The sequence below is a fragment of the Podarcis melisellensis genome, assembly GCF_964234715.1.
Source record: "Podarcis melisellensis genome assembly, chromosome: 1".
NCBI classification, from domain to species: Eukaryota; Metazoa; Chordata; class Lepidosauria; order Squamata; family Lacertidae; genus Podarcis; species Podarcis melisellensis.
Genome location: NC_138528.1, coordinates 17,476,716 through 17,620,894, shown reverse-complemented (window position 1 = coordinate 17,620,894; position 144,179 = coordinate 17,476,716). Strand labels below are relative to the sequence as shown.

The following is a 144,179-nucleotide window of genomic DNA, read 5'->3' as shown; positions in this document are numbered from 1 at the left end:
TATAGATAGGAACTACTCAGACCAAAGTTCCACGAAATCAATTAATTTTTTTTTACACCTGTGGGTCATTGCCATTATGTTTTAGATAACTGAACTTACTTGGTAGGCAGCCACCGTGGGCAGGGAATGAGCTTGGTTGCCATTTAAAAAAACACACCAGAGAGAGCATCTGACTATTCAGATCTGTCATGGACTCCCAGCTTGTTACTTTAGCTTTAACTTCCAGTGAGCAGACAGCAACCCAATGCGGGGTTATGGCTCTCCCTTCAAAAGCACATTTTGGCTGTTCCTCACCTTGGTCTCAGTCAGGTGCAAAGTAAAAAACAGAGGTTTTAGGAATGTAACCAAACTTTGCTGACTCTTACTTTTACTGCTGCTACTGCCGCTGCTTCTATTTGAACTTTCATTTCTGGTCATTTGATAAACTGGTAATCATGTTATCATTTTTTTAATTATTATTGCTGTGAACTACTGTGTATGTCATGGGTAGGCAAACCAAGGCCCGGGGACCTGATCCGGCCTAATCGCTTTCTCAATCCGGCCCACAGACAGTCCAGGAATCAGCGTGTTTTTACATGAGTAGAATGTGCCCTTTTATTTAAAATGCATCTCTGGGTTATTTGTGGGGCCTGTGGGCTTTTATTTGAACCCTCACCCACCGCAGTAGCCTGAGTTGGTAGTTGCCACCTTAATTCTCTCGAATGTATAAACCAGCCCTTTTAGAATGGCTCTCTCAGGAATATAGGTTAACATATATATCCAGGCCTTCTCTCTTAACACTCTTGTTCCCTACAAATGCCTTTTAATTTGGAGGAGTTTGCGCGCCCTTGGTTCATTAAGACCAGGGCCTTTTGTGTGCTTCTCTTTGATTATGTATCACGCCAACATTTCATCAAAGTAAGACGATGCTCCTGCTGGTGATGTATGGCAGGAGTGTGCCATCAGTCAGCCATCACAATAATGATGCATTAGACTAATATGCCTTCAGGATGGAAATGGAGTGATGATCTATTTTCAAAAACATGGAATCCCAGATACAAGAAAGAGTCTGAGGCCAATGCAAAGATGAAAGAGAGAGAGAAAGAAATCGGCTCTCAAGCAAAATACTAAAATGAAGCTCTCTGGATTTGCATTGTCCAATCCTTTCTCTTTTGTATTTTTCATGTTTGCTTTTTCCTTCCCTTTGTTCCCCCAGCATATTTTTTTCTATATCTATATATAATTTTAAATTTCTCTGTTCTTTCTCTTTCTGCCAGTTTCTCTCATGGCCAGTGGCCTTTTTCATATATTATCATCTCCAGTGGTCTGACCTTGTGCTGTATAACTTAATATTAGCCCACTTGAAAAAAAGAAAGAAAAAGAAGCAAAGAAAAGAAACACTCTCCTTCTCCGTGAGACGATATTAAGGTGACCTGTAAGAGCAATAGATAAAATCTTCAGGCCATCCAGACAACATTAAAAATAATCACAGTCCTTAAGTTGGGGGGGGAGGTGGGGGGAGAAATCTTAAGGGATCCTTCATGTGCAATGGCAGGGATTGTAGAAGGACAGGACCCCACGCTTAGGGGTTCCCCCACTGCCTTCAGCTTCCGCAAATTGAGAAGTGTGTTAGCCCATTCATACAGCCAACAGTTATCAAAACAAAGTGGCGGTTCATCAAACGCAGCTTGTCATCACTTATTTGGCAAAATATAACCTTTCTTTAAGAAATTTCCGCTAATAGACACCAGGAAAGTAATTGTGCTATTAGCTCTGCAGACCCTTGTAACTAGACATTTCATTTCAAAAAGTCGTTTCTGCAATGTGAAAGAACAAGACAACTGAATGATGGAAAGATATTATACCAAGACCCAACATAAATAAAAATTGGCTTCAATCTCGTCTGGAATTTAGGCTATACATGGGACTCAGATAATGCCCTCAATCTACTACAAGCGTGTTGTTAGCCACCTAACTCCAGATGATGGAGCCGATGAATTCCTGAAGTCTCTTCTACTTTCGGCATTTTAGAAAATATATATTTCTTGGAGAATGTGTAGTCTGCAACCCTTTAAAATGATAAAGGGTTTGTCAAGCAAATGCCAATCATAGGAAGGTTTGCTTATATTTTGGTGAAATATGCCACGACACTCATTTTTAGTACTGAATTAGTATGATTCTGGCTAGGGAAGCATGATTGATTAGACAGCTAGAATGAGGAAGTGCCTACGTATTCCAATCAGTGATAAGAATTGGATGCTGCAGAAGCACGTAAAACAATAAATAATGTTATTATGGCATATGTTTTCATGGACCACAGTCCATTTTGTCAGATATATGAAGTGTTTGCCCTGAGATGCAGGTATATATACACCGGGGGGGGGGGAGGGGATTGTAAACAGTGAGGACGGAAATGAAATGCAGAAAGGTACATACAGGCAGTGATAATTAAATTAACAACAGCCATTCGCGAGAAAAGGCTGCCTTGATAAAACAGACATCCTGGCATTGGTAAACCAAGTAACAAATGGGCAGAGATGTGGCTTTTGCATCATGTGAAAGATCACATAAAATGCCAAAAATTATCACGTTGGGAAACATCAGGGAAAACGGAATCGTGCGCTGCCTCTGAATGCTGCTTTAGAAGCTGCGATGTTGGGTTTTGTTTTGGAAAAGATTCACAAGCTGATATGGAAATGTGCAGTACAGTGGTGCCTCAGGTTGAGAACTTAATTCGTTCTGGAGGTCCGTTCTTAACCTAAAACTGTTCTTAACTTGAGGTACCACTTTAGCTAATGAGGCCTCCCGCTGCCGCCGTGCCACCACCGTGCAATTTCTGTTCTCATCCTGAAGCAAAGTTCTTAACCCGAGGCACTATTTCTGGGTTAGTGGAGCCTGTAACCTGTAGCGTCTGTAACCCGAGGTACCACTGTAATTGACATGTTTGCTAATCCCTGCTTGAGGTTCTGGGTTTCTGGCATTCCCTGGAGAGCACAAATTTGGTTTTTGCGTCACCACCAAGTAATGTGCCACCAAAAAGACCCTGTCCACCAACCCCATTAATCAGTATTAGAAGTTGAGATATGAAAGCTAGGAGCTAAATGGCACCTTAAACCTAGGTTATGGGTGTAACGACGGAATGTCTAGGCGCAATTGTTAATAACAAGAATACAAAGCTGAAAGTGAATGAACTGCAGCTAAAATATTGACTTCACTTTTCACATGGTCTAGTCCTTTCCCTGCCCACCCCCCTAATATTCTTAAGAGGGTCTCTTCTCCAGAGTGTGGCTGGAAGTGGGGAAACAGAAAAAAGGTCCTCTTTCCCTTCCACTTTGCAGTTTTAATCCAAAATTTTAGGCGCAGTACTGTACCCAGAGCTCAGAAACTGCTCGCGCTAATGAAATTCCCTGTCGCAAAATGAACACCTAGAACAATAGGAGTTTCAAACACTGCCATCAATCACACCTGGGCATAGGGTGGTACCTGGAGGAACATACTGAGCCACACCATTAGTCCAGCTAGCTCTGCATTGTCTACACTGATTGGAAGCAGCTCTCCAGGAATTCCGACTGGATTGTTGTCCAACCATACCTGGAGACACCAGGGGTTGAATCCAGGCCCTTCTGCATAAATGTCAGATGCTCTACCACTGAGCTACTACCATCTTTCCCCAGGTCCTTTTCAGTAGACTGCAGGGAAAGAATCTCACCCTTTTTGTTAGTATGTTGCAGATTATATTCTGGAAAAGAAATAAATGTGCCATTTAAAAAATGTAAAGTATCTAAGAGAGTTCGGAAATGTGGGGGCAAGGTTTTCTTTACGATATGCAGAGTTCTAACTGTTGCTATAATAGAGACTGATTGTTTTGTTGTAGTTTTGCTTCTGTGTTTTATTATCTTTTGTATGGATATGGTATTTTTCTGAATTTTGCTTTTTACCTTCCTGGAGATCTTTAGACGAAGGATGGGATACAAATGGCATAAATAAAATAAACATAATGAACTATGTAAGAGCAAACGGGGGGGAACCACCTTGTTTTAGTTCTTATTTATTAAAGTTTAACTTACCTTACATCTTTCATTATCTTATAAGGGAAACTATATTGAGGTTTGGTCAGTATGCAAATGCATTTAAATTTAATTGATTTGTTAAAATAAATGGGGTAAAAATGTGCAAATCAGTTGACAACTCCAGCTTCTTTTTAATTGTTGATTGCATTTTTAACCACCTTAAAGATTTTGGGGATGTATATGAATGTTTCTGTTATCTGTTCTCTGCTTTAAAGTTATATCTTAAAGTATTGTGCAAATGTGTGTGTGTGTGCGCGTGTGTGTGTGCAAAACTAATCAAATGATTCAATAAATCATGGGCTTGTTCTCTCAAAAAGTGCACCTGTGCAAACTAACGCAACCATCTATCTCAGTAAGGAGACAGCTACTCAGAAAGAATTTGGAAGCAGTTCCAGAGACTTCCACCTTTTCCTCCAAGATAAATGCAGGTATTGCCACCCCAATGTTACTTAAAAAAAGAAAAGAAAAAAAGGATGCCTCCCTGAACACCTGGCTTGAGCATCCCAAAAGAAAAGTAGCTTATAGGTGTAATAAATAAAGGCAGACGCACTTATGTCTGTCCAAAATAACACAACAGGAAGGCTTATCACTCCTGCTTCCACGACAGATGCCACACTGTCAGTTAGAGTTGAAACTAATGTACATTTTTTTCCAATGAAAGTACAAATCAAATCCAAGTATTTTCATTCAATAGCTAGACCTATAGCCTACTAACGGTCAGGGGTTCTTTACCTTTTTTTAACCTTCCTCCAGATGGTTTGCATAGGACTGACATGGACCTGGTTCAGATGTCATGGCCTCTAACTAGGGATGGGAGATAAATTTGGCAACACAGCTATCCATCGATTTTCATACTTCTACTTAATTTGTGGGCTGATAAGATGTAACCTGGTCACTCTAAAGAACTTCTGACATGGAGGCTGGCTGCCGCTAGGATTTCAGTAGCCAAGCAATTGAAAACTTAACAAAAATAAAAACCTGTATTTTTCTTTGTGGTATAAGAACTTGTGGATTTTGGCTATTGTGGAAACAAATAACACAGAAATTGCAAGCCCCCAGAGGGATGGAGGACTGAGAATGCTTCTATGTCCTTTGGTGGGATTTTATTTCTTATACTTTGGTCTTACAGTAGATGCCCAACATTCACCATCCAGGCCAGCTCAGAAATATGGGTGTCTAGATCAATATTGGTGTGTTACCACATCTCTCCTCCTCCTCCTGTCTATGTTGTTGTTTAGTCGTTTAGTCATGTCCGACTCTTTGTGACCCCATAACCAGAGCACGCCAGGCACCCCTGCCAGGTCTTCCACTGCCTCCTGCAGTTTGGTCAAACTCATGCTGGTAGCTTCGAGAACACTGTCCAACCATCTCATCCTCTGTCATCCCCTTCTCCTTGTGCCCTCCATCTTTCCCAACATCAGGGTCTTTTCCAGGGAGTCTTCTCTTCTCATGAGGTGGCCAAAGTATTGGAGCCTCAGCTTCAGGATCTGTCCTTCCAGTGAGCACTCAGGGCTGATTTCCTTCAGAATGCAGAGGTTTGATCTTCTTGCAGTCCATGGGACTCTCAAGAGTCTCCTCCAGCACCATAATTCAAAAGCATCAATTCTTTGGTGAGCAGCCTTTTTTATGGTCCAGCTGTCACTTCCATACATCACTACTGGGAAAACCATAGCTTTATCTATACAGACCTTTGTCAGCAAGGTGATGTCTCTGCTTTTTAAGATGCTGTCTAGGTTTGTCATTGCTTTTCTCCCAAAAAGCAGGCGTCTTTTAATTTTGTGACTGCTGTCACCATCTGCAGTGATCATGGAACCCAAGAAAGTAAAATCTCTCACTGCCTCCATTTGTCTATGGTGGGACACAAATACCCTGCTGTATTTTGGGGTTGTCAGTAATGCTCATTATCCTTCAATATAACACCTTTTTTTTAAGAGAAGAAATTTGCACTTCTATGAAAGTTGTATGTTGCAGAAAATTGTGCACAAAATGCATATGAGTAAAACAAACTTTACAAATATGAATTGTATAAGTAATTTTAAAAATTAAATTCTCTGCCTTACAATTTAAAATACTCATTTAAACATCCTTAAAATATCAATGACTTCTCTTCTTCTCTTTCAATGGTTCATTTTGGATTTCTCATAAATCCCTGCATATTTTACAAAAACTAAACCATTCAGTATTCCATTATTGCACCCATCAAAACTTATTTACACTGTTGAATTTATCTTCATGCTGCACACGTTTTCAGGTGTAAACAGTTTCCCCCCATATATTCAATAAACGTTTTCCAATCTTCTCTAAATGTATGTCCTTCCTCTTCTCTTATTACATTAAGTCTGAATTGTATTAGGAATATTTTTTGTTTAAAATGTGTGCCTTAAAACATAGCTTTATTAGACTGTCACCTCTGACCCAGGTCATATTAGTTTGGGAAAGATTCTTCACTCTGACAAAAGAACTTAACTTCAGAGGCTAGGTCTCTCCACACTTTGCATGGCTGGTCTACCTTTTGTCTACAAGCCCTAGAAAGTTTCTAAGAGGATGCTGCCAAGTTCAGAGTCAGAACGGAACACAGGAACATAGCAATCCGCTTTATTCCAAGTCAGATCATTGGTCCATCTCCCTCACTATGGTTGACATTGATCAGCAGTAGCTCTCCAGGATATCAGGGAAGAATCCTTCCCAACCCCACCTGGAGCCTGGAGATCCCAGGGATTGGAATATGGAAGCTGTTGCCTCCAAAGCACTTGCTCTACCACTGAGTTACGGCATCTCCAACTCCTCGAAAGGTTCCATCAAAGGTGTCTCCGAAAAATTTGACACATCACTTGGGAAGACAGACGAACTAATATCAGTGTACTGGAAGAAGCAAAGATCACCAGTGTCAAAGCAATAGCTCTTCAATATCAACTTCGTTGGACTGGTCATCTTGTTCGGATGCCTGATGATCATCTTCCAAAACAACTCTATTCCGAATTTAAAAATGGAAAGCGTAATGCTGGTGGTCAACAAAAGTGGTTCAAAGACTCTCTCAAGGCAAATCTTTTAAAATGTAGTATAAACACCGACTGGGAAACACTGGCCTGTGAGCGCTCCAGTTCAAGAACAGCCTTTACCAAAGGTGTCATGGGCTTTGAAGACACTCGAACTCAGGACGCAAGGGAGAAATGTGCTAAGAGGAAGGCACGCTTGGCAAACTCTCACCTTGATCAACTCCTGCCTGGAAACCTATGTCCCCACCCCCCACCGTGGAAGGACGTGTGGATCCAGAATTGGCCTTCACATTCACTTACGGACTCATTGTTAAAACCGTGTTTATGGAAGACAATCTTACTCGGCTACAAGTGATCGCCAAAGAGATGACCCTTCTGCTATGTTTTATAAACAAATACAACACTGAGATTCACATGCCCCTTGTCCCATGTATCCACATAGGTGATCATTCATTATATCAAGCGCCATGGATTTGAACAAGGAGCACAGAGATCAGCCATTGGTTTCCTGTTCTGTGCACCACCGGAACTGCTGATTGGAGGAGGAAACTGCCAGTTGTAAAACCCTTCCCTCTCCTAAGAATCAGGTGATCTCAAATAGGCTATCCCATGCCGCTGCCAGGTATAAAGCTCCCAAGATCTGCTGCAGTCGTCTCTTGTCCTTGAGGTACTTGCTGTCTCTTCAGTGGCAAGTTGTTGGGTTTCGCTAGCATTTAGACCTGGGTCCCTGACATGATATTTCTCCTGCTGCTTTGCTCTATGCACACACCATTTAGATAAATAACATTGCCCTGTGCAAAAATCATGAGTGGTTATTTTGGTTCTGTCTGCTCTACACTTGCTCGGCTGCAAGTAAACGTACGAGTCTGAGGTGTGAGCATTGAGGGGGGTGGGCAAGCAGTATCAGACTGCATTCATAAATCAGGCCTAACATCACACACCCAAGATAGCTGGGGAGAAGAGACCCATTTGAAGCGCTGCGATTCCTCATCTACGTTTTATTGTACAGCGGTGTCATTGTGATGAAAGGCATGTATAGAAATAAGAGACAGGAAAGGCTATTATGCAATTTCATTTTATTTTCTTGTCTTTGACCAGCTCTCTCTCTCTCTCTTTCTCTCTCAGTAACAGAGCTCCTTGGAGAAGTTTGGTCTGAAAGCTTTGCCCTCAGGGAGGGAACAAAAAGTGTGTGGCGGTGGTAGTGGTGGGGAGCCTGGAATGAAATGAAATAGGTTCCAAGCCAAATGCACGAAAGGTTGTTACAGGTGATGCAATTTAATAAACGACATTAAAAGTAAATGCTGTCATTAACTGGCCATTTGGAGGGAGAGGAATGCAGGTGCTGGACAGTGTCAGGTTATTAATGCTGGGCAGGTTTTTAAATGCTTCCTGTCCATGTCCACAATAAAAGTCAGAAAAGGATCCGCATTCAGCAGGATACTAAGGGAGTTAATGGAAGGCCTGACAATTTGATCTGTATTTTTAGCATTTTTAATTGGAAGGGCTATAAAATGGCCTCTGCAGCTGGCATCCCATAAAAAGAAAAAGAAGGGAGAGAGAAATCATTTTGCTCACATCTTTTGGGTGCATAGCATGGCAATGGAGGGCATAAGTAAGAGAAAGGCGTGCTGGTTATCACCTATAAAGCCCTATATCGGGGTAGGCAACCCAAGGCCCCGGGGGCCAAATCCGGCCCAGTCGTCTTCTCAATCCAGCCTCCGGGAATCAGTGTGTTTTTACACACTGTTCAACAGTGGAATTTGCTGCCAAGGAGTGTGGTGGAGTCTCCTTCTTTGGAGGTCTTTAAGCAGAGGCTTGACAACCATATGTCAGGAGTGCTCTGATGGTGTTTCCTGCTTGGCAGGGGGTTGGACTCGATGGCCCTTGTGGTCTCTTCCAACTCTATGATTCTATGATTCTACATGAGTAAAATGTGTGCTTTTATTTAAAATGCATCTCTGGGTTATTTGTGGGGCATAGGAATCCGTTCATATTTTTTTTTCAAAATATAGTCCAGCCCACCACATGGTCTGAGGGATGGTGGACTGGCCCACGGCTGAAAAAGGTTGCTGACTCCTACCCTACACGACTTAGGTCCAAGTTATCTAAAAGGCCATACACCTTCATCCAGTCCAGGTTTTGAGATATTTGGGGGAGGCCCTTCTCTCAGTCCCACCACCCTCACAAGCACACTTGGTAGTAATACAGAAAAGGGCCTTCTTGGTGGTGGCAGCTCCCAGACTCTGGAACTCCCTCCCTAGAGAAGCTAGATTGGCTCGCTCCTTGTTGCCCTTCTGCCAGCAGGTGGCAGAAGACTTTCTTGTTCCAACAGGCTTTTGGGAATGGACTGTATTTAATTAAAGGGCTGGTGGTGTGCTGTTTTTATTGTAATTATTTGTATGGTTTTATTAGATTTTATATATGTCTATAGTTTTGCTTCTCTCAATGTCTGATTACTTTTTAATTATGTTTTTAATGGTTTGGAAACTGCCTTGATTCCTGTCAGAGGAAAAGGTGGAGTTTAATTATTATTATTATTATTATTATTATTATTATTATTATTATTATTCATCAACTAGCTGAAAAGGCTAGTTTTAGGGGAGTAGGTTCAGTTTCGCGTTGTCTGTCTGCAAACATCACTACATGGCACTACATGATATAAGAAAAGCCTTTTGATTTCTTCATGAGAAGAGTTTCTTCAAGAAGCTAGAATATAATCTCTTGTCTCTTTAGCAAACAGATAAGATAAACCTTGACTACACCAACAAGATGATCTCATGTACCCTGACAACTCCAATTTCTGCACCCTGTGAGCCTTTTCTAGCACTTGAATCACACGAAGGCCATCCAGACAGGTCTTTAATATACCATACGGTGTGGATATACAGCAAAGAAATAAAGTTCAAGAACGGCACTCCACAGAAGCAGACCCCACTTGCCCTCCTCAAAAAGGTGCCCCTGGGAGATTGGAGATGGAACGGGATGTCCAAAGCTACATGGTTTTGAAAATAAGGGAAGCCGGATCAGAGACTGACTCATGGCCATCAGAGCCTACATGTGATGGATTTCCATGTGCATTCATTATCCAACCTGATACCCAGTGGTGGCTAGTGCCCATATAGGGCAGAAAGCAGGGAGACCAACACTAGGTGGCGCCAGAGCCAATGAGAGGCAGAGCCAACAAATTCCAGTTCTGTCCCCATCTTCCTCCCTGCTGACTTCTACAAGGGCAACACTAATGGATCAGCCTCCAGCAGGAGTGGCACTTCCAGTTTTGCCTCCTGGAGCAAAATGGGAAGTTCCTGTCCTCCCCTTCACTTGCTGCTGTCGAAATGCCACGAAATCTCAACAGAAGCTGCTGCCGCCGCCACGTCTCCTTGCTTCTTGGCCCTGGCCTCCACTCCTGACATCTTCTGCCATTTCCCCTCTCCTCAAAGAAGCAAAGAGCTGTTAGCATTTAAGTACTTTAGTATTTTGCTTCCATCTTCTATATTCAGGTAGAAAATTAGTTCCCTTACCATAAAAATGTCCACTTAAGCAAGTACCTAAGGCATTCCCTGCTTTTGAAATCTCCTGTTCACTGCATACCTGGAAGTGAGACGCTTCCCTCCCCCATAATGTCCATGACTTTTGTCCACCACCACCCCTCTCTCTCTCACACACACACACCATTCCTCTTTTTCCTTTGCTAGATCCATTTGCAAATGATATCACTTGTCTGCATATTGTCATTAGCTGCCTGCCCACCCATTTATCAAGTGTCTGCAGCTGAGTGCAAGCTCGGCCTCTCCCCCTTGCCCCATTGTTTCCCTTGCCCCAGGGGAAGGGTGTCTGTGTGTATGTAGTGTTTGGGAGGTGAGGCAAAGAAGGAAGGGTGAGTCTCGCCCACCACAACACATCCCCCGTCCACGCCAAAGAGACAGGGGTGGGGCAGACTGGGGTTGGGGTGAGGGGGTGGGGAACGCATTTGGGGAGACAGAAGGAGATTGACAGTTCTTTCCCTCTTCCTCCTCCTCCTCCTCCTCCTCCTCCTCTGGCATTGACAGATGACCTTGCAGGAATCACTAGTCCTCTGAATCTCCCTGCAGACATTTAGCGGATACAACAGGCAAGGCCGGACATGTCTGCTGAAGAATGCTGGAGCTGTTTAAGCGAAGGAAAAGAAGCAGGTACCTCTCTTGGAAAACCAGCCCCATCTCACGGTAGCATCCCCCCCCCCCCCAGTTCAACTCACAAGATCGCTTTTTCTCAGGAACCCTAAAGCAAAAATTAGCATGGAATTTGAGGACAACATTTACCGAGGCCTAATGAATAAAATAATTATCGCTTTATGCAAACGAGAGCTCATTTGCATCTGTGAATATTTAACTATGAACAACAGGACTTTGATCTTGGAAGGAAAATATGTATATCACATAATCATTGCCTTATGGAACACGAAATCTATAATTCTACACACACAACCTCTGTGCATTACCTTAAAGTTCTGCTGTGCTTGAGTCTCTATCTACAGAACAGCTTCCCCAAGGATGTCCACAAGGGTCTTTTGGTGGCTGTTGGCTTGTAAGGGTCTTTCTATTTCAGGTCATTCCATCTTTGAGCATTGGGAGAGCCTCTCTCATTCTGCCTATCCAGTGTTTCATTTTGTTTCTTTCGCTCTCTCTTTTTGGCCTTTCTTCTTGGGACAGTTGTTAACAGATTGCTGCAGTCATGTCCTCTGAGTATGATGGCAAGTTTTGCAAAATGTTGCACTTTTATACGTGGTGTTCCAGATACCGCCGCGAGGCAGGTGCCTAGTAAATTAACTTTAGAATAAAGGAATAAATCTGACCATATGCATGTTTAAAACATGCTGCACTAGTTCTCGTTCTCTTTTCCTTTCATGCTGCAAAAGAAGCTTTGGGATGTGACATATATATATATATATATATATATATATATATATATATATATATATATAAAATTTCATTGGGGCTGGTTTTTAATGCTGTTTTTCTAACTGTTGTGTGAGCCACTTCAAATGGATAGAAGATAAAATGTATGTAAATAAATTCAAAATAGTAGCTGAGGTATTCTCACTTTGTAAAGAATGACAGAACCATAAAATGGCAGACTTGGAAGGAACCCCAAGGGTCATCTAGTCCAACCCTCTGCAATGCAGGCATCTCAGCTAAAGCATCCATGGCAGATGGCCATCCAAACTCTGCTAAAAAACCTCCAAGGAAGGAGAATCCACAGCCTCCTGAAGGAGACCATTCCACTGTCAAACAGCTCTTACCAACAGAAAGTTCTTCCTGGTGTTTTGCCGGAATCTCCTTCCTTGTAACTTGAATCGTTTGGTTCAGGTCCCACCCTCCAGAGCAGGAGAAAACATGCTGCTCTATCTTCCATGTGACATCCCCCCATCAGATATTTGAAGGTCGCCACCCTGTCTCCTCTCAGTCTCCTCGTTTCTAGGCTAAACATACCCAGCTCCTTCAACTGTTCCTCATAAGGCTTGGTTTCCAGCCCTTGACCATCTTGGTTGCCCTCCTCTGCACACATTCCAGCTTGTCAACATCTTCCTTAGACTGTGGTGCCCAGAACTGGACACAGAATTCCAGGTGTGGTCTGACCAAGGCAGAATAGAGTTCTCTTGATCTGGGCACTATACTTCTGTTGATGCAGTTATGATGGCTATGTTCTACCTACAGTTTCAGAGGCAGTATGCCTCTGAATATCAGTTGCTGGGAATAACAGGTGAAGTCATGAACTGGTTGGACACAGAGGAATGGTGGGAAGAACCAGTTGGGGAACCCCCCAAGGGAAGAAGGCTCAGAGCCAGGGGATTGGTGGTGGGACAATGAAGAGTGGTCACAGGGAGAAGAGAGAGAAGACTGGGAGGAGGAGGTTTCGGAAGCTGAGGAGGTAACAGGGTTTAGTGAGCAGGAAGAGGCTATGGCAGATAGAAGTTCAGAATCGGAGGCAGAAGCTGAAGCAAAGGAGGGAGAGATGAGCCAAGCTGGTGAAGAGCCATGACTGTCTCCCACTCCTGCTGTGACAAGCTCCATCTCCCTTCCCCCTTGTCTCCCAGAACCAGAAGAGGCATGAAAAGGGCAGAGGAGAGATTGGCAAAGGGCAGACACAGTCTCTGTTTGCTTGTGGGGGGACCTGGAAAGGATGGGTCTTAGGCAGCTGTGGGGAGGCAGAGGCCTTCAGTGTCAGCAATTGCTTTATTTGCGGCAAGGCCTGCCGGAGATGATTTGGTGTGCTCATTAGGCCTGACACTCATGTGCAGTTTGTGTTTTTGTGAATAAATAATTTTTTTTAAAGGTGTGATTTATTGCCAGCTCACTCCTGATAGGTGGAGTTTGGATTTGATATCCCGTTTTATCACTACCCGAAGGAGTCTCAAAGCGGCTAACATTCTCCTTTCCCTTCCTTCCCCCCCCCACAACAAACACTCTGTGAGGTGAGTGAGGCTGAGAGACTTCAGAGAAGTGTGACTAGCCCAAGGTCACCCAGCAGCTGCATGTGGAGGAGCAGGGAAGCGAACCCAGTTCACCAGATTACGAGTCTAGCGCTCTTAACCACTACACCACACTGGTGAGCAGAGTGCTGCTATGCTCATGTCCACTCCATGCTGAGGGTGCTATTTATCCTCGAGTCTTCCCTGTTTGGAAGCGACCAGAGAAGCAGATCCGTTGCCACCTTCAGTTTACCACCACTCTTGTGCATTTGTAAGCAAACCAATATTGCAAAGATGTGTTGGGTCTCCAAGGTTTTCTTTTACCCAGCGAAGACAAAGCTCCTTCCTTCCTGGACCAAAAGACAGCCTGAATAGAAAGTCATTCAACACTTTCAAAAGAGGCATTTAAGTGAAGGCTGATTCATCTACATATTCATCGCTTACCTCATCGGCTTTATTACTCAAACACTTAATGACTCACAGATGAATGTGTGAACAGACACCATTAAACATGTTGCATCTGAGGTGACCGTGATGTGAGCCTAACCCTTCTGCCTGGTCCCTGGCAGCAAGGAGGAGGAGACCTTGGTGACTCCTGGCAGTCACACGTCAATAGCTTCCCTGCACGAAAGCCTGAACTGCTGTTTCAAAACAATGCTTTCATTTAAAAGTGGGCAGTGGACCTATAGTTTAGACATCCAAGTGATTTGCCTGGGGGCGGGGTGGGGGAGACACAAAGTAATTATAAACAGGATGAAGTGCTAAAGCCCAATAGATAAGTCAAGGTGTGGGGGAAGCAAGTCACTTTGGTTTTCTCTCAAAACGCCTAATAATAATAATAATAACTATTATTTATTTATACATACATACATACATACATACATACATACATACATACATACCCTGCCCATTTGGCTGGGTTTCCCCAGCCACTCTGAGCAGCTCCCAACAGAATATTAAAAACATGATAAAACAGAGCCAGTGTGGTGTAGTGGTTAAGAGCGGTAGTCTCGTAATCTGGGGAACTGAGTTTGCTTCCCTGCTCCTCCACATGCAGCTGCTGGGTGACCTTGGGCTAATAACACTTCTTTGAAGTCTCTCAGCCCCACTCACCTCACAGAGTGTTTGTTGTGGGGGAGGAAGGGAAAGGAGAATGTAGGCCGCTTTGAGACTCCTTCAGGTAGTGATAAAGCAGGATATCAAATCCAAACTATTCTTCTTCTCTCCATCAAACATTAAGAACGTCCCTAGACAAGGCTGCCTTCAGATGTTATTCACTGAGTTCTACATAGTTGGCAGGGAACATCCCAAAGTGACCATCGGGACCATAGCCACGCCACCAGCCCTCATCAGCCCTCTCAATGCTTGTGATACTGTTCTTGGGGTCGAAAGAAATCTCTATGTCATCAGCAGCTTTGATAATCATAGAGAGCTCAAGCGCATAAACCTTTTCCCTCCACATTAAGATATAGTTGGTAGTTATCAACATAGTCATATTTAGTATCTTCAGGCTCTTCTTCAGGGGCTTCATCATAGATAATGTTATGCACTGAAGTTCTCACCCTGGGCCAGCAGGGGGATACTGTAGATAGTTCAGGTCCACATATGCAAATAAGGGATCAAAAGTGACGTTCAGTGATTGGATAGTTACAGTGATTGGATGGTTACTGTTGCGTTCTAGTGGAGCTCTATATAAGCAGGCTGGCTGAAGCCTTCAGTTCAGTTCTGTTCTAGCCTGTGAATAATCAAGAGCTGTTTGAAGAATCGCTGTGTCATCTGATATGTTCACCCGCAACTTAACAGATAACTCGTTCACTAGAGCGTTCTTCGTACACAGCTTTGTGTTTCTCCTCCAGAATGTCAACACACTTTCCTTCTGGAGCATGAGTGAGGAGATTGCGACCCTTTGGCTGGGAAAGTTTCAGAAACAGGCAACCAGAAATGATCAAGGGGCTTGTGGAGCAAGTCCCCTATGAGGAAAGGCTGCTTTTCAGGCTGCAGGGGCAGCCAATGAGCTGGTCTCTAGAGGCTGTTGAACAGCAACTCCCATCATCCCTTGCGCTCTGGCCATGCTGCCTGTGACTGATGGGAGTTAGGGTGGCACCTTGCTGGCTATCACTGTTTTAGAGAAAAGGTGAGTAAGACGAGACATGATAGAGGTATGGAGCTGCTACTAAGCAATAACTGAAATTAAACAAAGGATAGGTTTTGCCTAGCTAGAGATTTAACAAGCTAGCGAGCTTCGCTGAATAACCACTGTCTGACTGCAGGGTTTCACCCGTCTCCAAACAACACTTCATCCACTGTTCCCAATCAATGGCTATCCCTCTGGAAATAAAAGGCGGGATATTCTTCCCTCACTAACACTACTCCATTTGTTGTGAATCGACAGCTGAATTTCTGGTGTTGTTTACAGTGCCAGACTATGAACATTTGAAGTTCCCTGATCCATACAACTCAATACTGTGAAGTCTGATGCATACTGACTCTCTAAGGTTTCAGTCAAGAAGAGTCTTTAGCCGCAGAACTACTTGAAATTCATTTAAATGCAGATGCTGGGAGAGACCTCAGACTCGTTCGGTGCTTGAATCACAAGAGGACCAGATCTTTCACTGTGGCAAAAACAAGGAAGCGGACCTCCTAGTTTATTGAGAAGATCAATTCTATCAGCTGTGGCATGAATAGAGATAATGGGCTTTTATCCTACAGTGGGTGCTAAATAGTTTGCTGATGACAGGATGTGTTATTATGAGTAGTCACTGTCATTATTTTTTACTTTTAAGCTTGGCATAATTATTTTATTATCACTATTTTATTTCACAAGACTTGTATGCCACTTGATCATAAAACTCAAAGCGGTTTACAAAATAAATAAATAAATAAATAAATAAAAACATAATGATCACTGTCTGGTTTTTCAAATTCTGCATTCTATTTCCCTCTGACCCCACTGCTCACATTTTTCTTTCTACACCCATGTAACATTGATATACACATATATGTATACACCACACAAATTTTCCAAACTCAGGATCACGTTCCATCAATCTGTCAAGTGAGCACTGGCCCATGAAAGCTTATGCCAACATACTGCCCCCACCCCCCATATTTAAGGTGTCAGAAGACTCTGTTTCCGTGTTGCATTGCGGAACTTAATTTTACACCAGGCAAAGGCAATTTACCAAATATCAATGTATTATCTCATGCAACTCTCAAGTAAAGCACCATTTATTTAGATCACCCATGCTTTTGAAAGAAACTCATACAGATCGCCCATGAAATAGTCTAGAAAACAGAAAAGGAATGCCAAACTCATTCTCCATCCTTAACCCAGGAAGCAAACATTTGGAAAGGGTAACTATTGTTCAGGCCACTTCTACAAGATGATGTTTGTGTGTGTTAATGTCAGTCTGTCTAGACTTGGGTAACTCTGCACTGCAAGTGAAAGAAGGATGTCAAGTTAAATTTATGCACAAAGCACTTTTTGGTTTGGGTTTTTAAGGAAAACACGTAGAGAATAATGAAAACAAGTCTGGCAAATGGAAGGATGTACATGCCATTGGCATCCATTTATCAATGATTTTGAAAAAGTGAGACCTAGACACCGTCGTAGGAAAGTTAGAAATTTCATGATTTACTCTCCAGACAAGAAAAGCCAAGGAAGGTCAAGCCAAACATATTCCAGTTATTCCATGACCAAAAACATGTGTAATCTGACTATGCTGGTGTTTAAACAGTTGATTGAGTGTTACCCAGCCTTTGAGTAGAATGTTGACTAGTAGTTTTTAAATCATCCATCCTTTCAGCCAGATTCCCAGAGGATGAGTGGACTTTTATTTATCTCTAGTTTCATGTTCCTCACTTGGGTTGGGATGCTCTCCATCTAACCGTCGGTGTTTCCGTAGCTGGAAGGAGGAAGTTATCAACCCGCAGAGGCATTGCTCTCTGTGATTTAGTACAATGAGGGAAAGCACAAATACTTTGATTTATGCTTCTGCCATTGCGCTATGCAAATATAAATCAGTAGCCCTTCTGTACAGGTATAGTATTAGTCTAATTACATTTGGGAAGGCAGAAGATTAAAGGATGTCGTAAAGAAACACATGCACAAGAATTTGTATAAGTCCAAGGAAACTTCCCTGGATGGGACGGATTTCCCCCCAACCATCATGATCAGCTTGACACACATGTGGGTATGAAATAAACTTAGGTATACAATAGATACACTTCCTAAGGCCAGATGTGGGTGACTGGCAGTGTTTTTACATTAAACAAACACATTTTGCCTTGAAATTCCTGTTGAATATTTGGCATTGCCGTGTTGCTTTAGCTAATTAAAAAAAAGAAAGAAACCCTCTCTAAATGAAAAGACTTTGCATATTTCCATCAGTCAGCGATCTATTAGTCATGCTTGACCATCTGTTATTTAAAGAGAATATGACAAGATGATTGTTATTTTTTTAACATGGCAAATTGAAAAATGTGACTTTTTGATCTGTATTTTAATTACAACCCCTTTCCGCCTGAATCTCTCTTGCACTTTCTTGCGAGCAAGGATCAGGCTAAGCAAATAAAGCTGTGACTTTCTCCATTGCCCCTAAAGAAGACTTTGGGCATTCTTTAACTTCCTTCCCCATTCCATCTGCCCACTTTGCAGTGAAATTCAACTCCTTGAAATTCAACTCCTTTCCTTTTAGCTGCAAAGCAATGGAAGGACCTGCCTTGAAGTGAAGAGACATTTCTGTGGTTATTCCACAGGTTAAGGTGCCAGGTCAACATTTGTGGAATTATTAATGTTGCAAAGTGGTTTGTCTGTGCCCTGTAAGAGACTGCAAGAGCCCCAGCAGATCAGATGGAGGGTACATCTATTTTCTTTCTAGGAGAACTTCTTCTGCCCCACCCTTCTAACACAAACACATCACTCACAACAACCGTAACCACAAATACTGCCATAAAATCACAACATCAAGCAGGCTGCAATGGAGGAGGACAGAACAGATGAAACAAACTTTGTATAAAGACCTGGCAGGAGCAAAGTCTGGAGGATAAAGAGAGGAAGGTATTCTGCAATTTGGGTGCCCTAACTCAACTCTTGTCACTGTAGAGCAGCCATGTCCTCCTACTTAACAATGGACTGTCCTCTATTGGAAGGGCTGTCAGAGGTCAGTCCTAACTGCCCAGTCCAAGGCTAGTTTCAAGATAAAGAACCCTAAACTGGGAAAGCTGGTGGCCTTGCCATTCTCCATCAGCAGTTAGCACCTGGAGAGCAGACTTAGCAGGTGCCCAGGCCACCTGTTCCTGGTCTGTCTTGCTATGTAGTGAGATGCATTGTATTTCTATATATAATTATGTCTGTATTTGTGTGTGTGTGTGATATATATATACACTTATTACACACATACACATTAGCATATGCAAATCTGTGCCCTCTTTTGTCCTCTTATCTGGTGATGCATTTTTTCCCTTTTGGCAACGCACAATTGGCCATTTTATTCCATAGCCAACCATGCTTCCACTAGAATCCTTACACTGGGAAAGGTCTCTGGACAATAAGCAGGATAGTGTTTGTTTTGGAAAATGATGCAAGCAATCCTCCCAACTTTCTGGTGCGAACCAAGGGTTGGATCCTATTTAGTTAAATAAATAAAAAGAACTGGATTCAGGTAGGTAGCCATGTTGGTCTGACGCAGTCAAAATAAATTTTAAAAAAATTAAAAATTGTCCAGTAGCATCTTAGAGACAAACTAAGTTTGTTCTGGGTATAAGCTTTCGTGTGCATGCACACTGTGTATCTGAAGAAGTGTTTATTTAAAAAAATCTGATGAGCCTTCTCTTGAATCTGTTTCCCTTCCTTTCGGAGGACATTGGTATTCCCTCCAGGGAAAGAACCCGGTATATATTTATGTGATGATGGTATAGGGGAATATGTATGCTTTATGTATGTAGATCAGCATCTTGTTCCCAGCAGTGCCCAATCGCATGACACAGCATGCGACAAACAGGGCCACTCTTGTTTCCTGTCCCTAACATAACATGAAGGGTCAATACAGCTAAACATGGCAAACGCCAGTGCTGTGATGAATGCCATCCTCTGATTCCTCAAAAGTTTTCTTGCCCTGCAGAAGAAGCTTCCATTGTTCTGCTTCTTCCCCCCTTTGAGAACTTTGGTTGGTATCATGTTTGGACTTTCACTGTGAGGTTGGTGTTGGGATGTGTCCAAGGCAATGGGCAGGCCCCCAGCTGGCTCCAGCCCACCAGCTGGCAATGCCTGGAGATCTCCAGTCCTTGGATCAGCATGTAACTGCAACTCGAGCTTCAGAGATCTTCAGAGGCTGAGCACGCAAGCCAGCAGAGTAAACTCTTCGCAACAGAAGGGCAGATAGAGGCTGTGTAAAGCGTATTTACGGGCATTATATTCAGCATCAGGACAAAGGGGAAAACATGTCTTCTCCCCTTCATGTCCAAGCGAGCAGCATAAGCAAAAGCTACACACAAAGGGAAGTTCCCAGCAAGCTGTGCTGGAATGTAAACAGGCATGTGACACACAACAGCCTGTTCCTCTTAAGGTGGAATGGAATATCTTAACAGTTGGTTGTTGTAAGTAAGAAGGCAGGGTGGCTAAAGATAGCTCAGTTGGTTAGAGTGCGAAGCAGTTGCAGGTTTGACAGCTGCATATTCCTTCATTGCAGGGAGTTGGACTTCGATGGTCCTCAGCATGCTTTCCAACTCTACCATTCTATGATTCTCAGACTGAAAATGGTGGCACAGTGTTGCATTGTCCCTTTAGAGCAGCCGCCAACTGTTCTACTTCCATTTCCCCCTTTCTTCTCCTACCACTTTTTCATCCCCCCCCTACTTACCTCTCCTTTTTAATTTTATTTTCTTTAACTGAGCAAAAAGGACATGGGAGCTCTGAGTCCAGATGAAATGCAGTAGCGTTGTGGACGTTGTTCAGCAATGCACAAAAGCACCTCCAGATATCTCAGCCTCAACTTCTTCAAAAGTAGAATACAGTAGGAAGAAGGGGAAAGGTATACCTCACCTCGTCCTCATTAGAAGTAGACTGGGATATGAATGCAATAATAATAATAATCTATTCTTTATGTATTTGCCTTGTTAAAAAAGGACTTCTGGATTATGCTTTACTAAGCTAAGAATTTTGGAAAACAGGACCACTGTCCTTTAAGTAGAGGGACAGATAACATCTGGGAACTGACATATATATATCAGCAATTCCCCAGCTCCACGTTGCTCCTGCACGGTGCAAAATTTCCTTGACGTTATAAAACCAGGAGAAATGAGATTTTTGCACGACGAGCACTTAGATTTTTGGATCAGTTTATAGGTCCGAATTAAAAATTGAAAACGTTTGTCCTTCAGATTGAAAGAAATGAGAGGGGAGTACAAGGAGTGGGGGACGAGAAAGAAGAGCAGTTCAGATTCCGGTTATGTTGATCCCTGGTTTGGTTCACGGGAGGTTGATATGCTGCTGCTTCTGCTGCCGCCGCCTCTGATTTGGACGGGCTTGTTGCCTGCATGATGCAGTTAAATCTGACTGCATATGACAGAATGGCTTAAAAGTGGCTGGAGCCAGTCACGTGACACGTTTTTGTCCAAGTTTGCGCTGTCATGTGACAGCCTACAGTAGATTGATGAAATTAAGGACAGATGGCCCACTGTGTTGTTGTTCTTTGAACTGACAGCTGCTGGTGTAAAAATAAATTAAATTAAATTTCGTGTAAGTTAGACTTTTATATTAAAATGGTTAAGTAATCTTTAAAGGTTTCTCATATATATATATATATATATATATATATATATATATATCCACCAGGGATTAACTAAAGAGAGTGATACGTATCTGCCTTTTCTGCATCAGCAGAACATAAACCATAGACACTTAAATCTTTTCCCAGGGTGCCCCTGTACTGACCTCTGTTCTGATTCAGAAGCAAAGCTGAGCCCTTCTCTAGAGTAAAGGTGTGGGATCCTTAGTAGCTGTGTCCTCGTTGCCAAGCGAGTGATAATGGAACCAAACTGTTTTCTGCCTTTCGCCTTCATGAGCCATAGGATAGCTAAAACAGAGTCATCAAACCTCCACCCTCAAGAATAGTGGGGCTGCCGGCTCATGCCTTTCAAAGAGGTGAAAAAACGAGTGCTTTTCTAACCCAGCGAGCATGAGAGCATTGAAACCCACTGGAACCACCTTGTGGTATTGAAACTAGGAAGGAGGGCTGCTAAATAGATGCCAATGCTGAGGCCCACATGGATCAAATGAGTTAATGTCTCTTCAGGTAAGAAGAAAGGGCCGGATGATACATGTGGTGTTGTTTTTCAGTCACCACCTTCATTTTTATAAGAAAACAACATTGGGTTTATTTTATTTTTATTTCCTCCCCCCCCCCCGCCTCCCAACGAATTAGCCAACGGGTTTCTCTTTTTTATTTACAATTCTTGGCGGAGCACTTTAAAGTCTTCTGTGTTTGTATCATTTAAAGTGCAGCTATTTTAGGTCAGCGTAAATAAGTCATGTGTGCCGTCAGCCTTGTACAAGTGCTTTCAGCTGCTTAATAATACATGCAGTTCTCCATTATAGGGGCTACATGGCTATGTGTTGGGATGAGGAGGCAGTCATGCAAAGATAGGGGCTTTGGGACAGCTGCCTAATGCTTTTGGGGACAGAGTGGGCGGCTAGACTTCTGATGACCTCCAGCAGGGGAGAGGCAAAGCCTACCTCCGATCGCAGAATGCGCTCAATAATTCATAGGAAATTACACTATACGTAAAGGCAGACAAACTGCTAGCTTCTCCTCCAGCTGCAGCCATACCCAGCAGCCTAGCCCATTGACCAGGTATCCGCTTTCATCCAACAGCTGTGTATGGGTCAGGAGCCGACACAGGGAATGAATCCTAATAATAATAATAATAATAATAAACAACTCTGGGCAGCTTCCAAAAAATTTATTAAAATACTGTAATACATCAAACATTAAAAGCTTCCCTAAACAGGGCTGTCTTCAGATGTCTTCTAAAAGTCTGGTAGTTGTTGTTCTCTTTGACATCTGGTAGGAGGGCGTTCCAAAGGGCGGGTGCCACCGAGAAGGCCCTCTGCCTGGTTCACTGTAACTTGGCTTCTCGCAGTGAGGGAACTGCCAGAAGGTCCTCAGTGCTGGACCTCAGGGTCCGGGTAGAACAATGGGGGTGGAGACGCTCCTTCAGGTATACAGGGCCAAGGCCGTTTAGGGCTTTAAAGGTCAGCACCAACACTTTGAATTGTGCTCGGAAACGTACTGGGAGCCAATGTAGGTCTTTCAAGACTGGTGTTATATGGTCTCGGTGGCCACTCCCAGTCACCAGTCTAGCTGCTGCATTCTGGATTAGTTGCAGTTTCCGGATCACCTTCAAAGGTAGCCCCACGCATTGCAGTTGTCTAATATTAATATTATTATTATTATTATTAATAATAATAATAATAATAATAATGACAATTTATTATTTATACCCTGCCCATCTGGCTGGGATTCCCCAGCCACTCTGGGCAGCTCCCAATAGAATATTAAAAACACAATAAATACATCAAACATTAAAAACTTCCCAAAACAGGGCTGCCTTCCGATGTTTTCTAAAAGTCAGATAGTTGTATATTTCCTTGACATCTGACAACGGGGCGTTCCATGGGGCGGGCGCCACTACCGAGAAGGCCCTCTGCCTGGTTCCCTGTAACCTCACTTCTTGCAGTGAGGGAACTGCCAGAAGGCCCTCAGAGCTGGATCTCAGTATCCCAGCTGAACAATGGGGATGGAGACGCTCCTTCAGGTATACTGGGCTGAAGCCGAGGTTTTTCCTGTCCCTGCACTGAGCCAGTTTGTTGCACAAATTGTCTATCAATTGCACAGAGCGTCATTTTATTTTGGAAAGACTTTGGATGGCATTTATATGAAACTCACTGATATGGGTACGGTTACCATTTGATAAAGCAGGACGGTGCTCTAAAACACTATGCCATTTCTAGCTGAATCTTACATTTTGTTGAATTTTATAGCTTACATTCATTAAGGAAGTTTTGTAGTATTCCTCTCACACCCCCACCCTAGTGCAATTGACAGGAGTAGTGTGGGTGTCATCCCCCCACAACATCAGTCTCACAATATTTCACCCCTTTCCCACAACATGATCTCATTACCAGCACTATGAAACCTATGATGCAGTGCAACCACAAGAAAAACACATTCACACCAAAAGAGTTTACGTAGTTTTGAGATTTTAAAAAGACACATTCGGTGCAGCAACACACATATATGAGAGAACACCAGGGTATTCATATTAAACAAGCCACAATTGTGTAAGAATGGCAGTACAAATAGTACCTGTGAACACTGTGTTTTTGTTTTTCTTTGTTTTTAGAAAGAAAGGTTACTGGTACTCACCATGAAGTTGTTCCAGTGATTGCCACACTTTTAACTTTTGCAGGGGAGAGAAAGTTCCCTTGAGTACCCCGCCAGAAAAAAGCACTACAGTGGTACCTCTGGTTACATATTTAATTCGTTCCGGAGGTCCGTTCTTAACCTGAAACTGTTCTTAATCTGAAGCACCACTTTAGCTAATGGGGCCTCCCACTGCCGCCGCTGCGCAATTTCTGTTCTCATCCTGAAGCAAAGTTCTTAACCCGAGGTACTGTTTCTGGGTTAGCGGAGTCTGTAACCTGAAGCATCTGTAACCCGAGGTACCACTGTACTTGTGAAGATAGGCAAATGGGGTTTTCTTGGAAAGTTGCTCCTCAGGAAAAGGAAATTGAATTTAAACATTAAATGCGTCCTGTGGTTTCACATATCATTTTGATCTGTCTTGAAAAAAAGTGGACTCACAGAATTAGAAGTACAATGTGGCTTTAGGAATGATGATGATGATGATGATGATGATGTTAGATGTGAAAGAGCAAACTACTGTATTTAGGGGCAAACTGTCTTACCTGTACACACTTATAAAAATATTATACTTTGCAGAAAAGGGCAAATGTTTTTTAGCAGTGGCATTTACCTCTGTTGCCTTACTGAACACTGGGCTGAATTAATACTTAGTCATGGTTAAAGTCATGTGTGGGATCTAAGTCATGACAAACTAAAGTCCAATAGATTCCAGCGGGTCTCTTCCTAACTGTGACTAAGTTTGGACCCAACCCACTGTTTATATAAAATGATGCTTTGAACCAGCTCCAGGTCTGGTCTTACATTTCTTAAATTTAAATCTGTTGTGCTTTAACCCATCCACAGTGGGTATAATGAACTACAATCTTCCCTCTGTGGCCACATATAAACCATCCCAGGTCTAGGATCCCTTAGTTTTAATTATACTATTTCCCCTTATTTTCCCCCTCTACTTGGAATATAAGCAGTGCAACACTTTAAGCAGTAAAGACAGCTTCATTGAAGCCAGTTGTCTAACTTTCAGGGCAATTAAAACAGAATGTGGTAAGCAAGACGAACAGAAATTATAATTACATTTATTGATTGATCTTTTTCTGTTGACAAAACTTGGCAAAGCACGTAATGCATTAAGATATAGAGGGTTGTTTTGGGGGGGTTTTACTATTACAAGTTTTAAAGAAATTAAAATTAAAAGGAGCATATTTGCTCCTCTATCAGCTGTATCTCTCATTTATTTGTGCAGAAAATTAGCACAATAGTAGGTCATTGTTCTAACAATGCAAAAGAGTTTGGGGGCAAAGCGACACTTTTTTTTGGTATGCAGGCATTAATATGGATTTGATGCACAAAACATTCTCGTGCTTTCTTGCAGATATGTGGGAGTGAAAGGGACTGTAAGTACAAGTGGTGGCTAGATGCCAAGGTTCATCAAAGCCCGCTGGGGCAGAATCACCTCTTTGTCTCTGCTGAGATGGGAGTCATCAGTCCCTCCTGTTCCTTTCAGTGCTGTGAAAATGTCAAGGGAGAAACTTCCCCTCCTAAAACAGACATTGGGGCTCACAATCCAAGCAAAACGCTACTGCTTGTCTTTGTAAGATTCTTGTGGAGTTCCATGTGTCCAGGTAAACTAATGGTTTGTCTAAAGAGAGGGGACGATTTTTGATTTGGTATGATACAGCTATGATACATACCCAACAGGAGAGAGAGAGAGAGAGAGAGAGAGAGAGAGAGAGAGAGAGAGAGAGAGAGAGAGAGAGAGAGATGTAGAAAAAGGGTTTCTCCATCCCTCAATATTCTAGAACCCAGGCTCATCCTGGGATACCAAGTGGTGGCAGATTCAGGTCAAAAGAGGTACATAGTCATATGATGCATAAACTATGAAATTCTCTCCCAAAGGTAACAGTTTTGGCCACCAGCTTAAATGACTTTAAAAGCGGATTAGACAAATTCATGGAAGATTTCTTCTTCTTCTTCTTCTTCTTCTTCTTCTTCTTCTTCTTCTTCTTCTTCTTCTTCTTCTTCTTCTTCTGGATCCACACATCCTTCCACAGTGGGGACATAGGTTTCAGGTGGGAGTTGATCACAGTGTGGATTTGCCAAGTGTGCCTTCTTCCTGGCACGTTTCTACCTTGCGTCCTGAGTTTGAGTGTCTTCAAAGCCCATGACACCTTTGGTAAAGGCTGTTCTCCAATTGGAGCACTCTCAGGCCAGTGTTTCCCAGTTCTCGGTGTTTATACTACTAGTCACTAGCTTTATAAATAACTTGGATGAAGGAGTGGAGTGGAGGCTCATCAAATTTTCTGATGACGCCAAGCTGGGTGGGTGTCGAAGGTTACTAAAACCTTAGAAGACAGAAGCAGATTTTGAGATTATCTTGACAGGTTGGGCCAACAAAACAAATTTCAACAGATGTGCACATACACAGGACGTCCACCTTGACAGTAGTACACATGAAAAAGATCTAGCGGTTTTATTTTAAACTATATACCTACTATATGGGGTTTGACAATGGGCTACCATAGATGGACTCTCTGTGTCCTCACTTCTGCTAAGTATGCGGGTGGCGCTGTGGTCTAAACCACTGAGCCTCTTGGGCTTGCTGATCAAAAGGTCAGCAGTTTGAATCCCTGCGACTGGGTGAGCTCCTGTTGCTCTGTCCCAGCTCCTGCCAACCTAGCAGTTCGAAAGCACACCAGTGCAAGTAGATAAATATGTACCGCTGCAGCAGGAAGGTAAAAATGGTGTTTCCATGCACTCTGGTTTCCATCACAGTGTTCCGTCACACCAGTAGCGGTTTAGCCATTCTGGCCACATGACCTGGAAAGCTGTCTGTGGACAAACACTGGCTCCCTCGGCCTGAAAGCAAGAAGAGCACCACAACCCCATAGTCACCTTTGACAGGACTTAACGGTCCATGGGTCTTTTACCTTTTTCACTTACTTCTGCTAAAAGACGGATATTAATTCACTGGAAAGATAATACCATGGCCCCCTTCAATCAATGGACAGAAGACATGACAACTCTTGCAACATACGAATGGATTGCTTTTAGATTGTGTATGGATAAATATGATATTTGGAATCCATTGATAAAAAGTATAATGTCTTGTTAATAATTTTACATTTACTGGAATAATTATATTACTTATATGCCCATATACTCCGTTGTATCACAATTTAAATTTTTGTTTTGTTTTTCTTCTTCTTTCTTCACATTACTTCCTCCTGGAAAACATTTGATAAAAATATAAATAATCGGAGCTCTCGCGCTCTATGAGATCTCGTGATACTTCTGTGAGGTCTCACGAGATCTCACTGGAAACCAGTGCAGACACTGGGGGCACTTCTCCACCAGCAGTGAAGGTGGCGGGGGTGGGGTGCCTGTGGGAGTGCCACCTCAGGAGACTTTGCTGCCTGAGGTAGCTGCTTCATCCCACCTCATGGATGAGCCAGCCTTGCTCCACTAACGCATATTTGTTAGATTAAATGGAACAAATGCCCCAAATTCATTTCTTCATATCGAATTTTAGTGGGAATATAGCTAACCTTCCAAATGCTATAGACTCTTTCTGTCACCCTCAAATTGCCAGTCTATTGTTCTCTTTCACCTTGAGAAAATAACCTTCAAGGAGTGTGTGGGTGGGTGTACTGTAAGATATGCCCTCTTTTGCCATACTGGTTCCAGAAGTGCTTCTAACTATTCAATTTCTATGTAATATATTGCTCCAGCTTACATAACAAAGGGGATACTTAACAGACCTAGTCAGGGCCATTTACTTCAGAAACCGGTCCTCTTCTTATTTTCTATATACCAATTTTACACCTTTAGGATAAGAAGGCTGGAAGGGATTTCAAGAGGGCAACCGTGTTAAGTATAGTAATTTAATCCACTGAAATCGTAGGTGCTTGCATGCTTTACTATGTGTTTAAATTTGATTGGTTGGTAACTGAATTCTAGAGGGTTCTCTAGTTGTTCTCATGTGATTGGCTGATGTTGGTCACATGGGAGGTATCTATTGAAGGAGAGACTCCATTTTATGTGAAGCGAGATGACTGTGTTTCAGAATCCACTGTGAACACTGCTAAGTTGAATAGAGTGTTGGAGTGCTTCTTCTCTGCTGGAAAGAAAGAGAGTAAAGCTGCAGAAGAAGGTAAAAGTGGAATTCTCTCATAGGAGCTTCAAGGCCTGGCCTAATGGAAATACAGAAGGCTGAGCTCTGGAAAGAGAGGAAAATACAGTTGTTTGGAAGTTAGAAGAAGAGACTGTAAGCCCATGCTTGCACAAGCATGTGACTGCAAATATTATGTTTTAATTCATCTATAAGTTTCTGCAAGTGAGGTTTTTGAATGTTAAAGTCTGGACAATTGTTTAATTTCCAAAGAAGGGTGTCAGTCATATATATGACTTGAGCTTCTTGGCTGCATTTTTCGCTGCCCTTACTTCAACGAACCTGCCTAACCCAGAACAGTTATCTAACCCATTGCATGTTCCCCTATTTGTGATGTTCCACAGGAAGATACACTATCCCAAGCCCTCTGACCTGTAGAATGATGATCAAAGAAAAGGCAGGCTGGGTGCCTGCACCTTGAAGTGCTGTGTGAAATATGACCACAGGCAGCAAACTTTAAAACTGTGGAACTTTATTTTTGAAGCTGGATCTAATATGTAGCACGGATAATACCACTAAAAATAGAGACCTTAAAAAATAAAATAAAACAGGCTTCCGCAGCAGAAATGTTTTCTAAAGGCAGATGAAATTATAAAAGCAATAGCGAGAAGTGCACATTATTAATTGGGAATTTGTTCCACTTACTAAAGACGTATCTTTTCACCCTTCTGCCTTTTTCTTTGGAAGGTACATTAAGAGCTTTGGTACATCCAGCACGGCACGCACGGATAAAAAAACCCCGCACCTGCTGAAGAATCTCACATTCTTTGGACCCCTGGGCCATGGACTGAAATTGGCTCATTTGGAGCATGGAGCAGCTTTCAAAAAATGATGCCCACTTGACCCACACCTGACATCATATGTGGCCTGAGGTGTCGGGCAGGTAGAGATGCAGCTGAATCACCTGTTGATGCATCACATCACTAATTCCTGCACAAAGCAGAGCTACCTGTGCATCAGCTGATAGGTGGGGAGTTCAGTCCTGCAACAATGCTTCTGAAGGCCATTTTCTGGAAACCACAGGAGAGAGTTCTCCTGTGCTTGAATCCTGCTTGTGAGTTTCCCAGTCACTGTGAGAACAGGATGGCAGACCAGATGGGTTATTGCCCTGATCCAGGAGGTTCTTCTTATGCTACCTGAGTATTCTTTGAAGGAGATGCTTGAGACTGAACCTGTGGTTTTTACATGCAAGGCAAGTGTGAATTCTCCCCTGTTTCCCTCCCCGTGAGATTTGCACAGAAAGAGGTCCAGTTGGAGCTGGGGTGGGGTTGGGAATCTGTCAGGTTAGCATAAAGAGTAGTTAGCCTCCCTGGTGCCCTTTAATTAAATTGCATTTCAAATAAATTGCAAAAGGAAATTCAATTCATCACCATCCCAGTGCAAAGGAATTTATTTCCCTTCCCTCTGTTCCTCAGAATGTCCTGGTATTCTCATTAAGCGAAGTTTCTTGGTGACCTGGGAGCAAGGGATGTTAAAATGTCCCGATGACACAATTATGTAGGCTAGCCAAGACTATGGGGACAGGCAAAGCACTTCTGAAAGATCTGACCCAACTGTAGCTGGGCAACAGGACGGCAGAGGAAATCCAGCATAGATAAGTGCTAGCTAATGCACATTACAAGGAATAATTTAAACTCTTCCTACACACCAAGGGGCTGGGAGTTAGCGGTGTAAGGCATCACCATGGACGGCTTGATGAAGATGTCTCTTCAATTTGCAGCACAGGTCACAGAAGCAAGGAACGGGCAGGAATCCAATGTGGCTTAAGGCAAAATCAGGTCAATTTCAGGCTACAGCAAAACTCGCGAATTAGGAACTGGAGTTGTTGCTGCTGAAAACTTTCCTGCCCTGAAACCAGAGCTAGGGCATACCTTGCACTAAGCATGTGTGAATCAAAATACGGTGTCAATGTAACCTGAATTCTGTGCCAAGAACCTGAATTTTGCCACCTGTGTGTGATGATGCAAAGTGAACAAAACTGGCATGATCTGTCACACTCTTTTTTTTTTAAAAAAAATAATTTTTATTAACTGGCCAATCACATCAAATTAAATCACATCGCATAAATTCCAAATTACAAAGCCAAATTTTTAAATTTTGTTGGGGGAACCCATACATCAAGATCCAAAGGGGGATTCAGATCATCTTCTTCTTACTGCGTTAATGTCCAAATCAGTCCCAATCAGTCTAAACAAAGTTCATAATTCTATCCAGTCTTATCTTGGTGTTTCCACATCATATCTTGTTCATATAATTTCTCTTTTTCCTTTACGATCTCTTCTGTTAGTCTCCTTAAGCCGATAGCAAGTATAATAATCCTGTGTGGATTTCCCGTTCCTCCACTAAGTCCAGATGGTTTCCATATATCTCCTTCGTAGATAACATCACTCTTTCCATCGTAAATTTTGGCATTTGTCGCTCTTAAGTCCCACCAAGGAGTTGATCCACGACATGTAAACAACTCTATTTCTCTCTTTCTCCTCCCAGACCCAAGAGCTCCAACAATGCCTCCCAAAATGGCAACGGCATTTTTATCTGTGTCATTCCAAAACTCTTAGCTTTCCAGCTTCATCTTGAAACATTGCTTTGGATCGAAATTTTATCTCCACACAGCCTTAAATCCACAGCTTAAGTCCTTAATTTCTGACTCATTAGGGGAGGGGATTCTTGTTAAATCACATAGAAAAAAGGGAAGGCAGGTTTTTTTCCCCCTCCCCCCTCAGTCATTTGTCGTACCGTATCTTGACGTATCTTCTCATATTTTATTCTTGTCTTGTTATCAGAGATCTCTACTGTCAGCAGTCTTTACTCCCCTTTTTCCTTGAAGCATGTGCAATTAATCTCATCCAAATTGTTTCTTTTAAAGATCGTTGCAACTAGCGGCGCGAATCAGGGACGGCGTCAAGGAGTGCCGGAATCCCACAGGAGGGCTTTGTGCCTAGTGCCCCCACCCCCACAAATTTGGGGGTGGTATAGGGCACAGCAGGCAAGGGCTGTCCCCCCCACAATCCTGGGGGGGTTAAGGAGGCTAATTACCCCCATCATAGCCTCCAAATTACCTCGTGTGGGTCGGAGAGATGTTATTGTCAGCCATCTTCCGATGCGCCACCTAGTGGCCCCCGATCTGTCACACTCTTGACATCCCATGAGTATTAGGAAGTTTCAGAGAAAGCCTTTTCTGTAGTGTTACCAACTTTGAAATTAAACATTATTGGGTGCTCACCAGCATTTTAGTAGGACTTTCTCCTAATACACATTTTTATGCAATTTCCCCTAACGTACACATTTTCTGAGAAGCATTTCCCCCTGAATATAATGCCCATTTGAAGGTCTTTTTCACTAAGGTATGCATTTTTTATGCACATGCTACTCCAATATATGCATCTTTATTCGCATTACTTGGCTGGAGAACCACACTTCAAAATTCAGAGAAGTGAGAATCTCGAAGGTTGGCTGTGTTTCCGTTTGTGGGTTTATTTTTATGATTCTTTAGATTTCTAAACTGCCCTTCATCTGAGGATTACAGGGCAGTTTGCAGCATAGTTTCAGAATGTGAAAATTAGGTAGGTTTGCCTCTAAAACGCAAACTGAATCAGATATCACCTCCATCTCTTCAATGAGTATAGATGGTTTTTCAAGAAAGCTGCTCTGGAAACTGCTTTTAGCAGTTTGGGGAACCAATATTGGCCGACACACTTTATTCCATAATAATAATAAAAAAACCTGTAAGTTTACTACGTTTATTTATTTATGTATCATTGCGTGGGCAGGTGGAGTCCCCCAAACCCTGGGCGGCCCCCATGTGGAATAACGACTCAAGACAACGTGCTATGGGATTAAAACTGGCCACAACTTTATTATGTTTCAGATGTGGGTAGACCTTGGCTCAGGCATTGGGCATTTACCCTACCAGTCCCCCGCTGGGGATCTGGGGAACATCAGGGTTATCCAGTGTGGGGGGTGGGTGGGCTGGCTCTGGAGAACATATGTTCAAGCAGAGAGAACCTGCCACCGTTGCAGGGGAAAGCAATGACAACCTCTAGGCAAACAGCCAAAGCCTCCCCTCAAACAACCCCTTTAACGTGGAACCCTGGTATCGCTGCCCCAAAGAGGAGGGAGGCGTGGGTCACCGCTGCACGCCCACCCCCAATTTAGGGAAGATAGACTAAAGGATTCCATCCAAGGCCTGATACTGCCAAAGTTGTGACGTTTTGCTACGGGAAAGGCAAACCTGCCAATGCAGGAGAATTCCTTTCCGGCCCTTCAACAGCGACCTTGACGTAGCAGCACCCATGAACCTGTGGAGAAAAGGTTAACCTGCAAAAGAAGTCTGAACTGAGGGTGGGTAGGGTGGGAGAAGCTCTGTAGCCAACTGACAATTCCCAGGTAAGATCCTTCCCCTATTGTGTGGGCAGGTGGTCCCACCCTGTTATGTACTGAGTTGAATAGGATCCAAAATGCAGCAGTCTGGTTAGTCCTAGAACAATAGGATTCAGAATGCAGCAGTCTGATTGGCCCTAGAACAATAGGATCCAGAATGCAGCAGTCTGATTGATCCACAGGAGCCACCCAATCCAGCTCCAGGTGGAAGTGAATCCACAACCTGATTGGCCTACAGATGAATCCCGGAATTAGCCAATCACGTGGGGCCCATTGTGTAAATAATGTATATAAAGCAGACATCCTGAGAGAACTTCCATTCTTCCTCACTACTATGAGCTAAATAAAGAGCATGAAATCTACTCTCGACTCTTGAGTATATTTCACACCCCTACCTGGCCTGATCACCTTGGCAATGCCTCCCCAGGCAGGATTGGGCAACTGGCTGACGTAGGAGGAGACCTCCAGGTATCCCACCTGGGGAAGGCAAAGCCAAGCCTGTGTTAATGGTGCCGCATAGGGTCCAGGGGGCTGCGCGCAACCACACAATGAGCACCCCCCATGTAATGTGGGGAGCGGTCATTACATTTATATGCTGCCTTTCCTCCAAGGAGCTCAAGGCAGCACACATGGTTTCCCAGTCTCTCCATTTTATTGTCACAACGATCTTGTGAGGTAGGCTAGATTGAGTGACTCAAAAGAGCCCAAGGAGGACCCAGGGAGGTTCATCGCTGAATGGCATAGGGGATGTGAATAGATGCTAGGAGAGGATATATTTATTAGATATTATGCTTCCTTCCTCACACTTGTGAGTTCATCAGAGTGCATCCCTTTGCAGCTTAAAAGGGAAGCTTAGATAGGCTAGTTTTAGCCTTTTTGTTTAAGTAATCCAGGAATCTTTGAGGCAGACTGGGTTCTCCTGGTATTCCACACACACACACCCTTTGTCTCCCCCTTGAAACAAAAACCACACAAATAGTCTTGTAAAAGGTAAAAAATATCATTTAGTAACTCAGTATTTCTTGCTGAAGTAACAGATAACAGCAGCTTTGTTCGGGCAGGGTTAAAATGGTAATCAATTGATGGAATATGCCAAACTGGCAAGTCTAACTGGTAAAATTAGAGATCACGATGAGGCAGGATTTAAGGAGGATTGGAAAATGTTTGTAGATTGGTGTGGTTTTGTTTTGTTCTTTTTTTTTAAAAGCAAACATGTTAAAATGCAAGTAGGCTTAGAGTAAGAACAGCAGTAGAACATTTATATTTGAAAATACTGTGGGGGAGACAAAGGCATAGAATAACTAGAATATGCAGCAATATTTGGAAAAATGGGGAAATGATTGGCAGGATGGAGTTAATGGATGGTTAATTAGGAAATGTTGCAATAATTTATTTTGAGATCTATAAATAAAATTTAAAAATAACATGACATAAAAGAAAATGGTAATCCAGTTATTAAGACATACTTTGGTTTAATTTAAAATAATGTCTGAGCATTGATGCTCAGACATGCAGACATTGCTGGAATGAGGTGAGAGAGCAAGGAACGAAGAAGAAGTCCTCTGGCCAGGTAAGGAGTTTATATGGGAGTGTGTCACAAGAGTCCTCTCTAGGAAACTTACAGGACTCTGTAAGGCTCCTAGATTGGCTCCTATCATGCGCCTATCTAGCAAACATGCATTGTTGGTTTGACTGCCTTGTAAATATCCCAGGAAGTGGGGTTGGGGAGTTCCACCTGTCTCCAGCCTTTAACTGGTGGGTTTGTCAATTCTAAGCCAATATTTCAGCCAATCTTAACCAAAGCAAATTGCTCAGACTGTATCGTTTGAAGCATGCACGGCATACAGGTATTTAAAAGGAGGAACACAGGCACAGCGCCTTGGAACGTAGATTAATTTGTATTATAATTTCCTGAAGCTCAAAATGGAAGCTCCATGCATCATGGATGAGGAAATGTCACGTGAACAGGGGTCTCAGACCGACTCCAACACAGTTGCTCCTGCGTGATGTGTATAATGCTAACATGTTGAGACAGTGCTCAGAGAGCAGTGATAAAAATACACTAATACTACGCATTATAATAATAAATGCAGGGATTAGAAGGTTTTACCTCTCTGTAAATAAATTATGCATACATAGTTTTAAATTAACTGAATTAAATGATTAAAGACACACAATTCCTACATAAAACTTGTCTCCGTAATGGAAACCACAGGGCAGAAGAGCAGGAAGCGAAGAGTTTCTGTCAGCCTCTTTGGTCTCAGCCACGCGTTCATAGCACTCTCATACCACTTTAACAGCGAGGACTTCCCCCAAAGGACCCTGGGAAGTGTAGTGTGTTAAGGGTGCTGACCTCACAGAAACTACAGTTCCCAGCACCAATCCCTGATGTCTCCAAGTTAGGGCTTGGGAATCATAGAATGTTAGAAATGGGGAATTGTAGCCTGTAAAAGCCCCTTCATCGATCAGTACAACAAGGCTGTATATTGTCTCCCTGCTTATTTAACTTATATGCAGAATTCATCATGCAAAAGGCTGGGCTGGATGAATCCCTAGCCAGAATTAAGATTACCGGAAGAAATATCAACAACCTCAGACATGCACAACCTTGATGGCAGAAAATGAGGAGGAATTAAAGAACCTTTTATTGAGGGTGAAAGAGGAGAGCGCAAAATATGGTCTGAAACTCAACATTAAAAAAATGAAGATCATGGCCCCTGGTCCCATCACCTCCTGGCAAATAGAAGGGAAAGAAATGGAGGCAGTGAGAGATTTTACTTTCTTGGGCTCCATGATCACTGCAGATGGTGACAGCAGCCACAAAATTAAAAGACGCCTGCTTCTTGGGAGAAAAGCAATGACAAACCTAGACAGCATCTTAAAAAGTAGAGACATCGCCTTGCCGACAAAGGTCCGTATAGTAAAAGCTATGGTTTTCCCAGTAGTGATGTATGGAAGTGAAAGCTGGACCATAAAGAAGGCTGATCGCCAAAGAATTGATGCTTTTGAATTATGGTGCTGGAGGAGACTCTTGAGAGTCCCATGGACTGCAAGAAGATCAAACCTATCCATTCTGAAGGAAATTAGCCCTGAGTGCTCACTGGAAGGACAGATCCTGAAGCTGAGACTCCAATACTTTGGCCACCTCATGAGTAGAGAAGACTCCCTGGAAAAGACCCTGATGTTGGGAAAGATGGAGGGCACAAGGAGAAGGGGAGGACAGAGGACGAAATGGTTAGACAGTGTTCTCGAAACTACCAGCATCAGTTTGACCAAACTGCAGGAGGCAGTAGAAGACAGGAGTGCCTGGCGTGCTCTGGTCCATGGGGTCATGAAGAGTCAGACACGACTAAACGACTAAAATACAAGCCTGTAAAAAGGAGATCTGAAATCCACCTTCAAATATCTAAAGGGCTGGAAGAGGGAGCAAGCTTGTTTTCTCTTGCTCTGGGAGAGTAGGACCTGAACCAATGGCTTCAAGTTACAAGAAAGGAGATTCCAACGAAACATTGGGAATAACTTTCTGACGGAGAGTGTTGTTTGACAATGGGATGGACTCCCTTGGAAAGTGGTGGACTCTCCTTCCTCAGAGGTTTTGAATCAGAAGTTGGTTGGCCACCTGTCATGGATGCTTTAGTTGAGAATCCTGCATTGCAGGGTTAGATCAGGCATAGGCAAACTTGGCCCTCCAGATGTTTTGGGACTACATCTCCCATCATCCCTAGCTAACAGGACCAGTGGTCAGGGGTGATGGAAATTGTAGTCTCAAAAAACATCTGGAGGGCCGAGTTTTCCTATGCCTGGATTAGATGATCTTCAGGATCCCTTCCAACTCTACAAATCCCCTGTTTTGCAGGATTTTAGACAGAATTCTTTCTCAGCTCTACCTGGACATGTGAGGTGTTGGGCAAAGGACCTTCTGCATACAAAACGCATGCTTCTGCTACTAAGCTATGGCCCTTTTCAACGATGTTTTGACAGAATAGTCTCTCCTGCCTTTCGGGATTCAGAGAAAGAGTTAGCAACCGTGGCTCTGTGACCATGGTCCCCTCCCTCCCCTTCCTGTGACTGAAACTGGCTTTGAATAGCCTAAAATAACTTATTTGCTGCAGAGCTCAAACCTTCACAGATGGTACTTAAGCCCTTCTCTAAATGCCCTGTGACCACACAGGTTTATTGACGCTGCATATTTAGAAACCTGAGAATGTCCAGACAATATATCTTTCAAATGAATTTTACACCTCTCCAGCCAGGAAGGCTCATCACTCTTTGCAGAAAAAATGATTATTTTAGTGCAACTTTTCCTCTGCATAAATCAGTTCAAAGGCTGATGATTTAAGCTGCGTGAAAGCAGAAGTAACGGTGGCTCTAATTGAAGGCTCTGCAGATATGTCACAGTTCAAAGAGCTTGCTAGTATTTCTTCTTTAATTGCACCTTTAGCCACAATACATGGAAACCTGCTTTCATTCACGGCATTTGGGCCAGATATCAAGCAAGCAGCCCTCAAGAAGAGACGGATCACTCGTGTGTGTGTGTGTGTGTGTGTGTGTGTGTGTGTCCACAGTCTTGCCAACATTGGGGTTGCAGGGATATATACCTGGATTTACATTTTTGCAATTAATCTTTATTTTTTTAAAAAAGAGTGAGCCAATATTCCATTTAACCTGCCCTGTCTTCAGACACAGGGTAGACAAAACCACTGAGAAATATATAAAAGGGCAACAGTTAAATATATTTGCCTTAATACTGTGAGAGATATTTGCATGCACAACTGCCCTTCCATGCAATACCAGTGTGAATCTGAGTGCACACTGCAATGTCCATGTACATTGTACTGAACTGCATTGGTGCAGTGGTGTAGAGTGGGTTGCTGGCTCCCGGGACCGTGCGGAGGGGGTGGGAGGAAAACGGATGGCATATGCATGTGCCTTCAACTGCCTAACAGTGTCTGTGTCATCCAGGAAATTGTAGCTGCAGAGATAAGAAAAGAAGAGTTGTTCTCTTGTATGGAGAGGTCACTTCTTGGTTTGCATGGAGCAGCTGTTGTCAGTGGAGCTCAGCGACAGAAGTGCACAGCTGTATTGAGGCAGCACTGGGTGATTAAATTTTGCGCCCTCTAACAATTTTGCCCCTTTCATGGATCACACTGCCTTGTCGTGGCGAAGGGGCTTGAATAACTCAGAGGAGCTTTGAGCTATGCCGTGCAGGGCCACCCAAGACGGACAGGTCATAGCCAAGAGTTTAGACTAAATGTGATCCACCTGGAGAAGGAACTGGCAAACCACGCCAGTATTTTGCCAAGAAAACTCCATGGACATAAAAAAAGGAGAAGCTTTGAGAAGAAAGTGAGAGTTTCCAAGGCATGCTCTGGTTCACGGGGTCATGGAGAGTCGAACACAACTAAGACGACTAAACAACAACAACAATTTTGCACCCGGGGCCATGAACCCTGTGCGCTCCCGCACTACACCACTGCACTGATGCAAATGCAGAAGCACATCTGCTCATGGGCGCACTACTTGCTATGTTGGGATGTATCCAGTCTAAGTTGCCCTTAGTTCCTATTTGAATCAATAGGACTTACGCAATGAGTGGCTTGCCTTACTGATTTCAGTGGGAGTTAAGTGCAACTAACTTAGCTTGGTTCCACAGAAATATCATAGAAACACAGAGTTGTAAGGGACCAATGGGGCAATGCAGGAATCTTTTGCCCAACATGGGGCTCCAACCCATGACCCATGACCCACGAGCCAACTCTATCACCTCCTATTTCTGTTCCACCTTTCTCAAGAAGCTCAGGGCTCTTCCTGTTTAACCATTTTATGGTTAAGATGAGAAGTAGTTGCCCAATGAGCTTCAATCAGAGAGAAGATTTGAACCTGGATCTCAATTGTAGGCTCTGGTGCTTTCAAATGTTGCTGAGCATTGGCTATGTTGCCCGGGCTGACAGGCATTACCAGTCCAACAATATTTAGAGGGCACTAGACTGGGGACTGCAGCTATAACCATTGTACCATGGTGGTTCTCGCCATAGCCTGCCCAACGTTTCATTGAAATCTTGCTGTCTCCTGAACGGCATAACAGAAGCACATCAACCAATCAAGTGTGGACTGGGAGACTATTTCTCATTTTTAGCACCTCTAACTTCTTTCTCTTTACAGCTGTGCATGTGACCTGAGGTAGATTAGCAGGTTCTTGGTCATATCTTCTGGCATATAGCTTCTCCCTTCTCCGTCCCCCCCCCAAAACCGCAGATTTCAGCTCCCTCTCCTAAACTCTTGCAGCCAAAGAAGTTGCACAAAATTACTGACTGCCTTACGTAGTCAGGTTTCACATTCCTGGGATTTTGACACTCCAAGCCAGCCTTTCTCAACCTTGGGTTCCTAGATGTTGTTAAAGACTACAACTCCCATCATTCTGAGCCAGCATAGCAGTGGCCAGGAGTGATGGGGGTTGTAGTTCAAGAACACCTGTTGACGGACTCCACCAGCCTCAGTCATTGACCAGTGCCAATGGAAATTGTAGTTCAAAGCCCTCTGAAGCGCCAAAGGCTTTCTTCTCCTTCTGTAGACAATATTTAGTTAGTTGGGCCAATGGTTTTACTCAATATAAGGCAGTTTCCTCTTTCCTATCCGCAAGACTATCAGTTTATAACTACAGCTGCACTGGGGACATTAATAACAAAACATATTCTTAAAAATGTGAAGCCAAAAAATATCCAGCCCAAACTTAATGTGGTTTTTAAATTCCATTGATTTCAATGGGACAATTAAACATGTGTTTACAGTTGCAAAGTACTTAATTTGTTGGCTGGCTCATGCCCCAAACCAACGCTAGCACAAACAAACAACAACCCTTGCCCAAATAAGCAAAGAGATCGTTTGCAAGGCTCTGGGCTCTTCATGCTAAAGGAATAAATATTCACATTCCACTCTGAATCCTGCAACTTGCCAACTGAAGTATGCAAGCTGAACATGTATGCATAATTTATCCTGCAGCGTTTTTATTTTTATGAACTCTCTTGCAGAGTTCTAGTTCTAGTTTTGTATACGAGATATAAGATGCTGCAGGTGCTTCTCAAGACGTCAGTGTTCATCGCTTTGTTTCTTTTGAGGTCCTGGGACTATACAAGGGGACTGCAAGCATGTACAAAGCTTAGTAGCAGAATATGTTCTCTTTCTTTTAATGTATAAAAGTCCCAGGTTCATCTCCCTGCATTAACAATTAAAAGGATTGTGCCAAAGGATGACATCTCTCTGCTGGGACTAATCCAACCTTTTTTCAATCAGCCACCCACCCAGTAAATTGTGCCAGCACTTATTTTGCTGCCCATGGCAGCCATTTTGTGCTGACACCTAAAGCACTCTTATCAACATTGACATACCACCACCTACCTCATTTTTTTACATACAGGCACTCAGGACTTAGCTGATAAACATAGTTTGTTAAGATTTTGGAGAATTGTAGTTGTCTGATGGGTAAATGACAGGATTCTTGCGGGGACGCCATGTGCTTTTAACATAGGGTGTGGATGTGACTTGAGACTGCCCTTGCATCCGCTCTTACATTTCTCTGATGACAATAGGGACGTCCTATTCCATAAGAACAGCAACAACTTTATTATTTATACCCCACCCATCTGACTGGGTTGCCCCAGCCACTCTAGGCGGCTTCCAACATATATAAAAACATAATGAAACATTAAACATTTAAAAAAACCTTCCCTGTACAGGGCTGCCTTCAGATATCTTCTAACAGTTGTATCTCCTTGACTCAGGGGTCACGTAACTCCACACCCTCCAACATTTCTCTGATGAAAATAGGGATGTCCTTGTTAGAATTCCTGCTCCGTGACTGCAGTCATGGGATTGCTGTCTTTCACATGACGGTATATGTTTTGAGTCCGCAGAGTGGGAAGTGACAGAGACAGGATGTTTGTGTTACTGTGTTCTATGAAGTGGGACTATTGTCCTTTGTTATTTTTCTCTTTGCAGTCTGATGCTAGAAAGAGAGGGAGCCATGTTGCAGTGCTCCGTGTGTGTTTATATGTAAATAAAGTAGATTAGCCAAAATGCTGAGTTGCTGAGGTCTGTTACGCATGATGTGCAAACTCTGTGGATCCCTAAGTGTGCCGGTGTTGGTTGGCATCGGTTGCTGTGATGTTTGGGCTGAAGAAAGCTTTTGAAGCTCCCGAATAATTGACCAGGAGGGAGAGAACATGCCAGTCGGGCATGTGTCTCTGCCAGGATCCTACTCAAGTGTAGGCTGAGCTCCTGACAGTCCTAAGGAAAAGCGGGACATTCCGGGGTCAAAGGAGAAACCAGAACGACTTCTGTATATCCGGGACTTGAAGGGCCGACTTGTCTCACATCCAATGATGGGGGGGGGGGTGTTATTCCTAGTGATAGCAGGGGTGCAGAGGCTTCACATGCACTGTGGGAGGCTTTCACGGGTGCATTTTCTCCTGCATTTGCTGTGGAGCCATGAGCTGTGTCGTTGAACCAACGATGAGGGATCTGTGGCCCTCCAGATGTTGCTGAACTGCGACTTCTGTCATCCCTGACCCTTGGTTATGCTTGCTGGGTGTTGACTGGAGTAATAATCTGACAAAACCTGGTTGGCCACTGTGAAAACATGTTGCTGGACTGGATGGGCCATAGGCTCAGGATCCAGCAGGCTCTTCTTATGCCCTTAGCACCTAGAAGAGCCTAGGTTCTCCATCCCTGGGCCAGACAGACAAGAGCCAATATAAAGACCACTTCAAATGTAAGTCTTCTGACGGCAACCCAATTCGGCCAGGATTGTTGCTCTGAAACTGCTGATTATCACCATCTCATTTGAGATTCAGGAGGCACCAGATGCACTTCCACAGGTGTGCTGCGGCAATTTAGCTCTTGCTAATGAACACCTATATTACAGCGCTAGCAAAATATGATTTACATTTTTTCAATAAAAATGTCACTGGAAGTCCAGTCTCCCAGTGTTACGGTATTTGAAGCCACTGCCATCAGCCTGCACTTTGGAGATTAATTAAAGTGAAAGATGACAGCGCTTGGGAGAGGAAACAGTATTCTCCGCTCAGCTAAAAATGACCTTTAACAGGCGCTTTTTCTTTCGTTAGAGTGGGTCATTACTAGAGATTACGAAGCGGTTTTCCCACTGAAGCTGAAAGGGCTGGAACAGTTTGTAGGCTTAATCCAAGACCACAGAGCTACATTTCCAGGGCTGGTAATAACTTTAATGCATCTTCCTGCCCTCAAATCTCAGAAAATCAGGGCGCCTGGGGTGGGGGAGAAGACATGGACCTCTTGTGGGGGGAAACAACCACCCTCAACATTTAAAAAACCCAGCTTTCTTCTTCGGCGGAGGAGTTGGAATGAAACCTTAAGCCTGGTGCCCCAAGCATTCCCGTATTATTTTCCCCTTGTTAATATCTTCAAGTCATTTGTGGGTGAACTGGGGGCTGAATCAGTATCAATGGACACTAACTGTGCGTTGGTGTACATTGTGTTAAGTACATTAATGTGAATCAGCCTTAAATGATGGGTGGGGAACTTCAAGCCTACTGCCTGAATATTATCTTCCAGGATGCTGTTGGGCAGTTGAAATTCTCTCCAAGCCACAGCCATCACTTCCCCTACTTCACACCTCAAGAGTTTTTGCCTGGCTGGAATATGCCCCTTTTGCTTGCCTGGAGAGGTTTAAGAGACATTTGTTTCCATGGTCACTTTCACCTCTGTCAAATGGATTTCCCTACCCTGGCTTAGATAGTAACCACCTTAGCTTTTTTTTTTTTTACCCCAATGGGTCTCTCCTTAAAGGTAAAGGTAAAGGGACCCCTGACCGTTAGGTCCAGTCGTGGCCAACTCTGGGGTTGCAGACCTCATCTCACTTTATTGGCTGAGGGAGCCGGCGTACAGCTTCCGGGTCATGTGACCAGCATGACTAAACCACTTCTGGCGAACCAGAGCAGCACACGGAAACGCCATTTAGCTTCCCGCTGGAGCGGTACCTATTTATCTACTTGCACTTTGCCGTGCTTTCGAACTGCTAGGTTGGCAGGAGCAGGGACTGAGCAACGGGAGCCCACCCCGTCACGGGGATTCGAACCGCCGACCTTCTGATCAGCAAGTCCAAGGCTCTGTGGTTTAACCCACAGCACCACCCGCGTCCCTTGGGTCTCTCCTTACATGGGCACTATTCAAATAGAGCATGTTTAACACAGATTTCAAAAGGTATTTTGATAGCTTCTATAGTTGTTCCCAGCACCCAGCTTCCAAGTGCTGGCTTTAACCTTTAAAGGCCTTCATAATCTAGGTACAGGATACTTCAGGGAACAGCCTCAAAAAAGCAGACCCTCCAAGTGTCCCTAATTTCCAGATTTACAGAAGCCATCCCAGTTCCTGATTCGATCCCGGAATGTCCTGTTTTTCCTCAGGACGTCCCTATTTTCATTAGAGAAATATTGGAAGGTATGCAGTTATGTGACCCCCCCTGAGCCAAGGAGATAAGTAACAATACAACCTTTAGAAGGCAGCCATGTATAGGGAAGTTTCTTAATGTTTTATTATGTTTTGGAAAATGCCCAGAGTGGTTGGGGCAACCCAATCAGATGGGCAGGGTATAAATAATAAAATTGTTGTTGTTATGGAATAGGACATCAATATTTTCATCAGTTGGACAGTGTTCTCGAAGCTACAAACATGAGTCTGACCAAACTGCGGGAGGCAGTGGAAGACAGAAGTGCCTGGTGTGCTCTGGTCCATGGGGTCATGAAGAGTCGGACACGACTAAATGACTAAACAACAACATTTTTATCGGAGAAATGATGGAGGGTATGGGAAAGGCCAGTGAGAAAAGGGAGCATGGCCTTGTTGACTGTGGCCCCTTCCTTGAAATATGCTTCCTGGTAGAGCTTGTCAGGCTTGCTCTGCCACGGTTTTTCAAAAAAATGGTGGAAACTATTTTCCCAGAAGGGCTTTTGAAACTATATTTCATACATACAGTTGCTCTGTAAACCAGGTGTTTACAGAGGTGTGGAGACCCGACTGTAGCCCTCCATGCTTACCTATCTGGCCCACAGGACTCTCCCCAAACCACAGACCCCCCTCTCTCCTCATGGCTGTTCCTTCCTTGGAGGATAGAGAGGGGTATGCGATGGTATGGAGAAACCAGCCTACTGTACTATACAAAGGTAAAATTTGCATTTAGTGCTCTGCCCTCCACTGGCATGTTGGCCGCCGAAATATTGCCCAGAAAGAAAGTGGGCCTCAGGCTGAGAAAAGCTCCCAACCCCTGCTTTTGTTTTTATTATTTGATGAACTACTTCAAAACGAGTTGCTTTGTTTATGGGGACTTTAGCGTAAACTGCTTTGAGGGCTTCCTTATTGTAGCCCTACCATACAGTGGTAAGATTGCAAAATATATATATACTGAGGCGAGGCGAGCTTGAGCACTGGGCTCTCTTGCAAGGAAATTTGAAACTGAGAGCACATTGCCACAGGCGAGAGGCCATTACCTAATTTTCGACTGAGTCACCTCTTTCAAAAAGTGCACACTGTTGGGAGTATTTTAAATGGCTCTCTCCAATGCTCTACCTACTGACTTGCCATCCAAAGCTTCAATTAAATAACAGTTCAGAACATAATGAACTGAAAAATTTCACACTCTGAGGTGAGATACGCATATATAGCACGGATGGTGAGAGAATTAAGAAGGTACAGTAAAAACAGGACCAGCTGCTGGCTAGTGAGATTTGGCCAGCTTTTGACAAAAGGGAAATATTTGATGGGAGCCCTTGCCAACAAATATGCCATACCCTCCAACATTTATCTGGTGAGAATAGGGATGTCTTATTCCATCATCATCATCATCATCATCCCCCAGCCACTCTGGGCAATTTCCAACATAATAAAACATTAAACATTAAGAAACATCCCTATACAGGGATGCCTTCAGATGTCTCCTAAAGGTTGCAGTTACTTATCTCCTTGGCTCGGGGGTCGCATAACTCCATAGACTCCAACCTTGTTTTAAATTTATATATCTAGAGAGAATATTAACCTCCTGGTTATCCTTCACCTGTTGTGCTGCTTAGCTAGTCCTTACAGTTAAGATAAAGGTAAAGGGTAAAGGGACCCCTGACCATTAGGTCCAGTCGTGGCCGATTCTGGGGTTGTGGCGCTCATCTCGCTTTATTGGCCGAGGGAGCCGGCGTACAGCTTCTGGCTCATGTGGCCAGCATGACTAAGCCGCTTCTGGCGAACCAGAGCAGCGCACGGAAATGCCGTTTACCTTCCAGCCGGAGCAGTACCTATTTATCTACTTGCACTTTGCCGTGCTTTCGAACTGCTAGGTTGGCAGCAGCAGGGACCGAGCAACGGGAGCTCACCCCTTCACAGGGATTCGAACCGCCGACCTTCTGATCAGCAAGTCCAAGGCTCTGTGGTTTAACCCACAGCACCACCCACGTCCCTTTATAGTTAAGATACTACCAATCTAAACCCTGGCACCTGGAACGCTTCCTTCTGGCAACTCCTGCAGCCAAGCTGGTGCCAAACGTATTGCTCTCCTTTCCTTTGGACCACATCAGAGAGGCCGAGAGAGAGGGATCTCGTTGCATGTGCATCCCAGGACCTCCAGACACACTGCCCAGGCTTGCGCCCCAGAGAGGTCACTTTGGTGCTCTTAAAACAGCACCCCCAGAGGTGTACTTCATTGTCTCTGCAGACAGACGGATGCCAACCACCACAACATGCAACTCTCTAGGGCTGGAGTGGGGAAACTGGATCCCACCAGTTGTTGCTGAGTTCCAGTTCGCATCAGCCCCAGTCTACATGGCAAATGATCAGAAATGACAGGAGTTGGGAGTGCAGGCAATCTGGTCGATCACAGCTTCCTCCATTATAGAATTCTATTCAGGGCCGTCTGAGCCAGTGTGGTGTAGTGGTTAAGAGCAGTGGACTCGTAATCTGGTGAACCGGGTTCGCTTCCCCACTCCTCCACATGCAGCTTCTGGGTGACCTTGGGCCAGTCACACTTCTCTGAAGTCTCTCAGCCCCACTCACCTCACAGAGTGTTTGTTGTGGGGGAGGAAGGGAAAGGAGATTGTTAGCCACTTTGAGACTCCTTAAAGAGAGTGAAAGGCGGGATATCAAGTCCAAACTACTCTTCTTCTTCTTCTTCCCCATAGGCATTAAGGGTGCAGGGTACCCGGTCGCCAGGCTCTCAGGGGTGCAAGGCTAAGAGTCCGAGGCCCGAGAGTTGAATCCGGGGAAGAGCCCGCCCGTCGGTCAGAGCACCGCGGCGGGATCTTCTGCTGCGGGCGGCTCTGCACTGTGAGTTTGGGGGTGACCGAGCTAGCGAGATGCTGAGGCGGCTGACCAGCTCCGCTCTCCTGCGTGCCTGGGACTGGGCAACTTGCGGGGGGGGCACCGGGCGGATCTTGCACCCCGGTGCCGCATATGCTTAAGACAGCCCTGATTCTATTTCTTTTTCCTGGGCTGCCAGAGTAGAAATCCGTAAATGTAGCCAAACCCCCACCTTATTTCTGACTAGAATTTTTCCACGTTAAGTGCCGGCGATTGTCAAAACAGTCATCTGAAACCACCCGCAGCCTTGTCTAAAACTGAAACCGGTATGCTTTGTGTTAAATTACAGTATTTTTTTTTAAAAAAATAGAGCTATGGAAGGAAGACCCCTTTCCTCCTTTCCTCTGCCTTTCTGTTAAGATACAGTAATCCTACTCCTTTCGTTGCCAACTGTTCTGCAGCTATCCTGTCAGCAGAGCTGCATTCCTGCACTCATTTAATAGCTATTTATCATTCAGTAATCTGCCCATTTTCAAGAAGGAATAAAGTTAAGTGTTCCAGAAATTGGAAAAAATTGAAACTTGACCTTTATTAAGTGGGTTAATTGTCACCATCACAGCATGTATGAAATTAATGACCAAAAAGTAGAATTTCTGAGTTTCAGAAGACTAGGTTAATGTCCAAAAAAAAGGTATAAACTCTGACCTTTTTGACATATGCCAAAAGAAACAGCCACCTTAATAAATTACTACCTGTATGCAATTATACTAAACCATCCCCAGCATCCAATCACTTAAATTAATTGCTGCAATATTTTAGTTATTATTCTCAAGACTCTTCGGCAGCCTACAAGCGGCTGTGGGTTTTGTAAGGCAGTTCATTTTTCTAGTGCAATCTTATTTCACTTTTAGTGTGGATGAGACCAAGATCATTCAAGTAAGTGACCGAAAAAGTTAGAGAGGCATTAGCCACTTTAACAACTAAAGGGTTAAAGCAATTTCTTTTTTTAAAAAGTTTTATTTTTCAGTTTTTCAAATTAACATAACCATCAAATACAGTTTAGACTTCCCTCCTCCCTTTCCTTGGTTCCCTAAACAAGCATTTGCAAAGCTACATCTCTTCCTTAACTCCTTTCATTACTCTTTATTCTTCTTCCAAAGCCACCTTTTAACTGCTAGATTTTAAATTAATTCTGCCAATGTGTTTACATTTTTTTAAAAAAATAATCCCCATTCTTTGCTGAAAGTTCTTGATTTCTTAATCTTCCTGTGGTTTTGCCATTTCTGCATAGTCCATTAACTTTACTTGCCATTCTTCCTTTGTTGGGACAGTAACCTCTGGGCAAGTAACATCCTGGCAGCCGTGGTTGCATACATAAAACAATTTGGCCTGGTCTTTCGGTATTTTCTAACATGGCCTGAAGCAGAGAGGTATGACTCCATTTTGAAATGTGATTCCGTATACTGATTATTTCCCTATCTGCTCTTTTAAAACAAAAACCACCTTGCCAGTCCAATAGTACGGTAAACGATGGGCAACAGACCACAGAGCTAAAGAGGAGCACCAATCCTCAGGCCAGAGGTTCTTCATGACTTCAGTCAAGCAGCTTTTAAGGCTTCCATTCCTAAGCCCCCATTGCAACAAGTTGGTTGCTGGGAGCTGTCATTGTCAGTCGTCTTAACACCCTGTCTAACCTTGCTGCAATCTGACCATGTGAGTTTCCTACATTGCTGTGTGCTATTGTATCTCACGGCTACCAACCACAGGTGGATGAGAAGAGTTAGTCATCATTGCTAAAGAAACCTCTCTTTTCAACCAAGTAATATCATACAAACCTTTTTTTTTGTTTTTTTGAAATTCAGTATTTAGATGTGACAGCTCGAAGCATTCTTTGCAAGAAACCAATTTTCTGGATCCAGATAATTCTGGGTTGTGACCAGTATCTGGGGCAGAAGCTGCTTTAGTAGGTAGTACTCATGTAGGGAGATGGGCGAATGTGACCCTGTCTTCTAGACTACTTCATTGCTTTTCATACATCTGACCACCAGATCTATCAGGAGGATCCTCAAGGATGGTGCATCAAAATACAGGAGATTTGAGTAGATGGTGTCTGCTTTATAACCTGGGAAGTAGTAAGTAGAGAGATCCCACCAGGTTATATTTTAGCCCCTTCAATGTTCTGTACACCAATGGGAAGGCACAGTGTAATCTACCCGACAACCAACAGCTTTAATTCTCAGACTTGAGAATACAATGGCTTCTTTGAAAAACTACGGTATTTCCATGTTGTTCTGGATTAGAGGTTGATGACTAAGCGACTAAAAAAAGAGGTGCCATTTTTGTTTTCTGATTAACGTAAATCCAGACAATACAGAAATGATGATTGCTGGTGGTCTGTGTGATTTTGGGAATGGATTACCTTTTCCTGGACAGGGCCCTCTGGAGGGTCAAATATGAAACTTCAGGGCACATCTGCATGTGGTGGTCATGGTGCAATGGGACCCCTGAATACGTCTCCTGGCATTAGCAGAACATCTACACCTCCCCATTCCAGGGCTCAGTTAATAATAGGGTGGTGAGGGTGAATAACCTTTCATCCCTTTAAAAGTACATAAAGCTGCAAGAGAACGTGGTAAATAATATATGTTTTGCGACTTCCTCCTTTAACTTTATGTACCTGAGCAGCAGCACAGAAAGTGGACCGTCAAGATGGGAATGAAGGGGAATGATCTAGGAGTCTTGAGGTAGGAACAGAGAAGAAAGTGAGGTCCTACAGGAGAGAGAGAAGGTGCCTGCAGTCCCCACCCCAACAACTTGGATTCATAAATGTTCTCTTCAAATTACATACTATTTTCAAAGAATCTCCTCCCACCCAACAGCCATCATATCACAGATCACATTCATCTCCACTGACTGAACCATAAAAAAATTATGGGTCCAGGTGCTTTCAAAAGCTGATGTGGCACAAATACATGAACCTGAGGCACAGTTCTTCATAATTTTTACAAGGGAATCCCCTTAAAGCTACAATCAAATCATAGGACACCTCAGTATTCACAGACACTTCCTGAAATTTGTGTTTCTGTAACTGGTGGTTTTGTTGTTTACCAAAGTAAAAAAACATGAAAACCCATGCAATGTAATTTTGTGGGGGTGGGCTACACACCAGATCTGCCCTTTTAAAAAACTGGAATGTACTATAAGCTTGCACTGTTGAGGACCTTGTGCAAAATTATGGAAAGTTTAATAGTGCCTGTTTTTAATTCTGCAGGATCAGATTTTTATCCAAACACCCGGAAAAACAAAGTGTATGTGCATGCTACTCCTTTCCTACTGATGGGTGAGTAAACAGACGGACATGGAAGAGGGAGGAGAAGCAACTGGAGAGTGGCGCCCAATGCACACTCTCAAAATAGAAAATGTTCCCATAGGCCCCCAAAAGTTGGTGACTCCTGGTAGCTTAGACTGGGAAACTTCCCTGAATGCGTTTGTTCAGACAAGCTTATAGATTACGGCTCGCCCGACCCCAAGGTTCCAGATCTTTCCTGATCTGTGAGGAACTGCACAATTGTCTGGACCCTTAAAACCCAGGCTTTTTAGACCAGTCATGCTTCCTTCTAATTCCAAGGCTAAGATATTGGCAAAAAAATAAAGGTTGCAGTCAAAAGCATATAAAAAATAGAAGTGTCTCTTGACAATAGCAAGAACAAAACTAAAAAGGGCTATTTCAGTTTAGCTCTGTAGTTAAGCTCTAATCACCCACAGATGTCAATGGGATTTGGGCATGCCTAGATTTCTCTGGGTTACATCCCAAACGAATAGGCTTTAGCTCATTGGTGGGGAACATCCAGCCTTCCAACCTGATTAGTCAACAATATGGTCACTAAATATTGTAATATTTAGTAATAACGACTGAAGGACTTAATAAAGCACAATCTTAAATGCAATCCTATGCATGTTTACTCAGAAGTAAAGCCCAATGTTTTCAAAATGATTTACTCTTACATAAGAAGGCACACAATTGCAGGCTTAATGATGTCCTGAGAAACAACAGTGTCATACCCAGACTTTTTTTCATGGACATGTTGCTATTGCTATTTCACTGGTTCTATGCTGCATTTTTATTTTAGCAATATTGTTTATGTTGTACACAACCTTAGGGGGTTAAAATTTTTTTAGCTGTTTAATAATCCTTATTTAAAAAATTAACCAAGTCCCAGAGGTTGGCCCACCAGGGTATTTAGGACTACCCACTTCCCCCAAATGTGAGTTAAACTGTGGGTTAAACCACAGAGCCTAGGACTTGCTGATCAGAAGGTCGGCGGGTCGAATCCCTGTGTATTGCACATGATACTGGCTACCTAGCTGCAATTTAGCTACAGAAAATACCCTATCCTGTGTCATCCACCTGATATGGTTTGAATCCCTGCAATGGAGTGAGCTCCTGTTGCTCGGTCCCAGCTCCTGCCAACCTAGCAGTTCAAAAGCACGTCAAAGTGCAAGTAGATAAATAGGTACCGCTCCAGTGGGAAGATAAACGGCGTTTCCGTGCACTGCTCTGGTTCGCCAGAAGCGGCTTAGTCATGCTGGCCACATGACCCGGAAGCTGTACTCCCTCAGCCAATAAAGCGAGATGAGCGCCGCAACCCCAGAGTCGGTCACAACTGGACCTAATGGTCAGGGGTCCCTTTACCTTTACTTCCCCCAAATTGGACACCATATAACATCAGATGGGAAAGTTCAAGGAAGAGTCTCTTTTTGCCTCTCTAGTTTGAAGTCAAGCAATGTCTGCAGAGGAGCTGGAACTGCAAACAAAGAATCTTCCACTGAAAGCCAATACCTGACCTTTGAATCGCTTGTTGTCACATGATTTGAGAGGATAGTGCCCCACCCACACGCCAAAGCGGTCCACACTGGTGGGATCCAGTTCCTCTCACCCCTGCTGTGTGTATTCACACGTTCCCCAGACCCTGCTGCTTACCACTCCTATCCCAACTCCCTTACGGCCTGTGTAACCAGAATTGAAATCTAAGTCAATACGTCCAACGCTTATGCTCATGCAAAATGAATGAAATAGCAGCAGACACAAATTAATCAAGTTTTACTTTTAATAATTTTCTTAGTCAAAAGTGTAGCTTTGAAAATCTCTAGCTATTTGTGAAAATCTGAAAAGGTTGGGGAGCAGCCTCACTCTGAACAACACAGTTTGCATCTGGAGGCTGGGCTGAGCTGCTTCCAATCTCTTCCTTCACCAAATTAAACCAGTGCCATTTTGAAATTTTAAAAAAGTCAAGCCTTAAAAAATAATAATAAACAAACTGAGGATGTACTGTAGTTGCGCACTTTGATTTCAAGGATATGGTGGAGTGGGAAATTAAGTTTCTTGTACAGTAAACCAAACCACAAAATAAACGATAGTTCATAGAAACCACTGTAATTAGAACGTATTCTTAACGTGTGAAACCTAGTGAAAATAAGGTTGCCACCTTACATTTTTAAGGGTGTATCTACTTTTCAGTGCATCTACTCTTTTGTGCTGCTCTGATCCCTGCTTAGGCCAAGTGGTCAGTCAGTCAAACTTGCCACCTCCTTGGGCAAGAAAACAAGCTTTACATTTTAGAAGTCAGAGTAAACAGAACAGAAAGATAGCAGATAAAGTTGAACTCTTCCCTAGGAAGTAAACACGTTTTCCTAACCGAGGGCTGCACAACTCTCCAAAGGTACCACCTCTCTCATTTTTCCTGGACTCTAGTCCTCCAAAAGCAAGATGGCAATCTTAGTAGAAAAGGGATGCTAAATCTTTTAAATAACTTAAAAATCTTTTTTTTATTATTATTATAAAGCAGCAAAAAACATTTTCCTCTGCAGAATGTTAGGAAACACACCAATGTAAATCACTGTTCGGAGGAGGAGGAGGAGGAGGAGGAGGAGGAGGAGGAGGAGGAGAAGAAGAAGAAGAAGAAGAAGAAGAAGAAGAAGAAGAAGAAGAAGAGGAGGAGGAGGAGAACACCTGCTAGTTTTCAATTTCACAATAAATTCAAAACTATTTTAGAGCTATTCTTTAACCTCATCAGTACTGTCTGAAGAAGATTCTTTGGCATCTTCAGTCTCTCTGTTACTTTCCTCTTGATTTAGATTTTCGTTTTCCGATTTGGTCCCGTTAAGCAAAGAATTGTCACCATTCACAAATCCGTTTGCTGCAACCTCTGCCCCAATGGCTTCCTCAATCTTTAAGTCCTCTTGATCCTCTGTCTCTTCGTCCAAGTTTCTCAAGACAATTGGGAGTCTTGAGTCTGCCACAGTATTCTCTAGTAAGGCAATATTACTCTCTTCATACTTGGGGAGGAGAACTCCTTCTGCCATTTGTTTGCCGTAGTACTCTCTGTTGGCGGCCGCACTCTTGACTGCTTTCTCCAAAATTTCTTTCTCTCCTAAGCGCAGTTTAATAGCCATTGTCGCGTGACAGGTAAGGTCATGCGTTTCCAAAAAAGATTTATCATCCTAAAAACAGAAATTGGGGAGGGGAGAAGAGAAGAGAATAAAACGTGGTGTATTCACCAAAATCTAAGCAGGGCTTTGGATTTTAACCATAAAGCTATACTTCTGTAAGTGGTCAAAGTTACCAGTTTTTTACATTGCTGTATTAATCATAACAATGCCATTGTTATGCTATGTCAAATGTAAAAATGAATGCAGTTATACATAGTGAAAGGTAGCAGCTGATAGGTGTTCTAGGCCTAAGAGACAGAGAGTAGCGTCATTAAAGTGAGCAGGTAATACTGAGTATGAAACAGTCTTGGAATCTTAAGTCAGTGGAGGTCTGAAAAAAAGGAAACGTTTGCAATTCGAAGACAAAAGAAGACAAAAGAGTTTCCATGCCAAGAAAGACATAGAGTAGCTGGAATGAGTGTGTCTGAAAAGTGGGTATAAATCATAAGCATTAAGAGGTCCATCCCTGCCTCCTCAAACCCAAAGTACTGCACACATACTAAAATATAATTATTTTTTTCTCAGAAGCCCAGCATATGGGCTGTACATCATGGTCCACTTCTGAATACAGTTGTACCTCGGGTTACATACGTTTCAGGTTACAGACTCCGCTAACCCAGAAATAGTACCTCGGGTTAAGAACTTTGCTTCAGGATGAGAACAGAAATCGCGCAGCGCTTCAGGTTAAGAACAGTTTCAGGTTAAGAACAGACCTCCGGAACGAATTAAGTATGTAACCAGAGGTACCACCGTACAAAGTTCAGAAAACCTACAGTGCAGCAGCCAAATGATGAGCTTACACCTCTAAACATCTCTCAAGCACAAAGAATACTATTAACTCCTTTCTAGAGGAGAAAGGCACCAAAATGGAATGCTTTAAAAAGACGAACTCATTCCTATGAGATTAGACCAAATATCCTGTTAGCTTGTAAGTACGAGAATGCTCTTAGAAGTCTTACCAAAATAGTGGTTTTGTAGGTTTTTAACAGAAGAGATGCCCTGGCTTCAAGGAATGTCCAAAGTTTCACCTCATTGTCCCAGCTCACTGGAAATTCAGAATTGCCAAGAGTGAAGATTCTGTCGATTGCATGCTCTCCTATCAAGTGTTCCTTCAGCTCATCTGTGAGGAGGAGAAAGGACAATCAGCAATTGCTCCATTTATTTTGGCCTCTGGAAGGCTAACAAAACCAAACCATTCATAAGCATTAGTAAGTGGACCTGTTGCTTTCTGAGTTCTTCAGAGCTGAAGCTCCAGACTTTACTGGTACAGAATCAATTCTCTAAATTCAAACAGAGAATTGTTCCATTTATTCTGGCCATCACCAAGTTCAATGTTATTTTCTTCCAGCTAAGTCTGTGAAAATATCACATCCTAAGAAGGCTTCACCATCATAGAGTGTGTATTGTTCATAATTTTAAATTTTTGTGGTTTTAAATTGCTTTTATTTATTTCATCTTACAAACTCACCTTGAGAGGGGTTTTATTTTTGCATAAAGCGATAAATAAATACCTAACTAATGATCTTTTATTTGCAATTCCCCACCTTCCTCAATATAGCATCTCCAAGAGAAAAGAGGTCTAAAAATCCTGAATAATATATTTTGGCTTCCAAACTAGGCTTGTAAATAGCCATTTGTGTAATCAATTGTGACAAATAAAATTTATAGAATCATAGAGTTGAAAGAGACCACAAGGGCCATCGAGTCCAACCCCCTGCCAAGCAGGAAACACCATCAGAGCACTCCTGACATATGGTTGTCAAGCCTCTGCTTAAAGACCTCCAAAGAAGGAGACTCCACCACACTCCTTGGCAGCAAATTCCACTGTCGAACAGCTCTTACTGTCAGGAAGTTCTTCCTAATGTTTAGGTGGAATCTTCTTTCTTGTAGTTTGGATCCACTGCTCCGTGTCCGCTTTTCTGGAGCAGCAGAAAACAACCTTTCTCCCTCCTCTATGTGGCATCCTTTTATATATTTGAACATGGCTATCATATCACCCCTTAACCTCCTCTTCTCCAGGCTAAACATGCCCAGCTCCCTTAGCCATTCCTCATAAGGCATCGTCTCCAGGCCTTTGACCATTTTGGTTGCCCTCCTCTGGACACGTTCCAGTTTGTCAGTGTCCTTCTTGAACTGTGGTGCCCAGAACTGGACACACTACTCCAGGTGAGGTCTGACCAGAGCAGAATACAGTGGCACTATTACTTCCCTTGATCTAGATGCTATACTCCTATTGATGCAGCCCAGAATTGCATTGGCTTTTTTAGCTGCCGTGTCACACTGTTGGCTCATGTCAAGTTTGTGGTCAACCAAGACTCCTAGATCCTTTTCACATGTACTGCTCTCAAGCCAGGTGTCACCTAGGTTGGTTACAGCATGGTGTTGATAATGCCAAGGTTGCAGGTTCAATCGTTGCATGGGACTGCTGTATATTCCTGCATTGCAGGGGGTTGGACTAGATGATCCTCAGGATCCCTTCCAACTCTAAAATTCTATAAAAGCTTTTGCAAACTGGAAAATAGTCTTTCCATATCTTCAATGTTCCATTAATGTCTACCAGAGGATGGTATATATGGTCAAAAAGGCTAGGATGTTTTTTTTCTTTGGTGGGCTAGTAATTTCTCTGGAATTCTTTGGAGGGCTGAATTTTCTTTCCTTAATCCCATTTTCACCTTCAAACAATCGAACAAAATTTGATACAATTTTTCATAAAGGTTTTTTACCTTCTGTCATGCAAAACACTCTAAGGAAAGCCAGAAGCTGGGCTGAGATTGGCGGCTCTGTTGAGTGCAAGGCAAACACACTAGAACTAAAAAAAAAGTAAAAAAAAGTGAATAAGATGTCAGTCTTTGGTAGCTTGATTATGCAGTATGAAAATCCTTAATTTATAATATATTCTTATTATTGTAAAGTGAAGCTGTATAAGGGTCAATCCAATTTCTGAGCATTAAACTGAAGCTGTTCAAACTTTTCTCAGATAAAAATTTAGCAATTCCTTCTCTATAATAGATTAGTCAAGTATTACTTTACTATTACTTTATATAACTACCTAATAAAAATTGTGCATGCTTTCATTTACCACGTTAAGACCTATAGAAATCTCATTTCCAAGCTACAAAATATTAACACTTGCTCCCTTGACATACTGACCATCAGAAATTATTGAAAAATCCATTAGAAGAAAATCTATTCAATCTAACAAGATGGCTGGTAATTCAACCAAAGAACACTGACTAGATATTGTACAATAGTCTGAATTAAAAAGATTATGGTTCAAAAGTAACAGTGTGTGTTTGGATTTATGGTTCAAAAATGAAGGATGCTGAAAGCATTATAGGTCACAAATAGACCATGACAGTACTTTTATAATGAGGGGAAACAGTGAGCAAAAATAGCAAACCGGCATATTCTCTTGCCCTCCAACAGACAATTTTTTCTAAAGATGTTGGTAAACGTGTCTCATAATCAGCAAACTTGCTTAATAACAGCAATTTAAGATAACTATATAGGAGTGAGATATAATGTAGGCTCCACCTACTTTAATGAACAGCAGTTTTGCTATAATGTTCTACTTGACCTTAGAGCTTGAAATGTTTCAATACAAAAACAGCGTCTTTCAATTTGACTTACGTTGGGATGCCAGCGCGAGCTAAGACCTCTGCCTTCATAGCATACAGCCTGTCACTTTTACTCACTCCAAGCTTTATTTTCACTCTGTCATGTGAATTATTATCAAAGAAAAACCCACTGTGGATCACAAATTCAGCATTTGACCGAGTGCCATAAAAAATGTAAATCTAGGAGGATGAAAAGAGAAGCGAAGGGACAGAAAAATAGCTTAGGATCAACTCATGGAATGACAAATTACACATTACACAACCCCCCCCCCCCAATACTATAGTGCTGCAGACCACAATGCATATGAGAATGCTATCTTTAAATAACGGGCAAGGCAAACTTTAACCCTAGGAACTTCTTTTACTCAAACACTTTGGACGCTGTTCTAAACACAGAGACCTCTACCTGCATGTGCCCAAAGCTCCTCCATTGACCATCTTCTTGTGATTTCGTCAAGATCTTGTGGCAAATTGGCACCAATGTTGACATTGCTTCGGAGGGCTGCCTGAGGCAGCTGCTTCACCCTGGCCCATAAGTGGGTGAGCCCTGTACTTGCTGGAATATTCTGGTCTGTTCCCCTCTTCGTGGGGATGGAGAGGAAAACAAGGTCTTGCTGCTAGCCCACATACATATCAGTGTAAGGGTGCAGAGCATAGCGTATACCAAGAGGAAGGGAGCACAGTTGGGAAAGGAACAAAACAGAGACTCAGAGGAGGTAGGAACCAGGTCCCCTGAACAGCAGCACACATCAGTAGAAGAAGAAAATCTGCATCCTGATCTCTTTAGTAATTCACGTGCCAGTCACCATGTTGCTTTTCAGGTACCAGTGGCTAATGGATGCCTGGATTTTTGGACTCTAGAGAAGGGGGCATAATATTCTTGCCACTTTCCCCACATATATAAGTACCAAATTTAACTTAATTGTGTGCAAGTTTATGGGGACAAATGACCTAATTTCTTCTTTTCTTTTCTTTATTAAATTTGTATACTGCCCGTCACCCGAAGATCCCAGGGCGGTTTGCAACGGACTATGAGAACATCCAATAATTTTACTTAATAATGTCGTTTGCTAAATTAGCAGCTGGGACATGTTTCAGAATTGCAAGAAATTTATGAGAAATTGTAAACCTATATGAAGCATCCACTTCAAGCTGTTGTGACAGGGTGGGGTATAAACAGCATTAACAAATAGCTCTTTATACTACATCACAGGGAAGTCCAAGAATTAATGGTCAACAGTAATAATGGACAACATGAATCGCAAGGATATTAGAAGTGAGCACTGAAGGCAGATATTGATGCCTGTTAAAAGGAGCTATACATCCCTTGGAGAATGGATCCTGACAGCTGAATTGGTTAGTGACATCATCTTTTATTTTCTGGACGGTTAAGTGGTAAGAAGTCAGAAAACAGCTGAATGTGAACTAAATAATGCCAAAGAGCAAAATGCTGAACAAACAATGGCTGCCCAGCTCATGATGCTCAGGTCAAGTATTTTAAACGCCCTCACCTACGTGAACATTTATACCAATGTGCTATCATTCAAAACAAAAAATGGCTGAGTTACTCATGGCACAAGGTAAGGTTGCTTTAGATCAAGGCATTCTTCTTCCTTTGCAATGACAAATGCACTTTTTATGTTACAAAAAAGAGAGCTATCTATCCTCAGCCTTTATAACACATTTGTAAGGAATGTCTCATGGAACACGCCTAGTGAAAATTAACAAGACTCCTGAAGCTAAATTAGAATTGCGTGTATTTACTATCAATTGGATGCATCTGTACATGTATGAATGTACACATGTATGAATGTACACGGAACTTCAAATGTTAAATCTCTCTCTCTCTCTCTCTCTCTCTCTCTCTCTCTCTCTCTCTCACACACACACACACACACACACACACACCTCAAGATTACCTGTTCGTCAGCCTTAAAATCTTGAAGTGCTACACATTCACAACGGTCATCTTCCAAATTGTAGCCTGTAGTGATCTATACAGAGGATTCAAAAGAAAGAAGAAAAATTTTCAGCATTTTATAGTTCAACCTTGTTTGTATGAGCCTGATCTTCCTTTAAAGCAGGCACCCCCAAACTCGGCCCTTCAGATGTTTTGGGACTACAATTCCCATCATCCCTGACCACTGGTCCCATTAGCTAGGGATGATGGGAGTTGTAGTACCAAAACAGCTGGAGGGGCGAGTTTGAGGGTGCCTGCTTTAAAGGATGTAAAATGACCACTACTTAAAAAATAACAAGAAGAAACAGCACCTACTACCCAGTAACAAAGTCAAGCCTCTTAGTCCTTGGGGAAGTTACCTTGTATTTCCCTTTCTTTTAGAGCAGTGATTGGGGAACCTGTGCCCATCCAGCTGTTGCTGGATTCCAACTCCCTTTAGCCCCAGCCAGCATGGCCAATGGTCAGGGATTATGGGAGTTGTAGTTTAGCAACATCTGGAGGGCCAGAGGCTCCCCAACCCTATTTTAAAGGCTGGTGAGAGTTTGGTCAGATAATCCCCCCTTTTTTTAAAGATGGGGACAACATTTGCACACTTCCAGCTTGCAGGGACCTCACCTGTTCTCCAAAAATTCTCAAATATTATAGAAAAGCTATAAAAAATGGCACCCTTCTAGACCACTTTGTGTTGGTCCTGAGTTGACCCCTCTCACACATAACAGTGCTGTTGAGTTTCAAGTTACTCCCATGGGGTCCTCTGCAGCACTGCACTAAGAGAACTAGTTTCTGTCACACACTTCAACTCTCAGTGCATTTTTCATCACTCTAAATCAAAAAGAGGAGTGGATAACTGTGAATCTTTGGGGGATACTTTCTTCAGAGGACTCCAATTTATTTGCAAATAATCTCTTTATCTGAAACTTAGGTAATTATTCTTAGATGGTGATGGGATTTTGCTGTGGGAAGATGAAGAAGTTGCCACTTAACCATATTTCTTTTATCAAACCACAAGGACTAAAGTGGCTCATTATTAACATGGAAATTGTCCCACAATATTATTCTCATAAAGCAGGAATGTTCTTGATAAATCAAGCTGTACAACACAGAAAACATACCAATCTCAAGGAACAGGCCTCATACATAGTTGTGAAGATGTGATTTGAAACAAAATCTACAGAGGTCTTCAATTGGGGCTGTAATGCTTAGTTGAATAATCAGTTAAACCAATAGATTTAAAATCTTTTGATTGATTTAAAAGAGTGCCCTATTTAATCAGGCAGAAGAATAAAAAGAAGGTTGCAGGTATCATCTTAGAGGAGGTATTAATCTTATACTACATACAAGTGAATGCCTTTTCTAGTATGTTGTCTGCCCTGACACATGCCATCATCTAAACACAAAGGGAAAATGTTTTTCTTCTTCTTCAAACTAACATCTTTAATCAGAATACTTTAAATTGGATGACAATCAGTTTCAAGTGTTTCAGGGCTCTTTTAATGTTTCGATATAGTACAGAATTTGTGGGAGGGTGCCTGGTTTTATGGCATACGAAACTTGTTTTATGGGCTTTCATTTTCCTTCTTTTTTTAAAAAAAGCTGTTCCCCTCATTCCCCAGTGGAATAGCATCTTGCTTTTTTGTCCTTCTCAAAGGTTTCTCTTTTCCTTATATCATTTTTGTTTGCATAGAAGTGTTCCAAACAAAAAAGCAGCTTGGAATTTGGGCATGTCTGATTTTTATAGTTCTATAAAAAAAAAATTCCTCTTGTCCCAGGAGCTGAAAAATGAGGAGAAACTATCCATGGGGGATCAAACCCATAAGGACTAGCGCAGCAGTCCCAGCTAATCCCCAGCACCAACACCCAGGGGAAATATAGACTACAGTCTAGCAAGGGGGGAGTGGGGCTAGGAAAAGCAAATAGCCACAGCAAAGGGCTCTGAACCAAATAAAATCCAAAGAGCTAATGGACAGTTTTGATTTTGAGTATCAACCTGCCCACAACATTCATTGAGCTCAAGGGAAACATCCCCTTCTATATCAAAGGGACATGAAGAGTAAACCTTAAGACATGAAAAATAGGCCAATATATGCACAAAATGATGCATTAAGAAAACGTTTCATCAAAATGCAAACTTTAGGTCGTCCTCCCTCTGAAAAGGCTTAAACTCAATGTTACAGTGCTGGTCAGGTTTCGCTATAAGTCCCCACTACAGTTCATGGACTGAGGGTGGAAGAGCAACAGATAGGAGGACTCCTCCCTTTATTACAGCTGGCTACATTCCAGCCATACAAATTATTGAGGTTTACATGAACGCACACTCTATCCATACTCATGCAAATCATCCCAGTTCAAGGACACATCTACTCAGGCAAAGGCACTTGAAGGGGGCACACGGTAGAGTTAGCGAGAGGTGTGGAGGAGAACCAGCCTGAGGGGATGCCAAGGGCTAGACAGAGAGGCTTGCGGGGCTGCATATGGACCTAGGCCTGAGATTGCTATATTGTTTGCAGCTATATTTTGGGAAGGTGCATGAGGTTCAGAAGGCTCTTTGCCAACTAAATGGGACAGTGCAGATGTCCCAGTGCAGATGAAAACTGTTTACACCCAGGTGTGCTACAACAAAGTCCCGTCAATGAAGCATTTCCCTGTGAGCTTAGCACAACTCTGGCCTCTGATTCCATACTGATGTTCCATGAAATCCTGACTCACTGCATGAAAGCTGGAAGAGAGACGACCCTGCCGTCTTTGAAGTCTGCTGCAAAGTTGGTGGCGAGATGTTTCTCGAGTCAGTCAGCTATAATGCATCTCTATTCTTGCTCTACCCCATGGGCCTTTCTTCTTCTTCTTCTTCCACAAGCTAAATAATAAAAGGCTCTTTTGGTTTTAGCTGGAACCATGTCCATCCTGCTTTCTCTTGCTCCTGACACTACTAATTAGATCATCCTGCTCCAAGAACTCTGTCAAGAATACTGTCTTCATGTATTTCTCATTGTTATTTTCTAGCGGTATTGTGACTTGACAGTCAAAGTGGTTGCTGGTGCTGCCAGAGGTTTAGAGCCTACTGGACGGAGAGGCTCATCATGCAACAAGCCCAAAATTACTAGTATTAATACTATAGAAAAACAGAGATACAAGAGATCCACCAGCTGGTATCAAACATCATCACTCGAGAAAGGAGGCAACATATCTTTGTTTTTACTGCAGATGTGGATAAAGACAACTTCACAAAGCAGTTCCTTTGCACATACTTTCTCCTCCCAGCAAAACTTGTATTGATGATTTTGTTCCTCAACACTCTCCTGTATGTGAGTGTCTGAGGGCCCTGCTCCTTCCTGCCACTCACCATCTGGCCTGGGGCGGGGCCTGAAGCCTCATAAAGGACTGCTGGACTCTGCTGCCCGGGAGGACTCTCCTGTGTGAGTGTATGGGGTCCTGCTCCTTCCTGCCACTCACCATCTGGCCTGGGGCAGGGCCTGACGGGCCTCACTAGAACAGTTGCTGTCACTGCTGGAGGGCTGCAGAGTGCTTTTAAAATGTTTTAAAATTTTATTTTGAATTTTTTGTATGTGGGGGGGGGGTTGCGGTGGATGTTTATTGGGCCTGGGAATTTGATTTTATGTTTTTGTAATTTTTGTAATTTTTATTGTTTTTTGTTTGTATTGTTGTATTTGTGTGTTTTTTTGGTTTTGTTTTTTAAAGGGGTTATTTTGCTCTTAAGGGGAGGGGTCAGGGCTGCCGGGGAATGGGCCCCAGCCCACAAAATGGCTGGGATATGTTTCACAGGGGGGAATGCACTGGGACAACCGATCTCAGTGATCACGGGTAGGAGGAGGAGTTACGCTAAGACCAGACCATGTCATTACAGAGGAGGCAGGTTTAGTCGTTGTCTGAGGACTATCCCTGCCTCTGGGTCTGGTCCTGACCGGATGAATACTAGAATCAGCAAGGGATACCCACATGACCTGAAAGTGTTGCTGTGCAATGCCAGGTCAATGATTCATAAGACCACTGCCATCCATGACTTGATCATGGATGGAGGACTTGACCTGGCATGTGTAACAGAGACTTGGTTGGATGAAGCAGATGGGCCTGTCCTTGCCGCTGCTTGTCCACCAGGTTTCTCTTACGCACAGCAACCCAGGTCATGTGGGCGGGGAGGGGGGGTTGCAGTGATTTTTAGGAAGTCATTAGTTTGCACCAGGCGTCCTATTGGGAAGACCCAGTTTTCTGAGTGCATGTTCTGGAAGTTGGGCAATAGGGGCAGTACAGGATTCCTTTTGGTGTACCGACCTCCCCGCTGCACCAAGGATTCCCTGCCCAAGCTGCTTCAGGTCGTGGCGGATGTTCTCCTGGAGACACCTAGCTTGGTCGTCCTAGGGGATTTTAACATCCATGCCGACACGACCTTACAAGGGGCCGCTCGGGACTTCGTGGAAAGCATGGCCTCCATGGGGCTGTCCCTGAATAAGTCTGGCCCAACCCATAGCCGCGGACATGCCTTGGACCTGGTGTTTACCTCTACGGATGTTGGTGATCTGACACTAAGTAAAAGTGAAACGAAAGAAGTGCCATGGTCAGACCACTTCCTGGTGCAACTAGACTTCTCTGCGACCCATCCCCTCTGCAGGGAGGTGGGACCGATTCGGATGGTCCGCCCCCGCCACTTAATGGATCCAAATGGTTTCCAGAGAGTGGTAGGGGATGCTTTATCCCATGTTGATGGCCTTTCAGCCGATTCCCTGGTGGCCCGCTGGAATGTGGAGTTAACCAGGGCTATTGACTGTTTGGCTCCGAAGCGCCCTCTCCGATTGCATGAAGCCCGGAGAGCCCCGTGGTTTTCCACAGATCTGAGGGCAATGAAACAATTGTTGAGACGGCTAGAGCGCCGGTGGCGGATAACTCATTCTGAATCTGACCGGACACGGGTTAGAGCTCAACGTCGAGCCTACCAAGTGGCGATAGCGACGGCGAAGAAGACTTTCTTCACCGCCTCTATTGCATCTGCAGAAAACAGCAGCAGGAGACTCTTTCAGGTGGTTCACAATTTAGCGGAACCACCTGTAACATCGGGGCCCAGTACGGGCCACATGTTCTCCTGCAATGATTTTGCAAATTTTTTTGCAGATAAAATCGCTCAGATTCGGGAAGAAGTAGACTCCACCGTGGGAGCAGGGCCGGGGCGGGAGAGTGCTAGAGTCCTGTCTGGTCAAGTTGTGTGGGATCAATTTCAATCTGTTACCTCCGAGGATGTGGACAGGCTGCTTGGACGAGTGAAGCCAACCACCTGTCTCCTGGATCCTTGCCCATCCTGGCTTATAAAAGCTAGCCGGGAAGGACTGGGCGATGGGCTTCGTGGGGTGGTGAATGCTTCCCTCCGTGAGGGAGCCTTCCCAGACCTGCTGAAAGAGGCGGTTATCAAACCGCTTCTTAAAAAACCATCTTTAGATGCGGCCACGATGGCCAATTATCGCCCAGTCTCAAACCTTCCATTCTTGGGCAAGGTGATTGAGCGAGTGGTTGCTGAACAACTCCAGGCACGCCTGGAAGAAGCGGACCATTTGGATCCCTTCCAGTCGGGATTCAGGCCTCATCATGGGACTGAAACTGCCTTGGTCGCACTGGTTGATGATCTCCGGCGGGCTAGGGACAAAGGTGAGAGCTGTTTCCTAGTTCTGCTGGATCTCTCAGCGGCGTTTGATACCATCGACCATGACATCCTTCTGGACCGTCTTGAGGGGCTGGGAGCTGGGGGCACTGTCATACAGTGGTTCCGCTCCTTCCTCCTGGGCCGTGTTCAGAAAGTGGTGGGGGGGGGATGAGTGTTCAGACCCCTGGCCGCTCACTTGTGGGGTGCCTCAGGGTTCTGTCCTCTCCCCCATGCTTTTCAACATCTACATGCAGCCGCTGGGAGGGATCATCAGGAGGTTTGGGCTGGGTGTTCATCAGTATGCAGATGATACCCAGCTCTACCTCTCTTTTAAATCAGAACCAGTGAAGGCGGTAAAGGTCCTGTGTGAGTGTCTGGAAGCGGTTGGAGGATGGATGGCGGCTAACAGATTGAGGTTGAATCCTGACAAGACAGAAGTACTGTTTTTGGGGGACAGGAGGCGGGCAGGTGTGGAGGATTCCCTGGTCCTGAATGGGGTAACTGTGCCCCTGAAGGACCAGGTGCGCAGCCTGGGAGTCATTTTGGACTCACAGCTGTCCATGGAGGCACAGGTCAAATCTGTATCCAGGGCAGCTGTTTACCAGCTCCATCTGGTACGTAGGCTGAGACCCTATCTGCCTGCGGACTGTCTTGCCAGAGTGGTACATGCTCTGGTTATCTCCCGCTTGGACTACTGCAATGCGCTCTACGTGGGGCTACCTTTGAAGGTGACCCGGAAACTACAACTAATCCAGAATGCGGCAGCTAGACTGGTGACTGGGAGCGGCCGCCGAGACCATATAACACCGGTCTTGAAAGACCTACATTGGCTCCCAGTACGTTTCCGAGCACAATTCAAAGTGTTGGTGCTGACCTTTAAAGCCCTAAATGGCCTCGGTCCAGTATATCTGAAGGAGCGTCTCCTCCCCCATCGTTCTGCCCGGACACTGAGGTCCAGCTCTGAGGGCCTTCTGGCGGTTCCCTCACTGCGAGAGGCCAAGTTACAGGGAAGCAGGCAGAGGGCCTTTTCGGTAGTGGCGCCCGCCCTGTGGAACGCCCTCCCATCAGATGTCAAAGCGATAAACATCTACCTGACATTCAGAAGACATCTGAAGGCAGCCCTGTTCAGGGAAGTTTTTAATATGTGACATTTTAGTGTATTTTTCATTTCTGTTGGAAGCCGCCCAGAGTGGCTGGGGAAACCCAGCCAGATGGGCGGGGTACAAATAATAAACTATTATTATTATTATTATTATTATTATTATTATTATTATTATTATTATTATTATTATTATTATATTGTACTTCTTCTCCTGTCTAGGTATTAGTTTTAAGGTGGTAAAGTCCTCTGAAACAAACATTTGCATCCGCAAATCAACACCTTCCATGCCTAGAGGGTGCCCCCCCATTCTGCTGCTTACTATTGGAATTCTTTTACCTCCGAGTGTCTGGCTCCTTCTCTTGTATGTTAAACACCTGTTAAAAATATCTCCTTTGTCCTGACATATTTAGAGTTATCTTGTCAACCTGAGACATATCCATTATCCCAGGGATAGCCACTGTGGATTAGTCAATGTGCTATTGGATACACACACTCTCTCTCTCTCTCTCTCTCTCTCTCTCTCTCTCTCTCTCACACACACACACACACAACCCAACAACACTGTTCTTACCAGCCCATTGGTGTGATTACACATGTCCCATAAAGGAATCAGTGCTAAGGTAACCCGGGAACCATCCTCAGCAGGAATCTGGTTTTGTCGTGTCATGACAGAGGAAACTGCCCATCTACAAGACAAAATACTCAGTTTAGTGAAAGCCATAGACAGACAAAAAGTTCCAATTCAGATTATAATCCTTCCCAACTTTCTGCCAATGGCAGAAAAAAATCTGCTGTTGTTGTTGTTAATAGTTGTAGTAGTAGTAGTAATAATATTATTATTATATATTAATATTAATAATATCACTTGTAGCATCTAACTTTTGAAAACCTAAAGGAATGTGGGACAGACTAAACAAAAAAAAAGTTGCATCCAGTTTTGGTTAATGTATTGGTTTGATGTGACAGCTCAATAATGTCAGAAAATTAATATAATTTCTCTGGGAGTCAATTCAGACATAGCAAGACTTCTATGAATGTAATTCCTTTTCTTACAAAGCATGCTCCAGCACATATGTGTATGTATATATATATATATATATATATATATATATATATATATATATATATGGTCTTACTTTTGTTTTAATAGATACCAGAGTATTAAAGGCCAATTAAAAAAGTAATATAAAGCATTAAGAAAAGTAATACAACAGCATTTAGAAACAACCATTAACTAATGCTAACTGGTTAGCTATAAAACTTTTGATGTTAAAATCTAGATGGCTAAATTAATTATATTCTCCGATCTATAATATAACTACTATGGCTGGACCAGGGATTCATGATTAATAACTTGATTATTTTCTAGGGAAGCATTTGAAGGCATTTAACAACCCACTTTTATATAAAAAGGGAAACCAACCTGTAATCATCATAAGTGAAAGAATCCTTTAATGGCAGTTTGCTGGCATTAGGATGGGTCTGAGAAATAAGAGGATTCAGAGAAGAGTTGAAAAGGAAAAAGAAAACAAAAAACAACAACCAGAAATCAGTCAGCAGAATTTCATTATTTAGCTGCCTAACAGATCCTAACAAGAGCCAAATGAAGCAGGAGGCGTCCAGCCGCGCTACAGAGGGATCATCATGCTATTATGCTCTCATACATCACTGTCAACTTAATTTGTTGTGCCCAGCAGCCGCTATAAATCTGTTTCTTCATATTTCAAAGTCTGGAACCCACAACATCTCACACACACACATTTAAGGTGGACTCCCATCTCCACGCCACACATAAAAACTTGATTGAGAAAAAGCTTGTCCCAATTATTTTCTTTTCTTAACCAGAAATGTTAATTCTATGTTCTCAGTCACACTTTAGGGGTAAATGTATTTTAAGCATCTCTCTTCCCTTACATCCATGGTTCTTTTTTTTTTTTAAAAAAATAATAATAATCAGACGTTACACATACCTTGCAAGTCATAATATATTTAAATGTTCAAGCAGTTATGGTCACATGCATAGGTTATATAATTATATTTTGGACGTACCACATGTTAAAGGCTGCACGCCTCTGCACCTTACAAGGCAGTATGCCCTATTGGGATAAATGGAATTAAGCTCTGAGTAACCATGCTTTGAATTGGGAAGGTAGGAAGCTGACTATCGGTCCCTCTACTTCAGTGTTGTCTATGCTGACTGGCAGGGACTCTCTAGGATTTGAGATGGAGTCTCTCTGGTCTTCTCTGACCTGGTAGAGGGGAAACCAAGGCGGGTAAAAAGGAAAGCCTCTTTCCATCTATGTGAAGGAAATGTGAACTTGTCATTCCTACTCCTTCTGCAGAATGCTGGGATCTCACTCTGGGGTTGGGTTGAAATACTCCACATCTGTTGGGAAAAGAATTCTGAGCAGGGAAGGGTTATTTGTTTGTTTGTGTGTGTGCATTAACACACACCCCAGGATACCTCTGCATGAGACTCTTAATCTTAGGGTTGTGGGTTTGAGTCCCATGTGTTGGGGGCTCCCCAGGTGGGAGCTCATAACATGCCCGGTGCCTGCCGCTCAGCCAGCCCCAGAAAGAGAAAGCTCAACGACTTTGGGGGTGTCTCAGGAATTTTACTTTCTGAAATATGGCAAGCCTACCTTAATTATTATGAGGAAATAAGAATGATTTAAAAGAGGAATTAATTACACAGAACTAGCCTCTCGTTTCTGGCCAACCGACTTCATGTACTTCCAAGGCCACTTTGCCTTATGCACTTTAAAACACAGTAGCTAAAAAGAATCATAGCCTTTTGAACATGCTTAAAAAAAAACCCTTTCCCCTCTTAAGAGATTGAGAGCCATTAACAGTATCATTTTAATATTCCATTTCAATTACAGTTGAATAGGCAGGTTTCAGTAAGTGATCAAATGAATGGTTATTTCTAATGATACAAATGAGTTTTGCTTGGATGTATCTTTGCAACACTGTTAATGCAAGGAGCTCTATGTAGTGTGCTCCTTTTTTCTTTTTTCTTTTTTTTTACTCTTGATGCATTAGCATCACAAGTGCATGGTAATTTATCATCTCTCACAGTAATGTACTTGCTGGCACTGTGTGCAGGACAGTAGGGGATGAGGTAAAAGTGGCTCAAACCGTAAATCAATTAGAAAACAAAAGCTTGTGCTCAGTGCACAATTTTAGGCAAATTATATATTACAAAAGACTGCCAATTGGGTGTTATGTCCCAGGTGTCTGCTCTCTCCAACCCCTTAAATTAGCCCTATGGATGGACTAGCTCTGAAAACCACGGCTCTCTCAACTAATAAAAAATAAGTGATTTGGTTTACATGCAAAATTTCATTTCAGACTATTTTAGTTGCATATTCTCAGAATAATTTGCGTTAAGCTCAGTGTCACAATTTAGGAAAGTCATTATCACTAGTCTCATTATAAATCAAAAAGCATATTGAAATCAAAACCAAGCACATAATTTTTCAGTTATCCCGTTTTTACTGTTTGACAATGTGGGCATTGATACAGTGAAAATACATAATTCAAGGTTACACAAATGGTCCAATTTTGGTAAAAGTTACCTTGACAAGTAAAAAATGTTCACAGATTACTGGTTATTAGTTTGCTTAGATATTTTGCATTGACATGGCGGGGGAAAACACATTAGAAAGCCAACATCTTGTCTTGTTATGGGCAACCCCTTTTTGAAAATACCTATGGACATCATAAAACAACCTTAGACAAAAAGTGCTGTTACTGTACATTATTTTTGTGTAACAATTCAACTAAGAAAAGGGTTCTTCCAGCTAAGCAGTCATACCCTTTGGTTAAGATCGCTCTGAAGCAAAAATGGGATTGCTAGAATGGCTATGACTCCACCTACTGGTACCAAACTGGAACACATTTAATACAGAATACAGCCTTAGAACTCGTCTTAAAAACATGCAGAAGGGCAATTTTCTTCAAGATGGAATTTAACATCGATTAAATAGAGATGATCAGATTACTTCACCACAGACTGCAAGAAGGTAACTTCCGCAGAGAATGAAAGCTCACACAGACCTTCTTGTTTTGAAATCTATGTTTATCCAGTAAAAAATGATGACAAAAACAAAAACGATGTTGGCTTACAGAAAATTAAAAATTGACCTTGTTTTTGTTTTCATTATTACGATTTTTTAAAACAACAACAGCAGCTCTTTAAACAAGACAAATATACAACTGATTCCGATGTCACATTAAACCAGAATTCACCTAATAAACCCAGTCAGTGGAAGCTCTGTTTGCACAATGGGACTTTCAACCACAAAACCAATTAGCTGAGGGGGGGTCATGGGAACCCCAAGAACAATGCATGAGGCGAGGGGGGATTGTTCTGTCCAGCAAATACTGCAAAGCTGACTTACACCCTAATGTTCAACTGTGGCTTAATGATTCCCTGCTTTGCTCTACTTATGCCCATGCCAAACCACAAGCTTGTTGTGTCCTTTGAACTAGGGCTCTACAAACAAACCACAAGCCATGGCCCAAGTTTGTTATCAAGTGATTGCTACATTGCAGGGGGTTGTATTAGATAACCCTTCCAACTCTACAATTCTGACTCCAATGCAACAAAGCAAGGCTTGTGCCTTTTTGCAGCCATGATTGAGGGAAGAGTGAAATGGGAAATTCTGAGTAGTGTTATACATGAACTATGGTTTAATATGACATTCAAATATATAGTTGTACCTCGGAAGTCAAACGGAATATGTCCCGGAAGTCCATTCGACTTCCAAAACGTTTGGAAACCAAGGAAGCTCCTGCAGCCAATCGGAAGCTGCAGAAGCCGCGTTGGACGTTCGGGTTCCAAAGATTGTTTGCAAACCGGAACACTCACTTCTGGGTTTGTGGGATTTGGGAGCCAAAACGTTCGACTCACAAGGCAATCGACTCCTGAGGTACGACTGTATCCATAAAGTCACTTAAAAGCCTTGTACTGAACAGACCAATTTAACCTCACGAAAAAAGGAGCAGATCACTGCCTCTGGAAAATCACCACTAACTAGCTTCACATGCTAGTGGGTTCATGAACAGAGGAAGCCTAGAGTAGAGCCTCAATACATAGAAACTTGCCTATTACCACCTCAGGCTATGCAAATGGGTATTTCCTAAGATATTTTGGTCCAGGACATAATCTTAACAGTACAAGCTCATTAAAAACATGCAATCTACATATCCACTCTGTGCCATGGGTAACCAACATGGTTCCCTTCAGATGATGTGGACTACAACTCCCATCATCCCTCAATGCTGGTCATGACTGGGGCTGAAGTGAGTTGTAGTCCAAAATCTGGAGAGCATCATTTCAGTTGTCCCTGCCCTAAGGGACTATGTGGCCCATGTGTAAATGCTATGTTTGTCATCCCTTGGTTACTAACCTGATTCCAGCTCCTTCTCAGTATTTTCTCATTTCCTGCCCCAAACCATACAAATTCATCAAACGCTGCCCATAGAAGAAAGTTGCAACAGAATGCAAACCTGATTATGCATTTTGAAGTGTATGCTTTGCCCATAAAGGTATTATTTCAAGGAGGAAAACATAGGACTTCTCAATCTGGGGATGCATATTTATAGTTCCAGTTTTATCCTGGTTGTGTTGCCGATACTAAAATAGCACTGAAAGTGGACACATTCCGTATCTAACACAATTGGTGTTTAATAATGTGTTATATGGCAAAAACTAAAAATGATCAGGGAAAATAAAAGTCAACAGCTTTATACAATGTTTTTGAAAGCCATCTGTACCTTTTAAGATACTTTTTTCAAAGGAAATTTCCTTATTTGTACAGTTCCAGAAATCAAGCTCTACTCTTAATGGAGCACAGGAAACAATACTGAATTATAATACAAAATGATTACTGTTTCACAGCAAAATATACGTGTTTAGAGAATTGTGTTATAAAGAAATTAATTGCTGAATTTCTGAGAATGCTTTCCAGAGTTTTAAAGTATGTTGGCGTATCTCTGCTGAAGTGACCAAGAGAAGAATACTCTGATTAAAAAATCGATTTAGCATGCAGCTTCTCTTTACAGTCCCTCGGTAAAAATGAAATCTCCCTAACAAACACTTAATAAAACCTGTCAATATATCTAGAAAGAAAAATGACACAAATGCATTAAGTATTAAATACCCTTGGAAAAAGTCACATATTCCATGAATTTTTGATGTACTATCTTGACATTAATGTAAAACCTTGATATTTATAATTGACAGATATTTAATAAAGTATAGAATATGGCTGCTGCAGAGCATGCAAATTTTTCAGGTTGATCAAAAAGAGATAGACACTTATTCAAATGAAGCAACCAGTTGATAAATGGCAAAAATCAGATCTTTTAAGTTCATGCTTCCTTAGCTTGAGAAACAGTATTACATTCACTTTATTTTAGTCAACTCTGAATATGTAGCAGACTTCTAAAAAAATGCAAATAGGAACATTAGGACAAATGCTTAATTGAAAAGCACACGCTGCCGTTTTATTGGACTAGTAATAAGACTATTTACATGGATATTTGTAAACAAGGAAAGGTTTGGAGATGGGAAATTTAATTCTAATAGATGGTGAATCAAGAGACCATGGCATGCAGTACAACCCTATGTATGTCTACTTCAATCGCTAGGATCATGGGCAGCTCCATTTGCTTAATAATTTATCCAGATTATAACTAACACTTTAACACATAGCTAGGCAATTCCATAACTGACATAGTGAAGGGTTCACATGCCACCTTGGAAAATATATTATCACCTCTTCTCCTGTCAATGGGAGCCTTGCTCTTAATTATTCCAATTTTACAAATAGATTAGTGCAGAGAACAACAAAAAGAGAAGGAAGGAGAGAACAAGAGCAACACTGAAATGTGCCTGTATTTTTTAATATCAGCTGCCACTTGCATTGCTGTTTAATGCATTGCATGAGCAATCAGAAAACTACCTTCAACTGTTTTCCTGCAGCGAGCAATGGCATTGCAGAATCTGGATTGAGTTCATTCCTGTATTAATAGCGCACACATGCATCTGAGTTCACTGACCAGTTAATGTTTACTGTATGCTGTAGAATATGATGGCTGCCAGAAGAGGCCTTCAGAAGTCCATGTCTTCACATGAGCTTAATTTGCTGGTGAAAAGAATCCATACATTAATTCTCATCTTTCCAACAGCCATAAGGAATCCCTTAACGGCACCAAGATGAGGTTATTTTCTTTGTATCATCTCAACCTTTGTGGCAAAAAAGCAAGGGGACTTTAAGGTACTTAGAGGCTTAAGATTTTCACCTTGTTAAGTTGCATGTCTTTGAACACAGAGCTCAAGGCTTTTTCCCCCCTTTTGACCAAGCACAATGCTTTGCTGCCTCATTCTCAGTGGTCTCCCCTTTATCCTAATGAGATCTCTTTTCCTCAGCCCCGTCCTATTAATAGGCAGGAGGGGGAGGAGAGATCTCCTTAACAATCAGACTGGATGCTATATGATGATTTCAGGCCAACGTGTAAAGTGTGCGGGAAACAAACAAGCATGTGCCAGGCATGTGCATAAGGCTTGCTGCAGTAAAATCTATCAGCACTTTCTGGCCGCTATTGCTCTGTCAGCCACAAAAAACCTTTGAAGCAAACAGCTCTAAGAGAATCTCTTCTCTCTAAAGTTGCTGTAACTGCAAGTCCTGTTAAACAAATAAATAATAGAAAAAGCAGATCTGCAACATTTGATTAATAAGGTACACTGGTTGATGAAGTAACTGTTTCAATATGAGTACAATACAACAAGTGGCAAGAAGAGGTATCTTAGAAGAGGCATCATCACTCCTTTTATTAGAGGCATTCCCACTCTTCTTTCACGTGGAAGCAGAATGCCTCTTCTGAACTGATACAACACATATGTACATCCACTTTAAACTATTTTATTCCTATGCAGCTTTAACCAATCAACTAAAACCCAGCTGATTAAATCAGCTGTTCCCCTGATTAGTTAATAGCCGTATCAAAAAGAAACTCACCTGGTTTGAGTGCTTTCAAATTAAGTAATGTGTACTAGGATAACTGAAATTATGTTTGCAAATAATGAGATATGACTGAATTCAAATACCTTATCATGAAAACTACAGAAGTTAATAAATAATATCAGCTGCTTAACAAATACGCTAACAGAATATGAACAAATAAGAGATTACATGAAAAAAATGGGCCCCCATAATCGGTAAAAATATACTACTGGATATCTGGGAAAACATTTTGCAAATGGCATATAGATTCTCCATAAATACAGTAAAAAGGGTGGACTGTTTTAAGATCATGACTAGGTGGGTATATTACTCCAATTCGGATACAAAAGATCAATATGTCAGCAATAATACTTTTTTTCTAAAATATGTAGATTGGTTTACACACCATCTATTAAAGAATGGATGTAGAATAAAATGCAGGAGGAAACCAAGGATTCTCAATTACAGTTAGAATCAGTAGCAAAATAATCAAAAGTAACAATATAATTTTTGCAAATATACAAAATAGTTCCAACATATAATCAAAACAATACTGATCAGAAGGCACCTTTCTATGCATTACTAGACCTAAATACTATTATCACTTTATTACTGACTACTAAACTGGGAGGCTAAATTTAGTGCCTTACTTCCAAAACCCAGCTTGCAAATTTAAATTTAGAAGCAAAGCACTAACCACAGTTTGCTTATTCAAATATCGCAGCAAACTACTGTTAGCAAAACTCAGGAAGTGGAAAAAAGAACTTGTGTAAAATGAGGAAGAAGGGGCAAATGAACAAGCAAAGATTTTTCTGATCACCAAGCCATGGCTTGGCATTAAATTGGAACAAAGCTTAATATGCCACAAGGTAAACTAAATCATTCCTGATACTTAGAAGCACGCCATATTGTAACTTTATGCACAATATAAATAGCAAAAAATGTTAGCGGAACCTTCAAAGAAACATTGATAATGAAAAAATTATTCAAACTTTTAGCCTCCCTAGTATTAGTAATCTGGGGACATACAGAGGAAAGAATTCTGCCATCTGAGTTTTGAACGACATTAAATTAATACCAAATTTCAAAATAGGGTATTTCACAACTTATTCTGAAATGAGGCCACACTGAATAAGAGTCTGCATAAATAATGCTCGACACACCCCACACTGTTTAGCTATGGATGGGTTAGTCAAGTGCTTCTCTCCCCCAGAGAATCAGTGCTGAAACAGCTGGGATGCTACACAGCAATAGTTCCTTGCTGTGCCTTCTAACTGACTGCAACCATCTTTATGACTAAGTCTAAGAGAAGTAACATTGCATTTTAATACCTACACCCCAACTGAAAACAATAGAGAGGGCATAGTCATGGGATGGTGTGAGGTTGATCACCTTAGGGATATTCCAAGCCTCTTTCCTAATTCTTATTTATTTAAAAAATTCAAGGCTGCCACCCTTTCAGTGAAAGGAACTGTAAGGGAAAATATATTATCCAATTTCTGGCCAGTGAGGGCAAAGTAGAAGGATAACTGACAAGAAATTAGTACTAGAGGTTTTTTTATACAATCAAACGGTATATGTATGTGTGTGTTTAAATAAATAAATAAATTTGAAGTATTGTTACAATTAATTATTATTAAAAATTAAATACCAACAAAAGCTGAGCTAAAACTGTGTCACTAGTTAATAAGAGCCTATAATTAAATGTGCATCAACCAACTTTCCAGTGTTCTACTAGCACATACTCTGCAGGTAACTCAATGTCTTTTGAGTAGATTTCTTTATAGTTCTTCTCTTCCAACAGTAATTTCCTGTCAGCTTGCATTATGCAGAAAAGCACACTCAAAAGATGTACCCTTAGGAAACCCACACAGCTTTCTAGGGCAAACTAGCTCAATCATATGGAAGGACCAGCATCCATTAAACCAAAGGTATTGTGGGGTGGAGAGAGAGAGAGAGATGGGAATACACATTGTAATATCCCAAATTTATTTACTATACCCATGTCACCTTCCAGCTGGCCTATAAAACAATGAAAAAGATCGTGCCTTAGAATAAACACTAACCTAGAATAAACTCATTGAATAGACTGGGACATTCTGAGTAAATATGCTTAGGATTGCACTGTTATGAATTTTAAAGTCCCACTAATTACAATTAATTAGAATCAAGCACAGATTTAAATATTTTCCATTCAATAATGTGGTGAATCAAAGTTACTAATGGTCTGATTCTATGCATATTTACTTGAAGCAAACAACAATGGAACTTGCACTCATGTATAGCACATGATGGTTATATAGTACCACTTCCAGGACTAGGGGCACCATGTCGCTGAATACCAATTGCTGGGGGACTTCCCAAAGGAAGCTGTTGGTTGACTATTGTGTCAAACAGGATGCTGGGCTCTTATGTTCTTACATAAATTGTGTTTTTTGTAAGTTTTAAAACTGTTCTCAGTGTTGTATTTTAAATTGTTTTAAGCCCTGGGACCTTAGGGTGAAGGATGGGAAATTAATAATAACAAAAAACTTTGAACTACCTTGGAAAGTGGTGGCCTGTCCTTCACTGGAGGTTTTTAAGCAGAGGTTGTATGGCCATCTGTCAGGGATTTGTTACTTGTGATTCCTGCATTGCAGGGAGCTGGACTTGGTGACCCTAGGGGTCTCTGCAAATCTGATTCTATAAATTGGCATTTAATATAGTATTCGGTATAATCATATAATCACTAATTCAATACCTATAACCTTTACAATGTAACATTCATTTTAATGGCCATACTGTTTCGTAATTTTTAGGTACTACCAGTCAGTATGCCAATCAGAGTCTTATTTAGCAGCTATTTGTTTGTTTGTTTGCATTTATAAACCACTTAATATTTTTAAAATCTCTAAGTAGTATTTTCACTGAAAGCTTAGTGAAAACACAAAAACTCTTCGTGTTCTAAACAAAAGCTATTTTCACCAGTCCACTGAAATTACCTGATATAATGGTGGTTAGCAGAACCCTTTCTACATGGCAAGAGCAGTGCGTACAAGAGAGAGCAGTATGTTAGGACTTTCAAATGACTTAGGATTACTTTGGCTAGTGCAGCAATTATTGGACAGCACTCAGAGATGTGAACAGAGGGAAGCAATTATGCTTAAGTTTTATCACAGCGAACACAGAAAGAAGCATTTTATAAGTTTCACTTCAGAAACATTCCAGCCTCCTACACTGAGACGTATCACAAGACTCTAAGAGTGTATAAGATAATCCATTTTCTAATTTAGTTAAATTACTAATTTCCACCAAGATAAGTCCCTTAAATAGTTTAACAGTGCTTAGAATATATATCTCCTTTGAGTATTTCACTCTAGATACACCAGCTTTCTACTGTGCTTTGATTTTATTGAACATTCATAACTGCAGTTACATCAAGAAAAAAAAGTATTAAATCCTAACAATAAGGCCTATGTATCAGTGAAAAAGTATGATTAACTGTTGAGGCATGGAGTCCCAAAGCACAGATAACATCCCTGGGGATGGAGTCAGTTGCTCTGTGGAAGTGCAACTTGATATGAGGAAAATAAGCGGTTGTACTATTATAGCTGCAGAATCAACTGCTCTTCTGAATTTGTGGACAGGAGAGGGGTTAGAAACCTCATCTTCTAAAGCAAGAGTCTCCATAGACCTCTGTATTTTCTAGCCAACATAATATTTCTCCCAAGTGCGGCTTAAAAATGTGCAGAAACAATTTCATCTAATATTGGCATATATGGTTTTGAAGCACAGTGTTTTCAGACAAAGTGTTTGGGGAGACTATTTTAATGGGATCGTAAGCCATTCAGAGAAGCAGAAATAAATTAAAAGTAGTTATGTTGGCAAGCAGGGTCCAAAATACAGGAGATAACTGTTTCCCAAATGAGAAGTTTATGATTTTCAAAATGGGAAGTTCTCACTCAGCCTCCCAATTTTCCCACTGTTACAGAAAAGGGACTTAGTGAATTGGTTTCTATTTATCTTGAAAATATTAGTATCCAAATCCTGGGTGACAGTGTGGCAAAGGGACACACTCTGCTGCATACTTCAGGCTGCCTAGCAGGGATCCTCACCTTGCAATATAGAATATGTTAGTTCTATACTGCGGATGGTACGTGCAGATCCCTCTACTGGAACGCTCGTTATTCAAAATCTCAGTTATCCAAACACAAAGAATTATAACCCAACCTTGCTACACAAATGGCTGATTCAAATATCAGAAGGTTGCCCACTTCCTTACTTGTTTGTGTTGTGCTGGTTGAAACCAGCTGTCTCGGGCAGAAAGTACAGAGGGAGGGAGAGGGATCAGACAGATCATGGATTAGAAATGTTCCCATAGGAAATAATGGAAATCATCAGCTCATTGTGCAAACACTCGCCTAACGAACAATTTCCTGGGAGCGCATTATGTTCGGAAAGCAGGGCCTGTGTTTCTTCAGCCCTTGATAATAATTCCATTCTTCTCCTGTCTCTATCCAAACAGAGTTTCTGCCCTCACTTGATTCTCTCAATATTCATCTAATTATTATTGCAAATTGTCTTATAATGGTTCCTTCCCACAAATTTCCCCTCATTTTGTTAGTCACTTGCAGGGATCTGTATTGAGGCCCCAACTCATCATATTCTTTATGATCTCTCCTATCATTTCTATGTCGACAATTACAATTTTGTCTTTTCAAACTAAATCTTAAAAAATTGGTCTTTCTTGCCAAATCTTTTCTTTGCATTGTTCTCCCCCCTTAACTAGTATTGCTATTCTTCTATAACACTTATAATCTAGGTATTGCTTTTGATTCCACTTTATCCTTTTTCTCCGGTATCTGTGACCTTGCCAGATCTTTTTTCATGACCTCAATATTTCTAAGATTAATTCCTTTCTTCCATATAGCACTACTAAAACACTTTTCAATCTGTTATTATTTCTCATCTTGATTATGTTCTTCTTACTGGTCTTCCTTAATCTACATCTTGGTTCTCTTACGAATGCTGAGTCAAGTCCCATTTTCTGTTTTCATCACTTCCACAATGTCCCTGCTTTAGCTTTGTCAACTTCACTAGATTCCACTTAATTTCACACTTTAAAATTCAACTTTTAATCACTTGCCTCACTTTTGTTATTGACCCTTATCTTTGGAATTACCTTGCTACTTCTTTGTCTATATTCAAAGCAACTTCATCCTCACCCTGCTGGTCAACCCTCTTCCCCTTTTTTTAGTAATCTCTTCTGCAGGCATTATGAACTATTTTTCCTCTATCTATGCTTTTCTGCTAAATTGTGAAGTCCCTTTATGAGTGTTTCCCCCCCATTTGTAAATCACCTGATATAGGGACTATATAATGTGATACCTCTAGAGTGTAAGTTACACAATAATTAATTAATTAATTAAATTACAACATCTCCTCTTCTGGATGCTTGCTTGATTTCATTCTTCATCTCTAGATCTTCCCAAACATTTTCATCGGGGAACGATAGTGTGTCCCCAGTACGTACCAAAATACTACCGGAGCCAGAAATCATGACCCACAATGATTCTGCCCCTTTGGGGATTTCTAGCTTGCTGGGGTCAATGCCCTATTTAACTTCCACAGCAACACCACCTCCAGTATGTCCTTCATGTATAGTTTATATCCAGAGATTGCTGTGCCCCACTGATTCTCTAATACATGTTGCACCGCCGCCAGTCCATAAGAAAGTATCTGAGCCAATATACCGTGCTCTGGCTTCTGGGATAGCTGCGCAGCCTGCATTCGCTCCATAAGACGCACACACATTTCCCCTTACTTTTTAGGAGGGAAAAAGTGAGTCTTATAGAGCAAAAAATACGGTATTTTCTACTGTAAAAAGGCCTCTCTGTACAGAGAGCATCTCAGGGGGATCCTTTTGCTGACTTGGCAACTGCACTCAGGAGTGGGTACCTCTCCTCTGGCATGCAGATCAAGGAGGAAGCAGCTGTCTGGACTGCATTCTGGCCTTGCCACTGTAGCACTTTGCCTGAAGGGATGAATATAGGGAAATACACTCCTAGTCCTTAACTGTGCAAAAGCAATAGACAACAGGCAGATGTGTTAACTGTATCATGGTTTCACCTTTCCCCGTCCGTAGAACTTTTAGAAAAGTAGCTTTGAAACACTGGAAAGCTGTTGTGAAATGATCAATATGGAGAAATTAAAGAATAGTTAACGCCCCTGACAAATTTCCTAACCCTTTTGTGGCTCTTTTCCCCCTGGAAGCAATACAAATTATACTGAAGACTGAGGAATGTTAGTTTTATAGGGGTGTTATTTTGGCAGTAGAGAAATAATACAGTTTTGAAAGCAATACTTACGTTGAAATGTTTTTGTTACTAAGAAGGTGAATGAAAAGCTTTCATCATTCACTTTTTTCTCCCTCTCTCATTTCCCAATCTGGCAGAAAAGGGGGTTCAGCTGGGAAAGTACTGCTGCCTATGTTTTATGAGCTAAAGAGCACTGCTCTGCAATAATCTATGGACCAATTCCCCTTGACAGAAAGCTGCAGCCATGCCCCTTGGGAAGCTGGGGGAAAAGTTAAAACAGAAAACCACTGCATAGTCATTTACAAAGGCAAACTAAATTATAGATCTTCAAGGAACAAGGAATCTCACTCTGAATGTAAAACTATATGGCTCCCTCTTGTGCTTATTACACCACATTTCAGTGCATAGAGAATCCAGCATTATGCAATAAACATAACAGATTCTGTTCACTCTGCTGTGCACATTCAGTGCCCATAACATGCTAATGGTAGTAACACACGCAAGTAAATGGACATATTAGAACAAACTGAAAACCCCTCCTGAAGTAACTTGAACATCTAAGCCCAAAGCCCTTTCTTTTTCTTGAAGTGCAATCTTAAGAGATCCAGTCACCTACCTCCGTTCACATTTTAAGTATCAAATTGCATACATTTCAATGGTGTCAGTGGAGTCCTTTGCCTGGAGCAATGGGCTATTTCTGGCAGGCCAGCGTTGCACCTGTGTTTAGTTGTCAAACCAGACTAATATTCAGCTGGGAGCAACTGTAAAAGGAAGAAGTCTCTGCCATCTTCATGAACATCCAGACTACTTAGAGAAAGGTAGAGCTCAGCTGAAAACTGCCCTCTTCTAAACCTCCCCTCTGCTCTCATGAAGAAGCAATTACTGGCTACCAAATGAACATAACACATCTCAAAAGAATACCTCAAAATGCCACCACTTTACTTGTTAAAGAAACTAAGCAAAAAGCCACCGTGGTGCAGGAAAGAGCGCTGAACTTGGACTCAGGTCAGCCTTGAAACTCAACTATGCCACTGATTTCATACCTGTTTTCTGTGATGATTTTGTCCTATGCTTGATTCTGCATTTTTAGTTTTTCTTTTTTCAGTCATTATCACAGGGTCTTTGTGAGAACAGGAGGAGATAAGATACCATGTATTTATTTGCCAGCTGATGCAAAGGATGCATTTTTTAAAAGTAGTTCTAGTTGCCTCTCATACAACCCCTTGGATTTCCAACGAGATATGGCACAATTCATTAGACAGCGAAAACAATGCTTGAAATCTGTAAAGCACTTTCAGGTGTTTGAAATGCTTTATGTGTATATCTAATTACAATCCTTACAACGGCCCTGTAAGATAAATCAGTATTATTCCAAATCTACAGGTGGCTTGGGGGTTTTTTTTGGGGGGGGGCGGGAGAGGTAGGAAAGAATGGCTTACCTAAGGATCAACTAGTGAGCTAATGACAGAGATCAGATTCAAATCACGGACTTCCTGATTAGTAGCTCTATCTCTTAGCTGCCACAAAATGTTCTTGTTCAGAGCTCCAGCCAGCTAGCCATGCTCTCTTCCAGCAGACCATCTCTACCCATCCCTGCTTTAATGTCTTTCCTTTCCAGCATGCTCTGTCATCACTGGACTGTTTGTGTTACGTTCGTTCGCTCCCTTAGGCTATGAAAATATTGTTAGCATTTCAACAAATGCTATCTCAGGATTCTTCAGACTCTGCTGATACTTCTTTATTGTTTCTCAGTGGCCCCATCTCTTGTCAGGACACGCCACCTGAGTTCACTATTATAGGGACTGATATATGACTGAATCTCATATGGGTAAGAGGTTAGTAGATTGGGTTTTTTTTTTAAATGATGCAACAGCAGCTAGGCCATAAGAGCATGAGCATAAGCAGAGTTGAACCACATGATTTGCATATTGCATAGGTGCAATATGCATTTTAACAGGTCCCTCTTAAAGAACATACAGACACCCCATTATTCCTCCCAAGTACATCTCTCACTTGGAAATTCTGGCAAGATGATGATCACACCTCTGTCCTCTTGAATGTCAGTAGTACATGTAAATTATGAGCTAGCTATCATGCCATTTAGTGGTAAACTTTACTAACTTTGCACTAGGGTAACATATGGCAGGCATGAAGATTGGTTAGCCTATCAGCTAAAGCAGTGTTAGATGCCTAGCGTTGCCAGTTTTAAAAAATAATAATGCTGGAGCTTATGTGACATTTGCGTCTCATTAATATAGTACCTTCTGTTCCCAATGGAAGAAATCTAAATCTAACCCTTCATACAATATTTTAAGAATTGTCCATAGGTACGCGGGTGGCGCTGTAGTCTAAACCACTGAGCCTCTTCGGTCTGCCAATCAGAAGGTCGGTGGTTCGAATCCCCGCGACAAGGTCAGGTCCCGTTGCTCTGTCCCAGCTCCTGCCAACCTAGCAGTTTGAAAGCATGCCAGTGCAAGTAGATAAATAGGTACTGCTGTGGCGGGAAGGTAAAAGGCATTTCTGTGCGCTCTGGTTTCTGTCACGGTGTTCCATTGCGCCAAAAGCAGTTTAGTCATGCTGGCCACATGACCCGGAAAGCTGTCTGTGGACAAACACTGCCTCCCTTGGCCTGGAAGTGAGATGAGCGCCGCAACCCCATAGTCGCCTTTGACTGGACTTAACTGTCCAGGATTCCTTTACCTTTTTAACCTTTTAAGAATTGTCCAGACATGGTTTGAACTCCCCAAATTATAAATACCACCTAGTGGTACTATTACAACTTTAGAGCAACCTAGACTCCTGAAGCAAAGAAACAAGGCAGTTTTTCTATAAACATAGCTCTCGAAATGAAATAACGGATTTACTCAGTACTATGGAAACCTAGTGTTGATATTTTTCATATCCTCTGTAAAAAACAAAACAAAACCACTCACATAGCTTTAAAGGCAAACTGGGACTATTTTGTCTAGCCTACCTTTCGAAGTGGCTTTTATGACAACATTAAGTACAAAACTTTAATTTTAAAATATTAAAAAAACATTCTAAATAATTGTAAATAGATATTACAATTCAATAAAGACAGGCAGGAAGTAGATTATGTTTCAGCAGAGACTTTGTTCCATTAAACATTGATGGCTGAAACACGCTGCTGCATGGTACACCCATCTGTATATTGGAAACATTTCTGTGCAATAAAGGATTGATGAAGGCTGAATAACTACCTAAGAAATCTTTGCCTGATTTTTAAGGAGCCACAAAATGATGTCTGAGAAGATGTTCTGCCAGTACACTTTACCTGAATGACACTTTTTCCATAGTGTTAACAATATAATGCCTTGATTACTCACAGGCAGCTACATTACATCTGTGGCTATGAAATGCTATGTGTGACAAGCGTAAGACAGAGGTCTAAGAAAGAAACACTCATAAGGAAAATGTATACAGATTGAGAACAGGCGATGCTGTGTTACAAGAAACAAATGCCATTTTCAGAACTGAAAATGTTCTCTCCTCCCCCACAAACCTGCCTCCTCAAAAGAGTCCACTAGCTTGTCAGCTCTACAGAGCTGTCAAGGAAGAAGGAGCCATGGATCAATAGTACTACTGTGCAGAGGCACTCAGCCCCAGATGAGCTCCTGATGCAATGGTTTCACAGCAGTAGCTGTGATACTTTTGCCCAGGGAGCTGGCAGGTAGGCCACTACAAAGCTGCTTTTCTATCTAGATTACCTACCCAATAGTTCCCAAACTTCCCACTCTACAGGCTACTTAAAAACTGTTGATTATCTTGGTAGACAACTCAATGATTTTTCTGCCTGTTGTAGCAACTGTAATGTCCTATACTAGATGAATGATTTTTAACTGTGTTTTTATTGCTTCCTTTATTTCTTATTTTTTAAATTAAAATTTGCAAATTAAAATGCAATACAATAAAATAAAATAGAAATAAAGCAGCAATAAAAATACAAGATGAATATTTAATGCGGGTATATTGCAGACCACTCAAATAAAATTCATGGACCACAGTTTCAGAATCAATGATCTGCACATCAGTGTGAATACTGGGGTGTAGGTTCTGAAATAGGATTATGACTATAGAAACTATGATTAGGTATGAAAGTCAACACGTGAACACACAGGAGAGAACTTTACCTGCAGCCAAAGGGTTGCTTACTCTATGATGTAGCTGTTTTCATGCCTCTAAAACTAAGTGATTGTCTGCCTCTTCTACAAAGCAAAAAAGCAACTACAGCAAAAAAGAGAGAAAGTGAGCAAAGCTCCGAGACTGAGCCTATAGTTCTTTCCTGCTCATTCATGTACCCTCTTTGAACCCCAGCCACTTCAAAGAGTTAAGTAGCAACAACACTACTTAGTACTTTGAAGATATTATCTGGTACAGTTTGTATTAAAATGGGACTCCACAGTTCATTACGAATTTGGTTACCCTGAAAAAAAGATACAGAAGAGAGCTACAGGGGTGATAAAAATCTAGATAGCGAGATACTGGTTGTGTTTAGACTGCATGAAGTAAAATTATATGGTGTCTGGGTTTTGTTGCCTTTTTATCATGGTTTAAAAAGGCCATAGTTTGCTCCAGCAGAAAATTTACTCAATTCTTGTAGTGTCTAAACTGCTAACTCAGTTTACTAACTAAGATACAGGACAGGAGATACACAAGTGAAGTATTTTACTACTGAAGTAAAGCACTTTTAAGATCATAAGCATGAGCATACTCTTCATAAAAGAACAGTAAACTAAGTAGAGGAACATTGAAAGCTGCCTTGCACAGAGCCGGATCACTGTTCCATAGAGCTCAATATTGTCTACAGTGATTGCTAGAGGCTCTTCAGAATTCACACAGGAGTCCTGCCCAGATCCAGCTGGAGATGCCCAGGATTGAATTTGGGATCTTTTGCATGTGAATTCATGTGATCTACTACTGAGCTATAGTACTTCCTTAAGAGGAAAGATGTATGTTACCCAATGGAATTAGGTATATATTTGGGGGCCGGGGAGCAGGGCGAAGGCTACAAATGAAGAGTCATACATGAGAATGAATGAGCTCTGCAAACAACTGAATTATTGCCATTACATTCTATATCATCTGAAGTACATCAGCAACCTTACAGGCTAAAGATTTTTCACTAAAAATGAACACAAAATTTCACAAGTGCATGCCAGATGATCACAATCATTTTCGGATCATTTTGCATATGTGAACAAAGGAAAATGAAGCCCTTCCCATTCACTACAAAGTATCTTCTGCAGGAAACAGATATAGCACATTTTGAGTGATTCTCAAAATTCCATGACAACAACCCAGGATAGGTTTATGCAGACATCTAATGGCTAAACACACCAGGGGCAAAAAGTAGTATTAATCAGGTATCCACTATAGAGAAAATAAAATGGTGCACTTGGGCCACTGCTGACGGCAAAATCTACCCTCTTCCAATAACACTAGATAGCTATCCCAAAATGTATGTCGCATGTGTGCACTCAGAGCAAGACGATGTACTGCACTTCTATCAGAAGTCCTTCCATTTATAACCACCACCTCCACACACAACAACTATCATAGCAACAGCATTCTGCTAGTATAAGCAATGGTAAAAAAGTAATCAGGTTAGCACTGGTACTGTGGTACTTAGAACTTTAGGCCACTTAACAAGCCTTTTAAAAATGTCAGAGTTCTACTTTGCTATGGTCCTCATATAATACAGTGTCTGTTCCAGGCTCTTACCTGAATAACTTTGTAGAAATAGGCATACTGTCGAGCAGTATTTTTATATTGGCTGAAAACGTCATGTATGGCCTGAGTTGACTGAAGATATTGAACCTCATCTTCTTCAAAGTAAAGAGGAGTATTGTATTCACTTGGGAGAGTTTGGATGTAAGGCAGCCAGAAAGAACTAGGATTGCAGCGTTCACAAAGAAGGTGGAATGCTAGCGTGATGTTGCCCATGGCTTGGAGAATTCGGTCTTGAGAATACAAGGATCCTAAAAAAGGAAAAGAACCCATAAATAATTTTTAGTCCCCCTAACAGGATTCCTAAGTGCATATTAAGTGATTTTTGTAAGAAAGAAAACTTTAACAAAATAAGTATGTCTTGCAATAACATGAATTTTGTTTACTTCCTATGATAGACTTTCTGTAACTTTCCTATAACCTTTAAACTGATCTAAAAATGGTAATTTCAATAAATTAGTTGGCATCCATCTGTCTCAAGAGACAACAGAGCGCACTTCCAGAGGTGAAACCAAACTGCTGTGTTAGCAGCACTGAAGTGACCTCCCTGGAGCGCAAGCCTGGGCAGTGTGTATGAAGGTCCTGGGGCTGCCCAGATAACAAGATACCCCTCTTGGCCTTGCTGAGAAAAGAAAGCAGAGCAATACATTTGGCACCAGCTTGGCAGCAGGAGTTTGTCAGAAGGAGGCGTACAAGGTGCCATCCAACCATCTTAGGGACTCCACTCCATATTTGTTGAGGGTTTACTCCTTAGCCCTCTCCTCTCCTGAAGATATCCCACAAGGCAGCAGAGGTTTAGGACCAGAGTTTTCTTTCTGCTAGATGGGCTACCTTCCTAGGTTGACGAGACCCATTTGCCCTTCACGTGTAGGAACCATCTTCTTGACTGTTGGACTCTTCACTCAATCTGCCAGAGCCTGTCTTTGCATGCAAGGGAATACCTAAACTCACTGAGGGTTTGAGACCCATCAGCTATCCTCACATGGTTTAGCCAGCCAGTCAAAGCTGTTCCCGGGCTGTGGCCGCTGCTGCATGCCAACAGCTTCTAGAAGCCATAGCTGAGAGCAGAATACACGGTAGGGACCAAAGGTAGACAAACTACCCCAGAAGAAGCATGACGTGTCCCCCACCAGAGGTACTACCCCTCCCCATACACCCCAGTTCAATAAATAATAATAAATATGATACCTTGTTCAAGCATTGTAATAAACCCACTAGACAATTCTAACTGACAATTTTCATCATTTTGCTAGTGGAGAACTTTCCATCAACACACCCTTTGCACACCTGCAAACGCATTCAAAATCTTCTCTTACCCAAAACTGAATTTTTCGCTGATTCAACAGTCATCAACAATTTTCTGGGAACCCAGAGAAAAAGCTCTTCTGCCTAGAAAAACACAGGGGAAGTTCACAATATCATACAGATCTGATAAACATACAGGATGGTAACAAATTGTGGTAATCTGCCTGCAAAACAGCCATTCTGCTAGTGGAAGCACAGTGGCACAGTGTACAACCTAAGTCCAAGTCTTGCACCTGTGAAAGATGCTGGGCAACACCTGGTGCAACCACTATTATTATTATACTCTGTGACCATTAAGCCTCTGCACCATATGTGCTTGTGCAATGGTTGCATCAGTAATTGGAGGAGGATGGGGAGACAGGCCATTTATACCTAACATTTTCTTTCACAAGGGACATATTAGCACATTGAGATATTGTAACATCACTGTCTTCTGGAAGATGGAGGATCCTGCTATTCCACCTGAGGATCCCTGCATTAGGACCATGATTTGGACAAGCTCAACACCTGTACTAAATTTCAAAAGATCTAGTCTTCTGCCAATTTAGTATTTCAAACACTGGGGACTGGTTGAGTGATCTTTAAATGCCCCCAATGTACCTTCCAATGCCATCCTATACTCACTTTTATCTCTCTCGTAGCTTTCAAACCAAAACCCTCTTCACCAAAGTTAGCCACTTCAAAGCCCTCTGTAGATGCACCATTCTCTCTGGCCCAGTTAATTAGTTCAGTGAAATAATCTTCTCTTTTCCCATCAAATACGACAGACAAACCTATGTACATATTTAGCAGCAGAGAAAAACACAATGAGTCACCAGTACTAATTAACACAGATGTTAAAAACGTTTAGGAAGCATTCATAGCAGCTTTTAAAATACAGTTGTACCTTGGAAGTTGAACGGAATCCATTCCGGAAGTCCATTCAACTTAAAATGTTCACAAACCAAAGCACAGCTTCTGATTGGCTGCAAAAAGCTCCTGCAGCCAATGAGAAGCTGCAGAAGCCTCATTGGCTTCCAAAAATAGTTCGCAAACCGGAATAGTCACTTCTGGGTTTGCGACGTTCGGGAGCCAAAACGTTTGGGAACTAAGCTCTTCAACTTCCTAGGCACGGCTGTACAATCAATTCAATTTGGTCAACCAAGGCTTTAATTGTCAGCGTGAAAGACAACGTGTCAATAAAAAGTGAGCTCAAGCAACTCCCAAATTCCTCAGCGAAAACACCACATATTCTGCCAGTCAAGTCACATGCTTATGAAAAGCTATTTGGAACAATTCCTTTGTTTTTCTTGACCACAGATTACATTAATTTGCCTTATATTTAGGGAGGATTCACTTTAATGAAGTTCTCCTTGGAGTCATTATGAACTACAGATCTTTCTCCAAGTAGGCGTAGGATAAGTCTCACAAGCTAGGACAAACAGGAGAAGTGGTAAAACTGTAGAATTCCATCAGAGTGAGAAGAGTTAGAAATGCCAGAATTATTCACTGTAGCTAGAGATATAAAAGGTTAAACATTCCTAACAAGGTCAATGAACTGTTTCTTAACATTATTGTACTGCAATGTTTTAAAACATGAGGAAAATACTTTATCGTATAAATGTGAACGAGGAAGTGTCGACAGCAGCACTTTTAGGTTGTTCTACCTTTTTTATTTTAAAAAGTTAATATGCATGTGGAGCTCAGGCTAAGAAAGATTTTCTTTTGACCATGTAGAATAAAAGCACATACAGCCCACACGTGCACTTCAATAATTAAACTCTCATTTTTACTCTGATGCCACAAATAAAGGGGAAGAAAAAAGCATAAACAAAAGGATTGTTTCTAGAAACAAAGTGTTGAGTTCCCTATGGTGATCACTTGCAAATGGGACTGCCCAATTCAAGCATTAACAATAATCTTAACAGGAAATATCTTTTCAAATCTAAACACTTGTTTTAAGATGTTACGCAAACATAACCTACTAGGTTAAATGTGACTAATGAATCATCCAATACAGATTAGCATTGCAGACACTGCAAAAATAGCAGTTGTGGTGTCAGCACACACACAAAGAATGTAATGACTGATGAAAGACCAGCTGTTTTGTTTTAAATAAGGGGAATGCTTACAAATAAAAAGCATTTAGCAACCAAACAAACATGCTTCACAACTAGTCACTTATAATACTTGAAGTGGTCCCTGAAAGTTCAACACTCAGGTGCTCTGCTCCACTCTACAATACAGACTAGTCTCTGTTCAACACTTTTGCAAAGGAATGAAAGCTCAGTCTTTTTGAGAATACTAAAATAAGAAATATTTGTGACTCAGAGTGTGCTTGGAATTTAATTAGAGCCTTTTTTAAAAGACAGAAGGCAGCAAAACGCAGTGCCAAAATTACTTCTGACCACAAGCAATTAGAAAAGCCATTTCTTGTTTACCTTTCTGTTTTTTACGGATTCTCTCAACAAGAGCTCGGATCTGTTGATACTCTTCCCACTCCTTTCCAGGACCTGGAGTTGGACTGCTACATTCTGGAAAGATAAACAAACAAAAAATTATTGCTCACTGAAATTTAACTTTTCTCCTCTCCTTAACATCAAGAGAGTATCATAAATGGATTTATATGTTCAATTTCATAACTTCCATTTGAACTCCAATACTAAAAACATATGTTCACTGAAGCCATGAACCTCTAATATATTTTACAGGAATAGAGGTGCTAAAGCCTGGATAGACTTTCCTTTCCTAATTTAAATACTGAATAGAAAAAAATTCAACCCTGCCTATTTTCCACATGAACTTATAGAGATCATCTCCTTTGCCACAACTACAGTACAACATACTTACTTTGTAATAATTCACTAATTAGATTCAACATTTCTTTTGGAGAGACTGCTGCCGTGGCTCCAGTGCCTGACTTCTGAGTTTTCACTCTGCTTTTCTTCCCCATCTTCCAACTAAAAGAGAACAGTAGTTAAATAAGCAAGGGGTTTCTGTTACTACTTATGTTCTTTTTCTTTCTTTTTTTGATACCAATATATTGAATGCTGGGGAGGTGAAGATGAGCAAATATCTGGAAGGCTTGAAGGAAACACCTGATTCTCTATAAAAATTTGTACCTGTGAGGGGTGCCTCGTAGGTACAGCTTCTGCTCCCAGATCTGTTTAGGAAGGTCCTCCAATCCTATGGAGCAGATTGCATGAATGGAAGTCTGTTCTGCTCAAAGACTTTCTATACCATCCAGTTATCCGAGTTCTGTTACTGAAGTGTATAAGAAAAGCATTCCCATGTATAACTAAAAACACTGGTAGCTAACCATGTAAGTCACGTTAGCATAAATGTATGTATACATTTATAAAAAATATACACATTTTAAAATGCTCAATAAATTGGGTTTGATCCCAGCTGCAATAAAATGTTTTCTTTAGAACCTATCAAAAAAGAACAGCTGACTTGCTTCCTGTTTCATTTCTTTTGATGAGATTTACATTAATGTATTGAGGGCTGGTTTGTTGAACAGGGTTAAGTAGTGCCTACCTGTGCAAACAGCCAGTGCCAGTGCTTAAAATGTTTTTCTCTGCTAGCTGGTTTTAATATATCGAAAACATAAATTTCTGGAAAACCACAGAAATTTTCTCCAAGGGAGAAACTGTCAAGTGTTGATGAATATGCTTGGTACATGTAGCAAAGTAGCATATCCAAATATAGAGGATCCAATGAACTTGGCACCAAATAGCATGCAAGAACAGTGGCAGCAAGAGTTTAACTCATCTCCCACTCTTAACTCTTGTTGGCAAAGATCTCATGTTGTGTTCGGCTTTGAACTTCTGTTCTACCAAAATCTTTCCTTGAAATATATATATATATATATATATAATTTTCTTGCTTCCCACGCAGTTTTAAACAAAACAAAAGTGAACCCAATACTTTCCTTCAGAAGGCACTCACTTTGCAATAAATAAGTTCATTAGTGCATGATTTTGCAACCTTAACACCCTGTAACCCTAAAGTTAGATTGATAGGATTAGGAAAACTCTGCAAACATGTTGCTCTCAACAGAATGCTTTAGGACTCAACGGCTGCACAATCTATTAATTGGTGCAAACATAAATATTCCAGAAACCTTATCAGAAAGAATAAGGAGAAGATCTCTATCACATAACCAAGTCTAAGAATTTCTAGCTAACTTTTATCAGATTTCTTATTTAAAACATGCCCATAAACACATTTAAGGTATTGTTGCATACCATCCCAATCTCCAAGCGGTGTGAGATTCCAGGGGTCCCAGGCACTTACCCGGGGTTTGTGCTTTCTTTTGGAATGAGACACTTTAGAGACTGTTGAGTCTTTATGATATCTGCTTAATCTACACATATACGCAACCTGAGCCTACGATGGAGAGGTTCACAGCATTAACCTCCCAAGTAAGTCCTGCTTCTCTCATAGCCACAGCCTTGGATTCCAGCGGAAATCAGGCCTCTCTCTCTCACTGGACTTTTGTCTTTCTAACAGACAATTGAGGGAGGGGACGTTTAACCCTTTGCCCTCTGGCACAGAGCCGCTCCCTTTGTGGGCCATTACCAGGATGGTCTGACTATTCTAGCAACTGAATCCATGCTGGATCCAGGAATTGGAAGGGGGGCTCAGGGCATACAGCCTAAAGGTAAAGGTAAAGGTACCCCTGCCCGTACGGGCCAGTCTTGACAGACTCTGGGGTTGTGCGCCCATCTCACTCAAGAGGCCAGGGGCCAGCGCTGTCCGAAGACACTTCCGGGTCACGTGGCCAGCATGACATCGCTGCTCTGGCGAGCCAGAGCTGCACATGGAAACGCCGTTTACCTTCCCGCTGGTAAGCGGTCCCTATTTATCTACTTGCACCCGGAGGTGCTTTCGAACTGCTAGGTTGGCAGGCGCTGGGACCGAGCAGCGGGAGCGCACCCCGCAGCAGGGATTCGAACCGCCGACCTTTCGATCAGCAAGTCCTAGGCGCTGAGGCTTTAACCCACAGCGCCACCTGTGGGTTTGCAGCCATCTGCTGCAAACTCACAACAGTATTTTAACACTATACACACAGTATTATTTCTGCAGCACTATCCACAAATAATGACAGAACAGATCCGTACCCTGAGGGTTTTACAATCTAGGATACCAGACAGACAACAGAGAGAGGGAAACAAATGGAGCCAGGATCAACAGGGAAAGGATGTGATTATTGCATTTACATGTACTTAGGATAAGTTACACTACAGCATGGAAGTTCTGCCAAGACACCTGAAGTCTAAAAATGAATTGTGTCATCACACTTCTGGCGAGTTGCTTTTTAAAATGCCAACAACTCCCAACTGCTGTTGCTATAATTTAAATCAAAAGTACAAGAAATTTCTGCACAGTGAAATACTATCCTCTAACAGGAATCTCAGAACTATTTGAGTTCACTGTGATACAGTGGTCACCTCTATAACACAGAAAAAAGGAAGAGATAAATTTTTTTGGTGCAATGCAAAGAGGTTTAACAAAATTGATTGATTTAAAGCACCTAGATTTAAATAATAATAATAATAATAATTTTTATTTATACCCCGCCCTCCCCAGCCAAAGCCAGACTCAGAGCGGCTTTACAGGCAATAATAAAAACAAGTTAAATGATTACAACTTAAAAACAAAATTAAAAAATACAACATTAAAATATTGAAACATTAAAAGGTATTGTTGCATGCCATCCCAATCTCTAAGCGGTGTGAAATTCCAGGGGTCCCAGGCACTTACACTTAATGGAGTTAAATGAATTATAATAAGTGATTTATATCAAGTTTCCTATTCTGAAACTGTTAAATTATCTTTTCGTACTATAAAATAATATTTGCTCATAAAGGGTTGTGTCCAATTAGTGTCCATTGGAAGATAAAGGTTATTTCCCTTTTAAAGCTGTCCATGTTGGTGGTCACTACCATGTTAGCAAACTCCATGGTTTAACTATGCAGTTTGAAGAAGTATTTCCTTTTGTCTGCCCTGAATGTCTCACTATTTAGTTTCACTTGATGATCCAGGGTTCAAACATCAGGAGAAAGAGAACCTATTCTTTTCCCCCCACCCCATGCATAACTATACTTTTGTAACGTGTCCTCCTTGCTCACTGCAATAAAACAGAATACTGTACATGCTGCAAACTAATATTTATGATAAGAACCCAAAGGCATACTTGTCTTTGAAAAAAACCTCTAGAATTGACTAAATTAAACCAGTATCAAAGTGGATGTTAGATGAAATCTTTTTAGGGGAAATAAAGACAATCATCATCAACAAATTCCAAATCCTCTAGATATAGCCAATAAATCTCCAACTCTTTCCCACACATTCTAACTTATTTCAAAATCCAAACTAGCATATTTCAGTAGAAGATCAAAATAAGATCACAATTTTACAAATTGGCTTTTAGCAGTCCAAGCTCATTTGTAAGAACTAAGCAAAGCAAGTTTCACTGCAGAAAAGGTGTCATTAAGGTGTCATCTGAAAGTACACTCAATGGGCAAGATCCACTCATGCAACAGGACTTCTCCTTCCTGTCCTCCCTTTGAAGCCACCTTGGGGAAAAATATTGCCCCAGAGGATTCTACAAAGAATGCTTTGGGGTGCACAGAGGGCTGGGGTTGAGAAAAGAAACTTAAACCATGTTGCACAAGATTTGCATTGGGCAAATTAGGCAGGCATCATTAGATGTCATTCCAAAATTGTCATTGTTCATTTAACAGAAAATGAGATTACATATTATTTTGCAAATACTGCTGAGAGCTAAGACAAGTTATGCTTTGAATCCTGAGATTTGTATGACTGTAGGAACAATATACAGAATAATTCTTTAAAATCTCAGAAACAAGACGAGGGCTAGGGAAACAAGGAAACTGCCAGTGAAAGCCCTTCTTTTGCTCTTTAGCAAAACATGCTCCACTTCTAGCTGCCTCATTATTTGACCAGATGCCAGTCTAGTCCAGTACTAAATTGTGGCCTGTTAGATAATCCTCAGAAGTCACAAGCAGAAGTCACAAAAAACCCATTCCCTTTTCGACCCCAGCATTTGATCATTAGGTGTACTGCCACTGAACACAGAGGTTTCAATTTTATTTCTTGCAGCTAAAAGTCACCAAGTCTACTTGAATTTGTAACGGTCTGTTACCATTTGTTACCTTTGTACCCTACTACTACAGAGAAAGCCAGGAACTTAGGCCACCAGTAACAGTCGGTATGTTTTGCAATGTCCCAAAATTAGTACTTGGGCTGATGTAACTGATACAGCAGTGAAGCTACTTTCCTTCACAAAGCAACTGCCTACTGACAACAGACAGCATCAGAAACTCTTGCCCTATTTGAGGGCTCAGTCTTAGAAGCTTAGAAAGCTCCAAGGAAGTAAAGTCCCTAGGGAGTTTGTTCTACTATGGAACAGATCACATTCAAAGAAAGACACAAGGAGGAACACATATTCTACTTGTGAAGAATCTCTGTGCTACTACAGCAGCAAGAATGTTACTTGCCCCAAAATGGAAAGAAGCAGAAGTCCCAGCAAAGTAAGAATGGATACAAAAACTTATGGAATATGCAGAAATGGTGAAACTTACTGGAAGAATAAGAAATCAAGATCACAAACTTTTTATAAAAGAATGGAAATGGTTTCTTGAATATTTACAAATAAATTGTAAACAGAGAAGAACACTGGCAGGATTATTGTGATAACCTGCAGTTTTATAAGAGTATATATTTAAAGTAGATGAAATTAAGTTAATTTGGATATGCAGAAGATATTAAAAATAAACTTAAGGAACTGCAGAAAGAGGGGGAAGGAAATCACGTTTTGAAATGTTAAAATGATTGTAAAATTAGTGAAATCTATAAATCTGAAAAGCATTAAAAAAAATCCAAAAATTCTGTGTGATTTAAAGCTCTGATTTTGAAGGGCTTTAAAATGTTGTGCAGCTCTGTAGTTCAGACCCCAAATTTGTGGAAGGTTCTAAACTGTGTACAGATGATCTGCCCAGAGTGGCTGGGGAGGCCCGGCCAGATGGGCGGAATATAAACAATAATTTATTACTATTACTATTAAAACAGAGCTGGGCTGCATAACCCTGCTTCTCCTTGCATGTTTTTTTCTTCCACATAAGAAGACTGAATACCCAAATAGTACTTTTATCTTACAAAGATAAATTCTACTTGTGTTAGCTATCACAGTAGCATGGTTTATGACTGTTTGCCTGTCAACTGAACCAGCTCCCCTTTTAAGAACTTAAATCAATCAAGAAAAATTAGGTTTCAGCAAATCTATGTAGCAAAGTCCGCAACAACTTTCAAAGAAAAAGCATTTCTCTTGTTAAGTTCACACACTAGAAAACTATGACATCTTCCTGACATTTAATTACAACATGGTGTATCATGTTTTGTACATGCAGTTTCTCAACAATCGTTAAAATTAATTGGGATTCTGGACGCATGTGGGTTGCAACCAATTTATGCTAATAAAAATATATACCTATTGAAAGTATATTATCAATTAAAAGAAAGTGAATATTAATTCTGTACTTAATTTGCTAAGAGTTTGCAATTCTCCAGTTTCCTTGTAGAATATGTATTTTTTAAAGATAATAAATGAAGTTGTACCATACTAGCAAGGAGACGAACTTATACTGGTGTTTCATTTTGAGATAGCATGTAGTCACACAAGCCTCTTTGCTGGCTTTTACTCTTTCACCATTTTGTCATACAAATGCTTTCCATATACCAGAAGACAGAGTAAGATCCAATGGCAAACAAGCAGACTTCTGATTTGCAACAGTATTTCTCATTCCTTCTCCTAACTCCCTGCCATTCCCCAAACTCTCCAAAGCAGACTTTTTGGAGGAGGTGGGCAGCAGGAGAGCAAGGAGAAGTTCTCTTACGTATCTGGAAGTCTGTTCTACCTGTGCAGAGACACCTTTGGATACAACCCAAAGAAAGGATCTGTAAAGCATATCTAATGCAAAAGCATTTAGCAAATTCAAATTCCTAACCTAACAGCCTGCAATAAACAATGAGCAGGTTAAATCATGTCACAGATACCACAAAACAAGGAATAGTAAAATGAAGTGATGGCTAGAACAAGCTAGCCATTTTGCAGAAGCAGATGTTGTGATTCTGTGGCCCTTCAGATGTTGCTGGACTACAACAACTCTCATCATCCCTGACTATTGGGTGTGCTCGCTGTGACTGATGAGAGTGGAGTCTAACAACATCAGAAGAAATTCCTTCCAGTAGCACCTTAAAGACCAACTAAGTTAGTTCTTGGTATGAGCTTTCGTGTGCATGCACACTTCTTCAGATACCTGAAGATACCTTCTTCGTATCTGAAGAAGTGTGCATGCACACGAAAGCTCATACCAAGAACTAACTTAGTTGGTCTTTAAGGTGCTACTGGAAGGAATTTTTTTTGTTTTGACTATGGCAGACCAACACGGCTACCTATCTGTAACTGGAACATCAGAAGAGTCAAAGGATCCTCAAATGATAGATGAAGCATAATGATGTTTAACAGTTTCTCCCCAAAAAGCATGAGAGCAGATCAAGGACATGCACAGCCTGGCATTCAAATCTTGCAATGGCCAACCAGCCTATGGAAAGCCCACATGCAGGGCATGAATGCAGTAACCCTCTCCCATTCTTCTCTTGATTTTTTTTTGTCATATTTTAATATTTCATGGTGAGCGGCACATCAGTTGGGTTGAACAGACAGGAAGGAACCAAGATTTCACAAAATAAAAAATGCCTCCAAACTACAACTAAGATCTTAATGCATCATCAAGCCTCGTTAAATTTGTGTTCCGCTTTCCTCCCACATGAGCCACAAGTAGATTGCCTATCTTTCCCCCAGGAACTAACAACAAAGAACCCTTGGCACGGCAAACAGCATCACTCGATTACCCATATACGACTAGCCATATCTCTGCCAAGACAGTATTAAGCGGGTAGATGGATAAATGCAGCAAAAAGTTAAACCTACTACAAAAAAAGACTTTGAGAAGAGAGGAAACATAACTTCAGAGAAAGGGACATTAAATTATCAATGAATAAGAATGGGGAATTCAAGATGGAAGCTGGTGCAATCACACTACAATTAATATTTGCTTATGAGCAGGTTAAAGTAAAAAGCGGGAAACTGTACATTCATTTGGCAGAAAAGGTCTGGAATCATATAATCATAGTTGGAAGGGACGCCAAAAGTCATCCCGTTCAACCCTCTGCAATGCAGGGATCTCAGTTAAAGCATCCATGACAGATGGCCATCCAACCTGTGTTTAAAAACCTCCAAGGAAGGAAAGTCCATCACCTCTTGTGGGAGTCTGTTCCACTGCTGAACAGCTCTGTCAGAAAGTTTTTCCAAATGTTAATTGGAATCTCCTTTCTTGCAACTTGAAGCCATTGGTTTGAGTCCTACCTCCCAGAGCAGGAGAAAACAAGCATGCTGCCTCCTCCATGTGACAGTCCTTGAGATATTTGAAGATGGCTATCATGTCTCCTCTCAGTCTCCTCTTTTCCAGGCTAAACATACCCAGCTCCTTCAAGCGCTCCTTATAAGGCTTAGTTTCCATACCCTTGAGCATCTTGGATGCTCTCCTCTGCACATGTTCCAGCTTGTCAACATCCTTCTTAAACTGTGGTGCCCAGAACTGGACACAGGATTCCAAGTGTGGTCTAACTAAGGCAGAATAGAGTGGTACTATTACTTCCCTTGATCTGGACACTACACTTCTGTTGATGCAGCCTAAAATAGCATTAGTTTCCCCGCCCCCCCCGCCCCCGCTGTATCACACTGTTGTCTCATGTTCAGCCAAGACCCCATGATCCTTTTCACCTGTACTGCTAGTAAGCCAGGTGTCCCCCATCCTATATTTGTGCATCTGGTTATTCCTGCCTAGGTGCAGAACTTTACATTTGTCCCTATTGAAATAACATTTTGAGCTTGCGCCCAGTTCTCCAAACTGTTGTGGTCATTTTGAATTCTGATTCTGTCTTCTGCGGCATTAGCTACCCATTCCAGTACTGTATGGTGTTATCAAATATGATGAGCATCCCCTCAATTCCTTCATCGGTCATTTATAAAGATGCTGAACTACGGGCCCAGGACAGAACCCTGCAGCACCCCACTTTTTACTTTTTTCCAGGATGATGAGGAACTATTAATGAGTACTCTTTGGGTTCAGTCAGTCAACCAGCTACAAATCCACCTAACAGTTACCTCATTCAAACCACATTTTACCAGCTTCCTCTTGAGAGTACCATGAGGTACTTTGTCAAAAGCCTTACTGAAATCAAGATACACTGTGTCCACAGCATTTCCCCAATCCACTAAGTTTGTAATTCAATCAAAAAATAAATCAGATTGGTCTGGCATGACTTATTTTTGAGAAACCCATACTGGGTCTTAGTAATCACAGAATCCTTTTCTAAATGCTCACAGACCGACTGTTGAATCATCTGTTCTACGACCTTCCCTGGTATCAATGTCAGGCTCCCCAGTCAAGTAGTTACCTGGGTCTTCCTTTCCTCCCTTTTTGAAGATGGGGACAACATTTGTCCGCATCCAGTCTGTAGGGACTTCACCTGTTCTCCAAAAGTTCTCAAAGATAATAGGCAAAGGCTCCACAAGCTCCTTTAGTACGCTTGGATGCAGTTCATCAGGCTCTGGAGATATGAATTCATTTAAAGTAGCTAGGTGTTCCCTCACTACCTCTTTTCCTATCTTGGTCTGCAGCTCCCTCCTTACATTATTTATTCTGTTATCACCAGGTTGAGCATCGCTTTCCTTTTGGGTGAAGACAGGGCCAAAGTAGGTGTTGAGTAGTTCCGCTTTTCTCTGTCATCCAATAGCATTTCTCTGTGTTCCCCACACAGAGGACCTACCACGTGCTTGTTCTTCCTTTTACTTCAGACATAGCCTTTTTTATTCTTTTTAACTTCTCTTTCAAGCCTAAGCTCATTTTGCGGTTTAGCCAGCCTGTCTTTCCCCTGCAACTGTTGGCTACACATGTATACTCCTCCTCTGTGATTTCCCCTTTCTTCCACTCTAGGAATGACCCCTAGAGTTTGTATAAAGTAAACTAGCATAAAAAAAACAGAAGAGAAGTGAATTGAAAAGTTATGGCTTCATCCTTATGAGGAATAGGCAAAAGAAGAAGAATTATCTGCAAAAACAAGACAGACATTTAAAGAAAGGAATGGAAGTTGTGTATGAGACAATCAAAACAGTTGCATGGAGAAGTACAAAAGAATTACTAATGTCAGTATGATTCCTGTAAGAGAAATGGAATTGGCATTAAGGTCAAGATGTGATAAATGTACCATTGAGAAATTTAGAAAACAAGCAGCAAAATACTGGAACTATAGGCAATTTAATCTGAGAAAGATAAGATAATCATGAAATTAAGCTGAATGAGCTGCAATCCTATACACCCTTACCCTAGAGCATGGGTAGGCAAACTAAGGCCCGGGGGCTGGATGTGGCCCAATGCCTTCTAAATCCGGCCTGTGGACGGTCCAGGAATCAGCGTGTTTTTACATGAGTAGAATGTGTGCTTTTATTTAAAATGCATCTCTGGGTTATTTGTGGGGCACAGGAATTCATTCATTCCCCCCCTTCAAAATATAGTCCGGCCGCCCGCAAGGTCTGAGTGACAGTGGACCGGCCCCCTGCTGAAAAAGTTTGCTGACTCCTGCCCTAGAGTAACCTCACAGAACAAAATGGGGCTTACTTCTGAGTCTTAGGCTGCAATCTTGAACCCACTAACGGGATAACACAGAGAGGTTTTGAGTTGTCAGGAAAGGGCAATATCCAGTGTTGTAAGATAGGAACAGGAAATAATGTTGACTAGTAGGAGAATGGTAACAAGGGGCCTGGTCAAGTTTAAAGCAAAAGCAAAAAACCATCAAGGAACCATGAGAATCAGTGAAGTATTTATGACAGCCTCACTGTGTGTGAGAGAGGGAAAAAAGACAAGAATTTGATTTAATAGACAAGATAGGTAAGTAAATACCGGGAGTTGCATGCATGCCGGCAGCTAAACCACATTATGACAAACAATAGGTAATATTTGGAAAACATCAATGCCAAAGAGACTGTGAGGCAACTGTATTACAGTGATAAGCAGCTGTCATAAAGGCCCCTGAAAGTAGTGTTTACCTGTTACAGTATTTATTAGAAAGGGAAGAGAGAGTAGAAGCTGAGCAGAAATGGTGGACGGCAGGAGGCAGAAGCCAAAATTGGGCATAGAGCAGGCCAGGATATGAGGAGATGAATATGCATGGAGGAGGCCGGTGCGTGCAGCAAATGCGTTTGCGAAATGGAAGAGGCGGAGGGGCAAGGCCCTTAGGAAGGCTGCAATCCTATGCACACTCATTTGGAAGGCACGCCTTGCCCAAAAAACCCATGGGCCCGACTTAAAAACAAACCATGCGGGCGGCTGCAGGGGCGCATCTTCAGGATCCGTTGGAACTGACGAGCGCAACGCCTCTTCCTCCCCACCCCCCGTCGTTGAGATACGCATGTTTACTTCGGAAACTGGAGCGTTATGTTTTGTAGGATGGCACCGCACGGCTGGTTTGAAACACACGCATACACCCACACCCCTTCCTAGCCCTCTGGACGAAAACTACGGGGAGGGGTGTGGGCCGACCCCGACTACAGCCCAGGGGAAGCGGCGGTGGCGGCTCTCCCGGACCAATTCACTGGCGCGGACATGACAGCGTGCAAGGAAGATCGTGTGAACGGGGCGGGGGAACAGCGGCTGACACGGGATGACGCATCTAGGCGACCTTCTGAATCGCGTGTGTCGGTGTCCGAAGAGAGCAGCCGGCGGCGGAAGCGTCTTCCTCAGTGGCGTGTGAGGGCCCTCAGCCACATGGGGTTTTAAAATTTATTTAAATAAGAAAGACACAGGAGGAGGAAGGCGCCAGGGCCGGACTAGCCCCCACCCGCCTCGCCCTCCTCTGAGGCGACGCACGAGAGAGACGGGGTTGGGATTAGGCCTCCCCCATTTACCTTTTTTAGCGACGACAACACGGGGTTCAAAATCCTCTCACCGGACGGCGCTGCCCGGGGTGTGGAGGGGGGAGGGGAAGGGGGGAGGAGGAGGCGGCGGCGGCGGTGGTGGCGGCAGCGAAGCCAACCACAGCCCCGCCGCGCGCGTGCGCGTAAACACACACACCTACAAACTCACTCAGTGGCTCTGAGGACCCAGCGCTGGCCCCGGCCCGCCTGCGGCCTCCCTCGCCCGCCCCTCCAGCGGAGCCCAGGCCTCCACCGCTGCCATTGGCCCGCAGTCCTCGCACTGGGGCGGGCCAGCCAATCCGGCGCGCCTTCTCTTCGCCCCCCCCCCTCTCTCTCACACACACTTTTGAAAGGGTGGGGCGCGTGCGCGACAGCCTGAGGGAGGGAAAGGGCAGCGGAGCGAGGGCAGGAGAGGAGGTGGTGGTGTTGCGAATTCTGATTGGCGGGGATAAGAGCTCCGCCCAATAACACCGCCCTCTTCCTCACCCCGTACGTCTTCTTCGTTTCCCCACCCCCCGCCTCTTGGAGAGCTCATTGGCTGGAGTCATCCGCCTTCGTTTCTCCCGTGCGTCCCTCCCATTGGCTAACGGAGTCGAGGGCAAAGCGGAGTGGGTGAGAGACAAAACCAAGCTTCGTCTCTCTCTATCTCGCTCAAACGCGGACGTGCTTGGAGGAGGGAGCGCCTGCGCGCGCGCGCCGGGAGAATGGAGGAGGCGGGATTAAGAGTTTAAGGTGGGCTTTCGATTGGCGGAGGCGACTCGCACGTTGGCGTTTCTCCCGTAGCCTGCGTGACGCGACGACGTCGGCAACGTCTCTGTCGAGGCTCTCTCCCAAGATGGCGCCGCGCAGGGGTTGTCGTTGATGCCTCGACGCGTTTGGCTCCCTGTGGCGCGTTGCTTCTGTGAGTCGTTCTGGGGAATGCGAGTGGCTGAAAGAGGGTTACGGGCCCCCGGGAAGTCTCCTAAAAAGGGGGTCCCTCCTAGAAAGAGCTTGTGGCGGCGACAGTAATGATGGTTGGAAAAACGTTTGCTCCAGTCTTCCCGGTTTTGCCTCAGCCCCTCCTGAAACCGCCTTAAAAGGGCTCTTGAGGAGGTTTTTTATAATGATGATGATGATAATGATAATATATTTATACCCCGTCCATCTCGCTGGGTTTCCCCAGCCACTTTGGGCGGCTCCCAACAGAATATTAAAAACGATAAAACATCAAACATTAAAAACTTCCCTAAACAGGGTTGCCTTCAGATGTCTTCTAAAGTCAGATAGTTGTTTATTTCCTTGACATCTGATGCTAATGATATAAAGGATGTTACCGGCAAAAACCTATGTCATAATAAATTAGTAAATTTTAAGGTGCCACAAAAGGCTCTGGTAGATTCCTGTTATTTGTGTGTGTGACATTTTGTGTGGGAAACTGTTGTCTTCTGGTCATAAAACTAAATCCTTTCCCCCCTCACCAAAGGTTCAGAAGTTGCCCTGTAAAAAAGCCAACGCTTGAAAACCGGGAACCGTTCGGCATCAATAAATGAAGGAAACAAAAGAGAACTCCAGCCCTTCTGTAACATCGGCAAACCTGGACCACACGAAACCATGCTGGTACTGGGATAAGAAAGACTTGGCTCATACGCCATCGCAGCTAGAAGGACTCGATCCAGCTACTGAAGCAAGATATCGGAGGGAAGGTGCTCGCTTCATATTTGATGTAGGAACCCGTTTGGGACTGTATCCTTTGAGTTGGGTGTTGCACAGTTGGTTGGGTGTTGCTTTTTTTTAGCAGTTGAGAATTCAGTTAAGATTGCTCTTGCTTAAACACCTGAATACTTTAAAGTCAGGCAAAGTAGGTGTTGAGTAGTTCCACCTGAATATTTAAGTCAGGGTTTCAATAGCTTGTGTGCAGTGATCTGTCCAAGTGGCTTATAGGATGGGAGGGAGAGTACCCTCTTGCCCCTTCCACCCTAATACAGTGGTGCCTCGCAAGACGAAATTAATCCGTTCTGTGAGGCTCTTCTTATAGCGGCTTTTTCGTCTTGCGAAGCAAGCCCATTGACAGCTTAACGGATTAGCGGTTTAGCGGCTTTTAGCGATCAGCTGTTAAGCGGCTTATCAGCGGATCAGGAAAAGGGGGGAAGGGGGGGGAAACGCAGGAACTCGCAAGACATTTTCGTCTTGCGAAGCAAGCCCATAAAGAAATTCGTTTTGCGAAGCGCCTCCAAAACGGAAAACCCTTTCGTCTAGCGGGTTTTCCGTCTTGCGAGGCGTTCGTCTTGCGGGGCACCACTGTACTGGGGACAGTCATGAAATTGCTTTCTTGCAAAAGTGTCAAGAGAAGTTCGCTGCAATGGATCTGTGACACTGGCACTATGCATGGGAGCGTATTCTTGGCAAACGACCCTATGCAGATGCATCATCATTTAAATTGTCATCATAAGTTGTCAAATTAAGTTGTCATCATTTGCGTTTTTATCATTCAGTTTCATTTGCAGTTAATCTTTATAGCTGGGTTTGAGCTAAAATCTGTTCAGAGCCTTATCTTGTAATCCAGACATTATGATACGCTAGCAACTGGGATAATTTATTTTCATCGATTTTATATGTTCCATTCCTTCAAGCAGTTTCCAAGATATGTAAGTATAAATATGCTGGTGTTTTTTTCAAAAACTGTTAATAGTACTCTGCCATTCATGTGTATTGTCCTAAACCCAGAAGTGACCAGAAAACATCACAAAATGCGACAGAGTGGGGAGTTTGCAGGCTTTTTCATTGATGGTTCAAATATATGCGATTTCACTGGTGTGCAGGTGCCTCTAAACATAGCGCCCGCATAAATGGGGGGGGGGTGCCTGTACAGTCCATAATTCAAACTATAGTTAGGCTATAGCTTAGCATTTTTGCTGGGATCATACCATAATATGCTACATTAAATAGGGACAGTTTATTTTGCAAATTAAATTTCTGCCAGTCGACAAATCTGAGGGTGAAATTGGTGATTTCATAGTTGTACCTTGGCTCCCAAAGCCTTGGGAGTTGAACATTCCAGCTCCTGAATGATTGAAAACCGCAAGTGAGTGTTCCAGTTTTCAAACGTTCTTTTGGAAGCTGAATGTTCGACGGGGCTTCTGCTGTTTCCGATTGGCTGCAGGAGCTTCCTGCAGCCAATCAGAAGCCACCCTTTGATTTCTGAACGTTCAGGAAGTCAAATGGACTTGCAGAACGGATTCCGTTTGACTTTTGAGGTACGACTGATACCTTGGAAGTCAAACAGAATCTGTTCCAGACGTCCATTCAATATAATGGAATATAATGTAAAATCATGTTCCTATAGTCCCAAGTTGTAAAGGTCATATGAATGCCACTGTTACACTTCATTGTGTGCTCTCACAAGTGGCACAACCCATTGTGTGTACAAATCCAGCATGACACAATGCCATTTTTGTTTGCAAAATTATTTCATGGCAGTGTTAGCTACTATGGTTTCTGGCAGCTCTTTTATTATCATGATGCATTGACCTTGGTCAAGTCCAGCAATAAAATCTTATACAACTTTCCAAAATACTAGAGGTGATGGTGAACAGTTGGTAGGGGCTTCAGTGTGGTGTGCATAGTCCCACTTGTGCCTGCAAAGGCCTTCCCTGACACTCACGGGACCCTCCTCCCTCTCTTCTCATTGCTTGAAAGAAGCATTTTATTGCAGCAAATAGGAAAGGTTGAAATGTGTGTTTGGTTTCAGTCTGAGTATCGTGCCCTTGACAGTTTTTCCAGTTTGCAAATGTGTCCATGGGCCCCAAATGGTTGACAGCCCCATCACATCGATCATATATATATATTTTCTTTTGTATGAGTGGATAATCTGTTCTTCTTTTATAAAATAAAATTATTATTTACTCTGAATTTTATATTTGGGCAACTTCCTAAAGGAGATCTCTCCCTCTCCCTCTCCCTCTCCCTCAATAGGTGACTGGAGCTTGCTGTCTCTTCCTAGCAGGAAAAGTTGAAGAAACACCCAAAAAATGTAAAGATATAATCAAAACAGCTCGTAGTTTGTTAAATGATGTGCAGTTTGGGCAATTTGGAGATGATCCAAAGGTAAACGGACATGTGCTAAGGATGCTTTAACTTAAGTTAACATGGTACAACCCTAGTAATATTGTCTGTAGATATTTAGTATAGCACATGGTTTTAGTGATAGTGTTAGAGTAAAATAGTGTAAACTAGAAGTCTTCTTAAGCTAGATAAAAAACTTGAAATAAAATATTACCAGGACCTTTCATCAGTATTTAAACAGCTGGAAGATATTTCAGTGGTTGGGTTCATTTAGATAGTATTTTTGCCATATGTTATTTTCAAAGGCGATGTGTATTGCAGTGCTTGTGTGTTGTTCTCCTTTGCGTTTGCCTGTCTTTTCAGCAAAGAAATAATCCACTGCACAGGGGAAGCAGTGAAACTGGCCACACAGAGTGCAGCCATATGCATACAGTAAGCAAACTGGAACAAATACACTTTTGTCACTTATTTCATTGTTATAGTTATAATAGGCATTTTGTTAGCCACGAAGTCTTCAAAAAATTAACATATGCTGGAAAGTCTTGCAGGTTAGCATGAATATAGTATTTCATTGGCTTTTTTATGCATAATTTGGTAAACAGTGTACATGTCTTGCTAGACAGTGCCGCCGCATTATTTGTAAGTAACTTTGGATGTTTGGAAGTTTCTGAACACCTCTTGGAGCAACTCCCTGTATATATCACTGTGGTTGTCTATTTTTTGTGTAAATTTCTGTAGACCCAAGCCTTGAGCTAGTCATAAGGCACTCAGATAGCCAATATTAGTAATAAGGAACTGCTTGTCCACTTTGACTTCTGAGAATGTTTCCTCCAACTTTGCTTGGAGTTTTAGGCTAAGAAGCTCCCGTCACAGTTTGATGGCTGAACAAGCATTTGGTTCCACTCCTCCCACCTTCTCATAGCCATGGATGGTTGCCTAGCTCTTGCACCTAGTGCTATAAGTAATGGGGGGAAATGAAAGAATATGCTCAGGGAGTACTGTCAACTTCCAGAGTATCCCTTTATGGTGGATATTTTACTTTGGCTGTTGGAAGTCATTCCTGAAATAATTGAAATCCGGAAGCTCGTATTTCTTTTCCTAGTAATTAGCATTTGACTGCACTTCTGTGCAGTTTCACTCTTTCCCCAAAACTGTGTTGCAGTATTATTGACTTTTTAAAAGAAAAAGACAAAAACGTGGTTGTACAGCAGGGATCAGCAACAGGATTTGCAATTGGGCTTTATTGTGGAGATAGTACTAGCTAGGAAAGTAAGCCTTCTCACTGCCATGAAAACTTGTGACTTCCCCCATTCCACCTTCCTCTTCTCTTCCCCTATTTTCCCCTTTCTGTGACACTTTGCCAGCAGATCAAGAGGGTGGTTTTTTTGCCAGAAGTGGAAAATGGAGGGGCACAAGGCTTGATCGTAATCATGGTTCCTTATGCTCTGCTCTTTGTTGTCTCTATGATCTCTAAGTCCACTGTGATGCCAAATATAGGATATGAAAAAATAATAAATAGGATATGAAAGAAAAAAAAACGGTTCTGGTCATCAGTGAGGTAGAAGGTGATTTCCAGTTGCTGAACGTTGTTGCACAACCACAATAATGTGGGTGCTTATATGCACTCATTTTATATAGCTGTTAAAAGCAAATTTTTAGTTTTTAAAATTAGGTGAAGTTACTGCAGACAAGCCCAGAAGTAGATAACCCTCGATGTGGCTATCCTTGGCATTATTGTGTAATGCCACCTGGAATTTCATAAAATGTAAAAAAAAAAAAAAAAATCAGTTGGCTTTTTGGAGTAATGGAGTCCTTGCTCTCTTCTTATGATACTTAGGAAGAAGTTATGGTTTTAGAGAGGATCTTGTTGCAGACAATAAAATTTGACTTGCAAGTGGAGCATCCTTACCAGTTCCTGCTTAAATATGCTAAGCAGCTCAAAGGTATGAAAATAGCATTGCATTTCTCAGTGCTGGTGTGTATAGGTGATGTCATATTCATTTCCCCCCGCTGTTTGTGTCAATTTAATCAGCCACATTTTTGGAAGAAATTATTGAAGGGTGGGAGGCAGACAGATGAAATGTCTGATAGGCCATTAGCATATTTTGCACTGAATGTGTGTGTTTCATGTATGCCATTTGTTTTGTAGACTGAGAGCTGAGCTTACGCTTACTCAGGGGCTTCTTCATGCCTTTTCTCAATGTAAAACCCTGTATGTGTACATCATCAAGCCTGTTACGGTTCTTAATTTGCCTCATGAGGCAATTGTCCCTCAGACAGGCCCACCTGCAGCTCACTTGATGTCATATGATGTCAGTCATGGGGTAGATAAAGCTGCGGTTGAAAAGGAGCAATTGAGAGTGTTATCAGCATCATTCAGATTTGATGCTGAATGCAAGCCACACTGTGTGGGCTGGATCCTCCTCATACCAGATGATTATGAGGAGGGACCCTGCACACCTGTCAAATGGGACTTGTAGAAGGTTAGTCACAATTGGATCCAACCCACCAGCTGAAACAAATTCCCCACTCCTGATAAAGTAGAAAGTTATGAATACAGTGTAGTAGATCATCACACATTTTTATTTTTGTGTGCAGTTAAACTGCAGTGTATTCTTTCTTCCAAGGAGGAGGAGCCATCTAATTCTGCTTAGGTCAAGGAACACACCTCACTTTTTCATTTTCTTTTTAGCTGGAGTTGCCACAATTCCAAGTAGCAGCTGAGGGCTGTGTGTAGAGAGCTATTGTTGAAAAGGTTAGACTTGCACATTGGCTGTTTAGTGGAAGGTGGGGTGTCTGATTCTAGCCTTTTTGGTTTGGCAGAATGTAGCCTTCTCAAATGGGCTTTGACTGCACAATCCATTGAATCTAAAGCTTCATGCGGTTGTGTGCAAAGTTCACCATCTAGATGGAGATAGCCATAGAGAAATCTGCCTCTGTATATACTTGGTCCCAATGTAGGTAAGGAAAACATGTAAAGCTGTTTTTCTCACTAAGCCTGCAAACTGCAAAAACACAACAAATTTCTTTGGTTTTAATCCTATATACACTTCTGTGAAGACCAGTTTTACTTCATCGGGCTTCTGAGTGAAAATGCATAAGGTTGTGTTACATATCTGATAATCACCAGGCTGTTTCATTTTCTTAGTAATCCTTTTCTTTTCTCCTTTCCTCTTTCTGTCACGTAACCCCCACTTCTCAATAGGTGACAAGAACAAAATTCAAAAACTGGTTCAAATGGCATGGACATTTGTAAACGACAGGTAAAAACCCCCCTGCAATCATATACTAATTTTTACTAAAAATCATTATGTTAAGTAGTTAATCATTTATTGAGGCTTCCGTTCACTTTCTTTTCTGAAGCATTTCCAAAAAACTTGAAAATGGCATTATTCAGACTTTTAGTCTACCCCATCCCACATCCTTGGCTCTGCAATGTGGCTATAGTTGTATATTGAAGTGTGCAGTGGATGGAAGAGGAACATGATGTGGGAGTGCTAAATCAAGTACCTGGAAATGGTAATGGGCTGGATGGGAGCCTGTAAACTAAAGCTCAGTCCAGAGAACGTGGGGGTGTGAACAGTGGATGATTCATCCGCTCCGTTAAGTGGCATTCAACCTGTTGTCAAGAAGGTTGCACTCCCCTGAAGGATCAGGTTTAGAGTCCTGAAGTGCTCATTATTCCATCTTTGTCACAGGAGACACAAGCAGCCTCTGGTCTGAAGTGCCATTTACTAGCTTAGCCCTCCCTGGGCAAGGGATAGTTTCACTTCAGTTATCCAGGCCCATTAGAACTACTGTGATGCATTGTGCATGGGGCTGCCTTTTGTAAATAGTCCAGAAGCTTCAGTTAGTAAGATTTATTTACTGCCTTCCTGCTAAAGGACTCCCAGTGGTTTATGTTTTATAATACCATATACCAGTGTCTGATGATAACGGATTCTGGTTTGGTTTTTCTAGTCTGTGCACTACATTGTCGCTGCAGTGGGAGCCTGAGATCATAGCGGTTGCTGTCATGTATCTGGCCGGCCGCTTGTGCAAGTTTGAGATTCAGGAGTGGACATCAAAGCCAATGTACAGAAGGTGGTGGGAGCAGTTTGTGCAAGATGTACCTGTGGATGTCCTGGAAGGTACCAAAAGTATTTGCTGCCCGAAACATTTCTCTCTGAACCATTACCTTTACAACAGACATGATTTATACAACTTGAATACAAACTGCTGTTTATTATAAACCAGGATCTAGCATGATAGCTCAGTTGGTTAGAGCATGGTGCTGATAATGCCAAGGTTGCAGGTTCGATCCCCATGTGGGACAACGGCATATTCCTGCATTGCAGGGGGTTGGACTAGATGATCCCTGGGATCCCTGCCAACTCTACAATTCTGTGATTCTGTTTAAATAAACGGGGGTCTTCGCAGCCCTCATTTAGAGCCTGTCTGGGAAAAGTACTGTTTCATGTTCTATTTGCCTCCTCCCTAATATTGATAAATATTTATCAGTGTTTATATCGTACCTTTTGAACCTTATGGAATGCTTTGTGTCCTTCAGTAAAACCATGTTTAAAAAGGGGCCCATGCTTTTAAAGAAGCATTCACTCAACAGTTTGCCTTCTAATGGTTTTGATCTGTTTTGATCTCAATCTGGTGAGCAGAGTTCTACTCACATAAAGCTCTGCTGGATAAGGGGGGGCAAGTTTCGTTTATTTCTTCTTTCTGAGGCCCTCTGTGCCCCCTCAAAATTTGCTCTGGCAAGCACGAGAGAGCAGCACAGAAGAGGCGATGGGGGAGACAGGGGAGCTGCAAGGGAAAGAGGGAATGGGCAACAACCTCATATGGGGGCAATTGTTTGTCATGGCCAGCTGAGAAGCTGGCAGACACTCAGAATGTCATATAAAGGAAAGCTAAGAAAATAAATGAATTTTGTGGTTCCTTGGAAAAGCATTAGATAAAATGTTTCTGGTATGTTTTTGAACACAACTTACAAATATAACTCTCACGCTTTAGCTGTTCACCAGAGTGTGAAACTTTCTGTCTTTTATTTCATTGTTTTAAAAGACATCTGCCACCAGATCCTGGATCTGTACTCGCAGGGGAAGCAACAAATGCCTCATCACACCCCACATCAGCTGCAGCAGCCTCCTTCCCTTCAGTCGACGCCTCCGGTGCCTCCAACCCAGCAGTCTCAAAGCTCAGAGCAGTCACAGGCGCAACAGCCGAAAGAGTCTCAACAGGCAGGGCAGCCGCCCCCACCCCCACCTCCGCAAACACAGCCGTCTAAAAAACCATCTCCTCAGTCGAGTCCTCCCAGGCAGGCGAAAAGACCAGTGGTAAGAATAACAGAAATGATATTATTGCAATGGAAAGTACAGTGGCCATTTTTTAAATCAGATGTTGGTAACAGGATGTCTTACTGGAGAATCTTGATGCAATACAGAACTTGCATAAAGCTCTTTACTGTACTTGAATAGAATAAACAAATATCTAAAGTTTTGAGAAAGCATGGAACAATATGAAAAGGTACATGGTGTTGCAGTTTTATTGATTGATTGAAATTACTTATAAGCCATCTTTTAGGGTAAATCCTCCCCCCAAAGCAAAGCAGATTCCAACAGCAGAATATAAAGCATAATGAATTGAAACTGTAAAAACACAGTAATCAGTGGCAGCAGCCAGCAGGTAACATTAATCCTAGGTTAGCTATAACATTACAAAAATAGTTAAAAATGAAGCAGCAACACTAGCCTAATTAAAATGCTTAAACATAAGAGAGCAGCAGTAAAAATGTTTTCATTGTCCTGCAACGAAGGACCCTGGTGCATCCCAACAAGAACGGAGCTGAATCACTGTGTTGCCACTACTGAGATATTTCCTTTCGAAACATGGAAGCTGAAGTTTTATCAAGTGACTGCTGGTGTTTGAAGTAAGGGAGCATGCACCAATTTGTGCCGCATGAAGCTTTGGTCAGAAGATCACAAGCTAAAAAGCTTCAACTATTTGGCTGTTAAAATATTGAAAGGGTATGAATTTATGCCACTGATGTCATCATATTAAGGATTTTGATCATAATATTTTTAAAAAATATGATTCTACATATGACCCTAACTCTTAACTCACCAACATTTGATGTCCAGAGAGGCTAATTTCGGATTTCTTGATACTCAGTGCTTTGAATACTGCTGGTGTGATTTGAGTGTTTGATTTGCACAATTTTTTCTCACTAACAGGCAGCATCACCAAAGGACGAAACCAAAACTGCAGGTATTTTCCCCCTTTTGTTTTAAAATGATCTTGTTTTGTATGGTAAAACAATGGTTGAATTATTAAAGTGTACTATTATGCATAACTACCAGCAGCTAAGTCACAATGAGTGTTTAATTGCATTGCTATTTTCTTTGAAGAAAACTTGGTTGCTACTCTTTTGGGTGTGACACTCACAAGATCACCTCTGTTTTGCTCTATTTTCAGAGGCTCCTCCTCCTAAAATTGCAAAAATTGAGACTTCGCACCCACCAGCACCCCCTGCGCATCCACCACCTGGTAAGTTCTGCTGCCATCTGCAAAGTGGGTGTTGCCTTCTCTGTTTTTCTCTGAAACTCTACATACGCTGGAATTGTCAGCATATGGTTAGCCCATACCCAGCACGGCCCACAGGAGCCCAGGATTTGGATGGCTATTGCAATGGTGTCTCTGGCGGCCCCTCTCTTACATCATGGATGTTGGCTCATGCTTCCACTAACCCGACCAGTGTAACAAAGATGGCATTCAAACCAGAAACTTCCTTTTCCAACACTGCCTTTTCTTTCTGCTAAAGATTCCCTCTGCTGTTGTTTTGACGAAAGACATTGGACACCTAATCCGGCAGCAAGGGAGTTTATAAGTCTCTACTGCAGCTGAGACTATTAGGCCAAAATGGTTATTGTGCATTATTGAGGTTTTGTTACATGGAGGAAGCTGAGGTTGCCTGGGAGCATACTGTTGGTTGAGGTCAAGTTCAACCTCATCAGGACAAAGGAAAAAACATGTCTTCTCCCTTTCATGTCCAAGCAAGCAGCATAAGCAATAGCTATACACAAAACGGAAGTTCCCAGCAAGCTGTGCTGGAGTGTAAACAGGCATGTGACACACAACAGTCACGCCTGTTCCTCATAAGGTGGAACGGAATATTCTAACACATACATATCAGCTCCTAACACGTACAGATCAATTGCCCAGTTAGTTGTCAGTGTTCTTTCTGTCATGCGCAGATGCAGTTGTGACTGAAGTGTTGTGTTCTTTGTTGCTGTTTTTCAGAGCATAAGCCTCCCCTGACCGCCGCTGTTTCCATGGCAGGCGATCAGACGACTACAGCAGATTCTGTAGACATGGCAAAGGTGCAGATTGCTCCTCCGTCGCATCCCGCTCCTGTGCATCAGCCACCTCCTATGCCTCACCGCCCGCCACCTCCGCCTCCGCCGTCCAGTTACATCACCGGCATGTCCACCACCAATTCTTACATGTCGGGAGAGGGCTATCAGAGCCTTCAGTCAATGATGAAGACCGAAGCACCGACCTACGGAGCTCTGCCACCCTCCTATGGACCTCCAACTCACTTACCATACCACCCGCATGTGTACCCTCCCAACCCTCCTCCTCCTGTTCCGCCACCCACGTCATTCCCCCCACCAACTATTCCTCCTCCTACCCCGGGCTACCCGCCACCGCCTACCTACAATCCTAACTTCCCCCCTCCCCGGTTACCTCCTTCTCATGCTGTCCCGCCTCATCCTCCTCCAGGACTGGGAATGCCACCAGCAAACTACCCCCCTCCTGCCGTGCCCCCTGGTGGGCAGCCGCCAGTGCCACCTCCCATACCGCCACCTGGGATGCCACCTGTTGCCGGACTTGGACGTGCTACCTGGATGAGATAGCAGTTGTACATAGCATACGCTTTAACCTGGGGGGTGGGGGAGGGAAATGGTTTAAACAGGATAGCTGAGCAGCAACTAGGGGAATAGTCTGTATAATGAAGAGGCTGGTGTACGGAATCTAGGAGGCAGGGACTTAGAAATTTGACCAGTTTGTTCACGGTTAGTAGAGAGCAATGCAGGCTTTTTGTTTCAATATTGCAAAGCTAACTGAAATCCAAGTTGTTCCGAGTTCATTCTAGCACTGGATTACTTTGCACTAGTGAAGATGTTTTAAAAGCCATATTGGCTAAGTTCTATTGATAAGAAGAAAACTTGCTTCTAGAAATCAGTGCCTACTTACTGAGTATCGGGATTAAGGTTAGCATTCCATCCGAGAGACCCTTTATGGTTTTCATTTATGTAGTGTTCCAGCAACACTTAGAGGCATTTTTATTTAATATATATGCACATATATAACACTCAACAACTGATTGCTGATGAGCCTCCATTGGTGTCTGGCTTTCTGTCATTTTTGGTTTGGAATGTACTGGGTTCTTGACCTGTAATGTATGTTTAAACCTACATGCAAATTCCTGTACATAAATATCTATATTTTCTAAGTGTGGAAGTCTGAATGTAATGGCATATTGTGATTTACAACTTGGTTAAAAAAAAAAAAGGCTGACTTTGTGGAAATGTACCCGAATAAACCTGGTCCTGGACTCTAGTGTGGAAAAGCAGTCATTTATCCCAATAGCATTAGATGGTTGCAGCGCCTCTCCTTCCAACTCAAATTGTGCTACTCGCAGTCACATCACCTCTCTGAATTACTTTACTGCTCTTCTGATACTTTCACCCTTCCTACCACATTTTCTGTGTCTCTCTGCAAGGCATTCCTAGAAAGAGACGAAAGGAATGCCTTAGCAGTTGATAGATTTTGCTTGCTGCTCTAAGTCACAGTCAGCTACTGGGCAGCCAGATGATGGCAACCAATGGTTTTGCTTAAATACCAATTGGCTAACCAGAAGGAGAACCAGTTCTATCAACTAGAAGGTCCTTCATTAGAGTAACCTGGTCCTTTGCTTGTTTGTGGTGTTGCTGCAGAGCTGGGGGTCCCTGACGTTGGGTCCAAAAAGACTCCTGCTTTCTCCATTTTTTAAAATGATTGTGAGTGTGTGTTCATTGATTGTTAAGGATCCTGCCTCTTTGTGAAGGTGTTGGCTGCTTTTCCTTGTTTTGATGGTGATAGATGTTTTGCTTATTTTGGATGGCAGAGTCTGAGCATCACTAGTTCTTTCTATGAAATGGCTATTTTGTGTAACCTACAACAGGTTCTTCAATTTCCAGATGTAGTACTGGCCCCCCAAAAAGGACCGGGTTGCTGTAGAGCATTATGGTGGGAGGATAAAGAATGACATTTAGGCATGTTCACCTATAACAGGCATGAACCAAGTCTTTTTCTGAACACCTATTTCGATCACCCTTGGCAATTCATGAAAACACATCCTTCTATTTTTCCATGATCACATCTTTGCATTGACTTGCTGAAGCTTCAGGGGGAAAGAAACGTCGTTCAGTGGTAGAGCATTATTTGACTTCACCCCTGGAGGCACACTCCATTGTCTTTTGAGGCAGACCAATAGCAGCAGCATATAACATGGCAAGGACTGTTGGGTAGAGAACATTTCTGCATATAACTCGTATACACTCATCTTTCCACAGTGCCTATGAATGGTTTTCGATGACATGTTTGTTCCCAGGTATAGATATATATTTTTGATTTCTGCTCCTTTTGAAATACTGCAATTGCCTAGGAATAACCAGCAGGTCAATGACACTGTTCTGCACTGTTTATATGGGCAGCAGGACATCAGATTTCGCCAGAGCTCAAGCAGATCCATTTCAGCTTGCTGCAGGCTTGGCACTCTCCAATAAATTTTGTCTAAAAGGTCATCAGCTGTAGCAAGGAACACGGTGTAGCACTTTCATAAAAGCCACACCATGCTATCAAAGACTATTACACAGTTTCCTGGGAAATGATCAACACGGCAATCTTTACAGCTGGAGGAGAAAAGTCAAAGGGGGCTGGTTTGCTGGAGTTTGTATAATAGGGGACTTAAGTCTTAGCTAAGCTTTTCTGGACAATGTAAAAGAGAACTTGTTTTCAGAAAGCATCACTTTTCTTTTGATTAGTGAATGCTTTCTGGTTATGCCTTTTAACAGGAGAGATTTTTTTTTCCAGGTAGAAGCAAGCACCTGCTAGTTCTGGAAGGTTACACTGCAATTTCAACTTTTGGTTTTGTAAATAATTTTGTTTGCTTGTGAAAAAACCAGAATATAAACCTCTGATAATGCCCTGTAGCTCAGTGAAAGTGAAATCAGTAGTCTGTGCTTTCAGAAGTGGATGAAATGTGTGTTGTGGCCTTCTACTTAATCAACATCATCCCTTCTGTATATATTTGAAGCAGACTCCCAGTTGCTATTTCGGACTATAATTATAACCATCCTTGCATATTGACTGTACTCACTGGGGCCAATGGAATTACAGTAGTTAAAAAGACAAAAGGAGTAAATTATGGTTAAATACTGATCTGATTTAAAATATTCAGGTGACAGTGTCTCTGCAAAATATTCCTATAACTGCAAACTAAGTTGAAATATTGCAGGACTGCAAGATCACAGGGTGAACAGAAACCATTTTCCTATCCTAATTTGAATCCAATTAATTTAAAGCCCTTAGTTTGTCAAAAAGCAAAAAAAAAACACATCTCACTTACAAATAAGGTATTTTATTTTCTTCAACTGAATGTATGCACTATCACAATCTCTTACTTAATTTTTACTAAAATATTTCAAATGAAGTTTTACACACTTATCAAAAAATCTGCTTACATTTTCTCTCCTCCCCACCCGCCCCATCCCAACTTCACAAAAGCAAAGTGATTCAAAGGTATAAACGTGTGTGCTAAGATCTAAAGACATTGCTTATATATACATGAGCAGAGGTACTAATTTATTCCAGTTCTTTTAGTCAGTCATATACAGAAAATATAGTGGGGCTGTAAGATCACAGGTTGAGCAGAAATCATAATTTCATACTGATTTCCAAAAGCAGCACAAATTTTCCCCACTTTATGAAAAATATACAATTTTATCACTTTACAGTCATGCACTTTGAAAAAGATCAGTAGTACTTCTCCCACCTTGTTTCTAAAAAGGTAAAAGGTCACTTTAAAACACTGATTTATCGCTATTATTGGACTAAAAAAAATGTGCCGTTCTGAAACAAGGTTGTGCTCTTCCTCACAAAGGTACAGGGGGCCAGCCCACTTGGAGTTTGCCATTTAAGAATTTTCCTCCGACTTGCAAATGTTAAAATGTTACCCATTTTTTTTTCAAAAGAAAAGAGGGTAGAGGATGGAAAACCACGAATTTTGTTCTGACATTTTAGAGCAGTTGCAACTCAAAACTGAATGCTTACGAATTTCTGGGGTATAAAAATTTGGTCCCAGCTTTCTGAAGCAGGTTGTAGCTTTGAACTATCATTTTTTTTTAATGGCCATCATTTGTAGCAGGGGTGTGGCTGTCCCTTCAGCTGAAGAGCAAGATTTACACCCCAAAACACACACTTTAGAGCACAGTGTGCAATGTTTATTTTTGCTGTTTTTGACAACTGAAACTTCAGCACCCAAGTCATACTGCCAAGTCGTTGAGTGACATTTCCCACCCGTTTCCCGATCCCCAAGGAAGACACTGGCTTTAGCTCAGGTTGAGCTAAATACAAAGCAGCAATTAACAAAACAAAACAAAATTACATATAGCATTACATCTGTAACCTCTACAATGCATATCTTGCATTTGAGTGTACCTTATGCTTTCATCTACGAAAACATAGACTATCTTTTTGTTGCAAAGAAAAAAAGAACCCATATATTAAAAGTACTCGGGAGCAGGGGGAATTATTTGCTTGAATAGGGCTAATTATAATAATATGGTTTGTGCAATATCCACTATAGCGAGTTTACTAAGTCCTGGAGGTCTTCTCATTTTCAGATTGCTTGAGGGTGAAGGTAGCGCTCATGGCATTTGTTGGTTTCATGGCCAACACTTCATCCCTGTTGTGTTTTTAAAGTTTGAATTTAACCCAATGAAATAAAATGCAATGCAAGTAAGTGTTTTCCTTTGGCTTGCCAGCTCCCCCGTCATTCAACAAGCTGAAAGAAAAATCCAGCCCACCCAAACATCTGGAGTGGGATCCATAAGGGCCTGAACTATACACCAAAACACTACTCATCAAATTTGCAGATGACACCAAACTGGGAGGGGTAGCTAATGCCACAGAAGACAGAATCAGAATTCGAAATGACCTTAACAGTTTGGAGAACTAGGCGCAAGCTACAAAATGTTATTTCAATAGGGATAAATATAAGGTTCTGCACTTAGGCAGGAAGAAGAAGAAGAAGAAGAAGAAGAAGAAGAAGAAGAAGAAGAAGAAGAAGAAGAGTAGTTTGGATTTGATATCCCGCTTTATCGCTATCCGAAGGAGTCTCAAAGCGGCTAACATTCTCCTTTCCCTTCCTCCCTCACAACAAACACTCTGTGAGGTGAGTGGGGCTGAGAGACTTCAGATAAGTGTGACTGGCCCAAGGTCACCAAGCAGCTGCATGTGGAGGAGTGGGGAAGCAAACCCGGTTCACCAGATTACGAGTCCACCGCTCTTAACCACTACACCACACTGGAAGAACCAGAAGCAAAAATATAAGATGGGCGACACCTGGCTTACTAGCAGTACATGTGAAAAGGATCTAGAGGTCCTCGTGGACCACGAGCTGAACATGAGTCAACAGTGTGATGCAGCAGAAGCAAAAAAATCTAATGCTATTCTAAGCTGCATCAACAGAAGTATAGTGTCCAAATCAAGGGAAGTAATAGTACCACTCTATTATGCCTTGGTCAGACCACACTTGGAATCCTGTGTCCAGTTCTGGGCACCACAATTTAAGAAGGATGTTAGACGGGGGAACATGTGCAAGAGGAGGGCAACCAAGATGATCAAGTGTATGGAAACTAAGTCTTATGCAGAGCGCTTGAAGGAGCTGGGTATGTTTAGCCTGGAAAAGAGGAGACTGAGACCACACCAGGACACTTTCCTTTCTCATTTGCATTTTATGCATCCACCTCAGCCATTTTCTGTGTACATGCGGGGGATCTCAACTGTCAGATCTCAGGTGACCTGGGCATCCCTGAGCCTCCTGTCCATTCTAAGCAATCCAGATTCCCTAACTGCTCCACCTGTACTGTCCATACATGCTTGCACACCTGCGCTTCTCACATTCACCATTTTCACTCAAAAAGAATGTAAGCCACCAGTGGTTTCATTCCCAGCAGGGGGACCAATTTGCTCTCTTGGACTTTGGCTCACAGGAGAAATGGGTTCCGAAAGGCTGAACTACAACTGACCTGAAAATGGTTTGGGTCAGTTGGGGCCTATTTAAATGGATGAGTTGGATTTTACAGGTATGGAGAGGGCACGTGGCCATAAATATTTCTGCTATTGCAGTTTTCATTAAGTGAATGTTCACCTGAGTAGGTTAAGGGCTTTTTGGGAGAGAGTGCCTAGAAAAAAGGCTTGGGTCCCAATCCTCATTCCTTTTACTTGAATAATAAAAAAAAGGGGTTGAACAACAGGAAGATTATCACTGTTATATCTGCCTGTGGTGAGAAAAGAAAGGAAGGAGGGAGGCTGTGTTGTGAGCTCAAAGCCCCACTGATCTCTCCTTCGGATAATTCCCAGGGGTGCTGCTAGGTGACCTGTTTATTGAGTATTCATTCACCCTGACTTGTCAACACTGGCATTTATTCTGATTTGTTTCTGGGGAGGTTAGATAATGATGCTTCAAAACGAGTGTTTTCCCACACTGTCCAGAGCATGTCCCCATCACATTCCTTACTGCAATCAGCACCATCTTTTGAGGAAGTGAATTTGTTTCATGACAAGACCTCACCATCTTGCACAACCTGAATTTGCTGGTTTGCAGCTGAATCCCAGCAACCGTCTGGATGCCCCAGGTCATAAACAACATCCAAATAGGCCCAGTACCTGGGTATGGGAAGGATGTGCAAAGCCATGAAAGGCTGGAACATATTCAAGTGGAAATGCAAACGGAGAGGTATACAGTACTGGGAAGACTTTGACTCAAATCTTTTCGGTTTATCTATTGGTTGAAGATCTATGCGGGTCCTCAATAAGAACAAACCCTGAATAGTGGCATCCAAGAGAAGTAGGCCTAAAAACAGAAAGATCTAGCAGCACAATAGCCAAAATTCTTTCTGAGACCAGACTGCAACGGCTGAAGGTTTGGCAACTTCAGGGTAATAGAAAAACGCAAATATCTGAAGAGTGAGCATTGGCCCCCCAAACCTTCCTTTCTGTTGGTTATTTTACACAAGTGGAATTTCAAAGCCGACTAGTGAGTTGTTATGCTTTCTTGGGGAGAGCCAACATCATGCCATTGGGACTACAACTCCCAACAGCCTTAGCCAGTGAGTGTTCAGGGTGATGGGCTTTGTATTCTAGCAATGTGTGAAGCTCACTCTTCTGGCTCTGCCTGAGCTATACAATTTGAGAAGATGTACCAAGAAATGCGATGAAACAGGGAGAAAGCGATCAAAGTCTTTGGCAGGTTACAAAAAAGCTGCATTGTCATAATAGAATACCGGCGGCCCCTCCACCTTATATGCAGCAGTTCAAAGAGACACTTGATGCGGGCGAGTGGCTGAACCGCGGAGGCAGCACTTCTGAAAGACAGAGTTTTCTTTGTGCGACACAAACGGCTGCTCCTCCGCTTACATTTTTAGATAACACCATTCTGCGCATTATTTCAGTGAGAAGAAAGGAAGAAAGGAAGGAAGGAAGGAAGGAAGGAAGGAAGGAAGGAAGGAAGGAAGGAAGGAAGGAAGGAAGAAAGAAAGAAAGAAAGAAAGAAAGAAAGAAAGAAAGAAAGAAAGAAAGAAAGAAAGAAAGAAAGAAAGAAAGAAAGAAAGACACTCTTTGCAATGACATGCCAAGGCTGAAATAAATATTTAAAAAATGGAGAGAAGGGGTGGCATTTTCTTTTCAGTTCTGTAAAGCATAGGAAAGATGGGACACTGAAGAACTGCTTGACACATAATCTTTTTTCTTTCTTTCTGGCATGGAGCTAACGTCTGGATATGCAAAAGCAACAAGAGAGACAGAAGCATGTCCACTAGAGCAGTGTTTCCCAACCTTGGGAAGGTATACTGGGAAGACTTTGACTCAAATCTTTTCGGTTTATCTATTGGTTGCAGATCTATGCGTGTCCTCAATAAGAACAAACCCTGAATAGTGGCATCCAAGAGAAGCAGGCCTAAAAAACAGAAAGATCTAGCAGCACAATAGCCAAAATTCTTTCTGAGACCAGACTACAACTCCCATCATCCCTTGCTAGCAAGACCAATGGTCAGGGATGATGGGAATTGTAGTCCAACAGCAGCTGGAGACCCAAGGTTGGGAAACACTGCACTAGAGGGTGAGGCAAAGGTAGGCAAGGCAACTGTACCTTTCACTGTCGAATGCAGAGTTGCATGAAAGAGGGAGTTTAGGCAGGTGAGAATGGGATGCTGCCCTTACACTGAGGAATCTAGTTCAGTACTTTCTCCACGGCCTAGCAGTGGTTTGCGGGGTTGCAGGCAGGGGGCGCCACTCACTGAACGAGTCTCTTCCATGCAGCTATTAGGAGCCTGCTTAATGCCAGCGCCCTTGGGTAAAATGCTGTTAGTGGGGCTCCATCTCTAAGCGGGCTCGCCTCCTCTTTCTTTCGTCCACTCTTGCCCTTTGCCTTCCTCTCCCTTTGGATGCAAATCAGCACCACAGAGAGAGCAAGGCGTGTAAATCAGGGGTCAGCAAACTTTTTCAGCGGGGGCCAGTCCACTGTCCCTCAGACCTTGTGGGGGGGGGGGCGGACTATATTTGAAGGGGGGGAGAACGAATTCCTATGCCCCAGAGATGCATTTTAAATAAAAGCACACATTCTACTCATGTAAAAACACGCTGGTTCCCAGACTGTCCACGGGCTGGATTTAGAAGGCGTTTGGGCCGGATTCGGCACCCAGGCCTAGTTTCCCTACCCATGGTGTAAATGTTAGGGTCTTTTCCTCCTTGCTCACTCAGAAACCGCTGGAGAACAGGCAGCGAGAAGGCCACAAGACCCCAAGAATTGGCTATGGGACCTTGGTCAGGGTGTGGGCCTCAGCAAATCGGCCAATGATTCTGACCCTTGACACCAGACCTGAGCCTGGTCCTCCTGAGCACTTGATCACTCTAGCCTACCATACGCCGTGTGTCGACGTTGCATTAAGTGCCTGCTATTATTGCTTGGAAGCCACAGCATTTCCGCTGCAGCAACATGAAAAAATGTAAGATTATGCAAGTGGGGGGTCTCCTTTGCACAAGTGCCTCGCCCGGAAGCCGCTATGCAAGAGAGATGGGCAGACATCAGGCTTATTGGGGCTCCCTTGCTTTCTGCAAGAACTGCAATATCTATCCGATGCAAACAGATAACAGTGAGAATATAAGAACATGGTGCCACCAAGCATGTTCTGAGCCTAGGAATCTGTTCTTGCCACCAGAACTAAACGGAGCTTACAGGAACAACCCATTTGAAAGCTTTCTTCATGTCAGGCAGCCTAAGTAAGGTGTTGTTGCTACTGTTGAAACAATGGGCGGTCAAAAGCCCCTGCAAATCGGCCAGAGATCAGACCCCAGCAGATCTACCTTCTGCCCCATTCCTGATCTAAAGCAATCACCATGACTTGCGGGATTTGGGAACTTCAGCCTAGGGTGGGGCATGTGACCTAGCAACATGAAGGCAGTCACAATGTCTTCAGCTGTGCAGGCCGGGGATTGCTTCTCAAAACGCTCATTTTAATACCAACCAAAGATCTCTAGAAAAGCTTATCACTCTCAGCAGGTAATTGCCAAAATAATAAGGCTACAGAGAAATCACAGAGCTACTTTTGGTGCTGTGGATTCCATGTTAATTTCTAAAACAACGCAGCTGGGGTTGTAGCTCCGTGAACAGGGCAAAGTAAGAAAGGGCGGGAGCTTTCGGACGACCTGTTTTATTGCGCATTTGTCCTGATTTGTTTGCAGGGTGGTGTTGCACCAAAAAAGTGCACTTTCCAATGCATTTATCCATCACTTTCCTTATGGCAAACAGCCCAATCTATTTTTTTTGGGGGGGGGAGGCGGAGAAATGAAGCAGTTGTGTTGTGCAAGACCTCCCAATCAACTCCCCGGGGTGCAACCCAAATTTGCGATCGCAAAATGGCAACGGACTGGAGACTGTCCAGGCGAGGAAGGTCCCTTGCTTTTGGGTTCAGGTATCTCTACATATGACCGTACAACAAAGCAGGTTGTCACTACAATACAAATGACACAAATCGGCCATTGGAGGATAGTTATTAACCCATTTAACATTGTTCTGGATCAGCACAGCCTGCAGGCAAAGCTGCCTTATTTACACTATAAACAGTTACAGAAAGATGGGAGCGAGTAGGAAAAGATAACCCTGGCAGCTAGATGCAGAGAAGTCCCTGTTGCTCTTCCTCTTTCCTCTCCCAGCCTTGCTGCGTGAGGTGCTTATAACGGGCCTTTGAACTGGTTTCCGGAAAGATGTTGCCTGATCGATGGCTTGGAGCTCGCTGCATCCCCCAGTTTCCGCCAGACGACCTAAGAGCAAAAGGAAAGAGAGGGTGCTTATTACCATTTATTTTATCTGCATTTGTACAGAGTTTTCTGTCCCACCCTTCTAGCGCCTATATGTGCTACTCAGGGCGGCCTACAACAGTTTTAAGACTTCATTGTCCTAAGATACGATAGGCTGCTAAGCGCTTTCAGTTCTGAGGATTCCTGGCCCCAGCTGGGTTTGCGAGATTCCTCTCTGATTCACTAGGTGGCACCCAGATCCCGAGATAACATTGGCTGACAGGTTTAAAATGCTGATCTTGTTAAAGTCTCCCGAAATTAGAACTAGAGAGGGAGAGATGCCTTAGGTAATGGTATCAAACCAGCAAATTAGGCTCAGAAGTTGAGTTCAGAGCTAGGTCAGTTGCTGGCAAGCTTGCAAGAGTCATGTTCCTTTCATCAAGCATTGCTTCCAAAGAGGAGCAAGTTGTGTGCCCTTCAGACACAAAGTTGCCTTGCATTAGAAATCCAAAAATGCTTAGAGCGCCAACTGAGCGCCCGCCAGCTGTTTTGGACTAGAGCTCCCATCCGTTCTTAATGTTTGATGTTTTATTGTGGTTTCCAGTCAGATGGGTGGTATACAAATAACAAATTATTATTATTATTATTATTATTATTATTATTATTATTATTATTAGCCAACCCTGCTCCCAGGCAAGAGCCATAGCTCTGCCCCAGCAAAATTACGCGTCTTGGACAATTTCCTTAAGACACCTTCCTTACGAGTTTCCGAGAGAAAGTGAGGGCTGCATTTCGAAGGGCTGTACCAGTTCAGGGCTCAGATTACTGAACCCTTTAAAAATCCCTGGTCTCCACAAAGCTTGCCAGCCAAACCAGGCTCTTAGGCCAGCCCCTGGCAAGGTCTGTTTGGGGTGTTCATTTCAAAAGACCAGGAAGTGTCAGCAGCATTCCTGAGAAGATTTCCTCGTTTGTCGTAATATCTCAGGCTGTGCAAACATCATTATTTTGTTTTAAAAAGAGAAGCTAAAAGGGATAGCCTCTTGAGGTGCAGCCCTCACATCCCTGCACCAAAAGCGAGCTTTTTCTAAAGACAGATTACAGATTTCATTGTCGAACAGCAGAGCACATTCCGCAGTGCTTCACTTCCCAGAGGGCGGATTAGTTGATGGCACTTGCAATGGCAAGATGGTTTGTGGGAAACCACCCAGGTCTAAGGTTCACAGCGGTTTTCCAGGGACGTATCCTGGAACGCTTTTTCACTCTTTGTGTGTGGGAAAAACCACAATGCCTTTCCAGTGCAACAGAGTGCACTTAAAGAAACAGTGCTTCTTTTGTCATTGGTGCTTATGGCTTCGTGCCATGTGGCAACCCACAAGCCCAGGGTGTTCACATCATACAAAGATTAGCGGTTTCCATCTACTGAAAGCTTCTAAATTGGACCAGATCCCACTGGGGAGTATGAGCTTTCAACCATAACTGTTACCCTAGGTGGCCCCATGAGCGTTGTAATGCTCCAAAGTTTTGTTTATGTTTGGTTTTTAGGGGAACAGATATGAAATAGTCAAAACAAATGGATGCGAACCAGAAAATTTCAAGGCAAAGGTTAAATCCTACCCACTCTTATCGAGAGATCACTGGCACAGGACTGGGCTGCAGGGCTGCAGTCCTATACACAATTAACTAAAGGTAAGCCCCAGTTGAGATTCCCAAGAATATCTATCTCTATCTATCTATCTATCTATCTATCTATCTATCTATCATCTATCTATCTATCTATCTATCTATCTATCTATCTATCTATCTATCTATCATCTATCTATCTATCTATCATCTATCTATCTATCTATCTATCTATCTATCTATCTATCTATCTATCATCTATCTATCTATATCATCTATCTATCTATCTATCTATCTATCTATCTATCTATCTATCATCTATCTATCTATCATCTCTATCTATCATCTATCTATCTATCTATCTATCTATCTATCTATCTATCTATCATCTATCTATCTATCTATCTATCATCTATCTATCTATCTATCATCTATCTATCTATCTATCTATCTATCATCTATCTATCTATCTATCTATCTATCTATCTATCTATCTATCATCTATCTAGCTATCTATCATCTATCTAGCTATCTATCATCTATCTATCTAAACATGGACTGGGTCAGTCTGAAATTGAAGATCCAGGGAGCCTTTTCACTTGCAAAAGAAGAAAGAAAGGGAAGTAAAAGATGACCACAGTTTTTTACTTTCAAAAGCAATTTGTTATGCACAACCTTCAAGAGTAGCCTTTCCCAACCTTGGGTCCTCATATCCTATTGGACTACAACACCCATCATCCATAACCAGCAGGGGCAGCGGTCAAAAATAATGGGAGTGGTTGTTGACATCCATCTGTCTCAGGAGACAATGGAGAAGTGCATTTCTCGAGGGTGAAGTCAAGAGTTACAGTGCCCACTGCGGCTGTAGAGACTGATACGGGAGAGACATGTTTCATTGCAGCTGGGGCAGATGTAGTATCGGTTGTGTTGCTGCAGATGCACCATGGCATTTCTTCTCTCTGTACTCCTCCCATGCCCATTCCTCCTCTGGTCACTGCTATGGAAGCACAACCTGTCTGCCTCCAGGCACTGGAGACAGGAGTGTCAGCATGCTGGGAACATGGGCATGGGAGAGCACGTCTTTCTTTGAGACTCCCAATAACATCATGGAACCCAAGGTTGAGAAAGGCTGCTCTGGAGTACCAAGACACTCTCTGGATTATAGTCCAATAAGACACACAGGCCCTGATCCATTCTGGCTATGGGAATCCTGATTCATGAATGGAATTTCCCCCACCCACGTTTTTCTGCGAAGGAAGCCAAACCCCAGCCATAACTCAACACACAAAATACACCAGACCATATATCCATATATATGTGAGGGTCTAAGTCAGCCCCAACCTGGTGCCCTTCAGATGTTTTGGATTACAACTCTCATGTAGGATTGTAGATTTAACTGGTTTAATAACAATTCCCATTCACAGGAAGCCTTAAGAACTGTGGTTTTGGGATCAGATAGGGGAAAAGATCTTCAATAGGTGATTCTCATCGCCATGTTGAACTATAATGACCATGACTGGGAGGATGAAAGGAGCCATGATGGCCACATTTCTGTAAAACTGCAGTAAGCCTCTGCAACCTTACACCCACAAGCATTCTGAGTGTGTGAAGCTTTTGACTGACAGTATTCGTAACCCAATTTCTCTGCAGGTTGCAAAGACAACAAGCGACTAAGCCTGCACACACAGAACAAGATATTGGACAGCATTTAACACCACAGTTGGAAGTGAAAAACTGAAATGGGAAAGACTGTGAAAATGGGTTCATTACATTGCACATTTCACGAACAATTGCTTTCTCCTTTTCACTCAGGTCTTCTTCATAGTTTTCTTGAATTTGCCTGTCCAAATTCTCATGGACTTCAAGGACCTACAAACACAATGGACATGAAATTGTAAAATGATGTCACACAGTGATAGACCCTAAGGTACCCCTAAGTGGAATGACCACTCCATCCTCATGCTGTCTGCCACATTGGGAGGGCAAACAGGGCAAAATCTCAACACACGCATAGGAGAGTGGGAAGTCTAATTGCCAGTTAAACATATGGAGCTTGAGATAAGTGTTCCATCCGCATACATCACTAAGCTGGAAATGAATGGTTAGCACTAGGCGGATTCAAGGAGGGAAAAAGAACATGTGATCTACTTTCAACATATACATACACACTTTTTGCAAATGGTCACTGGATGCTGCCTATATTGCCATTGAATTGTGCAGTTCCTGGCACAAAAGAGAATTAGGTGCAAGGTAACTAAGCTGGAAAAAGCTGTGGCCTGACTCAGATCTCCTGCTACAAAATCGTGCCAAGGTATGGTAAAAAGAGACAAACTTCTGCTGTCATAGTTAGGTACAGAAGACAGTAAAGGAAGAGTGGTCCATAAGTAGTTAAGGAAGGACTGGAGCTTCAGTGAGGGATACCATGCATGCAAAAAGTTCCAGGTTCAATCCCTGACTTCTCCAGGGAAAGACTCCCGCCCTAAATCTGAGTCAGTAAGTTGGACAATGCTGAGCTACAAAGATGGACAGTGTGGCTCTGCATAAAGCAGAGTGGCCACTTATGCATCACCTGCCAAAGAACAGACAAAAGAGTACAATCGTACCTTGGATCCCAAATGCCTTGCGAGTCAAACGTTTTGACTCCTGAACAGCACAAACACGGAAGTGAGTGTTCCGGTTTGCGAACGTTCTTTGGAACCCAAACGTCCATCACAGCTTCCGATTGGCTGCAGGAACTTCCTGCAGCCAATCGGAAGCCATGCCTTGGTTTCCGAACTTTTAGGAAGTCGAACGGACTTCTGGAAGGGATTCCGTTTGACCTCCGAGGTGCGACTGTATACAGATTTGCAGAAGGTGATGCTGATTAAAGTGTACAGACACAAACGGATAACTCATTACTTTAAACAGAAATACATCTAGCCGCTATGGGGAAGACCAGGTGACTGTGTGTACCTGCTCAGTCTGCTTCCCAGGTATGGATATGGGCAACTTCAAGGCCCCTGCTCTCCCTTCTTGGAGTTCTTTAATATAAAGAAAGCCTGGACTGGACAGAGGACTCCTTCAGACAGAGGATGGTCCTCTGCAAAGCAAGAGGCACATGACCACCCTACTCCTCATTCATGTCTAGCTGTCAAGGACTGGCTGGAGACTGAGGAGTGGTGGCTGGATGCATGGGCACTGGGAGAAGGTGGGCTGGAGACTGACTGGGAAGAAGGGATCCGTGGTAGCCTGTAGTAGCCAGGAGACGAGAGTCGGAGGCAGGAGGAGCTGCAGGATTGGAGAGTCAAGAGCAGGTGCAAGAGGGAGGGAGGGAGGGAAAGGTCAGGCTGGTCTAGAGTCTGGGGCTGCCACACCTCTCCTCCTGCCCCCACCTCTCCTGCTCCACTGTCTCCCACGGCCAGAAGCAGATTGAAGCAAGTTGCACACAGACATTGTCCCTGCCTGCTCAGGTGGGGGAGATACATAAGCTGAGCTGGGGGGCGGCGTCCCTGTTGCCACAACTGCCTTATTGGGTACACACCTGAGAGACGCAAGACTTTTCCTAACTTGCAAGTGTGCTTTCGATAAGAAAGAGTTAATGCCTCACGCTGGACATTCCTGACAGTGCTGTGACACGAGCATCATAATCACCCACATTGTAATTCCGATTGAAGAATCAAGCTTCCACTCCCCCCCCCCAACTCGGTGACAGAATTATGGTTAACACCGCAATGAATGTGGGTTGTTTCGATTCAGATGAATACAACACTCTGTAAAACCAGGCACAAATTCTCCGCTCAGCGTTCTAGCGGGTGGCACTGCGCTTTGAACACTGACCGCTTTGAACTGGACCAATGCTTCCCTTTCCTGCCGTGCCTCGGAAGTCTCAGTTACAAAAATAGGTCATTCTCTTAGGGCCCTTAACCTACTTTGGAAATTGCATTATCCACTAGCTTAACCGACATATTTTGAACCAATGGCAATTTTGCATGACTGTACGGTTTCACTTAAATTAATTCAATCCGTTGGCTCTTCTCTTTTTTGCAAGGGGGCGCAGGAACACCAGAGGAAGCAAGCAAGCAAGCGGCATTTACAAGCTTGCAAATAAAAATAGATCTCTAATGAATAGGAAGGAATTAATTATTGATCAAGCTGGATGCAGGCTGCGAAACCAACTCGTTGGTCTGGGCACGCCTGCGATATTCATCAGCCTGGATAATCAAATTCCAGCCCCAGAAATATCATGCTGGTAGCTGAATAAATGCACACGGCCACAAGTATGTACTCCAGGCTGAGACTCTCCATTAGGTTGCATGAAACCCTCCAGTAACCTAACCCTATATTGCATCCTCATATTGCTTCCCCCAGTGTAAAATGTTAACTACAGGGATTTGTGGCAAGGGGAAAAAACCTCATATCTGCTTGCATTGTATTGCATGAAGATGCATGGATGCAGAAAACTGTTAAACATACGCCCAGCAATATTATTATTAATGGATTTTATAAGCTGTTTGATAATTCCCCCCCCCCAAGAGGTGAACGAGTCCAAATCATACAGATGTAGAAAAACACAAAGCCGCTGGCAGGATGAAAAGGTTGCAACACACAGCAGGCAATCTTCTCCTAGTGTTGCCACCTTTCCTCTCTGACCTTGCCCTGTGCCTTCGACAGAAGCCTGACAAACAGAAATTAAGGTGAAGCTTATCAAAGGAAACAACGGAAAACAACTCATCTGCTCAATTCCTGCATCTCGGGCTGCTAGTGGCAGAGGAGCAGGGCCGTGAATATAAGGTGGCAACCTTTGGAAAGGGGTGTCCTACTGCGGCTGCGCTTTAGGGGATCTGGGCCTCCCAACAGCTGCGCCACTGGAAGATGCTCGGCAGTTTTCTCTGTCAATGCGCCCTGATGAAATGCAGCGTTCGTAGTCTGTTCTGTTAAAAATAGATTTCTGGACCCAGAAATACAAGCTGATTCTGCCAGCTGAGCAAGCTTTCTCTCTCGCCTCCCCACCCCCATTTCCTTGGTATCTATGCACAGCATTGCAACCTGGAAGATTATCTAAGTGCCCTCGGGTCTGGTACATTAAGAGTGCTTTGCGCAGCACTGAAACTCGTGGATAATGAAAACAATGGTCTCCGGGGGACGATACAGATACAGCGATGTGACATTTAGTCTGTGCGTACGTGGCTACGGCAAAGTGGAGGATTTGGTTTGTGATCACTTTTGTAGCGTTCAGCATAGAAAAGAGGTTTCTGACTCTCCTCTTTCCCAGAATTCCTCATGGCAGTGCTAGAGGTTTCCATTTCCTGTGGGGAACACCAGTGTCAACACTGGTCCAAGGAACACGGGGCCCAGTCAGAGAAGCTTCGGCTATTCCTATCTGATGTTGTCATGCTCTTTCTGCTGCCGTCGTGAGGGAGTAGCCTAAGCTCATGCGTGTGAACAAGAGTTCAACAGACAAAATAAAGTACTTCTTCACATGAGACAGAGGTGATCTGGGGAATTTGCTGCCCCAAGATGTAGCAATGGCTTTATAATGTAGCACTGGACTACTGCAATGTACTCTATCTGGGGCTACCTTTGAAGGTGACCCGGAAACTACAACTAATGAGGCAGCTAGACTGGTGACTGGGAGCAGCCGCCGAGACCATATAACACCGGTCTTGAAAGACCTACACTGGCTCCCAGTACATTTCCGAGGACAATTCAAAGTGTTGGTGTTGGCCTTTAAAGCCCTAAACGGCCTCGGCCCATTATACCTGAAGGAGCGTCTCCACTCCCATCATTTTGCCCAGACACTGAGGTCCAGCTTCGAGGGCCTTCTGGCGGTTCCCTCCCTACGAGAAGTGAGGGAACCAGGCAGAGGGCCTTCTCTGTAGTGGCGCCCACCCTGTGGAATGCCCTCTCATCAGATGTGAAGGAAATAAACAACTATTTGAATTTTAGAATACATCTGAAGGCAGCCCTGTTTAGGGACGTTTTTAATGTTTTATCGTGTTTTTGATATTCTGTTGGGAGCCACCCAGAGTGGCTGGGAAGTTTTTAATGTCTAATGTTTTATCGCTTTATTATTACAGTCATACCTCGAGTTGCTTTTGCTTCACGTTGCATTTTTTCTGGTTACGAATGTGGCAAACCCGGAAGTGTTTACAGTGGTACCTCAGGTTACAGACACTTCAGGTTACAGACACTTCAGGTTATAGACTCCGCTAACCCAGAAATAGTACCTCGGGTTAAAAACTTTGCTTCAGGATGAGAACAGTAATTGTGCAGTGGTGGGGCGGCAGCAACGGGAGGCCCTATTAGCTAAAGTGGTGCTTCAGGTTAAGAACAGTTTCAGGTTAACAACGGACCTCCAGAACGAATTACGTTCTTAGCCCGAGGTACCACTGTACTTCTGGGTTCGCCGCTTCATGCATGCGCAGGAGCGATCTGTGCGCTTCGCGCATGCACAGGAACGCTGTATCGCGTCACACGCAGAAGTGGCGCTCTACTTTCAGACTTTTCGGAGTGCAAACAGCACCCCGGAACAGATCACGTCCATAAACAGAGGTACCACTGTATTATTATTATTATTATTATTATTATTATTATTATTATTACTACTATTATTCTGTTGGGAGGCTCCCAGAGTGGCTGGGGAAACCCAACCAGATGGGTGGGGTATAAATAATAAATTATTATTATTATTATTATTATTATTATTAGGCAAATTCATGGAGGATGAGGCTAGCCATGTTGGTGGGTGCTACTTCTTGTATCAGAGACAGCCAGCCTCTGAATATCAGTTGCAAGCCAGGCAATGGACCACCAAATTGGATGGCTTCAAAAGACGATCAGACAAATTAATGGAGAGGGCGATCAATGGCTACTAGCCTACTGCCACAGGCTGTATACTTCTCTCCTTCCTTGGAGGTTTCTAAGTAGAGGTTGGACAGCCATCTGAAATGCCATGGACAGCCATGGATGCTTTAGCTGAGACACCTGCATTGGACTAGATGACCCTCCAGGTCCCTTCCAGCTCTAAGATTCTATGAATGCCAGTTGCTGGAAACCACAGATGGGGAGAGGGCTCTTGTGCTCAGGTCCTGCTTGTGGGTTTCTCATGGGTTGGTCACTGGGAGAACAGGGTGGCAGACTAGATGGGCTTTAAGCCTGATCTAGCAGAGCTCTTCTTATGTCAATAAAAAAGCACACCTGCTCAGCTATTTCTCAGCCCAGAGTCTCTGATTCCCCCTCCGCATTGTCTTCCTCTCTTGAGCTGGAATGCAAAGCCCAGATGAATGCATGCAAAACACCCCTCCCCTTACCTTCATAGCATGCACCACGGCTTCAGGTTTCTGGTTTATGGAGACGTATCCCACAGCAGGAGACGCGGCAAGATCAGGAGCCATACGGACAGGGCCCTGCAAAAAACAAGAGATCAAACACTGGTAAGTATATACCGGTATATATATATTCCAGCAAGAAACATCTGGTGCTGACCAAGAATCCGAGGAAACCATGTTGTGATTTTTTTTATATACATGTTGTGAATTTTTATATAGAAAACCAACACATATTGTGATTTTTTTTTAAACTACAGGTTTTATATTGTTTTAGGCTCTGACCTGATCCAAAGAACACCTGACCCAGCTCTGGATTAATGGGATATGTGTGTCTAAAGTTTAATTATGATTTATTTGGACTGCCATCTCGATTTGATGTGGTGTCTGGTGTCTAAAGGTAGATGATTATGACAGCAATATTGTTATATTATTTTATTATTTTATTTATTATACCCCACCCATCTGGATGGATTTCCCCTGATATGTTCAGAGGCATCATGGTTTGTTATTTATTTGCTTATTTAAGGATGTCATAGAATCACAGACTTGTGCAGCTGGAAGGGACCATGAGGGTGATATGTGGTCAAGTCTCATGCTCTACCAACGGAGTATGACTTGGGCAACAAGATCTTCAGAGGCATCCAAATTGGTGCTGGTTGGAATCATCATACCTAATAAGGTGTTCAGTATACTCCAAAGCTAAGCTTTTAAGAACACTGAAAGCACAAGGTTTCAAGAGAACGGTTTACAAGTTCTGTTACATACAATGGGACTTTGATAAAGGCTCAAGTCACTGTGAAAGAGCACTCCAAATTATTTTCCCATGCTATCCACACAGAAAATGGTAGGTCTAGCTGAAAGGAAAAACATGGAGGTCTGCACTGATCATTGCAATGCACCCTAAATTATTATTAATTATAAAGAAGTGTGGCTGTGAGAGACTTGGCTACAGATACCCTGAAGGGACCCTGCACTTCTGAATTTGTCACTAGAGTTATACCTCAGAAGTTGAACGGAATCTGTTCGACTTCCAAAACGTCGGGAACCAAGGTGTGGCTTCCGATTGGCTGCAGCCACGTCGGAAATTCGGGTTCCAAAGAAAGTTCGCAAACCGGAACACTCACTTCTGTGTTTGTGCCATAAGGGAGCCAAAACGTTCAACTCGCAAGGCGTTCGACTTCCGAGGTATGACTGTACATTACTGGAGGGGTGAGTTTCCCAGGCCCAATTGACTCCTCCCGAAGTGGCTTTTCCAGTAGCAAAAGGACTGATCTACAATTAAATACAGTTTTACCTAACATGCACCTTGGTGTCCTTGGTGGAATGAAATGTTTACTCAGAACATACCAGGAAAGTTTTCAAACCCGGAAACCAACTTAACCTTTGAAGTCACCCATAGCACTGGGTCGCTTTTAACTAGGAAGCAATATTCTGTCTGACACGGGCAGAGGGAGAGAATATTTGGCACCCCCTTCGCTGGCTGCATGGCAACATTCCCCAAAGAGCATCAAGTGCCCTTCAAGGAAGGTTGTGAAGGGAACCCAGGAGGTAAGTATATACACACAGCTGCAGCTAAAGGAGGGCTTGTTTTTTAAATAAATGGGCCATCAAGTTCTCTGATGTTTGGCGTTCTGTTGAAAAATCAAAAAAAGTTCCTTTAATGTCAAGAAACCTGAGTACCCAACTAGTCCAACACTCACCTTCTGGTATGGGGGGTCCCTTTTACGGTCTCTCCCAAGCAAGGTGAGGCACAATGTCTTTATTCAGAAAGATGCCCCCTTCCTGTCTCTATGATTTGTATGTTTGCACTATGCCATTCAGAGAAACCAACAATGGCTTCATTGAGAACTCTCCCATATTTTGCCTTCATGCTGTTCGGCAAAACAAAAGGGGGATTATCCCGTTGGGCTGAGAAGGTAAATTGGGATGACAGAGCGGTATGCAGTATCACTGCAGGGAATGTGCTGTCCAGGCAAAGAGGTGCATATTATAGTCTTTTTCTAAAACACGCACAAAAAAATGTGCCTCATCTTAGAACTTCACAATTACAGATGTGACAAGGAAGGAAGGAGCTGTAGTTTTTAAAGATTTTGCTGCTCTGGCTTTATCCCTCATGCTTCTTATTCAGTTTTCTGTCCCAGCTAAGCAGCCTTCAGATCAACTGATGGCTAACATTGAACATAACCAAAAAAGCAGCTTCCCATTCGTTGCATCCTTCCTCTTCCTCTTTCATAGCCCTGGTTAAAAGATCAAAAGCTTCCCCTTCTGATTTTATGCCCATTATGTCCAATCTTGGGAAATGGTTGTTTTTTGTTTTTAACTACAGTTAAGAGAGAACAAGCCAGGATCAAACCATGGTGTTTGATCCTGGCTTGCTCTGATACCTGTGGGCCTCCAGATGTGGCCAGACCCCAACTCCCACCATGGTGCCAATGGTCAGGGATGATGGCAACCATTCAGAACAAGGTGGAAGGTGGTTTCAGGGGGCAGAAATTGCACCCCTCCTCCTTCATTAGTAGACACCTGCACAGATCAAAAGCCCTTTCATGGGTTCAAAGGCACAAACTGGAAAACACCCCATTTATTTCTGCATTCACACTCACTATGGCTAAAGCTAACCAAGGTTATGTTTTCAACTTAAGGTTGGAACCAAGGTTAGAAGCTGGTTTGCAAACCATAAAAAGTAAACCTGGTTACCAGTAGCCAGTGCTATTTTTCTAGAAAAAGAGGTGCCAGAACTCATCACGAACACCTCCCTTGTTCTCTCATAATAACATCAACCTGAGAAGTGCTGGAACTAAGTTCCGGTAAGTTCCAGCTGGGGGAAAAGCCCTGCCAGTTGCCCTTGTTAGAGATGGTCAGGTGATTGCTTCACCAGACCAGATAAATAGAGGCCCTGCTGAGGACTGGGCAGACATTTATCTTTGTCCATCCACACCCCATCGAGAATAGTTTAAAAAAATGTTTACACAATTAATAAGAGTAACAGAGTATTAAAGCAGGCAGAACAGTATGTAAGCCTGAGCTCTTTTACTCTGGGTTCTCCAAAGAACAGGAAAACCCCGACAAACAGTTAATTTCTCATGGGATTTGGGGAGGAAACAGCTCTTTGTCTCCTGAACGTGATTCCTTATTTATTTCTGCCCCCGACTCCCAGTTCATTACTCCACAATATCCATTCACCTTCTCTCTTCAGAGTTGCTGATGCTGTGTAAAACTGCCATCCGTTGTACTAATAGTACTCCAAATGTTTAATTAGTTTCAAAACAAGGAGAAATGCTTTCCTAATGATTTCGCTCCAGGAGATGGAACTGTTGCCTCAGGAGGGTCTAGGAGTCCATTGGCACATATCACCAGTCTGCCAAATGTGGCTACTAGGCAACATCCATTTGTTTCAATGGAGCTCACCTGGAGCAGATGTAGTGGGGCTGACATTAATTTATGAAAATGGGGAATCATATCAATACTCCCCAAAGAAGGCGTAACTATATTTGTAGTGGTGTTGTTCAGAAGTGAGTATGAACTGTTAAGGTTAGGCTGCAATCCTGCAAACATTTAGAAGGGAGTAGGTCCCATTGAATTCAATGGGGGCTTACTTCTGAGTAGAGGCAGGGATAGGATTGGGCTGTCTGGCACATTTCTGTGCCGGATTTAATCAGCATATGGTCTCCTCAGTTTGGGCCACACAATACAGAACAATAGCTCACACCACTCTTGAGTTACCCTTGGTCTGTGGCCACCAGGGGGTTGAGCTGGGTGACCCTCAGGGTCCCTTCTGTCTCTATAACTCTATGATCACCATCCATTTTCAAGGTCACACAGGAAACCTGGGACAAATAACTATGAACTGTTCAAACATTTAGAGGTGTGCCCTGTTCCCTGAGCTCAACCTTTGTAGATGAGAGCGGTTAATAATGATAAGTGGTTAATGACGATTGTGGCTACTGAGGCACTCAGAAGCCAAAACACTAAAAACCACTCAAGTTTAGGGGAGCTCTGTGAGCCGAAACCTCTGTCAGAAAATATTCCAAGCATCCGGCATCTACACTCGCTGTGCCAGTTTTATTGTGATCTTTTCCCCTCTTGTCCTTCCTGACTATCCTATTTCTCCTTCTCTGAAGTGCATTAGTTACTATGGAAACAAACATTGGCATATGCAGCGCTTTCCTGCATCCATCTACCAGTGGCATATAAAAAGTCCGTTTAGATACTAGCATAGGAAGTCTGGAGGGGGGGAGAGAGATTGAGAGGCCAACTGAGTGGCACAAGAACACTATTTTTAAGAAGAACTAGAGGACGCGGCAGTTTATTCGCCTTGCTGCTGCACCACAACAACAACCACCCGCATTTTGGTACCCAAAAGAAGCCCAGAACTTCCACTAGGTTCCAGGCAACCAGCTCACACCACTTTGCCTCCACAATTAAACATTCAGTAAAATGCAAGGCAAACTCAAGAGGACCTCATCTCCCCAGGGATATTCTCCTCTCTGAGCTTTCAGTGCTAAAAAGGCAGGAATCTGTACTCCAGTCTTCCTCGACTTAGTACCTCTACTACATCGCCCATCATCCCTGACAACTGGTCACCCATGGCTGACAGAGGCTGCTGGTCTTTTGTGGTCTCCTCTGTCGCGCGGTCTTCCTCTGGGCCCTGGCCTGCTCTCTTGAAGCACTAGCTGCCATGGAATAGGCTCAGGTTAGGCCTGGGCTCAGCCATGTGTCCTTGCCCTCCTGGTGCTCTCCTACTTCTCCTCCTCAGTGGCAGCAGCAGCGGCACGTCAAGGTCAGGGCTCCTCTCTTTATTCTCCTTTCTCTTTTTCTCTCTCCCTTCTCCGTCTCCTCTCCTCCCTGCATCAGCTCCAGGATTTTCCTGGCCCCAGAGCACCGCTGGGCAGTCGGCCGGGTGGCCAGGTGTTCTTGCTCCTGGCTTGATTTGGGTCACGGGGGTGTGAGTCAGCGGTTCCCCCAGTTGATGCGCTGGGCATCCCGCTTCCCCCTTGGCAGTGGCGGTGGCAATGGCAGTCTCAGCAGCCCCGAGCCAGCCTGGTAGTGCAGTTGGCTCTGCCTGGCTTCAGGAGCTGCTTGCTGCCGTGGCGCCCGCCATTTTCCCTTGCCGGAAGGCTCCATATGATGTGTTTTGTGCCACTGAACCAATCACGCAACATTCATCCCCTACTAATAAATCTACAACACTTAAAATATAAATCCGGGGACACTAAATGAAATCCGGGGATGGATTTTGTCTGGGGATAGATTTGTAAATATGGGGACTGTCCCCGGGGAACGGGGATATCTAGTAACCATACCTTATAGAGGTATAAGAAAAAAGAGAGAGAAAGAGAAACATACAATAAGAGGTAAAACCTGTTCCTTGTTTCCACTGTTCTTGTCAATGAGTGCATAAGGCATTTGCATAATGAATATATCTAGAAAACATTTATTAAACGGGTCTAAATTACACATATTATGCTACTTGTGTTCGGATCTTTGTTAACTTTGATTTACAGTGCCACCTCCTCCAAGGTTTGCCTTCCCAAGCTACTATAACTTTTCTAGCTATGGAAACACAACTTTTTGAGGTACAACAATGTGAAAAAGAAGCCCTGAAGCTTCCTAGGAAACCTACCTCACAAGGTCGTTGTGGAGATAAGATGAGACAGGGGAGAGCTCCCTATATGGTGGCATATAGATATAATAAATACTGGTTTCCTGGATATAGGATTTGGTTTGCAGAATCTGGATTCTTGAGCAACAGGGCAAAGAAGAGAAGGACACCAGATATTTGGAGGGAAGTAAAGGGTCACTTCTGTGAAACCCTTTACAACTAGAGGCTTATCAAGCTTGGTTTGGAGGCTAGTCAATACCTTTTTTATTCTGCAAGGCCTCTGAATAAATCTAAGGTGGCACCCACTGTTTAGCTGTGACTGTGTGGGGATTTTATTTCCACTGCTTTGATTTTCACTGTCATTTTCGGAGTGAAAAAAACTTACGATTTAAACGTAAGGTTGTGGTCTGCTTTAAAGACCCCCTGCCGAAGACCAAATATAAGTAAGAATGAACTTATAAAATGCCCCGTGTCCTTAAAAGGTAAATATACTTCACAAAAATGAGCCAGGAACTAGATTAGGCTGTGCCCCCCAAAGCGGGCATTTATGGGGATAATTCCAACTTTTCACATTTGTGCCTGACTCACGCATCACATCAGTAGAAAGAGGGGGAGGGGGAGGCACGGCTGCAAACCAAACATCTCTTTAGCTTAAATTGCAGGATGATTCATTCAGAAATGTGAGGAGAAATCACACCATTCACTTCTAACAGGCTGTCATTGCTGCTTGGCGAAAAGTATTTTGGCGAGAACATGCTAAAAGGGGGGGGGGAGGAAAGAGGGGGAGCACGCTTCTTCTCATCCTTACCCACCTCCCCTCTCAGGTTTTTTTTTTTTCAGGAAGGGTGTGAGTTTTTCACTGTATTTGTTTTTTTTTGAGGGGGAGGGGGGAATAAAAGATTTCCCAACTGGAGAAGGAACTGAACTGTGAATGGCAACAGATACACAAAAGTCACCACACAAAGGAAGAAATATCCTTTCCCCTCAGAAACTGCCCCCCCCCACAAGGGCGTGCGAGAGATGAAAATGAGCAGGTGGGTGTCTGGGCAGAGGGTGGGATGTCAGCAGCGGCAATATGGAAATGTAGAGGAAGGTCATGAAGCGATGGCCTCGGTCAGGATAAGACTGCCCATGTAATTCCATGGAAATAATAGGTGTCTATAATAAAACCTGCCCCTTTTGGCACAGTTAGGGCAAACCATCTTTATATGGGTGGCTGGGGGGTGGCGTGCGAGGGAAGATTAATGAAGGGGCCCATATGGCTGCAGCTCAATGTCCCAGCAGGCAGCGGTTCCCCCTCCCTCCCGGGCCCAGCTGTCTCCCTTCCGCTAAGGAAAAGGCAGGAAGACGCTCCAAAGAGATGGGTTGTGAAAGGCTGAGAAATGCTAAGGTTTCAAGGAGGCTGAGTGGAAACAAGCTCCTCGGTCTCCTGTGAGAGTGGGGAAAGGAAGACTATGGCATGTACGTAAATATGCATTCATTCATTGCATTTATATCCCACTTACTTCTCTAAGGGACGCGGGTGGCGCTGTGGGTTAAACCACAGAGCCTAGAACTTGCCGATCAGAAGGTCGGCAGTTCAAATCCCTGCGACAGGGTGAGCTCCCGTTGCTCGGTCCCTGCTCCTGCCCACCTAGCAGTTCGAAAGAACGTCAAAGTGCAAGTAGATAAATAGGTACTGCTCCGGCGGGAAGGTAAACGGCGTTTGCGTGCGCTGCTCTGGTTCGGCAGAAGCGGCGTAGTCATGCTGGCCACACGACTCGGAAGCTGTATGCCGGCTCCCTCGGCCAATAAAGCGAGATGAGTGCCGCAACCCCAGAGTCGGTCACGACTGAACCTAATGGTCAAGGGTCCGTTTACCTTTACTTCTCTAAGGAGCTCAAAGCAGCATGCATGGTTCCCTCCTTCCTCACTGTATTCGCATAGCAACCCTGTGAGGTAGGTTAGGCTGAGAGGCAGTGATTGGCCCCAGTGAGCTTCAAAGCCGAATGCGGATTTGCACCCTGGTATCCCAGGCCCTAGGCCAACATTCTTAACCACTACAGCACACAATACCCAGAGTGAGCTTGAGACAATAAAGTTTTCAACTCCAGATGTGACAATCAAGTCGGGTGAGGGAGGAACAGAGGGACTGCTTCACATGTATTATTATTATTTCTGGCATGAAGTTAACTTCTGGATTGGCAAATACAACAACTAAGGGCTTTTTTCAGCCGGGACTCAGTTCCGGCACTTCTCAGGTGGGCACCATTACCATTATAAAAAAACAAGGGAGGTATTCATGGTGAGTTCTGGCACCTCTTTTTCTAGAAAAATAGCACTAACTATTAAAAACCCCCAGCAATAATTATAGTTATATTTCCCCAGTCTAGGGGACCCAAAGGGCAGCCCCTCATTGGTGGCACAAGTACATGAGCAAGAATCTGCTGTCTTGACATACCCAGCCTCACTCTGAGTGCATGTAAGATTACTTCTGAGTTTTTCTCTATGGTCATGAGGTCTAGAAACTTGCTGCATTTTTGGAATGAAAAGCAAGATTCCCAGGAAACCACTGCATTCCTGGGCTCAGTCCATATTCCATCTTCCACAGTGGGGCACACACGCCAATGGGAGAAGCAAGCCTTTCTCCTACTTCACAAAGGACGGCCACAACAATTGTACCATGGCATTTTCTTGACCCACTTGTCAGAGAGCCATCATCAGCACCACTAATGGTCAGAGCTGCTAGACAGTGTCCCAGCCTCTCTCGGCAGCTTGTATCCCCTCCCTTGCCAGAGGCATTTAAGCAGAGGGTGTGATGTGACTGAAAGCTTCCTTCAGTGAACTGGGGTTGGGTTAGATGGGCTCTGAGGTCCTTTACAACTTTCACATTCTGTGATTATAATGCATACTATTCTTTGCCAAAGTCCAGCTTTTAAATCCAGCCTTATAATCCTACAGTATACACCATGGGTAGGCAAATTAAGGGCCGGGGGGGGGGCAGATCTGGGCCAATTGCCTTCTAAATTCAGCCTGAGGACGGTCCGGGAATCAGTGTGTTTTTACATGAGTAGAATGTGTCCTTTTATTTAAAATGCATCTCTGGGTTATTTGTGGGGCATAAGAATTTGTTCATTTTTTTCTTCAAAATATAGTCCGGTCCCCTACAAGGTCTGAGGGACAGTGGACCAGCCTCCTGCTGAAAATGTTTGCAGGCCTCTGGTATACAGGATGCACCAAAATATCAGTTGGTCATCAGTTTGCCCAGCCTATCCATTTACCAGTTGTGACATTTAATTTTGGGGTACCCAGTAGTCAGATGCATAGTGGGCAACCAATTTAAAGCAAAACAAACTCCACAACCCCGCCCCCCCCCTCTCTCTCTCTCATATATTTAAATAGCTGTCCTAGTGTCCTAGTTCCTGCTAGGATGAATTTTCCTGCTGCCAAAAAAACCAGAATGTCTTGCTACAGGGCACAAGCTGGGAAACACAATTGTATTTTTTATTTTCTGCAGCGAGGGGAGGAAAGGTCAGGGGAGGAACTATATGGGTCCTGTCCGAATCAGAAACTCTTTCCCAACATCAAACTGAAGGCCTTCGAAACTCGGGTAAGGTCTTTTGATGCACGGTATGAGCAAGGAAAAACAAAAACAATTTTCTTCCTCCAGCTGAGATGGACTTTATTCCAGATGCTAATCTCCTTCATCGGTTATTTAATTTGCCTCTCATTAGACATACTGAGCAGCCGGCCATGTAAACATTCAAATCTATGAATTAACCATGGGGCCTGCCCACAAGCCAAGCCAAGCCCCCTTCCATCTGCCTGCACAGCTCAGACACCAACTTGTCAGACACAACAGCGTATCTTCAGGGCCTTGGCAACGTTCGGTGAAATCTACTTAATCCACACAAAAAAGGCTTAAATGCCCCCTTTGATTAATAACCCTCCTTGAAACAGGGGGAAGGGCTTTAGCTCAGTGGGAGAGCATCTGCCTTGCATGCAGAAAGTCATAGGTTCAATCCCTGGCATCTCCAGGTGGTCTGGGAGAGGGTCTCCTGTCTGAAATTCTGGAGACATGCTGCCAGTCAGTGTAGACAATGCTGAGTTAGATGGACCATTTATCTGACTCCACAGAAGGCAGCTTCCAGTGTCCATATTCTCATTGAACCCATGCACACAGAGACATGCGTATGCATGCATACTCTTTATTGCTCTGTGGCCTTATGGATGTTTTCCAGAAGGACATTCAGAACTAAGCACATATGCAGAGGACTTGCTACATATAGGCACATGCGATGGTCCCAGATGTCAGTTTTGAAAGAGTTGTTCTGGGCTTACCACCAGCTAGTGGACACAGAGGTCTTCTCAGTTGCAACCACGTGGAGATCTCTAGATGCCAGGTTGGCGACTGACATCTCCATCTGGCTGGCCCCTCCAGCTTTCTCAAGAAGACAAGCAGAAGAGCTTATTTATTGCGTTTACTCCAAGGAGTAAATGGTTTCCACAGCTCCTCTCAGTTAATCCCTACAATAACCCTGTGAGGTAGGTTAGGAGGCTGTGACTGACTCCAAGGTCACCCAGTGAACTTCACGACTGAGTGAGGATTTGAACCCTGATCTCTCAGGTCCTGGTCCAACACTCTAACCACTACACCACACTGGCTTCCTAGAGTACTTCTGCTGTGGGACAGCTATATAAATCAAGTAGATGAATACATATGGGGAAAGCAAAGCAAAATGTCACCTAGAAAAAGCTCTGACATATTCTCCTTGAAGCTCAAATCTGTTTTATTCCAGGTTGTTTTATTGGATATTTTAATGTGCTTGAGATTCTTTTTCTTTAAAATATAAAGCGGTATTGAAATGAAATGATAATAGTGACAACAACAACAATAATAAAGTTGGGGGGGGCATAGACATATTGTTGTGGCAACCAAACCTAGGTTCAAGGTGCCATTTGGTGATCAGTTTATATACAGTGGTACCTCAGTTTTCGAACGTCTCGGAAGTCAAACGCTTTGGCTTTCGAATGCCGGAAACCCGAAAGTAACTGCTTTGGTTTTTGAACATTTTTTGGAAGCCAAGCGTGCCACGCAGCTTCCGTATTGAGTTTTCCGGACGTAAATGCATTCAGAAATGCATGCTTCGGAACGGATTATGTTCAAAAACCGAGGTACCACTGTATCTGAGTTTCTAATACTGCTCTGAGTACCAGTTGCTGGAAATTGCAGGAGAGGAGAGGGCTCTTGTGCTCTCACAAGCATCTAGCCCTCAGGGTCCCTTCGAACTTTACAATTTTATGCTTCTATGGCCCAGAGCTGGCCACAGTGAGAACAGGGTGCTGGACTAGATGGGCCACTATCCTGATGCAGCAGGTTCTTATGATGTTCTTAGGATCATCTTATGACAACCTCCGCTGTTCACGATTCCCTGCCCTCTTTGAATATTGCACAATAGCCCAAAGGATAAGGTTTAGCTTTCTTCAGCAGCCCACAATGTTTCTGCTCCGTTGCTTTTTTAAATACCCAATCAGAAGCGTAGAAGAAGCATCCTCCTGTCTCTACCCACAAATCCATTTCCCCCTCTTGTATTGTCCTTGTGTTAAAAGGGCTGCCTCAGATTTCATCCTTTGTTCGGCAGCCTCATGGCGTGGTCGGCCTCTCCTTCCCTTTGGCTCTGCTCTTTAGCCATTGTCTCCTCCCTTTTCTTGCAAAGTTGTACTGCCATTCATTAGTCACCTGCTGCCACTGGGCACCGCTGAGCTCTGTGAGCTAAATTATCCAATTCAAAGGTCCCCTCAAAGCCAAGCGAGTTGGGGAAAGTGAGCACAGGTATGCCAAAACATAGAATGCTCCAACAGGCGGTATAGACAAATGCCGAAGTAAATAATATTTTATAATAACAATTTATTATTACAGTCGGAGACCAGCTTGTAAAACACATAATGGGACTGCACTCCCAAAAGCAAAGCAAACATTTAAAACAATATACAGCAATGGCTTACAAGTTAAATGAGGCTGCATTTTAAATTGTATTTTAACCCACATTTTATATTGTTCCCCCCCCCCCATTATGTTTTTATTGTAATTTTACTGATGTTAGCTGTCCTGAGCCCGGCTCTGGCTGGAGAGGGCAGGGTATAAATAAAAATTTATTATTTAATATTATTATTATTAAAAAATGCGCTAAACAGGTAAACACATAAAATCTTTGGGGAAAACTACCATAGAAAATTGGCCCAGAGTTACCCGTGGATCTGAGTAAATAATATTTTGTGCAGGGACAGCCCAAGATATTTGAGTGCCGGGGGTTTGGGGGGGGAGAGGCGTTGTCGTCTCTCTTCATACAGCGACAGTAAATTAAATAGCTGAATTGAATAGCGGACATTTTGATCTCTTTCACCAGTAGGGCTGCTCCTTCTCTTCAGGAGCAATTCAGCAGCAAATGCCCAAAGCAACTGTCTTTCCAAGTTGAATTCCACAGAAGGCAGCCTTATAAAATCACAGAATCGTCGAGTTGGAAGGGACCAGTAGGGTTATGTAGTCTAACCCCCTGAAACGCAGGAAACCTTTGCCTGACATGAGGCTCAAACCCACAACCCTGAGATTAAGAATCTCACGCTTTACTGACTGAGCTACCTCGCAGGTGCCTTAAGGCTCTCCAAGCTGCATTCCGCATAAGAGTAAGAGAGTAAGAGTTTGGATTTGATATCCCGCCTTTCACTCCCCTTCAGGAGTCTCAAAGCGGCTAACAATCTCCTTTCCCTTCCTCCCCCACAACAAACACTCTGTGAGGTGAGTGAGGCTGAGAGACTTCACAGAAGTGTGACTGGCCCAAGGTCACCCAGCAGCTGCATGTGGAGGAGCGGGGAAGCGAACTCAGTTCCCCAGATTACGAGACTACCACTCTTAACCACTGCACCACACTGGCTTCTAAGGCTGTCCTAAGGGGAGCATATTCCACATGGGCACATCTGCTGAGCAACATCTCAGGCAGAGGATGGGGGACCTTTTCTCAGCCCTACAGGACTGTAAGAACTCTTTCAATTCTGGAACCGGGCTCAGAACGCTTTTAAGTCTTAGTGTATGTCTTTTGGACTAGGCTCTGGTTGTTAGCTTCCTTGCTATATGACAGAATGAAGAAAGAGCAGGATGATTATTTAGCAATTGAGTGGCCATTTGTTTATGCCTGATTATTTATTGGGATGGCACTGCTGAGACCTGGCAACAAGAGAATTCAAAGACGGAAGTTCCGTTGTTTATTTACTTATTTGCAGAAGTAGTTTTTGATCCAACATATCCCCTTACAAAAAAAGAAGAAAAAGAAATAAGAGGCTTGTGAGCAGATCCACAGCATAATGAGTAGTTTTGTGTCCTACAGCATCCTGTTTGCAAGGATTGGACACCCACCCGCTACTTTCCTGATGGTGTGAGAGGCTCATTTGTATGGTAATGCTTTCAATTTGCTTTTTCAGTTCTGCAAGAAAAATGGTCCCCTCCCATAGCCTTTTAAAGACTGATCATTTCCCCTCTCCAGGAGTTTCATTATCTCTTATGATTTGGAGAATGGCTTCCTTAAAATGACTTTATTACGTGCACCAGCAGAGGCCTATATATCATGCTAGCTCCCTAAGACTACAAAGGAGATATGAGCTCTTGCAAGACTGTGAGTCGAGGCTGATCTCAACTATTTTATTAGGTTACCTATTTTCTTCTTATATATCACCTGTCATTGAAAGGCAACCTTAGATATACTTGAGTGAGGAAGTGTCATATGGTTTTATCTTGTTAAGGAGTAAGGCTGGAGCTATGGGCTAATATTGTTGGCAAAGACACTTGAATAATGCAGATGGGAGTCAAGAAAAAAAAAGGAACCTGATAACACATTAACTGAACTAATGGAACTAAAGCAGAGTATACTTTGAAGAGAAAGCAACAGAAGAAGAAGAAGAGTTTGGATTTGATATCCCACCTTTCACTCCCTTTAAGGAGTCTCAAAGTGGCTAACAATCTCCTTTCCCTT

General features: G+C 42.8%; 3 protein-coding genes across 9 annotated transcripts in view; 1 reads left to right on the top strand and 2 right to left on the bottom strand.

Moving 5' to 3' along the window:
- Positions 1-50,866: 50,866 nt before the first annotated feature.
- SETD3 (SET domain containing 3, actin N3(tau)-histidine methyltransferase) lies at positions 50,867-100,290 on the bottom strand. Of its 2 annotated transcripts, none has more exons than XM_081911899.1 (13): positions 100,163-100,290; positions 88,779-88,888; positions 88,370-88,462; positions 86,574-86,722; positions 85,961-86,033; positions 84,639-84,895; positions 66,012-66,070; positions 65,160-65,274; positions 57,802-57,876; positions 55,896-56,062; positions 54,989-55,074; positions 53,225-53,385; positions 50,867-52,277 (listed from the first exon to the last, which is right to left on the bottom strand). In XM_081911899.1, exons 2-13 carry the CDS (start codon positions 88,879-88,881, stop codon positions 51,831-51,833), a joined length of 1,785 nt encoding a protein of 594 aa, XP_081768025.1. In that variant the 5' UTR covers positions 88,882-88,888; positions 100,163-100,290; the 3' UTR covers positions 50,867-51,830. The 2 variants fall into 2 exon arrangements, with proteins under 2 accessions (XP_081768025.1, XP_081768024.1); XM_081911898.1 differs by lacking the exon at positions 100,163-100,290 and adding an exon at positions 99,986-100,121 and having other exon boundaries at positions 88,779-88,890.
- A 418-nt stretch (positions 100,291-100,708) lies between these two features.
- Positions 100,709-112,642, top strand: CCNK (cyclin K). Of its 2 annotated transcripts, XM_081911858.1 has the most exons (12): positions 100,709-100,894; positions 101,456-101,715; positions 102,536-102,617; positions 103,945-104,076; positions 104,398-104,466; positions 105,872-105,977; positions 107,240-107,297; positions 107,995-108,164; positions 109,090-109,361; positions 110,259-110,292; positions 110,500-110,571; positions 111,325-112,642. In XM_081911858.1, exons 2-12 carry the CDS (start codon positions 101,519-101,521, stop codon positions 111,939-111,941), a joined length of 1,809 nt encoding a protein of 602 aa, XP_081767984.1. In that variant the 5' UTR covers positions 100,709-100,894; positions 101,456-101,518; the 3' UTR covers positions 111,942-112,642. The 2 variants fall into 2 exon arrangements, with proteins under 2 accessions (XP_081767984.1, XP_081767985.1); XM_081911859.1 differs by lacking the exon at positions 104,398-104,466 and having other exon boundaries at positions 100,711-100,894.
- Positions 112,643-121,179: 8,537 nt separating this feature from the next.
- The window catches only part of CCDC85C (coiled-coil domain containing 85C), a 165,748-nt gene continuing 142,748 nt past the window's right edge, over positions 121,180-144,179 (bottom strand). For 4 of the 5 annotated variants that reach the window (XM_081914054.1, XM_081914052.1, XM_081914050.1 and 1 more), the window contains 3 exons: positions 130,557-130,652; positions 125,038-125,136; positions 121,180-121,671 (listed from right to left, as the gene is read on the bottom strand). In XM_081914054.1, coding sequence (XP_081770180.1) covers positions 121,582-121,671; positions 125,038-125,136; positions 130,557-130,652 — 285 coding nt within the window. In that variant the 3' untranslated portion in view covers positions 121,180-121,581. The remainder of the gene's footprint in view (positions 121,672-125,037; positions 125,137-130,556; positions 130,653-144,179) is intronic. The other variant, XM_081914053.1, reaches the window with a different exon arrangement.

Coding starts and splice junctions, on each gene's coding strand:
- CCNK (XM_081911858.1), top strand. CDS start 101,519: ATGAAGGAAACAAAAGAGAACTCCAGCCCTTCTGTAACATCGGCAAAC. Junction 104,467..105,871: donor AGTGCAGCCATATGCATACA/GTAAGCAAACTG, acceptor TATGATACTTAG/GAAGAAGTTATGGTTTTAGA. Junction 108,165..109,089: donor ACCTGTGGATGTCCTGGAAG/GTACCAAAAGTA, acceptor TTGTTTTAAAAG/ACATCTGCCACCAGATCCTG.
- SETD3 (XM_081911899.1), bottom strand. CDS start 88,881: ATGGGGAAGAAAAGCAGAGTGAAAACTCAGAAGTCAGGCACTGGAGCC. Junction 84,896..85,960: donor AGCGAAAAATTCAGTTTTGG/GTAAGAGAAGAT, acceptor TTCCTTTTTTAG/GATCCTTGTATTCTCAAGAC. Junction 53,386..54,988: donor AGTGTTTTGCATGACAGAAG/GTAAAAAACCTT, acceptor TCCTCCTCACAG/ATGAGCTGAAGGAACACTTG.